At 41.4% G+C, this 139,605-nt stretch overlaps 1 protein-coding gene across 3 annotated transcripts; it reads left to right on the top strand.

Moving 5' to 3' along the window:
• Window positions 1-24,611: 24,611 nt before the first annotated feature.
• LOC127574461 (sorting nexin-31-like) lies at window positions 24,612-117,448 on the top strand. 3 transcript variants are annotated; one of them, XM_052023479.1, is made up of 14 exons: window positions 24,612-24,895; window positions 24,998-25,072; window positions 37,495-37,612; window positions 39,939-40,003; window positions 44,964-45,074; window positions 52,515-52,605; window positions 56,251-56,338; window positions 85,472-85,541; window positions 88,092-88,184; window positions 90,729-90,932; window positions 96,862-96,960; window positions 99,822-99,896; window positions 112,455-112,515; window positions 116,740-117,448. In XM_052023479.1, the coding sequence occupies exons 1-13, from the start codon at window positions 24,836-24,838 to the stop codon at window positions 112,482-112,484; spliced, it is 1,179 nt and encodes a 392-aa protein (XP_051879439.1). In that variant the 5' UTR covers window positions 24,612-24,835; the 3' UTR covers window positions 112,485-112,515; window positions 116,740-117,448. The 3 variants fall into 3 exon arrangements, with proteins under 3 accessions (XP_051879439.1, XP_051879440.1, XP_051879441.1); XM_052023481.1 differs by having other exon boundaries at window positions 24,800-24,895; window positions 24,998-25,041; XM_052023480.1 differs by lacking the exon at window positions 24,998-25,072 and having other exon boundaries at window positions 24,656-24,937.
• Window positions 117,449-139,605: the final 22,157 nt, after the last annotated feature.

Below are 139,605 nucleotides of genomic sequence, written 5' to 3' on the forward strand. Positions count from 1 at the left end.
TTCAAGAAGCCATTTACCTGTACTCTAGGCTCCAGAAAATAAAAGATTGGCTCAGCATTAGAGGCTGCTGTTGAGTATCTCAAGGTAGAAGAGTGGGGTAGGAATAATGCACATGGACTTATTTCATTGTGCTTATTTGAGAATATCAGTGGAACAGTAATGCAGCTGTAGTGATGCACAAAATGGAAATGGGCCCCTTTGCCAACTGGATCCACACTGCCCAATCATCAATGTACCCTAATCCTATGTGATCTCCATTTAAAAAAAATATTACTTGCCCCACTTCATTTCCCCTAATTCTATCATTCATTACACATGGCAATATTTAACCTTCCAATGGAATGTGGGAGGAAACCCACAGTCATAAGGAGAACATGCAAACTCCATATAGACAGCATCAGAGTTCAGGATTGGACATGCATCTCTGGTGCTGTGAGGCATCAGTTCTACTAGCTGTACCACTACTGTCTGAGAGCAATATCCATATTTCTTCACTGGAAGAGTATATTTAAGCTTGCTGATTGTACATTCTGCCTTCAAATAAGCAGTTTATATTGAAAATTTATACTCGTGACTAGAGCTTTGTTTCTCATAGCCACCTGCTTTCAGGAATGTTATGGCTCATCTAACCTTAGTCAATTCCTACTGGGTTGGTCCATGTGCTCTGCATGCACTCCATGTTTCACTCCCCATTTCTGATTTGGCATTTTATTCTGACCAAACACCTCTTTTATGCTGATGCATCTAAGTTGCTTGATATAAATTTCTGGATAGTCTTCTCAAAAGGTATCATTCTGTTAACTCATTCCATTTTATTTGACCAAAATGCAAAGCTTGTCATGTAAACCTTTTGGTGCATCTTTATATCCATCACTCAGCAAATGTGCCTCTTTCATAGCAGGAGTAAGTCACTTTGATCCTTTGAACCTTCTCTGCCATTATTATCATAGTTGATCATCTGAATTCAATACCCTGCTCCTGCTTTCTCTCTATATCCCTTTAGCCCCAAGATTTAGTCACTTGTACATCGAAACACACAGTGAAATGCATCTTTTGCGTAGAGTGTTCTGGGGGCAGCTTTCAAGTGTTGCCACGCTTCTGGTGCCAACATAGCATGCCCACAACTTCTTAACCCATATGTCTTTGGAATGTGGGAGGAAACCCATGCAGACATGGGAAGAACGTACAAACTCCTTACAGACAGTGGCCGGAATTGAACTCAGTTTGTTGGTGCTGTAATAGCGTTATGCTAACTACTACACTACTGTGCATGCCCAATATCCAACTCCTTGAATGTATTTAATGATTTGGCTTCAGCTACTTCCTGTAGTATAGAGCTTAGAGGTTCACCATTCAGAAATTTCTCCTCCATCTTGATCTTTAATGGCTCACCCCTTTTCCTTAGACTGTGCCCCCTGATTCTGAACTCCTGCCATTGGGAACAACCAATCTTCATCTGGACTATACAATTAGGATTTTGTAAGGTTCAATGAGATCCCCGTTTTATCGAACTGAAGTGAGCCATGGGCCTCCTGTGCAAGGATATACTTATTCTAATTGCTTCCTGCTAGTGCAGGTCCATCACTTCATGTCCTTTGTATGGCTTCTGCTTGCTGATTTAAATCTCACATTGCTGGTATATGACCTTTCGGAGGTCTGTCACATCCTTCATTATTTTGAACCTTATACTACTGGTGTCTGACCCCTTACATCTCCACTGCTATTTCAGGATAGGTAGAATGAGAGATGGCAGAAATTGTGCTGTATAGTAAATATTGATATTGAAATAGTGTATATTGATAGTAAAATGCCAATTACTTTCAATTATTTGGCTGTGTTTAAAGTATTCCAAATTTTGAATAGGTTAAGTAGGCTAACATTCAGAATAATTATTTCCTTTAAGCTTGCAGTCTTGTGCCTCCAGGCGCCAGCAATCCCTCCAGAATCTTCCCCAAAATGGTCGTCCTTCATGTAAAGGTGGACTGGAGAGCCACCTAATTTAAATTTTCATTTTCTCTAGATGTAGGAGGTGTTTCCAGATGCTGACAGCCCTCCAATAACTTAATAAACTGGTTCCATGAATTTTGTTTGTAGTTGCTTACTTAAAACAGAGCAGGACTGAGACACCATGTACAGTGAGATTAGATTGATTTTTTTGCACTAGAGACTATAATACAAAGGATTTTATACTATAAAAGCCAGTTTTAAAAATCTGGAAATGCATTTTAAATGTTGTTATAGGGTATCAAAGTTATGAACATTTTTATTGTACAAATTTAAATACCACACTTTTTAAAGCCAGTGACTTCCTGTTATTCTGGTCTCTGACCACAGAATATTTGTAGGACAACAGAGATCTTATAGATTTTTCACTATCGAGGAAATGGAGGGATCTGGGGTTAGTGCAAAAGAGTGGACGTGATCTTTCTAAATGGTGAAGCATGCACAATGGGCTGAATGACGAACTCCCTTTTTCTCGTGGTCCCAAATTGACTACAGATATCAGTAGCTGAACACTGTGGGCAGTTCAAACATAGCTGCAAGTTACCATCACACAGTAATATTCCTGTGCTTACAGGAATGTTCCAATTTGCAGTAATGCTGTGGTGTGCTAAATTTAGTTCTATTCTCACACTACATCCACGCCCATTTGTGAACTTTCTAAAGGGTCAATGAGTAATCAGGATTAGAAATGCTGACATGCATCCAAGCAGTAACAGTTAAGCGTAGCCATCAAACTGACAAAGGGAAAAAAGTGGTCCACAGGCATTGATACGAAATGAATTGGCTTCATGAATTTTAGTTGCAGGTGCTGATTTAAAACAGAGAACAGGATAGAGGCACCATATATATTGAGAATAGATTGATTTTTTTTGCACTAGAGATTGTATTCGTAATTTGCATTTTATTGGTCTGCACTCTGCTCAGAAGTACAATTAGTAGAATCATAGAGTACGGAAACAGGTCCTTCAACCCATGGAGTCAGTGCAGGCCTCAAGTGCCCATTTACACTAATCTTACTTTATTCTGCCCGTATAACCATCAACTGCTTCCAGAAAATGAACTGGGCCCAAGTCACGGATCTCCCACCTGACCTCCCACACACTTACCTGATCACCAACCCAACACTAGGCCCTTGTTTGGCCTATGTCAGCCAATTTTCCCCACCCCAATATCTTAGTACTAGTTATGGGCAGCAGATTTCCTTTCATAAGGATGTGCATACTTCTTTAGTGGGGCCTAAGTCTCAGACCTACAACTGAAACAGTGATTGGTGCACTCTGGGTGTATCATAATTTCTAGGCAGTACTATACATGAATCATAAATGAAGCTTGTATGAACTAACCTAGACCCACTGGGGACTTCGATCTTAATCTGCCTTGACTGAAATTGCAGTCTTCCTGTGTATTGTCTGGGGAAATTCCATTAATGGCCTAGCTTTGGAGTTCAAGCTGACAGATTAACCACTGAATATTACTTCGTGGTATCCTGTTGGTGAGATAAGGTTTCAAAGATTGCAAGATCGCTTTACAAAATGTAATTGGTATTCACTAACTGGAATGTCACTCATTTAGAGGGTGCGAGACTGGGATTGGAATGAATTTTCTGTAAATATCTAAACACTTGCTATGTGTGACTGAGTTATTCAGTCTTGAACATTGCCAAATCAGTCCTCAGTTGTGGTCTGTTAACCACAAAGCATTACAAGTTAAAAGACAAAAAGCAACCAGTATCCTCACTTTTATTCATTACCCAGTGGTAGCAACTGGAAAATAGTTTGTTGCACATTCGGAGTGACACCCAATGTGGGTGAATACCCAGCTAAGATTTTTTATGCCAATTTTTAAATGCCTTCATGGACTAGTTAGAGTGGCCAAAGACGTCAAAAGAGTAGAGGGACAGAATTACAAGAATTTGTTCCAATAGTTGACTTGAGTTGCTAGGTATATAGCACAATAAATGAGTCCATGCGCATAACACATATGTTTAATGGAATTAAACGTTTCCATTCAGACGTTGTTGGCGTATTTTTATGTTTAGAGATGTAAAAGGGAATGGACAGGGTAGGAGAGAATTGCCTGATGTCTGTTTGCAGAATATAGCATTTTGAAAGAAGAACTAGAGTAAATTAGGAAACAACAACATTCCTTGCATGTCTTAAACCTCATGGTTGGGTAGGTTTCGGGTCAGGCTTTAATTTTATATCCCAGCAGACCTCTGAATCAATGGTCAAAGGCGAGGATGTTAAGTATAGGAACAAAAGATTGGTCAAGAGGAGGTGCATGTGGTTGTAGAAGTAGAACAGGAAAAGAAGCTGCATTTGTATTCCACTCTCAGCCTCAACATTCCAAAATGCTCTTCAGCAAATGAAGTATGACTTGAGGTGCAATCACTGTTACAATGCAGGAAACATTGCAACAATATTTGGACATAGAACATTACAGCACAGTACAGGCCCTTCAGCCCACAATGTTGTGCCGACATTTTATCCTGTTCTAAGATCTATCTAACCCTTCCCTCCCACATAGCCCTCCATTTTTCTATCATTCGTGTGCCTATCTAAGTCTCTTAAATGGCCCTAATGTATCTGCCTCCACCACTTCCACCAGCAGTGCGTTCCACAGCAATCAATAAGAAACATTATTCCACAGCATTAAGGAACACACACCAGTCTTGATTGAAGGGTCAGCAGCAGGAAGGGTGAGCAGCTTCAAGTTCCTGGCGTCAACATCTCAGAGGATCTATCCTGGGCCTAACATATTAATGCAATCACAAAGAAGCCACACCAACGGCTCTACTTCATTAGGAGTTTGAGGAGATTTGGTGTGTCACCAAAGACTCTTGCAAATTTCTACAGATGTATGAAGAGCATTCTGACTGGTTGCATCACCACCTGCTATGGAGGCTCCAATGCTCAGGATCGAAAGAGGCTGCAGAGGATTGTAGACTCAGCCAGCTCCATCACAGGCATCACCCTCCCTGCCATCGAGGGCATCTTTAAGAGGCAGTGCCTCAGGAAGGCGGCATCCATCATTAAGGACCCTCACCACCCGTGACGTGCCTTCTTCACATTACTATCAACAGGGAGGAGGTACAGGAGCCTGAAGACCCACACTCAACGTTTCAGGAACAGCTTCTTCCCTTCTGCCATCAGATTTCTAAATAGTCCATGAACCCATGAACACTACCTCGTTATTCCTCTTTTGCACTATTTATTTATTTTTGTAACTTATAGTAATTTTTATGTCTTTATGTCTTGCGCCGTACTGCTGCCAGAAAACAACAAATTTCATGACATGTGTCAGTGATAATAAACCTGATTCTGATTCTATACTTTTATTGTTTGTGTGTGTATCTGAATGACTGAGGGTGGAGTGATTATAGGATATAAGCAGATCTAGCCAGCTCAGTGAATCAATGGGTCTAAAGTAGACATTGGTGGTCAGTCTATCTTAGCAAATGGAGATAAAATTGTGGATTGGAGGACTGAGATGAACCATCTGATTGTAAAGGAGAGGTGGAAGTCAGAGTTAAAAACAGAATATGGTGGAAGCTGTGGAAAGGAAAATAGATTTAATGCTTTAGGTTAAAGACCTTTTGTTGATCTGAAATGTTTTCTCTGTGTCTCTTTCCACAGATGCTGCCTGCCCTGCTGAGAGTTTCCAGCATTTTCAGTTTTTATTTCATATTTCCAGAATCTGTACATTTTTTGTTGTTCATTTACTGGAAGTCAGAGAGGTGTTTGCAATTCAAGTATATTTGGTGCCCTCTAGTGGCTTGTTCAATCTGTAGAGCTGGAAAACAAATTTAGCTAAGCCAAATGTTGCATTAGCACATCTGATGGATTCTGCAATGACTTAGACAGTCTTATTTAAGATTTTAATTTTTCTGGTATTTCAAGTTGCTGAAGGTGACAGGTGATAATGATGCCACAAGGGAAGCAAAGCACCCAGAACCCAAGTTAACAAGGGAATCAACTGCTTAGTTTGCTGTTGATAGATGGCAATGAAAATGCCAATTAGACTGGCTGAATTCAACATGAAATCAGGTGCAGAAAGAGAAAGACAGAGAGAAAGGGTGAATTATGATGGAGAGCATTACAAAAGAAAACTGAATTTTTTATATTTTACATTTTAAAATTCTCCAACAACAATTAAATCTTGAAAAAAAAGGACACCACGTCTGTAATATCTATTTTCAGTGCCAGAGCTGTCTGACAGTAATTGAAACTGATCATTTCTTTGAACAAATACCTAGACTAGATAAAACAAGACATAACTCATTTTTTTGTAAGCACAGCCAGAGTCTTAGTCCCTCAAGGTGGCGGTGGTACAGATGATACCTCATCCATCTCCTTGTGGAAGGTGTGTTTGCCAAAAGGTATGGAAAGAGATGCAGTGGTCTTTGTCAACATTCATCCTGAGCAACTGCATAACACAGGACTGTGCTTGTTGGGCTGTTCCCAGGTACATGTACTGAGACAAATGTCGACTGCTGCTGGAAGAGCATAAATTCAGTGAAACACATGTTTTGGTCTTCCTGAATCTTGGTGATCTTCCAGTGCAAAGTGTTGCCTGCAACTAAATGCTGCCAATTGGCATGTACCACGGTGCAGGATTACATGCTGAGAGATGCACTGAGTTTGCTGCAGTCACTTCCATGGATCTGTGGAGTAAGGTCAAAGCATGTGGTCTTCCTGCCACTGGACATGAAAGAGCTGGGCCCATATAATCATTTCTCAGAAGTTTCACTGGTGGAAAATCTGGGGATGAAACATTTGTGACATGTTGACATATTGTAATGATACGCTTGGTAAGTAAATAAAGACAGTGCCTTGATCAAATTGCATTACTGTATATTCAATGAGAAAATGGGTGCAGAAAGAAAAAGTCAGAGAAAATTTGAATTCAGAATGAAGGAAAAAAAGACAACTTCTCTTGGTGAGTTCATTCATCTTCCTCTTAAGCATTCCCTTGAGGATGACTTGCTTGCACTCCAGTCCTGTGGGCTTGGAGGTGGCTGATGAAGCTAGTGTGGGATCTGCAGACACTTCCACAGGTGGGTTGCTTGGAGGGGCATGAACTCCCTCCACACAGTCCCTATGTCCTCCTATCCTAGCTTCTCTGATGCTTCTTATCCAGCTGGAGGTTCCAGAGCTGGGGTTTCCCATGGATCGGTGAGGACATTACATTTTTTTCGAGAAGACTTTGAGAACATCCCTGTAATATCTCTTGCCATGTCAGAGCTTGTTTTGGGAGTCTGCTGTAAGGCATGCAGTGATGTGGCCTGCCCACCAAAGTTGGATGAATAAGATCAGAGCCATAATGCTGTAGATGTTGGCTGTAGTGCTGTAGCATTGTAATGCTGTAGATGTCGCCGTAATGCTGTAGATCTTGTAAATGAGCATGCCATCATTTTTTTGCCTAATCTCCCAATGGATATGGAAGATTTTGCCGAGGCAATATCTACAGTGCATATCTACTTCTCTGGTGCTTTGAAGTGCCTACAGTGGGTTACCCCATGTCTGTGAAGAATATAAGAGATAGGGATCGATGCTGCTGGGTAGACCATGCACGTGGCAGTGAGTTTAGAGTCTTTAGACTCTTTTCCTAAATTGGCCAGAGCCTGTGCTGGTGGACTGGAAGTGGTGGGTGTATTTTGTCATTGCTGTCTGCATTCACTGAGAGGTGGCAGTGATCCGTGTTGTCCAGGGTTTTGCTATGGATCTTAATTGTTGGGGGTGATAGGGGCAGATTTCAGAATACCTTTGTCTTTCGGATGTTTAGTGTAAGGCCCATCCTTTTGTAAACTTCATTGAAGGAGCCAATGACCATTTGGAGCTCAGCTTGCAAATGTAAACAAGTGCAAGCATTGTCCTCATACTCTAAATCAATGACTGAGGTTGGGTAACCTTGGTTCTATCAGGAGTTTCCCGTTCATCCTGTAAATCACTCCAGTGAGAAGCGAGATGCAATACTGCAGCAAGGAAAATTGAGAAGAGGCCTGTTGCAATGACACAGCCTCGTTGGATCATTGGGATTGGGTCTGGGATTATATTAGTTTCAAGCTACAAATAAAGCAATTCCACATTATTCAGTGCATTCAGTAGTGAGGCAAGCAGTTAATAGTGAACCAGAGCAACTTTGACAGCCACATTTGGATATTTGAGGTTAATTATGTATGTGTTTGCTGCCTGTAGCTGGGAGTATGAATTGTACACAAACAATGATGTACACCATCAAGCCCAATGTTATTCCGACAGGACAAAATATCTGGTCATGCACTGACGTTGCAAAGAACATGGAAAAGTTTGGCAGCAAAATGGGCACCACCTCAAAGAAAATCATTGTGTGCCACTGACCTAATTTTGTCCCCAATATTGCATAAATTATATATTTCAATAAAATGTTATCATGTGCACTTCTAATGAAAATGTTTTATTTCTTAAAGTAAATCATCAAGAGGAAACGTTAAAAGGAATTCAATTTCTCTGTTGGGAGATGGGTACAGTATATGCAGCTCCTCTCCCTTCTCTCATTAGTTGATGGAGAATATTACACCACATTCCATCATCTTCTGTTTCTCCCTCATCGTTATTGATGGACATTTGGAGATGTATTGTAATTCACCACACAGCTGGGAATAAGGTGATGGAATCAGAGTGTTTGCATATAGGATATCTCCGAGGATGGACAGAAGACCATTTATTTGATTTCCAATGAATATAAGATAAAAAATTCGGCCTTTTATGCCTACTTCACCATTCAATATCATGGCTGACCTTTTACTACCCTGCACATACCCCATATCTCTTGATTCTTTTAATATCTAATAATCTATCAATTTATCTGGAATACATTCATAGCCTCCACAGTACTCTTGGCCAGTGAATTCCAAATATTCACTGCCCTTTTTGTGGAAAAAATCTTCTTATCTTTGAGGGATCAACTACTTAATATTTTGTTCTCAACACCCCAGCTAGGGGCAATACCACCTCCACATCTACCTCATCAAACCCAATAGAGTTTTGAATGTGTCAATGAAATTACCTCTCATTCTTCCAGACTCTAGAGTGCATATACCTAGACTGCTTAATCTTCCTCATATGACAAACCTGCCATCCCAGGAATCAATCTGGTGTACCTTCACTGGACTCACTCAATTGCAAGTACATCCTTTCTTGGGTAGGGAAATCAGATCAATATTCCTAATGCAGTCTCACTAAGGTTTTATATAACTGGAGCAAGATGTCTGTGCTATTTAAATCCTCTTGCAATGAAGAGCAACATACTGTTTGTGGAACCTGAGTGTTAACCTTCTGTGATTCTTGTGCAGGAACTTCCAGGAGAACTCAAAGCCCCTTCAATCTCTATTTAAAAAAAAATACTCTGCCATTATGTTTGCTGCTGACCTCACACTTTTCCACATTATATTCCATCTGCCATATCCCTGTCCATTCACCTAGTCTATCTATATCCCCTGAAACATCTCTGCTTCCTGCTCACAACCCACCCTGCCACCCAGCTTTGCCCCTGCATTTGTTCGACTGATTCTGATCAGAAAGCTTATTAAAATTTCATAGGAACTGTTTTTATACATCTTTTTGGGGTGCCAACGTAGTACTGCTTCACACCTCCAGCGATCCAGATTCAATCCTGATCTCTGGTGGTGTGTGAGTGAGGTTTGTATGTGTTCCCTGTGACCACGTGGGTTTCCTTTGGGATCTCTGGTCTCCTCCCACATCACAAAGATGTGCGGGCTGGTGGGTTAATTGGTCAGTGTACAGTACCCTGATATGCACTGTAGTGTAGTAGAATCGTGGGGGAGTTGATGGGAATGGGGGGAGATTAAAAGGTATTAGTGTAGGATTAGTATACTGTAAATAGGTAGTTGAAAGTCAGTGCAGACACAGTGGATAAAGGTTCTGTTTCTGTACTGCATAAAAAATTCCCTTTAATAAGGATTCCAGTGTATTGTCCTTCATCAATCGTGGAATTGGATTTAGGAGCCGAGAGGTAATGTTGCCGCTATATAGGACCCTGGTCAGATCCCACTTGGAGTACTGCGCTCATTTCTGGTCACCTCACTACAGGAAGGATATGGAAGCCATAGAAAGGGTGCAGAGGAGATTTACAAGGCTGTTGCTTGGATTGGGGAGCATGCCTTATGAAAACAGGTTGAGTGAACTTGGCCTGTTCTCCTTGGAGCGACGGAGGATGAGAGGTGACTGATAGAGGTGTATAAGATGATGAGAGGCATTGATCATGTGGATAGTCAGAGGCTTTTTCCCAGGGCTGAAATGGTTGCCACAAGAGGACACAGGTTTAAGGTGCTGGGGAGTAGGTACAGAGGAGATGTCAGGGGTAAGTTTTTCACTCAGAGAGTGGTGAGTGTGTGGCAACGGCTGCTGGCAACGGTGGTGGAGGCGGATACAATAGGGTCTTTTAAGAGACTTTTGGATAGGTACATGGAGTTTAGCAAAATAGAGGGCTATGAGTAAGCCTAATAATTTCTAAGGTAGGGACATGTTCGGCACAACTTTGTGGGCCGAAGGGCCTGTATTGTGCTGTAGGTTTTCTATGTTTCTATTACGGTTTTGTGTTATTTTGAGAGCTTCATTCGTGTGATATTACAAGATCAACTATAAATGACAAGGCTTCCAAAGGCTGGAAGAGGTTGTGAACTGATTAGGTTGGTTAGGTGTGCTGCTCCAAGCACAGCCCTGTTAGTGCATCACTGTTTTACATTGAACATAGAACAGTACACCACAGGACAGGCCCTTCAGCCGACGATACTGTGCCAAACTAATTAAACTAATGACTCCTAATTAATACAATCCCACTTACATTGACCATATCCCTCCCTTCTCTGCATATTCATGTGCCTATCTACGTCTCTTAAATGCTCCTGTGCTATCTGCCTCTACCACCACCCCTGGCAGCACCACTCTCTGTGTAAAAAAAACTTGCCCTGCACATCTCCTTTGTATTTTCCCCCTCACCTTAAATACATGCCCTCTAGTATTAGACATTTGAATCCTGGGGGAAAAGTACTGACTGTCTACTCTACCTATGCCTCGTATAATTTTATAAACTTCTATCAAGTTTCCCCTCAGCCTCCACCGCTCTAGAGAAAACAGCCCCAGCTTGTCCAACCTCTCCTCATAGCACATGTCCTCCAAATCAGGCAGCATCCTGGTAAACGTCCCCTCCACCTTCTCCAAAGCCACCACATCCTGTAATGAGGCGACCAGAATTGAGTGCACTGTGACCACTGTTTTGACAGAGAATTGGAAGGATACATAAGTGAAAATATGCAGTACAGGCCAATAGAGTGTACAGTAAGAAACTGGCCATCACAATCAGTACAAATTGTTTATCAGGCAATACCAGTGATATGACTGTACTAGTAAGAAATTTATTTCTCTAACTCCATCTACAAGTTTGCAGATGAGACCACCGTTGTAGGCCGTATCTCAAACAATGATGAGTTGGGGTACAGGAAGGAGATAGAGAGCTTAGTGGCACAGTGTCATGACAACAACCTTTCCCTCAATGTCAACAAAACAAAAGAGCTGGTCATTGACTTCAGGAAAGGAGGCGGTGTACATGCACCTGTCTACATCAATGGTGCTGAGGTCGAGAGGGTTGAGAGCTTCAAGTTCCTGGGAGTGAACATCACCAATAGCCTGTCCTGGTCAAATCACGTAGATGCCATGGCCAAGAAAGCTCACCAGCGCCTCTATTTCCTCAGGAGGCTAAAGAAATTTGTTATGTCCCCTTTGACACTCACCAACTTTTATTGATGCACTACAGAAAGCATCCTATCTGGATGCATCATGGCTTGGTATGGCAACTGCTCTGCCCAGGACCGCAAAAAACTGCAGAGAGTTGTGGACACAGCCCAGCACATCACGGAAACCAGCCTCCCCTCCTTGGACTCTGTCTTTACCTCTTGCTGCCTTGGCGAAGCAGCCAGCATAATCAAAGACCCCACCCACCCGGGACATTCTCTCTTCTCTTCTCTTCCATCAGGTAGAAAATACAGGAATCTGAGGGCATGTACCACCAGGCTTAAGGACAGCTTCTATCCCACTGTGATAAGACTATTGAACGGTTCCCTTATACAATGAGATGGACTCTGACCTCACAATCTACCTTGTTGTGGCCTTGCACCTTATTGCACTGCACTTTCTCTGTAGCTGTGACACTTTACTCTGTACTATTATTGTTTTTACCTGTACTACCTCAATACACTCTGTACTAACTCAATGTAACTGCACTGTGTAATGAATTGACCTGTACGATCCATATGCAAGACAAGTTTTTCACTGTACCTCGGTACAAGTGACAATATTAAACCAATACTAATACTCACTCCTGATAGGGTGTGGCCCTCAGCTGTCCTATTCACTCCAGTGGATTTTGAGTTTCATTTATAACCAACAGGTGGTGAGGTACCAAACAGAAGCCACACACTTACCCACAAATAAGGAACAAAAGGTCAGAAGGGTTAGACATCCTATGTGCATCATGTCTGTCTCGAAAGACACGTCAAGAGTGAGTTTGGATATTTGAAAATCTTTACATCAGTCAAACCAGGCAAACCCTTTGTAGATAATCTGTACCTGCACTTGCAAAGGATTTTAATGAACTGATCCTTTACAGCCTTAGTTTTCTTTGTAATCCAACCCTGGACTGGACTTCTGCAGCTGTTTCAGAACCTTTTTTGCAATAAAGCTCAAAGTTATTTTCTCATCAAACCACGATATGTTTACCTCGACGTGTAGCAATGCGCGTTTAATAGTCAGATCTACTTGGTCTGATTTAACGGGGATACTCAACAGCCTGTCAGTAAAGTGCTCAGCAACAGGGCCAAGATATTTCTCAGATGGTAGGTATTACTGGTTGAAACAATAAAGTACAGTTTTGTACTTTTAAAATGTGATCAGAATAATATTAATCCTCAGGTTGACGCACTAAATACAGCCTAAGGAACAAATGCCAAGTTGTTCCCAAGATTGTATCAGTCTGTCATCGAGTGCCTTTTGTACTTGTTTCGAACTGGATGTTCTGGTGACAGTAGAGTGATTTCAATGCACGGTTCTTTCTCCCCCCACCCACCCCCACTCTCTCTCTCTCTCTCTCTTGCTCACGTGTCTAGTGACTCACAGGAGCTAGGAAATGGAGAGAAACCCGTGTTATTCAACGGTGAATGACACTTTGAACCAGAGTCCCAGGTTGACGTACCGCACTGATTCAGCAGTTGTATTGCCCGTTGCAACAAGAGAAAAGGCTTGCACTGATCGGAGGTCTACAGCCCAGTTCCCAGCAGCTGGCTAGAGGCGGAGTCATTTCCTTCTGGGAGTAGCACCCCGTGCGTCAATAGTTTTAATAATTAAAATGCTTTAGGAGACATGGGTAATTTTGTCGCATTACTCAGCGGAAAACGCTTGGGCAACGTTGACGTCTATCTAGTAAGGCGAAAGCGAGACTTAGAACTCACAAGTGGAGAAAACAGAAACAAGATCTTTACAAAAATCTTTTCACATTGACCTCTTAAAGACACACGTATCGCATTACAATACACAGCATGCACGAGTACAGAATATTTAAGAGTTTTTAGATCCACAAGCATTAAGTACAACAGTGAGTGGTATGACGGAAACAGGATGGGAAATGGGAGGGTCGAAATTTATAAGTGTTAACAGGATTATTCAAGTCAAATTTCCGACAGCAGATTGTATCAATCAACATAAGTATATATTGCAAGGTCAAATGTTCTTCCCTGTGTAATTAGTCCCTCCATGTTTGCTAACCTGCACTGTCTCTTATTTTAGGTTCTGATTTACAACCATCTCCCTGTCAAGGACTCTGTCTACAGTCCTGCAACCCTCCAAGATCTTTAAACTTTTCCATTCTTGGTTTGGGACAACCCCAGATTTAATCTCTCTCTAGTGATTTTACTTTCATCGTCAATTCCTAAATCTATTATTTTGTCAATTCTTTCTATTCTATAAGAAGCTTCCATACCAACCAGTTTGACCAAGCTTTGATCCTGAGCTCTAATATCTCCTGACGTGCCTTGGTATATTTGACAGCACTTTTGTGAAGTTTTGCTGTGATGGAAGTAATTAGTAATTGGTTTATTATTGTCAGCTGTATTAAGATACAGTGAAAACCTTTTGGTTGCATGCCATCCAGGCAGATCAAGCCATGCATAAGTAAATTGAGGTAGTAACAGAAAACAGAATGCATAATATAGTGAAGCAGCTACAGCAAAAGTGCAGTGTAGGTAAACAAATAAAGTGCAAGGGCCACAACGAGGTAGATTGGGAGATCAAGAATTCATTGTTAGCATATGAAAGGGCAGTTCAAGAGTCTGATAACAGCTGGATAGAGCTGTCCTTGACTCTGGTGGAATGTGCTTTCAAACTTCTGTATCTTCTGCCCAACAGGAGAGGGGAGCAGAGAGAATGGCTGGGGTGGGAGGCGTACTTGATTATGCTGGCTACTTTCCTGAGGCAGCGGGAAGTGTAGACAGCGTCAATGCAGAGGAGGCTGAGTTTTTGTTGTACCTTGGTTCCCTTCCATATCTGTAGAACTTTGAAAAACTCAGGCAAAAGCCATCTTCCCTCATAAAGGTTGAAAAGGAACATAGGAACAGAAACTGACCACTCAGCCACTCCAACATATTCTGCCTTTATATTAGATAATGGCGGATCAGTATTTGAAACCTATGTATTTATATGGGTTCACAGTCTAGCACACATCTATCAAGTGCTGGAGGTCTGAAATAAAAACAAAAAATGTTAGAAACACGAGCAGTTCAGGCAGCACCTGCAGAAAGAGAAACGGAACTAACACTTCAGTTCTGAAACCCTTTGACAGAATTGGGAAAGTGAAAAAACAACTTAGTTTTCAGTAGCAGAGGTGAGAGAAGGATGGGTAGAATGAGAGGAGTATCTCTGAGAGGGTGAGACCAAATGAGTTAATGTGACAGAAGCACATTAAGTTTGTTGTCTGTGTTATGTGTTACTAATAGCAGGGTTGTGGGACATGCACACTACACTAATGAAAAGAGAAATCACAGATGGATGACTAGCAGAAATACCCATTTCTGATACAGACAGAAAAAAAGAGCGAGTTGCCTAAAGTTGGAGAATTCTATATTGAGTCTGTCGTTCGCAGTTTTCAATTGGCCTTATCTGTACCATTTTGGGGCAAATATTCTAGATTTTCACACTCCTTTGTGTACAGAAGGGATTCCTGATTACCTCTCAACTTTCATAATCTTACAGTTCCTTGTTCTGAATTACACCACCAGGGAAAATAGTTTCTGCCTATAAACTCTTTTAGTTATTTTAAAAACCTCCATTAATTCACACTCCTAGGGTTATGGACAAGAAAGAGGCCATTCAGCACACTGAGCCTGTGCAAGCCCTTTCAAGAACAATTCAGCTAGTCCTTTCCCTGCACTTTTCTCATATCTATACATTAATTTTAATCCTTTAAGTAGCTTTCAATTTTTTAAATCAATTTTCAAAAGCAGCATATTAAGCGGTGCTTTACAAATTTTTACTGCAATAATCTTTTTCCTCATTTTGCCCTGGTCCATCATCTTAAATTGTGTGTTCAAGCAATAAAGTTGTCATCGTTTCTCTTTATTTTCCTCCTTAGGATTTTAAATAGATAAACAGATTTAAATAGATTTCTATCAGATCTCCTCTCAACTTTCCCAGTAGCATGACAAATATTCCCAGATTGTCCAGTCAATCAATGTAATTTTTGATCACTGATCCCTGAAACCAATTTAGTAAATCTCTTCTAAATCTTTTTTAAAATCTTCACTTGTGGTGCCCAAAATTGGCTTCAATACTTCAGCTCCACATTTAGCACAACCTCATGACTTTTGTCTTTCATGCTTCTTTGCAGTCCTGATGCAGGATCTTGACTTGAAACGTCGAACATCCCTTTGCCTCCACAATTACTAGAGATATCTTAGATATCTTTATTAGTCACATGTACATCAAAACACACAGTGAAATGCATCTTTTGTGTAGAGTGTTCTGGGGGCAGCCCCCAAGTGTTGCCATGCTTCCGGCGCCAACATAGCATGGCCACAACTTCCTAACCTGTACGTCTTTGGAATGTGGGAAGAAACCAGAGCACCCAGAGGAAACCCACTCAGGCACGGGGAGAACATACAAACTCCTTACAGACAGTGGCCGGAATTGAACCAGGGTCGCTGGCGCTGTAAAGCGTTATGCTAACCGCTACACTACCGTGCCTATACTGTACACTACTGCTTGATCAGCTGAGTTCCCCAGCAGTTTGGTTTGTTCTCCAGATTCCGGCATCTGCATCTCTTGTCTCCTAAGATTCCTTATTTTACATTAACTACTTTGTAAACTTGTCTGCCACCGACAAAAATTTAGGCACGGGCACATCCATGTCTCCTTTCTTAACCCAATTTAAAATTATACAGTAAATGGAAATCAAATAAACTGCAGATGCTGGAAATTGGAAACAAAAAAACAGAAAATACTGGAAAAAGTCAGCAAGTCAGCAGCATCTGTGGAAAGAGAAATAGTCTTTTGTATCATTTCTTTGAGAAATTAAAATGATACCATTTGACTTTTACTGTGTTTTCTCGTTCTTCCTAGTTAAACATAATACCTTACACTTTTATGAAGGTTTATTTTCCATGCACCCACCCATTCACCACCTTGTTTTTCTCCTCTTGAAGTCTGCTATTATCTTCCTCAGTGGTTACACACTTGGATGTTTTGTGCCATTTGCAAACTTCAAGATTCTGCCCTAAACCCCCAAGTTCATTATTAATGTAAATCAAAAATAGCAGAGATTTGAGTTCTGAATCTCCAGCCCGAGAGACAGCCATTTTCTACTTCCTATTTTCTACTTTTCTACTTTCTACTATCTACTTTCTCAGCAATTGACCAGTACTGTATTCATATTGCCACTGCTCCTTTTTGAATTTTCCAGTTTCTTGTAACCCACATGCACCCTTCTCTCTCTCTCTCTCTCTCTCTCTCTCCCCCCTCTCCCTCTCCCTCTCTCTCTCTCTCTCTCTCCCCCCCCCCCCCCCCTTCTGATCTACTCAGGTCCTCTCACACATCCCCTTCTTTCCAAACCACCCCTAGCCCCCCAGTTACCCAGTTTCTTTCCCCTCCCCAACCTGGTCCCATCTGCCTATCACTCACACACTCAACCCACTGGGTCCCCTATCCCGTCTTCCTACTGTTCGCATTTGCCCATCATCTCCCTAATCTGGTATCATTCATCACTTTCCTTTCTGATCAGATTCCATAATCTGCAGCCCTCTGTTGTCACCTCCCAGCCTCTGTCGCTATCTCCACCCTTCCCTCCCCCACCTGGCTCCATCTGCCCATCAACCTCTCCTCACCTGGATCCACCCATCACTTGCCAGTTCCTGCCTCACCCCTTCCTCTTACCTTTGTATACTGGCTATCTCTCCTTTACACTGATGATGCTTCTAGTAATGTATGGTGGTGGACAATTAAACAGCTAACAGGAGGGGTTGGCTCCAAGAAAATATCCATCCTTAAAGATTATGGCGTACTGAAAATAAGACTATGCAACAATATTTAGCCAGAAGTGGATGATCCACCTCCACTTCATCCTGAGAAACCAATCTTCTGCTAATTTGATTCACTTCATGTGATATAAAGAAATGGCTGAATGCACTGGATACAGGGAAAGGTTTGGGACAACATCCCAGCTATAGAACTGAAGACCTGCACTCCAGAACTAGCCACGCCGCTAGCCAAGTTGTCCCTGTAGAGTTACAACAATGGCATCACAATGACAATTATGGAAAATTTTCCAGGTGAGTCCTCCAGGACAAATCCAGTCCAGCTAATAAAATTCCCACTCGACTACTCTCAATCAATAGGACAGGGTTGAAAGCTGTCAAAGACTGTGCTTATCAATAATTCACTCACCAAAGCTCAGTTGGATTTAGTCAAGATCATTTGGATCTACTACAGTCCTGGTCCAAAAGTGGACCATAGCTCTGCATTCCTGACTACCCTCAACATTAAGGCAGCATTTGACTGAGCATGGCATCAAGGGAACCTGATAAAATTGAAGTCAATAGGCATCAAGTGGAAAGCAGTCCAATGGATGGATTCCTACCTTGCACAAGGGAAGATGGTTATGACTGTTGGTTGGACATCAATCATCCTAGCTCCAGGACATTGATACAGGAGTTCTACAGGGTAGTATCCTGGGTCCAAACATCTTTGGCTGATTCATCGATGGCCTTCTTTTCATTATAAAGTCAAAACTGGGGATATTGTCTGATTATTGCATAATTTACATTTCATTTGTAGTGCCTCAGAAAATGAAGTCTGTACGCCTGTCTGTATGTAGCAAGACCTAGACAATATGTAGGCATGGACTAATAAGTGACAAGTAACATTTGCACTGCACGTACCAGGCAATGACCATTCCCAACAAGAGGGAATTCAACCCTTAACATTTAGTGGCTTTACCATTGCCAAATTCCCCACCATTCAGGTTCCATGACTAGAAACTCAGCTGGACCAGCCACATAAACTCTGTGGCTACAAGAGTGTGTCCTGGGTCAAGTGAGTTACCACCTGACAACTGAAAGGCTCTCCTCCATCTGCAGGTCACAATTCAGGGATGTAATGAAATTCACTTGATTTGCCTCCACTTTTTCCAACACCTTCCAAGACAATAAAAAGAGAATATGCTGGAAAAACTCAACAGGGCAGCCTATGTCTGTGGAAAGAGAAACAACTAATACTAATACTTCAGGACTGGGATGCTTCATCAGAACTAAGGAAGAGAGAAACAAGTTAGCCTAGGTGGCAGAGAAGGTGGGGGAGGGCGATAGGTGGACAAAAGGAACTTTGACAAAGAAGCTTAATTGTGTCTGATGCAGGGTTTCAAACTGAAATGTCGACAATTCCTTTCCCCCCACAGATGCTGCTCGGCCCGCTGAGTTCCCCCATCAGATTAATTTTTGCTTCAGATTCCAGCATCTGCAGTCTCTTGTGTCTCCATCTTAATTCCAGGCTGTGCGGAAGTAGATGATCTTTGGGTAAAGTCACATTCATAAAACGCAAAAACCACAGCCCAAGAAAATTCAGCTTCTAGGCTTGCGCTAAGATTCGAAAACCAAACCAGGATTTCACCCAATTGGAGAAATTTCCTTTGTTCCACCCATTACACTCCCCCCCACTTCTCTGCTACCTAGATCTTTTCCCACTTTCTCAGTTCTGATGAAATGTCCCAGGCCTGAAACATTATCTGTTTCTTTTTCCAGAGATGCTGTCTGACCTGCTGAGTTTTCTTTCCAACATTTTCCGTTTTTATTTCAGAGTTCCTGTTTTTTTTATTATCATCTGGCATAAAGCGATTTGCTTGATTGGCAAGCTATCCTACACCCTAAACATTCACTCCCCCCACCACTAACACCACCTGACATACTTTGTATTGAATGCACTTATTTGCCCAGACTACTCTGAGAGCACCTCCAGAATCCATGACTTTTATCACCAAGTAGGACAAGGGTAAGAGATGCACAGAAACACCACCTACTTGGTCCCCTCTAAGTTACACAGTACCCTGACTTGAAACTGTATCGCTGTTTCAATGTCATTGTTATGTCTAACTTCTTCCCCAATAGCACTATGGGAGTACCTTCATTAGAAGTCGAAGTCAAAAGTCAAAGTCGAGTTTATTGTCATATGCACAAGTACACGTATGCACAGGTGCAATGTAAAACTTGCTTGCAGCGGCATCACAGGCACATAGCATCAGAAGAAAAAACAAATTAAACATAAATCATACACATTTTTACAAGAAAGAACACAATTAGAACAAAACAAAATGTCCATTGTAGTGCAAAGTGATCAAAGTGGTCATAGTGTTGCTATACTGAGGTAGTGATTAGGGTTAAGGACTGTGGCAGTTCATGAAAGTGGCTCACCATGTTTTTTCACAAGAGGAAATATGGATGGGCAATAAATGCTGGCCTTGTCCAGATCCCCTGAATGAATTTTAAAAAGACACAAAAACGAGCCTTTTCTTAGCCTGACATCTTTTCTTTGACCCTCATTACTGGTTCCTGTTCCTGGTTTGAATCCAACTCCTGCTTTGATCACCAATTCTTCAATGAATGCCTACTCTCATATTAGCTATTTGTCAGAACGGATTCAAACAATACATTCCTTTACAGACAGATGTAGGAAGCAAGCTTGGATGCATTCTACAAAATATTCCTCACTTTGATTAACTTTATTCCAGTTTCTTCAGGAAAGGTGAGAATCTCCCACTATTTCCAAACTGTTCTTACATATACCTCTTAATGATGTCTAATTTTCTGCTTCTATCCCATCTCCACATCAGGACATGTGTCCTGTTTCCCTTCTTATTTTTTAGCCCAAAGGTTGCAGGACATTCTGGTTACAGTACAGTACAGCTCACAGTATCAGTACAGCTCACTCTGTTAATCTGGCACGTTCAGGACTTTGATAATGTTTGCCTGGCAGTTGTTCCAGACTATTTGGATGTTATTAATATTCCAATATGCTCTTAATTCACTTATTTTAGATGTTGTGGAGTAAAATAATAACTTATTCAGTGAACCAGTAAATTTTAAGGGAGCATGGGAAACAGAAGCAGGTGAGTTTCAAGGAATCAGAATCAGGTTTATTATCACTGATTTATATGTCATGAAATTTATTGTTTTGTGGCAGCAGTACAGTGCAAATATGTAACATTACTATAAATTACAAGATAAATAAATAGTGCAAAAAAAAGGAATAATGAAGTAGTGTTCATGGACTGTTCAGAAATCTGATGGCAGAAGGGAAGAAGCTGTTCCTAAATCGTTGAGTGTGGGTCTTCAGGCTCCTGTACCTCCTCCCCAATGATAGCAACAAGAAGAGGGCATGTCCCAGATGGTGAGGGTCCTTAATGATGGATGCTGCCTTCTTGAGGCACCGCCTCTTGAAGATGTTCTTGACGGTGGGGAGGGCTGTGTTCGTGATGGAGCTGGCTGAGTCTACAACCCTCTGCAGCCTCTTGCGATCCTGTGCATTGGAGCCTCTAAACCAGGCTGTGGTGTAACCAGTCAGAATGCTCTCCGCCATACATCTGTAGAAACTAGTGCTGTGAACAGAACCAGATTAGTATAAGAGAATGCGGAAACTGGGGTGCAGAGAATGAAAAGAGAACCACTGCCCCAGTGAATGGAAGGGGCTGCAGGAAATGGGTCCCCAGTCAATGGAAGGGAGTATGGAAACTGGGGTCCTGGTCAGATGCCGAACCATCGTGACTTCCGAATAGTTGGATAGCGGATTATTGGAGTTTTACGGTATAGAAGAATTCTTTACGACCAGTGAATCAAAAATAGACTTGCTGTTCCATAGCAACTTTCATAGGCTCGAGCGTCACCAAAAGCACTTTACAGACAATCAAGTACTTTTGAAATGTAGTCACTGTTATAATGTAGGAAACACAGATAGCAAGTTCCCACCAATAGCAATGTCATAAATGACCAAATGATTTGTTTGTTCTCATGATATGGGATAATTACCTGGCTCTTAGAATGTAAGAAACAGAACCAGGCCAGTGGGGCCTGTTCTGCCATTCAGTAAGATCATGGCTGATCCAATCTTCTCCTCAGCGCTACTTTCCTGTGTGCTCCCCATACCCATTGTAGTTTAAATATCTGTCAATTCCCACCTGGAGTAGAAAATTCAAAAGAAGTCATGATGGTGTGAGAAGAAATTCCTCCTCATCTCCATTTGAAATGGATGACCACTTATTCTGAGACCATGTGCCTTAGCTCTAGATATGCAGATTAGTGAAGTATCTGCCCTGTCAATCAGTCACAGGATGTTATTTGTTTCAGTAAGATTAACCCTCGTTCCTCTGTACTCCAAAGAGCACAGGCCCAACCTGCTCAGCCTCTCTTCATACACCAATCCCTCAAGCCAAGAATCAATCCAGTGAACTTTGCTGCACTACCTCCAGTGCAAGTACATCCTTCTTTAAACATAGAGACCAAGACTTTACGCAGCACTCCAGACGTGGTGACACCATCAGTGCCGTATAAACTTGCATGAAAATTTCCCTACTTTTATACTCCATACCCCTTGCAATAAAGGCCAACATTCCACTAGCCATATGAACTACTTGCTGTGCTGCATGACAACCCTTGTGTTTCATTCATTAGGGCCCCAGATTTCTTTGTAACATAACATTTTGTAGTCTCACTCTATGTAAATTATTTGATTTTTAATTCTTCCTTCAAAATTGGATAATTTTACATTTTCCCGGATTATATGCCATCTGCTAATTTCTTGCCCACTCATTTAACTTATCTGTATCTTCTTCAAAATAGTGTCATGAGATCTTCGACCCTCCTGGGAGAGCAGAAGGTACATCCACTTACTGTTTCATCTGAAAGGCAGTTCTCCCTTATCGGCCTCCTTGTTCTCCTTCTTTGGCGGTTCCTAAGAATCGAGGATGATTTACTTCCACTCCAGTTGTATGGGCTCTGAGATGACTGATGAGGCCAATGTAGGGCACTTAGACCACCGTGGATGGAGCAGGAAGGTTGTTCCACACTTTGAGCTGCCAGGAGCCATGGATTCCCAGGAGTCAGTGAGGTTGTTGCATATTTTAAATGAAGTCTGAGCCCATCCTCAAATAATTTCCTCTGTCCACCCAGTAACCTTTCCCTGTGATAGAGCTCGGAAAAGAGTGTGTGTCTTGGGTGTTGGGTAGCAGAGACAATTGAGTGTAAATTGGGCCTCAGAACTGGGGAAGTTTCCTTAGGAGAGAACATAATATTTGTTAACTTATACTGCTAGTAGATTTGGAGGATTTTGTGGAGATGGTGTTGGTGATATCTCTCCAGTGTTCTGAAGTGTCTGCTGTGACTAGTCCAAGTCTCAGAAGCAGATAGGAATGCAGGAATCACTACTGCCTGGTGGGCCTGGAGTTCACTTGCAGGTTTGGGGTCCTGATCTTCAAACATCCTTTTCCTCAGACAGCAAACACTGTGCTGGTGCACTGAAGGCAATGGTGAATTTTATCATCTTTATTAGCCATCATTGAGAGATGGGGAGTGGTCCATGCCTTCCAAGGTCCTGTCATGGAACTTTATTGTCAGAGTATGGTGCTATATGGGTGGGGCAGGTTGATGCCCTAGTTGTGCTCATTTTCAAGAAAGGAGACAAATCTGACTGTGGCATCTCCAGAGGAATCTCCCTGCTGTCTGTCACAGGGAATGTTGGCACCAGGATCCTCCCTAATGGCCTCTTCCCAATGACTGAAGAGCTACTCCTCAACAGTAGTGTGGATTTTGCCCATCCAAAGGCAAAGTGGATGTGATCTTCACCACATGATAACTTCAAGAGAAATGCAGGCAGCAGCACAAGGCTCTATGCACCCCCTTTTCCGACCTGTCTAAAGCTTTTGACTTGTCAAGTGGGGTGGGTGGGGGGTGCAGGAGGAGGGAGTGGGGAAACATGAAGCATCCTGCTCAAACATGACTACCACAGTGTCAGCCTTGATGTTTGTGCTCAAGTCTCTGAAGTTGACTTGGACCCAAGGCAGTTATACCAACAGATTTCTTTCCTTAGGTGTTCTGAAAATATTGCAACAAGAAATATTATGTTCCTAGTTCTGTACACACTCAAGTTCTGTCATAGCTCCCATATTGTATACCCCCATCTTTTCAACCACCCAACTTGGTGTTTCGAATGCTCTGACTCAGATTTCTTGAAGGGTAGGCATCATTTGAACTTCATTTTTGCTAGCATAACCTGCACATTGTCCAGCACGATCCATTGGATACCAAACAGACAGGAATGGGATAACTTCCCTTTTCTACTTTCTCCCCTAGGATAACAATGCCTTTGGCATCACTTGGTAAAAAAGCACTTAGGATGTCGGGATGCCAGCTAGCCTGCAGTATAATCTTACCATGAAGAAACACAAAGCACCAGAGAAGAGTGCTGAGCATTCATTATAGCTTCACATATCACATTGAGTATTGTCATATGCACAAGTAGGGTGAGGTACAGGTACAATGAAAAACCTGCTTGCAGCAATATCACAGGCACATAGATTCAGACAACACACAGAACATGAATTATACATAAATTAAACAAGACAGTGAAGAAAAAAGACTGTGCAAAACAAGACATCAGTGCAAAAACACGATTAGAAACAAACCCATGGCAATGCAAGAGGATGTCCATAGTGTTCCATTGCTGAGGTAGGGTTAGTGTTGTGCAGAGAACCTGATGGTTGTAGGAAAGTAGCTGTTCCAGAACCTGGTAGTGTGGGACTTCAGGCTTCTGTACCTCCTGCCTGACGGTAGCAGCGATATACTTTCTTGCTTCTAACAATTTCGAAGACTGGGGAATACCCCTGCAGCGCTCCAGGATTGAGGAGGCAATCTGTTGGATATCCCATATCCAGCTATGTGGGGAAGTCTAGTCTCGCCCCACCTAGTGCTTCAGTCTGCCTTGCCCTGGGGAACAGTGACAAGAGTTAGACCTCAGGGCAAGGGTTGTGAGAGGGACGGAAGTTTCTGCCGTGTGTTGCAAAGGAACAATCCTCCACAAGAGTGGGAGAGGAGACTGCCGCATGGCATCTGAAGAAGCCGTGGTATTTGCACCGGTGAATTACACCGTCCCAGAAATCTCCACTTCTGACACCGCCCCTTGGAGTCTTGCTGCAGCCAGGGGACAAGTGTGCGTTGCCTTCACTGAATAGCTGGAGCTCATCTCTGGGAGAGATGCAGTTCACTATCGGGGACACAGAGGAAGGCTGCGACTTTCTGGGAGCACGCTATGTGGTAAAGGGCGCTTTCTTTCCACTGCTAAGAACACCACACGCGGTACTTATTTCTTCAGTTACTTTACTAAAAGTTCTTACTTTTTCCCCTGATGTGTTCTAGGTGTACGGTGTTCACCTGGAGGGATTTCTTTTCTGCAAAATGAGGTACAGCCAACTGCACAGATGGAACGAAAAGGTAGACAGGGGAGTGTTGGAGAGATTGGGGCGTGGAGGGACAGGGGGTCAGAGTATATTGTGCATGCCTCGAGACTAAAGCAGACTGGAGGTGCGGGCTAGGTGTTGCTGCATTCTGGAGAGATGGTACTGATCGCAGTTTAATTTTGTTCTTAAAAGGAAACTAATGTTTCTAACTGATTTTTTTTGTTTAACGACTGTTAACCTAAGTACTGCTGCCCTGAAAGGCTAATTTTGGCTGTTTGGTAGCTTTAAATCTTAAGGAAAATCTGTGTAACCGAGATTAGTGCAGAAATTGTGATAGCTTTGATATTATTTTCTTGCCTATTCATTCCTTGTGGCATTTATCAAAAAGCAGAACAGCAGAAGTTTTTAATGGAACGGTTGTCCACCTGAACTGTTACCTGTTTCTCCACAAATGCTGCTTGACCTGCTGAGTACTTCCAGCACTTTCAGTTTTTATCTATTTATCTTCATTGTTATGAAACTGGAAAATGCAAGTTTGATCTTGACTTGCCTGTGGGATCTAAACTTGCATGTAGGAGGAGTTGCTTTGCTGCAATTATTTGTCTACATTGGACCATAGTTCCAATTAACAATTATGCTTCTGTTTGTAGAGACTTTTTTCCAGTATAGTTTTGTTCTATCAGTGGCACTAAATATTAGTATACTTAAGGAATCTAAGTTTATTCTGTTTTTGCAGAGTTCTCCATTAGAAATTAATATGCTTGATGATCAGCAGGGAATTGGTGGGCTGAAGGGCCTGTTTCCACGCTGTCTGACTCTGTTCTATGACACTCTGTTCTATGTTCAATCTGAGCTATGTTTGACCAAAGGAACTGAGTGAAGGGATGGAAATCCAATCTACAACCCATATGGCCTTATGACATCCAAGTACAAGAGTAGATGTGGGAGAAAGACTGATAGAGTTAGCTACCCAACCTGAGTCTGATGGGACCCAATTATGTGTTGGGTTCAAGTCAGTTATCAAATAAATTATAAGTCCTCGGGTCTGGATTGGGTTCAGATTGGCTGTTGTTGGGATCGAATGGGATTTAATTTAATAGAAAAGCAGATCCCTGGGATGCAATCCCACACTGTTAGGTTAAATGTTGGTCTTGGCTCGGTTGTTCACACTTATGCTGAATTGGAGAGCTATGGATTCAGTCCTCCTGTGGAAACGTCATCCTGCTGCGAGTGCAGTATTTGGATGTGCTGCATTGCTGGAGGTGCTGCCCCCCTAAAAAGGATGTACAAAGGACTGCTGGAGGAACTGCAGGGGACTTCGCTGCTAATATTTATAGCCCACTAAGGTGGATCATCTGCTTATTACATTACTCTTTGTGGGTCTTGGCATTATGCAAAATGGCTGCCTGTTTCCTCTATTACAGCAGTGATTAGTCTTCAAATATTAGTATTTAGAATCATAGAATGATATAGCAAAGATGCAAATTATTTGGCCTATTGTGCCTGTATCTATTCATTTAAAGACCTGTCCAATAGTCTTGTTCTGCTCCCCTTTTCCCAAAGTTCTGCAGTTTTTCAGCATTTGTCCAAATCCTTTTTAAAAGTTCTGCTTCTACAATACTTTTAGCCTCTGCATTCAAGATGAAAACTTGTTGCATTTTTAAAAAAAATGTTATCCTCATCTGGACTTGTTTGCTTTGTACCTAAAATTATGCCCTCTGGTTACTGACCACTGGAAGCCACTTTGCCTTACTTGTACTCAAAATAATTATTGACAACCCTCTTAAACCTCTCCTGAACCTTCTCTGCTATAGTTGTTGGTGAAGTGCTTTGGGTTGTTGGACATTATAAATGCAAGTTACTTTTGGAATGGTAAGAAAAGAATTAATTACTATGAGAAACAAAAATTTATCAATATACAGCTATAAAATAAAGTTTTACAGATAAAATGCACTTTTTAACAGCAAATACTGATTTAGAAGCAATTTAATAAGGCATCTATTCCTGGAATTAAACTTAATACCAACATTCCTTCATTTGAAGTGACAAAAACAGTCTCTAAATTACAAATAGATTTTTCTTAATTGTAGTAGGAATATTAATTTAATTAAACTGGCTCATTTTCTGAGTTATGGATCAAAGTTAGTGAAAATACTGTGACGCATCACTGCATCCTTTATTATTTCAAGTTGTGTTGAAGGAACCAGCCATGAAATAAATATTTCTCTATACATGAATGAATGATGACGAATAGTATTGCCAAATTAGTTGTTAGACACCCATGCATATTACACTCACTAATGGTGTTTACCTCAACCAAGTTTCAGTCAGTGATTGCTCACTCTGTATTTGATGTGCTGTAATTTTAAGGACCTTTCTCGATGTTCACAGAATTTTCTAAGTTTGTAGGGCCAATATTGGTTCTACGTAGTGGGACTGTACACACTTATATTTGTCAAGGTGGTTTCAAAAAAGTGGGTTATTTGACTATAGAATTAAGGATTTGGTTATAGTAAAAAAATATTGTGTAAACATTCCAATGATACTACTTTTAGTAAGTAATCTTATTGCCCAGCAGTAGAAGTCTCCAATCAGAATCAGGTTTATTATCACTGACATATGAAGTGAAATTTGTTATTTTGCAGCAGCAGTACAGTGCAAGGACATAAAAATCTATAAATTACAAAATGAAATAGTGCAAAGAAAAGGAATAATGAGGTAGTGTTCATGGATTGTTCAGAAATCAGTGCAAAGGAATTCTAAGTACCCCCATTAACTGGAACTGATGATTTATTTCATTAGTTGCCCTTTAATTTTTACCTTATTCATACCATGCAATAATTTTAAAGCATTTCCAGTCTTCATTTTTGAATTTGAACGTACCCATTTTACTAATCAAATTTATGTGCACCCATCAGCGTGGCAATAGAATGCTTGCATTGTAACAGTAAACAAACACCAGTACTGTGGAATGTTGTGGGCCGGATTGTTGCAGTTATTTACCAAGTGGTTATCCCTTTGTTTGCAGAGTTAATCCACTTGTCTGAGGGACAGAATTGTCCCATTGCAGTGACCAGGGCTGTAGATTCTGCTGTTCCCGATGCAGTGTCCGACTGCGTGTTTTTCAATGCCTTTTATTCTTCAAGAGAAAGAGTTGGGGAAAAATGCAATTTAATTAAAAGTATTTATTGAAAGTAATATTCTATATGTTTCTAAAGTGGATAAACCAAAGCTAAAGTTGAATCCTGCAAAGTTGAATGGGTGAAATCTTGCTTTTAAATTCTACCAAGGTCTAAACCCTCCCTATCTTTGTGACTTTCTCTAGCCCTCTAATCTTCAATTCGAGTCTCTTACAGACCTCTGATATTATTTGCGGCACCATTGGCAACTGTGCCTTAGATGTCAAGACTCTTAAACTCTGGAATTCTCTCCTTAAACTTTTCCAAGTCCCCTTTTTGAGGCACTGCCTCCATAACTGAGGATTTGATTGATTGACATAATGGCTCCTGTGTGCCTCATTCTAATGCTTTGCTTAATAGAAAAAGCACCTCAGGACTTTTTACTGCAGGAAAGATGCTATGTAAATGCAAGTTTCTGTTGCAGTAAAACAGGAATTTGTGATTAGATGATCGTTCCATGACTTATGTGTAGATGAGTGATGATTGCTTTGCTGTGGGTAACATTCAGTTTCTTTTGTGAGCAATTTGCAGTTTCATTGTCCCTCCTGTAATTCCCATGCCACACCTGTTTGGCAATGCATTATTCGAATGAAAAGAGTCACACTACACGATAATGCAAATTTTAACATATCAGTTTTGCTGATGCAACTGAAGGAGATAACAGCTGGAAATGCTCTGGAGGTCAGGCAGCATCCAACTCCTGTTCCAGCTTCTGTTTTTATTTCAGATGTGCAGTTTTTTGATTTTCTGAAGAAGGTGACAGATGTGGCAAAGCAGATATTGGCATGAGTGCTGATGGACAACATTTTACTGAAATGCTTATTTTTGAACAATAATTTATTCAATAGGACATAAGGGAACATTGCAGACCACTGTTTGCGGATGACACTAAGATTGGAGGTGTAGTGGACAGCGAGGAAGGCTTTCAAAGCTTGCGGAGGGATCTGGACCAAATAGAAAAATGGTCCAGAAAATGGCAGATGGAATTTAATGCGGACAAGTGTGAGGTATTGCATTTTGGAAGGACAAATCAAGGGAGGACATACACAGTAAATGGTAGGGCACTGAGGAGTGCGGAGGAACAAAGGGATCTGGGAGTTCAGATACATAATTCCCTGAAAGTAGAGTCACAGGTAGACAGAGTTGTAAAGAAGGCTTTTGGCATCCTGGCATTTATAAATCAAAGTATTGAGTATTGGAGTTGGAATGTTTTGGTGAGGTTGTATAAGTCATTGGTGAGACCAAATTTAGAATATTGTGTGCAGTTCTGGTCGCCGAACTACAGGAAGGATGTCAGTAAGATTGAAAGAGTGCAGAGGAGATTTACAAGAATGTTGCCGGGTCTTCAGAAGTTGAGTGACAGGGAAAGATTGAGCATGTTAGGACTTTATTCCTTGGAGCGGAGAAGAATGAGGGGAGATATGATAGAGGTTTACAAAATGATGAGGGTCATAGACAGAGTTAATGCAAGTAGGCTCTTTCCACCTAGATTAGGAGAGATAAGTACGAGGGGACATGGCTTTAGGGTGAAAGGGGAAAGGTTTAGGGGGGACATTAGAGGGAACTTCTTCACTCAAAGAGTGGTGGGAGTGTGGAATGGGCTGCCGTCTGATGTGGTAAATGCGGGCTCACTCTTAACTTTTAAGAGTAAATTGGATAGATACATGGACGAGAGAGGTCTGGAGGGGTATAGGCTGGGGGCAGGTAAATGGGACTAGCAGAATAATGTTTTGGCACAGACTAGAAGGGCCAAATGGCCTGTTTTCTGTGCTGTAGTTTTCTATAGTTTCTATGGTTTCTATGTTGTGTTTTCGTCTGACCTTAGAAATTAGCAGTAACATAGAGTTAAATCCAATTTATTTCTACCTGCTTCAGGCAAATCTGATTTTTATTTTTCAGTTGTCTGATGACTGCAGTTAGCTGGTATGTTGGTGTTATTTACCTTGATCCTTTTTTGGTGTAAAAATGCCAATGTCTGATGCACATTCCAGGGCACTCAGATTTCAGTGCTGATTACCATTATATTTTATTTCAGCATAATAAATCTCTTCTTGACGGGCAGTTTTCTGTTATTTAAAAAGCCCTGTGGTGAAGCAGATGAAACTCTGAAGGTTGTAGCATTGGCATACCAAATGTAAATATTCCCAATTCAAATGGAAGTTGGAATAATGAACACATGATAACTTTATTTCAAAGATAGGTTTATGATCTTTTTTATGTTAGAGTTTTTGGACAGATATATGAGCGTAATTACCTGGAAGCATAAATCTGAATTCTTACAAATGCGGCTGTGTTTCATTTCTTAAAATTGCTCCCTCTGCTCTTCCATAAGAGTGACGGGTGATGCTGAAGCATGGCTCATTGGTTAGTCTTGCATCTTGCCAATGAACTACATTTTGTTTGGTGTGGGCTTGTATTTGTGACTTGGATAGCAACCTACAGGTTAATGACCAAGGATGGCTTCACTGCCTGATTCCATCCATGTAGTGTATGGTCGTTAGTCCATTGTAACATTTGTAATGGAAGGTCATTGGTCTGGTGAAAACAACCGCTCTGATGGTAGTCTTTGTAGCTTTTAAACCAAAAGTTATGGTATAGTTATGAGGACATGCAAATAATATTTCTTGGTTCCTAGACAAGGAATGATCTATCCATCATTCTCTTCCGGCTGCACTTTCCTGCAGAAATCAATGCTTATTGATCGGGAAGGGTGACCCAGGTCTTCACTCTTTCGACAGGCTCATGGTCTAGTTGAAGCTTGATTGCCCTGGCCTTTGTAATTTGTCAGATGCTGGATTACATTTCCATTGGGCTTGTAGGGTGATACAGCACAAAAACAGGCCCACTGCATCCCTGCAACCATCAAGCGTCCAACTTTACACTAATCCTACCCTAACCTGTTTTAGTAATCTGTAGGAGGATGGTAGAATCTTGGGGGGGATGGGGGTAATTGATGTGAATGTGGGGAGAATAAAACATGGGATTAATGTAGGGTGAGTGGGTACAGACTTGGTGGGCCGAAGGGCCTGTTTCTATGCTGTATCTCTCTATAACATTGAGAAACTGATTAGGCAATCTATATATAGTATTGATTGAGAAATAAGTATTGTCCAAAACAGCAGGGAAGATTTCTTTCTCTCTCTTTCCCCCCTTCCCCCAACCCACTTAAAATAATGCCATAGAATTTATTATGTCTATCTGTGATTCAGTTAATATCTAACCTGAAGTGTAGCTCTTTTGACAGTACTGGGAGTGTCAGTCTAGATTCTGTGCTCAAGGCTTTGGAATGGGACTTGAAACCACAGTGTTCTGATTCAGGTGAGTCAATGGAACTGAACAGTGGCTGCGATAGTTAAGAGTTGTGCCTTCCAGTTGTAACTAGAATTTCTTGTTGATAAAAACAGGTTCTGTTCTGCCAGTCTAGACTGGACTTACCTGTACAGGTTGTTGCTGTTGGAGTCATTGCCCTGTAAGAGAAGAGGTGTAGTTATGCTTATCCTTGCTCATTGAGTCTTGTCCAGTTGGTCAGTTAAAGCCCAATATTTAGCTAACTCTGATACAGCATCTTCAACTGGAACCGTTGACTCTTCCATAAATACTGCCTGACCTGCTGAGTATTTCCAGCAACTTCTGTGTGTTTTTAAATTTTGTATTGGATATTAGGCCAGTGTTTTCCAGAGTGCTTCCAAAATATTTACTTGCAGCACAGAATTGGGGTACTTGTCTCAACTGGTCCATGCTGATGCTAATATTCCACTCAAGCCGTCTCCCATATCCCTATATCAAACTCCATTAATGTAGTGGGGCAGATTTTCTGCCCATGTACCAGTGCTTCTGTCAGAATTATTCATGTTTCATTGGGTGGGTCCTGAAACCTAGTATTGGTGTTGACTTAGGCTGGCCATGGTGTCTTCTGCAATGCTGTCTGTGCTGCTGGTTGCTCTTGCATTACACTGGTGGAGTCCAATGGAGCAGAGCAGGCTTCTCGGGCCTGGAAACTGCCTGTTGGCCTTGTTAGACCTGAGACAAGTGCAGTGGTCCTGTTGAAGTGAATGGGCAGGAATGACAGCCAGGTGAACAATAAATGGAACTTTTTATTTGGTTTCATTGTTAGCTTAAATGTATTTGTTTTTAACATTTTCTTTCTTAATATCATTTTCTCATAGTGCCTTGGTGTTTCTAAATATGTAGTGTCAAAAGCATTCAAACATTGAATATCATTGAAAGCTGTGGCAGATGGTGAGCCAACAGATAGGCGTTCACTAACTGCCAGTGCAGCCAACCGCTTATGTAGGGGAGGCTCTCCTCTGTACTGTGTTATGTGGGACCATTGTCATGTGTTGGAAGCCATCTTCCAATGGAAGACTGCATCCACAACCTCACAGGAAGAAGCAGCTGGTCCAAGGGTAAGTGACTGGTGATCTCAGGTAGACGGACAATCTCTTCGGGATTAGTGAGCCCCGGAAATGCATTGCCAGCTTGTGTGGTGTGCACTGACTCTCTACACACCTTCAGAAGGCCACTGTTCCCATAGCATGTGTACAGATTGTTTTAATTTCTCACAAAAACTAAGTGCTGGCAGCTCTCAGTAGGCCAGGTAGCATCTGTGGAAGGGGAAACGGTCATTAATTCAGGTTGAAGAAATCAGAACACCAAATATCTACATAGACTGTCTGATCTGGAATAGTTTTTCATTGCTTGATTGGATTGATGAGCAGGTCTTCCACATTTGTTTTCCTTTTGCTGAGCTGTGCTTTTCTTCCAAGCTTCTCCTCCTACCGACCTCCCTCTTGGGAGGATTAGAGGAGAGGGAGGGATTGCAATGGTTATCTAAGTGTGATGCTCCAGGTGTCATCTGTGAGTGGCTGGTTTGATGGATCAGCTGGTGTTTTCCTGTTTGTAAGAGGACCCTGCTTGGCATTTGCAAGTCAGGGAGCTCAAACCTTTATTTCAATCTAAGAGTCATACAGCACGAAACAGGCCTTTCAGCTCGACAAGTTTGCACTGACCACCAACCACCCACTTCCCACTTACACCCAGCCTGCATTTACAGTATCCCGTTTTTTAAATTCTCCCCACATTCTCATCAGCTCCCCCCCCACCCCCCAGATTTTACCACTTGCATACACACGTGGGACAACTTAGAGTGGCCAATTAACCTACTTAACCTACCAACCCACACGTCTTTGGGACATGGGATAAAATTGGAGTATCTGAAGGAAGCCCACCTGGTCCTCCGGATACTCCAATTCTGGGAGAACAAGTGAACTCCACACAGGTAGCACCTGTGATTGGTATTGAACCTGGGTGTCTGGTGCTGTGAGGTGGTGGCTCTGCTTGCTGTTCCACTGTGCTGCCCTTCCCAATGACCACCTGGGATGCTGGACTCCCATCTTAACAGCACCTGTTCATGATTGTTATAAATGGCGGAAGGACAGGGTTGCTGTATGAGAGGTATCAGGGTGAGCATGGTCCTGTAATAATGTAAACTCCATTATTAAACCAAGTACATTTACTGTATCTTTGTAGCTGATGCAACTGAGTTGTTGCATTTGCTCAGAAGCAGGATATACATTATTCTGAAGTAAAAACACAAAATGCTGGAAATCCTCAGCAGGTTAGGCAGCATCAGAGGAGAGAGGAATAGAGTTAATGCTTCACATTGGTGAGGGAAAAAATTAGAAATGAGAGACTATTTAAGTTGCAGAGATGCAGGCAGGGCTGGAGTGAACAGAGGGGAAAGTCAGTGATAGGGTCGAGAGAGGGAACGACACAAGTGGCGGTAGTGCCAGCAAAATGGGGGTGGTAAAAGTGTGTCAGGAAGAGGGGTGAATGGGAGGAGGCATAAATGAAATGTGAAGAACCAGAAGAGGGAAAAAATTAAATGCTGGATATGCAAGCTGTAAGACTGGAATGGCTGATGTCTGAAATGGAGTCCTGAAGGCTGTAATGTGTCTTGAGTGATGGTGAGGTGCTGTGAGATTTTTGTGTTGGATGTTGTTGGAACAATGTAAGAGGCCAAAGACACACAAATCAGAGTGGGAGTTGGTTGGTGAATTAATGAGATAGGCAACTGGAAGCTCAGGATCGACCTTGCAGTCTGAAGTCACAGAGTCATATGGCACAGAAATAGGCTCCGCAGCCCACGGGTCTTCTGTAAAGAGGTCACCTGATCTGCGTTTGGCTTGTCTAATGGGGAAGAGGTCACATCATGAGCACTGAATGCAGTACTGTAAACTGGAAGAATTACAAGCTAATTACTGCTTCACCTAGAAGGAGTGTTTGGATCCACAGATGGTCGGAGGGGAGGTAAACAGGTAAGCGTGTAATCGCCTGGGAAGGTGCCATCAGAAGGGGAGTGGGTATATATATGGAAATGGGATAGTGACCAAAGCATCACAGAGGGAACAGCCCCTTTGGAATGCTGAAAAGGAAGGGGAAGGTGTATCTGATAATGATACATCAGAAGTATCAGAAATTACACTTTGTTGAATTAGTTGATGAAAATGGAAACAGAGGCACTGGGAGATGTCATCACTGGGAGTTAGAGAAACTGGGAGGACAGAGGAAATAGGATGGGAGGCGCTGTGGTCAAGATAGCTGTGGGAGTTTGTGGATTTGTAGTGGATACTGACCACTAACCTATTCCTTTAAACTGTGAAAGAGAGTTCAAGAAAGGGAAGGGAAATTAGAGAAAGACCAGGTGAAAGTGGGAGCAGAGGCGATAAAATTTTTGAGTTCTTTGTGATGGCAGGACGCAGCACTGATACAGTCATCAATGCACTGGAAAAAGGTGAGCAAGAGGGCCTGAGAAGGCAAGGAATTTCCATGTACAGGTCCTCCCTGGGTTACAAAAGCCTGACTTATGGAGAGCCTGTACATACAAGTGAGAGTTTGGGAGACTGGTAGGATGGATTTACCAGCTGCTGTGGGACTGTAGGCATCTTTTGCCTTGTGGGAACTTGGTTCGTGACAAAATCATTGCATCTTGTAGAGAAATTTGACTGAGTTAAACGCCCTCATTTAACTACATGCTGGCCTTGGTTGGCCTATGTTTTTATTTATATATTGCTGGGCAGCCGCATTTCCAACTTGAGAACTGTTTGGGTAATGAACAGTTCTCAGGAATGGAACCCTGTTGTAACCTGTGGATGACCTGTATCCCACAAGAGATGTGATAGCTTGGACCCATAGTAACCCTCTAAACTACACTTGATCTGGAGGGAGTGAGTGAGTGGAGTTAAAGGGAAAACGGTGGTGATGGAGGGGGTAATTGCTTGGACCTCTGTTCAGGGAAGAAGTGGAGAGCTCTCAGGTCATCCTGGTTTGGGAGGGAGGTATGGACATTATTCTCTGCCAAATTTTCAAGGCCTCATATACTTTAAATTTATAATAGCTGTGACTTTAAAAAAAAAATTCCTTATAGAAACAGATGGGGTGTAATTTTTGGAAATCAAACCATTGCATGTAGTGCGACTTTTAACATTAACTGATGGATGAGTGTGTTGACAGCTGTCCATGCCAAAATATATACCTACATTTGTGCAGTATTCTGGGATGGTGAAAGATGTTACGTGGAGGGTGAATGAATTTCACCTCCTTGCAATTCTCCTTTTGAAAAGTGAACAAATGTGAACCCTTACAGGATTAGAGTGACCCTGTAGTCTAAGAGATATTTTACACTCATGCTTGGGTGAACTATTGCTTCCACGCACTCTGCATTAACGTGAGCCAGGTTTTGCCAGCCTGTAGTCTTTGGATTCCTATTTAGACAGGATCCTGCTATGGGTGGGGGGGGGGTTGGGGGGGTGGTGGGGGTGGGGGGGGTGGGTGGGTGGTGGGGGTGGTGGTGGGTGGGGGGGATCGGGGGGGTCACAGTTACAGGAGATACTGGACCATTAAAGTTATTTTGTACAACTATAACTTGGAGTGAGGAAGTGGAACAGATGTGATGGGGGCAGGAAGAGTACTTTAGTCAGTCAGGTATTTTGGGATTTTCATTGATTTGCTTGAGAGGGAATTTCTGGGTATATTTATTAGTTTGAGGCAAAAGAAAGATTGCTTGCTTCCATCTTGTTGGAGTTTCCATTCATTGTATATCATTGGGAACCGAGCAATTACATTTTCATTTTGGCTCTGATACTTGCAATAGTGCAGGATGAGGAGAAAAGGGGAGGAAATCTTTGCTCTTATTTGGTAGAGGTGAAGAGGGAACTAAAGTAAGTTTTTAGTTTTTGAGGGAAAAAAAGTCTAGAACAGGAGCTTGGTACAGAGAGATAGGGACAGCTCAATTTTGCCAGTCAGAGGAACATTGTCAAGTTTAGGTTTTCTTGACATCCTGAGCTGGGAGAGTTTTTTTGATGTGAATTTGGGCCCTCCATCTATTTAATGGCAAAAAGCAGTCCAGAGGTACTTGGATAAAAGGTTCAAAGTATGTTGCTGAAATCTTTCAAGTACTAACAAGATGGTAATTGAAAACTTATCCATTGTGATCTCCCACAAAAGGTGAATCATTAACTAGTTTCAAATGCCTTCAGTATGTGTTCCCTCATGGGATGTTGGGAGGAGCTTTATATATGTGGAATGAAAATACTCAAAAGGTTGGGTAATGTTTGTAGAGAGAGAAAAACAGAGCTAATGTTTTGGGTCAATGACCTTCGAACTATTTAGCTAGATATGAGAAGAGCTGATCAGGTTCAGCAACTATATGGTTAAACAATCTGGATCCTTAATGGGGTACATTTTTCCTGTAGCATGTTACTGGTGATTTATACAACTTGGTTGATTTTGCTTCTCTGAAATGCCTTGGGCTTTTTCCTACAATGTTAAAAGTAACTTTAATGCAAGTTGCTGTTGTTGATGTCTGCACCCACCTAGATACGATGTTGAAGGTTTTCTGGAAATGAACATACACAGTACTGCAGCACTGATGAGAATTGCACTATTCAAATTGACGTTTGTCAGATAAGATGTTAAACTGAAGCTGCACCTACCTTATAGGGTGGATGTAAAAGATCACATGGCACTATTTTGAAAAGCAGAGTTTCTCCCTTCAGTATCTTAGATAATATTTATCTCTCAGCCATTTATATACAGTATATTATACATAAAAGGTGATCAGCTGTGCATCAACTTGACTGCCTTATTTCCTACACTGAACTTTAAATGATGTTCTGAGGTTTTGAAAGATGCTCCATTATTTATGTCTCTTTTTAACAGTACTTGAAAACACGTGTATCTTGTTAAGTGCTATAACATATAATGTTTTTTATTTTAGCTGAGAAGATATTTTGGAAGCAATCGTGTTCCGGATTTTCCGCCTAAGAATTATCTTGCACAAACTGAGTCCATGGCTGAAGAAAGAAGACTTCTATTACAGGAGTATCTTCAGAAAGGTAGGCCCATTATGTTGAATGCAGGGAGAGACCATTAAACTTGGTCAACTGGAGTGACTCAAACAATAGAACAGATAGTTGAGAGGAGAAATGTTGGCCAATGTAACTCCTTCAAAGCCAGACACAGGATTGGCAAATTGGGTGAACAGGAGAAATTTCTTTTCTTCTCCCATCAAACTCCCATCCCCTGCCTCTCCCATCCTGAATGCGCAGGTGTAGATGTGCACACACACTCTTCTTTTACTCATTTACTACGCTATATATGAAAATAATCACCTGTAAAATGAGAGCTACTGGAATTCACACAACCATATCCCAGAAACTTAAGAAAATTATTTTTGATCATACTTTTTTGAAAGCAAAAACTAATATGTTTTCTTTAAGAAAGTTAATAGACATGAAACCAGTCCATAAATTGAGCTGGGCTTTATACTACTGTTGTGGATATCATCCAGTTGGCAACAGGACTCGAGGATGGTAACTTTCCCGGGGACCCTTCAGTTCTGCTGGTTGTGGGAATTTCTGCTGTTCCTGAAACATCAATACTGTGGAGCCAATGTGACTTTGCCTATTGCATGTTTTGCCGTTTGACTCCTTTAATGTCCGTGCTAACCAAGCTTTCAGCACCAAAACAGTTCCCATATGCAGGTCTGCATCTGCTGTGAACTGGAACTCGTGTAGTTTGTTCCATGGAGTAACTGGCTAAGAATGTCACAGAATTAAATAGTACATATTGTTTTCACTTACACATTGCAGAGATGAACTATGCCACCATAATTACTACTTCTCTCCTATGTGTGAAAGCAATACAGTGACTGACCATGTACTCTTAAAGTTATGCAGAGCAAAAGCCACAGACAAACCAGTCTGGTAATTAGCTTTCACCAGTGCATTTCTGAGGTGAAGCATTTTCAGAAATCTTCAGTTTTCCAAGCTTTGTCATAGAGTCAAACAGAACAGAAACAATCCCTTCAGTTCACCAAGTCCATGCTGACCATCAAGCACCCATTCACACCAATCCTACTCTATAACTCCCATATTATTCTTCCCATATTCCTCTCAACTTGTCCCAGACTCTTCCATCCAACCACACACTTGGGGCAATCCACAGTGGCAAATCAGCCCACCGACCCACATGTCCCCGGGATGTGGGAGGAAACCTGAACACCCAGGGTGGATTTCCCTCTCCACTGTGGTACAATACAAAACAATTTGAAGGAGAAGTGAGAGCTTGCTATATCCTTTGCAGCCTGAAGATCTTTGGATGCACAACTGCCAGTGATGTAAGTCATTGGGACAGGATATTTGAAATTCCAGTGAATGAACCATAAATTCCAGTGCCTGTGTTACCTAAAAATTATCAGTGTTGATAAAATGTGCACATCTAGCTTTGCAAGACTATTCGAGCTTGTTAGCTGGATTATTAGGATCATGACTAAAGGTATAAGCTTGAATTCTCTGATGTTTGCTGAACTGGAGTTGACAAATATAAGCCTTGACTTTCAGCTTCATCTACCCATTATTAAAATGACTGCCAAATAATGAATCACATGTATGGAGGCTATATCTGTCACTCGAATGTTAAAGCACCATGATCAACTGTGTTTGTAGAGGGCATTAGAGTGAGCAGATATCTTCACTGACAATACCTGTGTGCAAAAGGCATGGGCCTTCAAATTGATTTGTTCAATGAAGTTAATGAAGACACGTGAGAAATGGCAGGATGGAAGAACCCATTAATCATAGTTACAGCAGCATGAAATTCTGCTGAACAAAGCTTGTGCTGCTCCATAAACATGAGCAACCTCTCTCTACTGGTGCTTTATATACACACAATCATAATGTAGCTTATGAGATCTATCTAATTGCACAATACTAGACAACTTTAAGTGGGCCATAGAAGTAGATATTGAATTTGAAGTGTCCATGCTTCCCTCTGATTTTTTGTTTTGATATCATTCATCTGGTTGAGGGAGATTTTCCCAGAGCACAATTTGCAGTGTCCAACCCGAAGATATTAATGTAGAAATAAAAACAAAAAATGTTGGATCTATTCAATGGACCAGGCAGTATCTATGGAGAGTGGAACAGAGGCAAGCATTCAAGACAATGATCTACCATCGGAATATTTATGTGGATGTTTTCTTCAAGAAGCTGAATAGACCTTATTTTCCAAAGCAATGTAGTTCTTCAATTTTCAATGAACTTTTCATTGCAACCTATTTCTCTGTTATCAGATATGTAAAGCTGGTGAGTAATTTATATTTTTGGTTTTATAATTGTGATTATAAACAAATGCTGAACATCCATATTCCTGCTTTTACAGTTGGAGAGGATCCTGTTATATCTGCCAGTGAAATATTCACCACTTTATTAAAGAAAGCGCAGCAGGTATGGAAAAATTTCAGATTTCCTATTCTTAAATTTAGCATTTTGTCCAATGCAAGGTTACAGTAAATGTATACACTGTGTTTCACTCAATGTATGTGTACCGAAAAGATTCTCTCCCAAATTCATAGGATTGAACAAGGCAATCAAAGAAAATCAAGAAAATGTAAATGCTGTAAAATGTAAATGTAAACAGAAAATACTGGGAACTCTCAGCAGGTCAGGCAGCATCTGTGGGAAGAGAAACAGTCAACTGACCTGCTCCGAGTTTACAGTACTTTTTATTGTAAGAGGCTGTGCCTTGAATTTACATGGATGGTGGTTATGCTCTGGGCTATTGATCAGCCCAGCTCATTTGGACAAAGGAATTCAAATACCACCAAGGTAGTTGTTGGATTTAATTTAAGTTTATTAAATGATCCAGACTAATTAATACCAGAATGAAATTACTGCTTCGTCTTTAAAATTCCATCTAGTTAACCAACAAGTCCTTTATGGAATGAAAGCTGCGGTTATTCCCTGTCAGGACCTGTGACTTCACAGTAGTAGCAATGTGTTTGTCTTAACTAGACTCTGAAATAGCCCAGCAAATCACTTAGTTGTCAGAAACAACTACAAAAATTGGAACTAACCACACAGCGTTGACCTAGACATCTGACAAAGCCACATCCAATAAGGCTGACCCACAATGTCCACTTCCAAACTCTGGGGATGTGCCTGAATTTGACTGTCAGACTGGTCAAACAACAATTTGGTGTCGTCGTACATGAAGAATGATACCTTTCAGCAATGGTCCTGTATTCCTTCATCACAATTCCTGAGTACGTCATGTTCCAGAAGCTGAGCAGTCACCAGAAGTGATGACACACCGGGGAGGAAATGGCTACTGGAGTCCTTCACAGTGGTGACAGTCCCCAGAAAACTTCATCATTTCTTACAAAATGCCTTTTTTAAAATCAAACTTTGTTTTCTTTCTATAAGAACACTTTAACTCTGCTTTCTCTGCTTTTTAACTCTGCTGTACATTCAAAGTGTCTTATTATTAAAGTAAGTCTGCACTTACTTATCCTTATTTTTTATTCAAAAATAAAGGATTATACTTGCTAACTTGTCAATTGAGACCATTCCAGAGTTGAGGGAATTTTGGAAGATTGTTAACTAATGCATCCAGTATCTACACGGCCACATCTATTATAATGTAACTTACAAGGCTATATAACTTGTCAAATAGATAATGCTTCATGTATTCTCAGTGTGATGAATCATTAACTGAAATGACTGGATAATGTATTATGTTCTGTTTGGCATATCAGTGAATAGAATAATGTTCTTTCACATGACACTATGTATTTTAGTTAGAACACAGAACAGTACTGAACAGGAACAGGCCCTTCAGCCCACGATGTCTGTGTCGACCATGATGCTAAATGAAATGAAACTAATCCCAGCTGCCCCCACATGATCCATATCCCTTCATGGTCATCTGCCTATCTAAGTGCCTCTTAAACGCTACTATCATGTCTGCTTCCACCACCACCTCTGGCAGTGCATTCCGGGCACCCACCACTCTCTGTATCAAAAAAAATCTTGTCCCGCACATCTCCCTTAAACTCCCCCCTCACCTTAAAGCTATACCTGCTAGTATTTGACATTTCTACCCCAGGAAAATGACTCTGACTATCTGCCCTATCTATGCCTCTCATTATTTTATAAACTTCTATCAGGTGTTCCCTCAGTCTCCAACACCCCAGAGTTATTCAATGATTGATTTATTTATATGGGGCAAATGAATGAAAACTTAAATGATTATGACATATTAAATCATAATTAAAGATTCAGTCTGTGAATTGTGTTTGTGCAGTAAGGTTTACAACATTTGTACTTGCTGAGCTGATTAATGGCTAACTTTAGCTCATCCTGAGACACAGTCTTCAGAGGCTGTGGGGTAGTTTTGGTTTATACCATAAAAATCACTGCATAAACCACATTGGATATAAGCCATTTCCCATTACTGAGAACTTCATTTTTAAGAAAACACCTTTCTTGGGTTTAACGTACATTTAGCTTTATCTCCCCTCCCCCAATAAGTTTAATGCCAGCAACAAAAGGTAAATCAGTTGAAGTTTTGAAACAGTATTTCTTCCATTAATGGAGACACGAAAGATTCTGCAGATGCTGGGATCTGGAGCAATACACACAAAATGTTGGAGGAACTCAGCAGGTCAGGCAGCATCTATGGAGGGAAATAAACAGTCAATGTTTCAGGTTGAGGCCCTTCATCAGGACTGGAAAGGAAGTGGGCAGAAGCCAGAATAAAAAGGTAGGGGGAGGAGCACAGGCTGGGAGGTGATGGGTGAGTCCAGGTGAGAGGGGAAGGTAGGTGGGTGGGGGAGGGGGGAATGAAAGCTAGGAGGTGATATGTGGAAGAGGCAAAGGGCTGAAGAAGGAATCTGATGGGAGAGGACAGTAGACCATGGAATAAAGGGAAGGAGGTGGGGGACCAGAGGGAGGTGATGGGCAGGTTGTGAGGGTGGGGGAGGGGAAAGGGAAGGGGTGAGGAGGCCACAGGAATGAGGAAAAACAAAGGGGGGGGGGAAGGAGGGAGAAACAGAGGGGAGGGGTTACCAGAAGCTAGAGAAATCGATTTTGATGCTGTCAGATTGGAGACTACCAAGACGGAATCTGAGGTGTTGGAATGTATGGGAATATGGAGGAGCAACATCTCATATTGAGGTGATTAGTGTGGAAATTGGGAAGAAGTCATTTTCTGTTATGGAGGAGTTAAGAACAAAGTGGTCATAACATTAAAGTTGGAGTCTGGTTGTGTGTAGTGATGTCAAGATGTACTGTGTCACTCGAAGGGTAGTATGAACCTGGAACATTTACTCCCTCCGTGCCCCACCCCCACCCATCCTCCCCAACACCCTCACAAGGTGAAAGTTTTGGAACTGAGATTTATAGACTTTTACTAGGTAAGCATTGATCCATGGCCGATAACTAGGGTTGGACTAGTTGTGATTGATTCAGCAGTGGAAACAGGCTTGAACATGCATGCCAGCTCCTGTTGCTATGAAAATAAAAGACAATTATAATGAGATTGCATTGTCTTTTTGCAGAGGGTGGAATTCTCTACCAGAAAGTTGTGGAGGTTGAATCATCAGAAGTATTTAAGGTGGGGTTAGATACATTTTTGAAAGATTTGTGAATTGAGGGTTATGGGGAACTGGAACAGAAGAGGAGTTGAGGCCTAGGGGTAGATCTGCCATGATTATATTGAATAGTAGGGCAGGCTTGAGGGACCAGATGGCCAAAGGCTGCTCCTATCTTCCTGTGTTCTTGTGAGATGGAATAGCAAGAAATATTGCTATTAAGACAATTTAAGAAGAATTTGGAGGGATCATTGGAATTAATACAAATATAATGGTAATGTGTTTTATTAAAGATGATTGAAGTATGCATTACTGATTCTTGCCCTTCAGTCTTAACCAGGACTGGATTTTTGGGTGGAGAAGGAGGTTGGCTGCTTCCCTTGCGTGTAAGGAGCTTGAACTCCACAATATGTATCTCTTTTTCTCTGGAGACTCCCTGTTAGAGTTGGGATGGGAAATGATCTGGAGGAAGCTGAAAATCAGGAGGGGAAACTGCTGCTGGAGTAGCGATAGAGTGGTGGGAGTTGAGTTTGGTGGGAAGGGGGTTCTAATCTAGGACCATCAAGTCATGGTGATGGGGTCGCATGAGGGCGTGGGACTGGATCTTGAGGATGGTTGGTGATACTGCAGGGGAGGAGGGAGTCAGTTCTGCCTCCCCTAGTTCACAGAGAAAAACACTTGCCTCTTCCACAAAGTGGTCCTTGCCCCCACCTTTCAGCAATTGGTCCCAAGGCCCGGAAAATGTGCCATCCAAGGATTTTCTGAGATGCGTTGGTTCATAATTTTTAATTAAGCGGATTGGCCTTCACCTTTCCGGTCGCCATCTTTGTCAAAACCAGAAACAAGGGGGTTGGGTTTGAGTTTCAGGTCTTCTTAATCCCACTTTCCCCAATCACCCTACCGCCACTAATCTGAACCCACTGTTTGTGAAGGCCAGAGTTCCTGCATGTGCTGAAATTAATTAGGTTAATCCATAATTGAAGATTCCGTTAAGGTTGGTTGGAATTCAGTTTGTTTGGTCGAGGGTGGGTTATCTGGGAAATGACACTGCTTGACATCTGGTTTGAACTAGTTAATGGGGTGGTGCAGTGATGCAGCTGGTAAAGCTGCTTCCTCAGAGCTCCAGCGACCTAGGTTCAATCCTAACCTCGGATGCTGTCTGTGAGGAGTTTGCATGTTCCTCCTGTTACCACATGGGATTCCTCCAGCTGCTTCGGTTTCCTCCCACATGCCAAAGATGTGTGGGTTGGTAGGTTAAATGGCCACTGTAAATTGCTCCTAGTGTGTAGATGAGTGGTAGAATCTGGCGGGAAAATGATGGGAATGTGGAGAAAACAAAATAGGATTATAGTAGGATTAGTGTAAACAGAATTGTACAAACAGGTTGATGGTTGGCACAGACCCGGTGGGTCAAAGTTATTTTTTTAATCATTTGGTTCAATTTCACTTGCTTTTAAATGTGTCTGGGTTTCAGAGACATCTAAATAATATTCAAGTCCCTGACAGCTTTGACATAAGGCCAAACTCCACCCCAGCTTTGTCTCCTGTCAAAGTCTGTCATTAGTTTTCTGCGGGTGGGGCTTCTGCATTTTGCTGCCTGAGAGAGAGTCGTTGATGAGACCTTGCCACCTAATTTGAGAATGTTGAAGGTCATTGAGATCAGTGGGTCAGGTCCAGCAAGATCCAGTCCAATGTTTAAGTGCAATCCTGGCTGTTATATTGTTGAAATGTAATCACTTGGAAGAAATATGAAAGCCTTCCTCTGTACATTCAATACCAGAACACCACTGAAGTTTTTGTAATTTTCATTGCAGGAAACATTTAAAATTCATCCTCGAGCTATCCTCTTGGAGATTCTACTTGCAGATGGAACAAAGCTTCTAATTAACACCCATACATGTGACTCTGCAGAGAGGATGCTAGCGGTAAATTTTCTTCTTTGTATATATGTGGGTGGAGAAATGAATATTGCATAGCTCAATAGGATCGGAAAATGACTAAAATAACCTCCATACTTTCTCAGCAGTAAGCGAACCCACGAGCTCCCTCGCCTGTACTGACAGTGTTGCAGTAAGATAAAACTCATTAAACAGAGACCTTTGGCTGCTCCCTCCTCTGGATTTAAAAAAAAGTCTCATGACAACATTTTGAAGAGGAGTAAAGTTCTCTCTGGTGTCCTGGCCAATATTTATTGCTAAATCAACATTACTAACTGGGATTATCTGGCTATTACTGAACTGTCATTTGTGGGGCCTTGCTGGATGGAGGTTGATTGCTGTGTTTCCACTATTACAATAGCGACTATACTTTCAAACTGCTTAACTAACTGTAGAGCACTGTGGAATATCCCAAAGTTATAAAAGGTGCTATTTAAACACAAGTCTTTTTACTTTGTATGGTTTGTTATCATACCATATGGTACATGTCCTCTAGCAACTCAGTGGGTGATCTCATTGTATTTGTTCTTCTGTAATACATGAAATAATGATCCAGCTATGCAATTGGAGAGCTGTCAACATAAAAACAGATACCAATGCCAAGTCAAGTTTTCTACTAATCAAATTCAGTTATTGGGAGGCTTTGACTATCTGCTGGATTAGACTTGTGTACATGATTTGCATGTTAAGCAGATGGTGACTTGTTTTTAAATGGAAAAGGAACTTTTATGCTGGGAACCATCAATGTGTTCTTCAGACTAAGCAGTTGTGTTGGTATGAAGTTTTGTCATGAGTCCTACGGAACTTCCACTTATTCATGGAGCAATACAGCACGGATACAGGCCCTTCGGCTCAATGAGTCCATGCTGACCACGGTGCCCACCTCCTAGTCCCAACTTCCTGAGTCCGGCCCATATGTCTCCAGGCCTCTCCCCTTCATATACCTATCCAAGTGCTTCTTAAACAATACTGTTGTGTCTGTTCAACCACTTCCTCTGGCAGCTCGTTCCATATGCTCACCACCATCAGCATGAAAATCTTGTCCCCCAGGTTCGTTTTAAATCTTTCCACTCTCATCCTAAACCTATGCCCCCTATAAGGTCATTCTATAAGGTCATCCCTCATTCTCCTACGTTCCAAGGAATAAAGACCTAGCCTGGCCAACCTCTCCCTATAACTCAGGCCCTCTAGTCCTGGCAATGCCCTCGTAAATCTTTTCTGCGCTCTTTCCAGTTTAACCACATCTTTCAATTAACAGGGTGACCAAAACTGTACACAGTGCTCCAAGTGCGGCCTCACCAATGATTTGTACAACTGCAAAATAATGTCCCAGCTCCTATACTCAGTGCCCTGACTGATGAAGGCCAGCGTGCTAAACCCCTTTTACACCACCCTGTCTACCTGTGACACTGCTTTCAATGAACCATGCACCTGTACTCTGTTCCATTACACTCCCTAGTGCCCTACCATTCATAGTACAAATCTTACACTGGTTTGACTTTCCAAAATGCTTTGATTTGTTGCCGCTTGGTCTAAAATGCAATGATTGTTGACGAGACACTTTAGAAGGGACAAGCCTAAAACTGTTTGGTGATTCATTGAGGAAAGATTTTGCAGTGTTTATCTGTGCCAATGTTGCAAAATTCTCCCAGTTCATTGGCAAGATAGGCAAACCAATGTCAGTGACCTCTTCCATGCTAACCGTCCCTCATTGTGGTTCTGATCACACTCTGTCAGCTCTGGTGAGTGGCTCGCGTTGTCCATGTGTCTAGCACCAGACTCCCAAAACAAACGTTCTGCTCTATGCTCCATCACGGCACACAATTTCTAGGTGGTCATAGAAAAAGTTTCCAGGATAGTCTTAAGGTCTCCTTGAAAAGATTTAACATCCTCATTGACTAGTGGGAATCCCTGACTTGTAACACCCAAGCTGGAGAAGGAGTATCTGGGAAGACGCTCTACACCTTGAGTTGCTATGACGAGATCACAAGGAGGCTGCTCACAGACAGTGGAAGGTGCAAACAACATCCCAAGGTACAACCCACTCTATCAGCTCCCTCTGTGGAAGAGCTTGCAGTTCCCATATTGCCCTTATCAGCAGCTTCAGAATCCACAACAACTGGAGTGGAAGCAAATCATCTTTGATTGCATTGGAAATTGCCTAAACTGAAGCCATCTTTTTGACTGAGCTCTCGAATTAGTCCCACCTCTTGCTCTTTCACCATAACACTGCAAATATTTGCCTACAAATATTCATCCAGGTCCACAACTGTTGAATCTGCCCTTTCAGATGGATTCCAGAGCACAGCACATTGCTGTGTATGTATACTAAAAAACTGTTTCCCAACATTGCCACTGGTTCTTTTTCCAACCACTTGATTCTGTATCCTGTGGTTACTGACCCCTCTACTACCACTGGAGATGGTTTCTTCTTATTTACCCTTCAAGAGGTCCAGGGTGATGAGATTGTCCAGGCTTTTGTTTTTGTAGGTAAGGTGATAGATTGAAAAACACCAACAACATAAATACAATTTATGGATCTGTGTTAAATTTTCCACAGTTCTGTTTTTAATTAAACCAATAGATTTGATTAAGCAGGTTTGTCCAGAACCTGATCTGCAGTGTTTATATTACTCAACTGTTCTTTTAAATAGCTGTTCCTGTTTGATCTGAGACACTGATTAATAGGGCCTACCAATATTTGTTTAGTCAGGAGTCATTTTTACCACAGTTTATCTCCACTTTTAAACAAAAATGATAGTTGGATATTTAGATGATTGAGCTGAATTATTGGTGTGTACTCCTTTGAATCAAAAGCGCAGTCAGTATCAACTTTGTTACAAAACATACCCCTAATATATTGAGTTAAGATCTTAAAAAGCCAGCTACTGTTTCACTAACCTTTGAAGAACAAAATGTGGAGCACAGCCCTATCTGATGGCAGGGTTCTGACGAGAAGTTGTTGGCCTGAAAAGTTAACTTTGTTTCTCTCTCCATAGATGCTGCCTGACTCGCTGGGTATCACAGTTGCAGAGCTAGTAGAGCTGCTGCCTCACAGCTACAGCAACCCGGGTTTGATCCTAACCTCCGGTGCTGTCTGTGTAGACTTTGCACATTCTCCCTGTGAGCCCTGTGTGCAGAAGGACTTGACAGGTTAGGAGAATGGGCAAAGAAGTGGCAGATGGAATACAGCGTTTGGAAGTGTACGGTCATGCACTTTGGTAGAAGGAATAAAGGCGTAGACTATTTTCTAAATGGGAAGTGAATTCAGAAATTGGAGGTGCAAAGGGACTTGGGAGTCCTACTGCAGGATTCCCTAAAGGTTAACTTGCAGGTTGAGTCAGTAGTAAGGAAGGCAAATGCAATGTTAGCATTCGTTTAGAGAGGACTAGGATATAAAAGCAAGGATGTAATGCTGAGGCATTGTTCAAACCACATTTGGAGCATTATAAACAGTTTTGGGCCCCATATCTAAGGAAGGATGTGCTGGCATTGGAGAGGGTCCAGAGGAGGTTTACAAGAATGATCCTGGGAATGAAAGGGTTAATATACGAGGAGCATTTGATGGCTCTAGGCCTGTACTTGCTGCAGTTTAGAAGGATGAGGGGGGATCTTATTGAAACCTACCGAATATTGAAAGGCCTGGATAGAGTGGATGTCGAGAGGATGTTTACAGTAGTGGGAGAGTCTAGGACCAGAGGGCACAGCCTCAGAATAGAAGGACATCCCTTTTAGAACAGAGATGAGGAGGAATTTCTTTAGTAAGAGGGTGGTGAATTTGTGGAATTGATTGCTACAGACAGCTGTGGAGGCCAAGTTGTATTTAAAGTGGAGGTTGATAGGTTCGTGGTTAGTAAGGGCGGCAAAGGTTTCAGGGAAAAAGCAGGAGAATGGGGTTGAGAGGGAAAAATAACTCAGCCATGCTTGAAAGGCAGAGCAGACTCGATAGGCCAAATGGCCTAATTCTGCTCCTATGTCTATGGTCTTGTATGGATTCAGAGGTTAATTGGCCACTGTAAATTGCCCCTGTTGTAGGTAGGTGATAGAGATAATAGGAACATGGGGAGAATGGATTACAAGATAAATTAGTGGGGGAAATGGAAATGTTCTGTGAACCAGTATCTTCCATTCAGTGTTGAATCGTGCAGTACAATGCGCATCAGCCACATGTAGTGCTCACAGCAATCCTTGAGCAGTGCTCATTTGAAGCCTGCCCAGTCAAATGGACCACAGTGTGGGCCATGCACAGGGAATTGGGTCTGATGACAGGCAGAAGCAGAGCACCTGCTCCATGTAAGTCGGTCTCTATTTGTTTGCATATTTGACTTGATGGGCTGATTGCCCTCCTTCCATGTCATTTGGAAATGTATGCAGAGTTCGGCTTATCATTTACTGTCTGACAGAATGCTGTGCCAAACCAACTTGGTGCTGGGTTCAGTGCTTAGTTCGTGCTGAGTTCATGGTAGCAAAAGGCGGCTTCGTTTGACCCTTGGCCTCTCCTGGCTGGGCAGGGTCAACGAGTCGTGTGGCACACTGGGAAGCAAAGCTCCACGACCATCACATTTGTGCGTCATTGGGAATTTTACCAAGCCTGTTGGGTGGGGGTGATGGGAGAGAAGAGGGAAGGGAAGGTAATGTTATTTCTGAAAGGCAGTGAATATTAAGCAGAATGAGTGGTCCATCTATGATGTGTTACTTCTGTAGCATTTAATGTGTTATGAAAAGTGATTGCTTTATAATTTTTTTTAGAGTTTTTGGACTGGTCGCGATTTCTGTAGTTTGGTGGAAAAGCCCAATGCCTGATTTTTTTTGTTTGCAGCTTTGTGTTAATGAGGCAATTGGCCAAAATTCTTAATCAATGAGTGAGACCTTTATTCCCCCCCAACAACACTGTGCCATTTGGGCTGGGGAAAGAATGATAGTCTGTGTTCTAATTTTTGATTGGTTAGGTGCCGCCTTTTCATTAGATTGTTAACAGGGCCACATAGCAAGTGTCATAAAGGAGCCTAATCCTGTCCTTAATTGAAATCTGTACACACGCTTCCAATAGAGGTCACCGTCTAGCTATTTGGAACAGGGGCCGTGACCTAATCTCTGACCAGATGACCTGAATGAATCAGCAGCTCCTTGGATAAACTCACTGAACCACTTAGAGTATTTCAGTTCTGTTTATAACCCAGTGTTTGTCAGGTGTTGGGGTTAAATTACATGGTCTTAACTTTGATGGCTGTGCCTCCATTTGCTATTTATGACCAGAGTCCAATCTTTGCTGATGTCTAATTTAGTTTGAGGACAGTTTTGCACTGGAGGACTACTGCTCTATAGTCACAATTCATATACTATACACTTTATCCATGCTTTCCACCATCAGTATGATGTGGTTCATAACAAGACTTAGCCCTCCGTTAAATGTCCATTGTGTGGGACAGGGTTTTTATGTATTAAAAGAGCAATGTTCATTGCAATTCTCATTGCAAGATATCTTTATTGGTCACATGTACATCAAAACACACAGTGAAATACATCTTTTGTGTAGAGTGTTCTGGGGGCAGCCCTCAAGTGTTGCCATGCTTCCGGTGCCAACATAGCATGCCCACAACTTCCTAACCTGTACGTCTTTGGAATGTGGGAGGAAGCCGGAGCACCCGGAGGAAACATACACAGACACGGGGAGAACGTACAAACTCCTTACAGACAGTGGCCGGAATTGAACCCAGACTGCTGGCGCTATAATAGCATAACGCTAACCACTACACCACCGTGCCTGCAGTATCATTGTCTGTTGGATATTCCATACAATGCTGAATCGTGCAGTCCTGTGCGCATCATCCACATGCAGCCACATGTAGTGGTGGCAGCAATCGTTGAGTAGTACTCATTTGATGCCTGCTCTGTTAAACAGGCCACAGTGTGGGCCATGCACAGGGAATTGGGTCTGATGCCAGTGCTGCTGTTCTATTTAAATGAGTCCTTATTTGATAGCATATTTATTGAGGACCGACTTGGAGGAGAGCTCATTCTACTCTGCAGGGTTGCACCTTGGAGCTGCCAGAATATTAGATCCCTTCAAACTTAGTGAGGTGAAGGCAGCTATATTTTTGCTAACACGTAGCAGTTGACCAGTGTAACCAGCAGTAGGAGAGGGCTTGAAGTGAAGGCTGAATTGAGAGAGGAGGCTAGAGGAGAGAAGTGAAGAAGGGTCTGTCTGCCAACGGTTTTCTGGGAGCAATGCTCATATCGCAACCTGTTCGCAGAGTAAGAGATACAGAGGCTAAGGCTTTGGAAAGAGATGGTTGCTGATGTTTGCCACCTCCTGCAAGCAGAGCTTGACACATGGAGACATACAGACCTGTGTCTAGACTGCTCTGCCTATGGAGATCATGGTGGTCCTGAACTTCTTAGCCTTAGGATCATTTCAGGCTACAGCATTTGATACATGCCATATCTCGCTGCATACTTGACATGATGATGACAGCTCTCTACTCAAGGAGAGAGGAATTCCTTGTCTTCTCCTTCAATGAGGACCTGCAGACAGTGTGGGCTCATGGATTGGTCTGAATAGAAGGATTCCAAATGTATATGGACCGAGAGTCTGCAATAAAAGCAGAACACTGGAAATACTCGGCAAGTCAGCCAGCATCTATGGAGGCAGAAACAGGGTTAACCTAGTCTTACTACTTATTAAGCAGAACACTGGGATTGACAATGATTTACTTCCATTTCTAGTCTTGAGGTGACCAATGAAGCCAATGTAAGATCTGCAGATTTTTTTTAACCACAGGTAGAACAGGAGGAGTTTGGTGGTTTCAATGGTAGGGTAGTTTGGGAGGCGTTGAGCTTCCTTCACTGTTTATGCCGCTCCTCTGTGTGCCCCTGATGCCTGGACCCAAGGTTCTCAGTGCCTTTTCAAACACCCCTTCTCCACTTTGAGCAGTCGTGAGCCAAGGATTCCCAAGTGTCAGTGGGGATGTTTGCCTGGTAATCTGCTGGAGGATGCTCCCAACGCCCTTCTAACATTGGAAAGTCATGGGAAGGGACAGAAAAGGGAGAAATAATAAGCAAAGGCCTACTGACTCTCTTTGGTGCTGGTTTGAACATCTTGCTTCATATCCAAGCTTTTACTGTTTATATGTTAGAATCACACAAGATTTACTACACATCTAACCCATTGTGTTCATGCAGGTAAGTGTTACCTATCCTAACTTACTGCAGAACATTACTGAAATCAACTCTTACAAACAATCTAGCCATTGTTTCTCACTGATGGGATTGCTCCCAATGGACTGAATGGCCTCCACCTGTGTCCTAATAACTTAGTAAGTTTCCCTTGCAAAAACTAATTGAGAGTCTAAATTTTATTAATTCCTCAAATGGCTTTTTTTTTTGCACCATATGTTCTTCAGTAACGAGGTGTTTTGCTTTTTAAAGATTGCAGCCCAGGAAATTGAACTGTCGAGGCAATTTTTGGAATACTTCGCCTTGTATCTCATTTGTGAACATCCTAATGGAGGATACTCTGGTGAGTTCCAAATTAATTTCACTCCATAGGGTCCAAGATTTCCTATTCACCCCCTCCTCCCCTCACCCGCTCCCTCACTGAAGTCTGGCTGTTAATTGCAATAGACTATTCAATGCAGTCAATGTTTCCTAGCTTTCGTATGCTATTTGAGTACTTGCAGTTAATGCAATGTATTTTCAAGTGTATTTTTACTTCACTTAATTTGAGCTTTCAGAGGCAGAAATTGAGATGACAATATTTGGATTCTTCAGTTTTCAACAGTACATCTGCAGCTATTAATTTAATTTCACCACATTTGTGCTGTTTGTGAAACTTGGGAATAAGTTGCAATTCATGTATGCTAAGTTTTATCATATTGATTTAAGAACTGATATTTGAGCATCTGTATCATTATGATGGAGAGAGTCTAGCATGTGATTACTTAACCAATTCTAATGCAGAACTTTCAAAACCGCTCTCCTTGAGCTCCTTCCTGCACATATGCTGACACGTACTTATTGCAAATACATTTGCCAGAATCCCTTTCTTTCTCCCCTGTTTTCCATCCTCTGTAAACCCCACTTCATTTTTGGTGCTTGCCTTGTCTCAATGCAAAGTTTTGCACTTCTGAGAATGAAGCAAGTTCTAGACCCAGAGACTTGAGCGCACAATTCAGGATGATGGTTAAATGGGAGATGAGGGAATGCTGCCAGCCAAGGTATTAAACCTAAGCTTGTCTGCCATCTCTGGTGTATGTAAGCAATCCTGTCATTCACTCTGGGAGATCATGGTAAAGGTGCTGCCTCAGCTCCAGAAACCCAGGTTCAATCATGTCCTCCAGTGGTGTTTGTGTTGTTTGCACATTCTCCCTGTGACTGCATGGGTTTAGTCCAGGTGCTCTAGTTTCCTCCCACATCCAAAATTGTGCAGCATGGTAGGTTAATTGGACACTAATTCCCCTGTAGTGTGTTGGTGAGTGGTAGGATCTGGGATGAATTGATGGGAATGTAGAAAGAATAAAACGTATTAGGTTACAATTGGTGTAAAAACAGAGGCTTGGTAGTCAGAGCAGACTAGGTGGACCAAAAGGTCCGTTTCCATGAGGCATCTCTGTACGACTCTATCTAATCAGCTCTTTAGTGTCTTGGCCAAGATTTATCCAACCAACATTCCACTTTTTCTCTGTCAGACGTTTTACACAATCCTGAAAGAGATGATGAACACCACTACATAAATGAACGTTCCCTCTTTCAAAAGACAATGGCCTAGAAATTCTGTTGCGTCATCAGTTTTCTTTCAGCCCCACACATATGAAAGTCTCTTTCATTCTCCCTGAAATGAAATATGATTTTCCAGAAATTTAACCAGGCACTTCCAGTTGCAAATCTCTTGTATTTATTGGTGCACTTTCCATGTTAGATGCACTTACAAATAGAGGGTGCAGTACTATGAGTAACTGCGTTTGGACTGTTACTGGAGAAATTAGTGCATGTTGTACCAAGGAGTGTTACTCCAGGTGAGGAACCCACTCATACCCTCTTCTCCCTTGGGAAGCTCCTCACACCTATCTCTTTTCCCCCCACCTCCTCCCCCCCCCAAAACCTCTCCAACTGGTCCAGGTTTTGACCCCTGCTCCTGTCTCCACCCCCAGTCCCAAAAACCCAATTTCTGAATCAAGGCCCCAATACCTCCCATCCTCTTAAAAGGTACCAATTTCCCAGACATTCAAAATCATTGCTATTATCAAATATTAAAAACTTATGAGCAATTAGAAAAATTCAAATTCAAAACAATGTAAATGGAATAATACTTACCATTGTTCTTCACAGCCATTCCTCTCTACTGAAATAAATAGTTTTAATGTTCCTGTGCCTAAGTTTAGCTAGTCAGATCCAGGGAATAGGCTTCCCCTATGTAGGTGCTGACTAGACTTCATTGGGTACCCAATATTGGAGTTCAGTTGGCAAAACCCCAGCAAAAAGTGTCAGGCAAGCTTTGGATATTCTGAACTTAGTGGGTCCAATTTAGACAGCAGTTTTGTCATGTTATCGTTCAATGCCCTGCATTCTCAGCAATGATATCACATTCAGTGGAGTTCAGAAGAACAAGAGTTGTTTCATTTGAAGGATACAAGATTCAGAGAGGGCTTGGCAGCGCAGATGCTGAGACTTCTTCCTCCAGTTAGTGTCTAGAAAGATGGAGCATTGTTTCAGGATAAGCAATCAGACACCTATGACTAAAATGAGAAATTTTCTTACTCAGAAGGCTTTAAATCATCAGATTTCTCTACCACATGATGTCATGGAAGCTACTTCATTTACTGTATATATTCAATACTGAGATCAATAGATTTTTGAATGCTAATGGAATCGAGGGATTAAGTGAAAAAGTGAGCTTGAGGTAATGGATTAGCCGTGACCCTATTGAATGGTTGAGCAGGCTCAAGGGGTAGTGCAGCCTACTCCTGTTCTTGCACTTCCAAATATTCCTCAATCCTACATCAACTCTTGTACTGTAGTCACAATTAAACATAAATGATACAGGTCATGCAAAAAAGAGCAAGCCATTAAGTCCTATATCCATCGTTAGCACAAAGTCAGGTTAATAATGGATATTGGCCTTTTGCAATTTTAGCCTGTAAACCCAATTTGTGTTTGAAATGACTGTAACGTTACACATTTAGATGATTGCAGGTCCTGTCAGCACTGTACACTATTGCTTTGAATTGGATGAGTAACAGTAATTCCCCATCTGTAACCAGAGAATGTTGTTAAACAGACTTAACCTTGCCAGTCTGTGACTAGAAAATATGAGTAACTCAGTCATGAAAACAAAAAGAAACAGTTATGATGAAAAGTCTTTGATCTGAAATGTTAACTCTGTTTCTCTTTCCCCAGAAGCTGCCTGACCTGTTAAGTGTTTTGCAACTATTTTATTTTTGTTTTTATTTCAGATTTCCAGCATCTGTAGTTTTTAAAAAAATCTTCAATAAGTAACCCAGTGCTGAGTTCAAATTTCAAACTGAAATACTAGTACTGACTGTCCCAAATGTATGTCTGTACATAAGGTCATTACAAATCTTCAGTGATAATTTGGAAAACATCATTAAAATCAATCTCTTCCCCAGTGTTTAAGCCATTTAAAATCTTGGAATTGGGAGAGAGATCCACCGAGATGCTCTGCTGAGGTCGGATGTGGTTAGCGGGATGGATGTGGATTTGTAATCAGCAAGGTGCAATGAAGTTTATCCATTGAACCAAGTTAGCTTTTATTGATGTAATAGATTGGGATTTTCCCTCCTCTGAGGCAAATTAACATTTATTGTTCATCAAAATACTGAGTGAGACCTCCTGAGGGGAAGATAATAACCTCTTGAAATCATGCGTGGAAGTTATGTCTGTAAATCAGAACAAAGGAAGAGCAGAGAACATTTGTAATGGGAGAAAGAACAGTTAACTTGAGCTGTGGAGCATCTGTTTTCTTGGGTGGTATGTGGCCTCCCAACTTTTCTATTGAGCCTATTTGTATTGTTTAAGAGTTATCTATGTGGTCCACCTCTCCACTATAGATTTCCATTAATACAGTTTAGATGTATTAACATAATATATTGAAAGAGACATCTTCATGACTGTTTTTGTTGTCTGTAATTTCATCATCTTGGACCAGTGCTGAAAAAGCTGAATGCCTTTGAGTTGCCATTTGTGAGTTTATGGAGCCTGCAGAACGAAAACAGCAGAATAATGATCAGGAAAAGGTAAGTAAAATATATCTTTCTTGGCAGCAATTCCTGAAAAGGGTTGTTTGCAATATTTTCTGTTCCTATGCTTCCCAGCCACATTGTTTATCTTCAGTGTATATTCAGTAAAATGCCTGCTTTTCTGAAGTTGTTGGTATTCTGAAGTTTTCTGCTATTTCCTGTTAGTTTGTTCATCCCTCCTATTATTAGGTACTTGGAGACATCAGTCCAGATGAAGACGACGTAAACGTCGACCGTCCATTTCCCTCCATATATTCTGCCTGACCCACTGAGTTCCAGCAGCCTTTTGCTTTTTATTAAATGCTTGTTGATTATGCCAACTTGGAGGAGCATGAGCATCATTAGGATGCAATTTTTGTTTTCAAAAACTGTTACAACACTTAATTGGATTTATTAAAAACTCTTTTAAAATTCAAATCAATACTTCTAGAATCTGGAATTTCCTGTGGTTAATTCTGTCACCCCTAGATGGCAATGTATGTCATTGGTGGAACCATTTTAGAATATAATAAATGTAAAAGCTTCTATCAATTTTCTCTGGGCATGGAGGACATTCATAAATTGTATGAGGTTGAGTGATGGATACAAATTATTAAAGATAAACATAACTACTACTTCTAAGTTTACTATAATGAAGTGTGGTCAGTGTTGGGAATTGGCTTAGCTAGTGGGTGCACAGCAAGATCCCACAACACAACTGTGATTATGGACTAGCTAATAGTTGAGAATTAAATATTAGTCTAGACAGGGATATTGAGAGAGCCCTGAGCTCTACACTGTGATGATGCCATGGGACTTGAGAGAGGACAGACAGGACTGTGGTTTCCTGTCTTGCCTGAAGGGTAGTGTGTCCATGATGCTGTATTCCCTCAGTACTTTTCCAGAGCCTCAGCTGCATTTCTCTTGTGTGGGACTTGAGGTGAGATGGCTGAAAGAGATGTGTGCTCTTTGGCTGGTGTTGTGGGGCTGTAATCTAGAACAAGCCCTGCTCCATTCTTTCTTAAAAGCACCCATTTTTCACTGGTGTTTTTTAAAAACTCCTTCCTTCTTCCCCCTCCCCCCTCCCCCCCCCACACACCCCCCCCTCTGCCTGCCACTTCCACTTCTTCCACACATCCCATTCCCCACCGTCCCTCCTACTATTTTCCACTCTTTTCCCCACAGAAATAGTTTCTTGTGCTTTTTGACCGATGAAGAGGCACAGATCAAGAACGAATCCTAGGAGTCCCTCAGTGTCAATGTGGGATTGGGAGAGAGGTCCATCAAGATGCTCTGCTGAGGCTGAATGGGCATATGGTTACAGGGAGTGGATGTAGATTTGTAATTAGCAGACTGCATTGAAATTTATCCGTTGAACCAAGTTAAGCTATTTATTGATATAATAGATTGGGATTTCCTTCTCTGAGGCAAATTAACATTTATCGTTTATCGAAATTGTGAGTGAGAGCTCATGAGGAGAAGATAACTTCCCATGATTGATTTTAATAGGTATTATGTCTGTAAATCAGAACAAAGGAGAACAGAGAACATTTGCAATGGGAGAAAGAACAGCTAACTTGGGCTGTTGAGCATACTGAGGTGGTATGTGGCCTCTCCAGTGTCCAATATAACAGGCAGGAAGTATAGACGCCCACTCCAAGATAGAATTGTGCATCCTACTATATAAGCAAAGGCCTGAAAATCAATGTACAATACCCATGCTGAAAAACTACATTAAATTGCAGATGAAACTAAGGGACAGTGCATATTGAAGTGCCCCTTCAGTTGTATTTACTTAGCACCAGTTGCTGCCTCCAAGAAAGGCAGACACAGATGCAGGCTAGCAAGAGGATGCAGGCTGCAACTGTATAGTAAGTGTTTAAAGTGTACTTAAATGCGAAGCTGGGAGGAGCAGGCGTGTTGAAAGAATACAGCTGCTGCCTCGCTCACTGTAGTCACAGCACAGGGATTTTCAAAGGCTTTGTTATTTTATTACAGATTGTTGAGGGGTAAGATGTCAAACAGGTGCAGGGCTGGTGGATAGCAGCATTGCTTTCTGCTCCATAAATAACTGTGTCTTGGGAAACGCGGGTGATGGTTGATGGGAACCGCAAGCGACAGGGTACACAATACATCCTCTCTTACCTCCAGCTGCTCCACCAGATGGGTTATGTGCTTCCTTGAATCCTACTTGCAATACTCCCTTCTCTTCCTCATTCAGAAGCAAAGGGATCACTTTATAAACAAAACCATTTGGCTCGTGTTGAATCAAGTTCTGATCCCACTTTGTGGAAGAATGACTTCTTGATGTCATTTTCAGGAATTGAATTGGTGCTGTTTTCTCCTACGCTCTCAGGCATCCTTCTGGCATTTCTGTAAATTGGCACTAGTTCGTTTGTATCTCAGTGACCAGCCCTGCACAAGAGAATTCAATGTTTTCCAAGCAGCTGACTGTTTGCATCTTCCTCTGATGCAAGGGGCTGGGCTTTACTTGTGAAAAACCATCAAGTGGCCCAGGACATGGTTCCTTAGCTACTTAACTTTACTCCCTGTACACTCACGACTGCATGGCCAGATTCTGCTCTACTTCCATCTATAAGTTTGCAGATGATGTACCGTAGTAGGCCATATCTCAAATAATGATGAGTTGGAGTACAAGAAGAAGATAGAGAGCCTAGTGACATGGTGTCATAACAACAACCTTTCCCTCAATGTCAACAAAAGAGCTGGTCATTGACTTCAGGAAGGGGGGTGGTGTGCATGATCCTGTTTACATCAACTGAGGTCAAGAGGGTTGAGAGCTTCAAGTTCCGAGGAGTGAACATTACCTATTGCCTGTCCTGGTCCAACCACGTTGATGCCATGGCCAAGAGAGCTCATCAGTGCCTCTACTTCCTCAGGAGGCCAAAGAAATTTGGCAAGTCCCTTTTCACCATCACCAATTTTTATTGATGTACCATAGAAAGCATCCCACAGTGTCTGGATGCATCACAGCTCGGTATGGCAACTGCTCTGCCCCTGACCACAAGAAACTGCAGAGAATTGTGGACACAGCTCAGCACATCACGGAAACCAGCCTCCCCTCCATGGACTCTGTCTATACCTCTCACTGCCTTGGTAAAGCAACCAGCATAATCAAAGATCCCACCCAACCCGGAGGTTCTCGCTTCTCCCTCCTCCCTCCTCCCTCCTCCCTCCTCCCATCGGGCAGAAGATACAGGAGCCTGAGGGCACATACCACCAGGCTCGAGGACAACTTCTATCCCGCTGGTATAAGACTATTGAAAGGTTCCCTAGTACGTTAAGATGGACTCTTAATCTCAATCTACCTTGTTATGACCTTGCACCTTATTGACTACCTGCTCTCCACTTTCTCTGTAACTGTAACACTTTATTCTGCACTCTGTTATTGCCTTACCCTATACTACCTCAATGCACTGTTGTAAGGAATTGATCTGTATGAACAGTATGCAAGACAAGCTTTTGACAATACCTCGATACATGTGACAATAATAAACGAATTCACCAATCTATCAACACCATGATAGAAAGGAGATGCCTAGGGATCTTTCCAAAAGGGAAAACCCTATTAGTTGGGAAATGTAAGGAAAGCTGTGGCATATTTTATCACTAGTGTAAAATTTTATCGTGCATGAGAAGCGGAAGAGGTCCTTCATGTTCAGTGAACACAAAGGCATCGCTTCTGCTTGTTCTGGTATCGAAGGGAGGTTTAGAGTGTTAAACTGGGAGATGGGTGGAAATTGGGATTTCATGGGGTTGGAACATCAGGGAGCGGGTGTGACCAGCTGCTGGGGTGGACTGAGGTTGGGTTCATGATGGGGCATGGGTATTGCCTGAGAGAGATCTGCAGGAAAGAGTAAATTTTAACTTAAAGGATATCCACCTGTAGCTGGTTCTAAAGGCCAGACCCCATGGATGTTGCCAAAGCAGGCCACCTATTCCCATGCAGATGTGCCTCTTAATGAAAGATGCATTCATTCCATAGTCTAGGGACTTGCGATTATATTTCCCAGTAGTATGTTCCATGATGTATACATCGTTGTACATGTTCAGGCACCTCTGTGAGTTCACGTGTTGTGCACACAGAGGACCAGAAGTAAAATTGTGAACTGTATTCAAAGCACAATCCATTTTCCAATAAAATTCTACTTCATAATACACACAGACTTGCCCTCTGGGATCATGACTTGGGAGTCTTCAGTTTAAGTTTGTTAGGAATTGAGTCCTCTTATAAGATTCCATGTGTTCTCAAAGTTATTTACTGGCTTCCCCTCCTCCACCCAATAATAGCTTCCCTATGTCAGTAATACTGTCAGCCTGAAGGAAAAGTATCTCAGTTATTGCTTGAGCAAACAAGATGACAGAAACAGTATAGGAAAATCCTTCTGGAGGCCCCAGCCTCCCCAGTGGCATTCAACACCTTTTTCACTGCCCTAACTTGTTACTTAAATTTAAAGTCAAGCTAGCAAATTTCCATTAAAGGCTCATCTTGTTCTCTAGTATCTTTTAGGGAAGGGACTCTGCCATCCTTACCCAGTCATTATTATGTGCGGCTCCGGATAAAGCAATATGGGTGATGCTTAATTGCCCTTTGAAATAATATAGTAATCTAGTGAATTCAGGACAGTTAGAAATAGACGATGCTGGCCTTTCCAACAGTATCCATATTCCTGAATGAATAAATTGGGGAGGAAAAGTATTTGCTGACCATGTCGTATAGTGGTTCAGCTTTTCAGTCTTGTATTAATTCCCTGCTGGTCAGCAAATTACTGCCTTTATGAAGACCCTACTGTGAGTCTTACAGAAATTTGGCTGTTCCTCAGCCTGTTGCTATTGGTCAAAAGTTGCAGCAGTGGATAAAGTGAACCAATGAGCAGGAAACAGAATTAATTATGTGGCTAGTGGAGAAGAAGTGGAACCAGATACTTCCCTGATTTGGGGCTGCAAGGAACTGAGGTTACCAAGGCAACTGACCACTCTGGTATGTCTGGCCTCACTCTAAAGAGAGGCCTGAATGGTCTCAGTCCTACAACTTTAGCATGATTTGCAGAAAGGCTCAGAACATCTGAGGGGGAATGAGGCCTCCACAATGAGCAGCCTCCCATCTCCTTTGGATTCGGAAAAGCCTCCATGATAGGCCAATCCAGCAGTTTACTTTGTGGGCACTTTCAGGTGCACAGGTCTATTGCATGGATGCTGAAAGATCATGGTGGAAGTTTGCATCACTTGCCTGAGCTGCAGTGGCAGCTCTACAGTATTGAATACTTCATATAATTGGAGTGGCAGGACCAGTTCAGTCTAATGTATGTGATTCCCAGACCTACCATGTAGGTTACACTTAACTGCCTAGCAAGCCATTGAGTTCAGGGGGCAACTAAGGATGGACAATAAATGTTGGCCTTGCCAACAACATTGACACAATGAATAAATGCTTTAAGATATGGACTGCCTAGATCAAAAGGTTGTCCTGCTTTTCAGTCTTGTGTTAATTAGGAAGTGCTTTAGCTTGGCAGATCAGGTGAGGGCAAGTTTCATTGCAAGTGATGTCATTAGCAGAGCGACAGGTTAGCATGTGCATTGGGTGGCTTGGGAAATGCTTGGAGGATTACATCAAAGGTTTTGCTGGTGACTGGAAGTGTGAACACCGTCATTGTCACTCTGTCAATAAAACAGTCAGGGAGAGAACTGTGGACAAACGCACAGGTCATGGTGGTTCCATTGTCTTCAGCTTTATTGTCTGGAATTATAGGTGGTTTGAGGGTGTATCACCTTTTGCATTGCAAATAGTGCAAGAAAGCAATGCATTCTGTGAGATTTATATACCCACTTTTTGCAGGCAGTGAGGGAGAGGGTGATGGGCGGGTGGGGGCAAGGTAAATTCCACTGGTAAATAGGGTTGTTAGTTTAGTCAGCAATATACAATTGTCAATTTTTAAACATGTTAAGTGTAGCGGTTAGCATAACGCTATTACAGCGCAGCAACCCAGGTTCAATTTCGGCCGCTATCTGTAAGGAGTTTGTACGTTCCACCCCGTGTCTGCGTGGGTCTCCTCCAGGTGCTCCTGTTCCTCCCACATTCCAAAGGACGTACAGGTTAGAAGTTGTGGGTGTGCTATGTTGGTGCCGGAAGAGTGGTGACACTTGTGGGCTGCCCCCAGGACATTTTATGTAAAAGATGAATTTCACTGTGTTTCGATATACATGTGACTGATGAAGATATTTTATAATGCATTAATCACGTAATTCACTAAAAGAAACCATTGCTTTATAAAATTAAAATTTAAAAATAAATGCTCTGTCACTTCGACGTCTGATGGAGCAGATGTGGACGACACTCTGACCCACCATGGAAAGGGGCAAGGCTTCTGCAGGAGACAGGATGGTGAGGAGGTGCAGGAGTATAGGCTACACCATGATGAGTGCTTGTTCCTGCAGGTCCAACCTGCTGGACAGATGATAAGGACTTCAGGTAACATACACTGTGCTGCTGATCCTCTCGTCCCTCTCGACTTTGACTCTTCTACCACGGGATCCGCTGGGTAGTAGGAACATTTGGGGGGGGGGGGGGAGGGAGGGAAGAGGAGCGGGAAGTGACAAAGGCTATTTCTCTCCTGTGCACGGTCTGCTGTAGACATCTGGACTCTGCCCCTATGAAAGCTGGGGATTAACTTGATTCATTGTCCATTCTCCAGCCACTGGCTCAGGGCATCACTAGGTTTGGGGCAATTGTGCTGACTCCAGGACTATTAGAAACAATTTTCACTCTTGCTCTGTACTTCTGCCCAGTCCCGATTCTGTTTGGTTCCTGTCCTTCCCGAACCTAATTCGGTCTAGCTTGGTCACCAGGAGTGGGAGCAGGTTCAGAGCAAAGGTGGTCAAAGCTGGCCCCAGCCCCATGTCCCCAGTTCCTCATTTCAATCCCCTTACCTTATTTAAAAAAAAGAACTATTCTTCGTGCTAAACTTAGCAGTAAGTGTAGCAAAGTGAATGGAGGTGGGGCAAAGTAAGTTGGGGATGCAGAAGAAGCAAAATTTGGAGGGTTGTGGAGGTTGCAGGAAAGTGAGGGGCAAAGTTGTGGACAGACTTTAACATGATTTTAAAGTGCATCATCAGGAAAAGCATCTTTTACTGGGCCATTCACAAAATTATAGATATTCTAATATAATTTAGCTGCGCAATTTAAAACAATGATTAATTTGTAATTAAACTTTAGCTGACAGCCTTATTTATAATGAAAGTGCATATTTATGACTTCTCTTTTAGTAGACTTCCCCCAAATTCTTGTAATGGTTACAAATAAAAAGCATAAATCATAAAATATAATGCAGAGAAGGTGGCCATTGTGCATGCAGTAGCTTCTGAAAGAGATAACTGCTCAGTCCCTTTATACTGTCCTTCCCCCACTGCCTTAAAATGTTTTTGATTCAATATTTTTTTCCATTTCCTCTCTTTAAAATGGTATTGTGGATTATGTTTCCCCAACTTTCATCCTGTTTAAATTCATTTGCCAAAACATTTGATGACCTGACAAGTTTATTGAGGGAACAGTTTAGTTCAAAACCTTGTGCTAGCGCTGAACATTTTAAATTTCTCCAGATAAGACACGACAAGGGCCTCAACCAGTTTTGGCTGTTAAGACAATGGTTGTTGGTGATTTTTTTTTTGTAAAGAATTGTAGTCGCTTGCACTGTAGTGCAGGAAAGCTTACAGAAACAGATGAAGACTCACACCAAATCAAAGAAAGATGAGAAAGGAAGAGTGCCTAAATGTCTGATTAAAGGAGAATAGAGAGACTGAAAGGTGTGGGTAGGGAATATCAGAGAGCTGGGATCAGTTGCTGAAGGCATGACAACCAGTGTTGAGGAAGGAAGCGGAGTGTATAAGAGGCTGGAAAAGGAGAAGTGTATACTTTTTAGGGGTTGAGGTGATAGGGAAAGGTAGTTGGCAGTGAAAGCAGTTGAACATTGCTTTAAAGGTAGGCTTTGGGGAACTGGAAGATAATGCAGATCAGTAAGGATAGGGGTGATGGGTAAACTGGATTGGATGCGAATTTCGATGTATGCAGTGGAATTCTGGATGAGATGAGGTGGAAGGTTGGGCAGAACATTGGAATGGTTGTGTCTGAAGATGAGCAAGGCACGGCTTTGGCAACAAGTGATCTAAGGCAGGTTTGGAGATGGACAATGTTACAGAGGTGGAAGTAGCCAATGTTTGTGATGGAGAGGACACATAGCTTAGAGAGGAATGGGGGAGGAGGCTGGATTCTCTGTCTGCACCGGATATGCCCAAGGTTAATTCAACAGAATTCAGAAGAAAATCTCCCAGAACTCGTTCTACTGTTTTTAAATTTAAAAAAATAGTATTTGACCTTTGCCTTTAGTATGGAGGCTGTGGCTAAACAAATAACAGGCCACACTGCATGAGAACATAATTGTGACTGGAAGTATTGCATTGTGAAGGTGGGGGGGGGGGGTGGTGGGGGGAAGGCTGATAACGTGATAAGATTAGATGCATGGAATCTGTCCAGCGTTAAGGCCAAATTTACAGGAAAAATCATTGAGCAATGAAGGACAAACGGAGGAGTAAACTAATCGGTGATATTTAAAAGTGAATATGAAACAAAGACCTAGGGTTCAGAGTTCATGTATGTAGGACAAGTCGACATAGCAACGGGCTCTGTGGATTTATTGTAGTGTATAAAAGCTAGCAAATTATGACAATTCTTGGGTTAGTCTCAGCTGAAGTATATTGTCCTGGAAGTAAGGGCCTTGATGGGGGGCGGCGGTGGGGGGGAAGTGGGGGGAGCAGAGAAGATTGGTCAGAATGCTACCAAGGATGAGGAAACTTGTGTACGTGGAGAAGGCAGAAAAGCCAGCCTTGTTCTCCTTAGAGCAGACAGGGCTTTGGGGAACTTTAACAGAAGTGGTCATATATCTTAATGGGATCTTGACAGTGTGTCTGGGAAGAGTGTTTCATCTTGCAAGTTTATGATCTGGCTTGTGCTGCCTGCTGGTGTGATGAAAATAAATTCAGTGATAGTTTTCAAAAAGGGAATTGAATGTGTTTGAAAAAGAGAAGCTTTTCAGGGCTCTGGGGAGACAGTCAGGGAATGAGACAGTTCTTTCAAAGAGCTTGGTCAGACATAATGAGCTGAATGGCTTTCTTCAGTGCAGGATTGTTTACAAATATGAGTGAATTCATAATTGGATTTGAATGGGATAAAAGCATATCAAAATCAAAACTTTAAATGGGGTTAACTTTGAAAGAATAAGGGAGGAATAGTTGGGCCTGATGCACAGTTTTGCCCAGTTTCTGACACTTAATAGTCATTTGGAGACTCTTCCATCACAGATGTCCATCCAAAGTCTCTTCATTTCCTTCTCAGATCTGGGTTTCTGAGTAGGTTTTAGAACCTTCTGGCTGGGAGCTGCACAGAACTTGAACTCTTACTGTGAATTAGTTTTAGGAACAACAGAAATACTGCAGTTGCATCTTGTCAGTCTGCAGTCTAAAATATCTGTATACTGCCAGCGGAAATTTAAGTAATGCTGCTTCCTGTCTCTGGCATTCCTTGTATAAATCTGTAAATGGAGTTGTAAGAGTCCACTTTCTGAGGCAAAGTTAATGTAATATGTTTAAAGTATTGGAAGGATGTTGCCTGTTGGTGATACTTTTTGTCCCAAATCCCACTTTTGCAATTTAACAAAGTTGGGGTCTGAGCTGGTGCCCAGGTAAGTGGAAATGGGATGGGAATGGAAGGAGTGGGGAGGAAGAAAAACATTGGATTCTATTGTGATATATTTACCTTCTTTAGGACATTGTGTTAGATTAGATCAGTTTATTGTCATATACACCAGGATGCAATGAAATTCCTTGTTTGCATGAAGCTCACAGTGTAACCAGTACACATGGTAATAATAAATACAAATACAACAATAAATGCAATGACAAGCACAAAACAGCAGAATGGTGCACCAGAGAGTGGGACATTTTGCATGTAGCTGCGCTTACAAACATTGTGGAGGAGTGGGTGGGTGGGGTGGAAGAAATATGATCATCACTGCTTAAGTAGGCCACCTCCGTGGTCCTCAATGCTTGCTGCAGCCAGGTTAATAATTTAACGAACTATATTTTGTCATAAACGCTTGCAAACAGAAAATTTGGCAATGGGCCAGTCAGTCATCAAATATAAGCAAAATGAAGTACTTAATGACCTTGGGAACCTCCTTGTAGATTTCCTAGGGGTGAAGGGAGCTCAACTTGAAAACCTGTGCTTTGATAAGAGGTTATGCTTTCAATGTTAATCACTTTAAAGCCCATGTTAATCACATGGGCAGAAACCTTTTGATATTTTTCTCTCAAAGAATTACAAAGGAATTCACCCAGGATATCTGCAGTCATTTTCTAGCAGGACACATGGAGAAATGACAGATAGCAGAGTGCAGCCACTTATGCGGTTCCCTGGGCACTTCCACTGATCTCCCACTGCAAAACCTCAGCAGAAATTCCAATAGACTGTTTCCAGTGATCAGCAGTATCATTTGTGAATCATCAAACTTGATATACTTGGGTCCAAGTTGTTCTTCTGCCAGTCACATTTTGGAGAAGAACATGGAACTGTGGGTAATCTGCAGAGAATAGGACACTAAATTGATTTCTCTTTTTAATAAGAATGTATGGGAGTGTCCAGGTCATCTTAACTGCACTTCAGTGAATCATGTGATAATGTAGCATTTGAATGCTTGTGTTTTATATTTGTTTTTTTTTGTTTAGAGAATGGGGCCTTAAAGTTGGGACAAGATTGTTTTAGTACTTCTGCTTTGTTGGAAGTTAAAATCTAATTCATATAATCAAGATCTGTAAACAGTGACTCATTCATGATAAAAGCAAATTGCAACAGAATCCTGGGTTGAAGTTCTAAATGTGATACCTAGAGCTCTGTGACATTCCCTGTGAAGAAGTAGAACATGAACATCACTAACATGGTCTCTTTTCCTATCAGATCTCTTTCTGAGTAAACTTTTGAACAACATGTGTTTTGTTTCTGGTCTCGCCATCTTCCTGTCTTAAATTAAAAATTGGAGAGGTTGTGCCTGTCTGCACTAATATGACTCATAGTAAGTAACTCCAGAATAGCAAGATATTTACTGAAGATTGCAGGGAAGTTTCTTTGTTTTTACTGTTCAAAAGTTCAGTTCAGTTCAGGGTGGAGTGGGGTGGGGGGGGGGAAGGGGGGAAAGAAGAAATCTTATCATGGTGGTGTAATTATTTTCAACCTTAATTTAAAGTATTTGTAACAGAATTTTTTTAAGCCGAATGCACAGGCAAACTCCATGTGTCGACACATTTGCTTGTGAATTGCTTTCAAAACAATGAATGTTCTATCTGGGCTTGGTATTTCATTGCTGGCATTAGTTCCAAAGCAGTCTGAGTCTCAAGCAATCAGCTTCATAAGTTGTGGGGGAGGGAAGTCAAAGAGAAGAGAGTTGTGTGACCATAAATACCTTATTTTCCAGGAATTTCTTACATTGTTGCTCTCTTTGCATTCTTCCAATGGAAAATCAATGCTGATTGAATTTAGTAAATTCCTCATTCCAAGCTGGCTTTGTATCGCTCTTGAAACATTTATGGTTTTTACTTCAGAAAGGATTGCTGTATCAACTTCCATGCACCTTTTTGGATATAACCGTATTGCTTGGCTTTTTACCATGCAGTTTCCTTACTGTCTGTACATTGTGTTTCATAACAGATGCTTGGCAATAATGCATGTTATCTGTTTCTATTCACTTCATTTTGGGTTTGGTTGTAAGCCAGTGTTCATTTATTTAATGCCTGGAATTTTATCCTTTTCAAGTTAGTTCCAAATCCCCCCTTTTAGTGGACATCTTATATCAACAAAAGCTGTCAAGCCTATTCTTCATGAGTAGGTCTTGTGGTTGTGGATTGAGGATGTTTAAGTCAATTTTTATATCAATTATTAAAATATATTTAATTTACCTTTAAAACTCCAGACAGCTCTTGTTTCTCTGCTAAGTCTGCCTGAGACTTGTATGCTTTCTAGATTGGTTTTCGCAGCAACAGCAGATGCTTATTCTGTTTTGGGGAAGAATATTTGAATAGATTTTTAAGTGTTCTCATGGCCCAGTAAAAGCACACTCATCACTACTTCAAAAGGCAGTGGGTTCAGCCTACACTTCAGGGATATCCAGGCTGCATTGTTTGAAGTGCTGTCTTCATTCAAGATGTTACATTTACCCAAAAGGGAACAAAAACTGCAGATGTTGGAAATCTGAAACAGAAAATGCTAGAAAAACTACAAGTCAGGCAGCATCTGTGGAAAGAGGAATAGTTAATGTTTCGAGTTTGTGACCTTTCATCAGACTGGGAAAGCAAGTTCTGATAAAGGATTGCAGGTCTGGAACATTGACTGTTTCTTCTTCCACAGATACTGCCTGACTTGCTGAGTTTTTCCAGCATTTTCCCTTCATGTTATTTGGGGGACACAGTTAATTGGTTGACATACAATTGCAGTTTTTGGGATTGTGACAGGTTCTATCTGAATGCAAATCTTTATTCATTTTCTGAACTTGGGTGTCTTTGGCAAGGCCAGCACTTACTGCATATCCACAGTTACCTTTGAGGAGGTGACGATGAGACGACTTGAGCCACTGCAGTTCTTTTGGTGCTGATGCTCTCATTGTCCTATTTGGGAGGGAGCTCCAGGATTTAGGTCCAGCAATGAAGAAGTACTGGTGATAGCTATCCAAGTCAGGCTGGCTGCAACTTGGACGGGAACCTGCTGTTGGTGGCTGCCCTTGACCTTGGTGGTGGAGGTCTCCATCTTATTCTTTATTTCACTCCGTTTTGCCTTCTTTTCCTTTCATCTATCAGTCTCTTGATTCTTTTTCACACTCAGTTTGGGTCTTCCTCATTCCCAGATGCTCTCACCTTCTCTTCCTCTGGTGATGTCTGGTGAGTCACTTATGCTTTGCTCTCATCCATGCTGTAGCCCTTTTACTCTTTTGCATACTTTCTTATTTTGCAAATATTTTTAGACTTTTTTGTTCCTCATGTTGTCTTTCACCCTCCTCTATGTGAAATCTCATTCAGCCTGCTTTCTTTCTCTCTTTACATTGGGAGTGAAGTGGATCATTGATAGGGACCAGAGATTGGGTGGTCTGCTATTGCAGCTGCAGTAATAGATGGTATCAGTTAAACTTCTCCATTTAAGGAATGGTGTGGGAACTTAAAGAAAATATTGAACACTCAAGTTTGTTATGACAAAGGACTTAGCAAGTTTGATGTAAGCAAAATATCAGAGAGCATGCAAACTAAAACATTTCAAATCCAGCTATTTTTGTTTGTAAATGCAGTCCTTGATGTTGCCTTGCATTCAGTTTTGCCAAACTATAATACTTGCTCATCCTCAACTTGAAGCTTTTAACTGATCATATATTTTGTACGATAGAAGACCATCACTAGATGGACAATGCTTTCTTCTTCTTTTGTATCTTCAATGGTAGCACTAGATTTTCTCGACCCAAGTCTTTACAGATTATAAGAAAAGAGAGATCACATTTGATTCCCACCTCAAATCGTGCATGTGCTTTTGGAAAGGAAATTGACTTTTCCAAAGTCAGAATAGTAGCCTCAAATGTCATCTCATTTTACTATCCCATTTTTCACCTAATATAGCTAACTTTGTGGGGTAAAAACTGTCTTCAGTGGAACCAAATATTGTGACGGGGAAATACAACTGATGACTGGTACACAACTGTTACCAGGGCTGAATTTCTACCTCTGTATGTTAAAAAAATTGTCACTATGGCTCATTGGCAAGGCCTCTTTTCCATGAAATCTAATTTGTCAATTATTTTACCAGAATGTACTTTTAAATTGGCACATAATCATCTTTTTCACCTGTTAGTTTCAGTTGCTGATGCAGTACGTGTAAAGAAATGAGCAATTTAGAATCCTTGTCCATACTCCCAATTCAAAATCTTCCCTGGGTGAGAAAGAAAGAAAGATTTGGATTTACATAGTGATTTTCACATTTTCTCAGAATGGCCCAGGCACTTCACTGACGATGAATAGGGGTAGAAATTCAGCCCTGGTAACTGTTGTATATTCCCTTTGGTAATGTTATCTAATCCAAACATGACATTTCAGTCATAGACCATAGACCATCTTTATACAGTCTACTGAAAGAGTTGAGAACTTTGATTCTTAAAGCTCCTTTACTTGTAAATATTAACTAAGACCAGGGAGCTGGACACATGCCTACCATTATGGCTAGAGAATGACATTAAAGATCTTGAATTAAGTACAGGAACATTAGAAATAGATGCAGGAGCCTGCTCCTCCATTCAATAAGATTATAGCTGATTGATTACCTCATTGCCAGTTTCTTGCACTGATGTCATCTTTTTTGATTCCCTTAATATCCCGATATCTATCAATCTCCTCTTAAATATATTCAGCGATTGAGACTCCACAATTTTTGGTGGGGAATTCCAAATATTCACTGCCCTCTGTGTGAAGAAGTTTCTCCATGTCTCAGTTCTGAATGACCTTTTGCTATAATTTTTAGAATGTGACCTTTGGTTCTATACACCCCAGTTAGGAGAAACGTCATCCCTGCTGATACCCTGTCAAGCCCTATATGAATTTTGTACAGTATGTCTCAGTGAGATCACCTCCTGTTCTTCTAAAGAGAGCATGCACCCAGTCTGTTTAATCTCCTCAATGGTCAAACTTACTATTGTAGGAATCAATTTGTTGAACATGTGTTACACTGCCACAATTGTAAGTTTATCCTTCCTTTGGTAGGGAGACCAGATGCCCACAAGAATCTAGTTGTGTTTTCACCATGACTCCATATAATTGCAGTAAAATGTCATTATTCTTGTACTCAAATCATCTTGCTATGAAGACCAACATTGTGTTTGCTTGCTGTACCTGCACATTAACTTTCAATGATTCATGTCCAAGGACACCCAGATCCGTGTGGACAATCTCTTACAGGTTAAACATAACACTTAGCTTTTCTATTCTCTTATACCACTGTGAAAGAACTCTCACTTTTCCATCTCCACAGTCACCTTGTTCAATACCTTGGGATGTGGGTCATTGGATCCTGGAAATTTATTGGCTTTTAGTGCTATTAATTTCTCCAATATTAGTTTTGTTTAGTTAATGCTAATTTCTTTGGCTTTCTTATTCAGTCAAGACCTGTTGTTTTTTTCACTATAGCCAGGAGGTTTTCTGTGTCTTCTGTCATAAAGACCGATATAAAATATTTTTTGCCATTTTCCTACATCCCAATATAATTTCTCCTCTTCCTCTTCCTCCTCCTCCTCCTCCTCTTCTTCCTCTTCCTCTTCCTCTTCCTCTTCCTCTTCTTCCTCCTCCTCCTCCTCCTCCTCCTCCTCCTCCTCTTCCTCTTCCTCTTCCTCTTCCTCCTCTTCCTCCTCTTCCTCCTCTTCCTCCTCCTCCTCTTCCTCTTCCTCTTCCTCTTCCTCTTCCTCTTCCTCTTCCTCTTCCTCTTCCTCTTCCTCTTCCTCTTCCTCTTCCTCTTCCTCTTCCTCCTCCTCCTCCTCCTCTTCTTCTTCCTCTTCCTCCTCTTCTTCTTCCTCTTCCTCCTCTTCTTCTTCCTCTTCCTCCTCTTCTTCTTCCTCTTCCTCCTCTTCTTCTTCCTCTTCTTCTCTACTTTCCCATATTAATTTCCCTCCTTTGCTGAAGTTCCCAATCCTCATGCTTACTGTTCTTTCTAGCATTATAAATATTTTCCTTTTAACTAATATTATCTTTTAACTTCTCTTAACCATGGCTGGGCCACTTTATCTTTTTGGTTTTTGTGCTGTCAAGGGATATATATTTTATTATAAACCAGTAATAATTCTTTAATATTTGCCATTACTGAGTTACTATCATAGGTTTTAATCTAGTTTTCCAATCTACCATAGTGAACCCATGCCTTATGCTTTGGTAGTTTTATTAACCAGCAATAAGAACCAGATCATTTTTAGTATTCACATAAAATTCTATCATATTAGAATCACTGTTCCATAAAGGCCCCTAATTCCCAGATTGTTAATTAACTCCTCTCATTGCACTATACTAGATCTATATTAGTCTGTTCCCTTGTTGGTTCCTCAAAGTGCTGATCATACACTTGATAAATTCATCTTCCATGCTATTAGTGCTAATTTAGTTTGCCAGTCTTTGAAGTCCCCTATGATTATTGTATTACCCTCGAAGCACATGCCTCTAATTTCCTGATTTTACTAAACCCTGCATTAGTGCTGTATTTGGAGGTTTATATACAACTCCCACCTCTGTTTTCTGCTCCACCCAAATACTACTTGATTTTCTGAGCTAAGACCCTTTCCCTCTTCTGTCTTTATCCCAGCTTTTTATTTTAATCATCAGAGCTCCTCCTTTTTCACTTTGCCCATCTCTTAAAAGAAAAATTAAACATCCTGGAATAATTAGTTCCCAACCTTGCAGCCAAGCCTCAATAATGGTCATTAGATCCTATCCAATAGTTTCTATTGCTGCCATTACTTTACCTAACATATTACGAATGCTGTAGGCATTCAGAACGGCATTCAGTTTTGATTTTTTTTTACAACTTTTTACCCTTGCTTGACTCCGTGGAATCAGAGGAGGAAATAGCTAAGAGAAGGGATTTTAAAAATGTTTTAAAGATAATTATATTCTGTTATTCAGATGTGAAGGATGTGTGAGTGACAGCAATGTGCCTTTGTGTGTAGTTTGTACATCCTGACAGGTCACTCAGAGAACAATGAATCACATTCAGAGGTGAGACTACCTCATGCTGACACGTTGGCAGAATAGTGTCATTGAGGCATAAAATGCAGAGTCAAATGTGCTTTTTTTTCTTTGCTTCTTTAAAATTGCTGGGCAAAGCAGAGAGGTGCTGAGCCCGAATTGTTCCAGGTTCAGTCTGCACTCTCTGCTGAGATGGCTGGTTGCAGTTTAAAAGACAGCATTATTAAACCAGATTGGTTAAAGCCTAGACCAGCAATGTATTGAGTTAGTGCCCCAGTGTGCTGAGTTAACAAATCTTAGCTGAGCCAGTGGTGTTATTGAACCTGACTGTATCTATCATGTAGCAACCTCAAAACAACTGTCACAAGATCACAAGACAAGGGAACAGAAGTAGGCCATTCAGCCCATCGAGTCTGCTCCAAAGGAAAATAAAGGGAAAAAGAAAAAAGAAATGGGGGGAAAAAGTCTGCTCCATGAGCTAAAGGAAAAAAAACACTATTCCTTTCTAGCCCCAATTTCCGGCCTTATCCCCATATCCCTTGATTAGATCCCTAATTAGATACCTATCTATCTCCTCCTTAAATGCCTCCAATGATTGGGCCTCCACTGCTGTACGTGGCAAAGAATTCCATAAATTCACTACCCTCTGGCTAAAGAAATTTCTCCTCATCTCTGTTTTAAACCTGTACCCTCTAATTCTAAGATTGTGCCCTCTGGTCTTGGACTCACCCACCAAGGGAACAGCTTGGCCACATCTACTCTGTCCAGTCCTTTCAACATTCTAAATGTTTCTATGAGGTCCCCTCTCATTCTTCTGTACTCCAGTGAGTACAGTCTAAGAGCTGACAAACGCTTATCATATGTAAGCCCTTTCATTCCGGGAATCATCCTCGTAAATCTCCTCTGAACCCTCTCCAACATCAACACATCCTTCCTAAGATATGGGGCCCAAAATTGCACACACTATTCCAAATGAGGCCTCACTAGTGCCCCATAGAGCCTCATCAACACCTCCCTACTTTTATACACTATACCTCTCGAAATGAATGCCAACATAGCATTCGCTTTCCTTACTGCCGATCCGACCTGGTGGTTAACCTTTAAGGTATCCTGCACGAGTACCCCGAAGTCCCTTTGTACTTCTGTACTTTGAATTTTCTCCCCTTCTAGATAATAATCTGCCCGTTTATTTCTGTTTCCAAAGTGTACAACTGCACATTTCTCAACATTGAATCTCATCTGCCATTTCCTTGCCCATTCTCCTAAACTATCTAGGTCTCTCTGCAACCTTCCAGTCTCCTCAATACCCCCTACTCCTTCACCTATCTTGGTGTCGTCTGCAAACTTAGCCACAAAACCATTCACTCCATCATCCAAATCGTTAATGTACAAGGTGAAAAGAAGCGGCCCCAACACTGACCCCTGTGGAACACCACTAGTAACTGGTAGCCAACCAGAACAGGATCCTTTTATTCCCACCCTTTGCTTCCTGCCAACCAGCCAATGCTCCACCCATTCTATTATCCTACCTGTAATTCCATGAGCTCTCACCTTATTAATCAGCCTCTTGTGTGGCACCTTGTCGAAGGCCTTTTGAAAGTCTAAATACACAACATCTACAACCTCTCCCTTATCCATCCTACCTGAGATTTCCTCAAAAAAACTCCAATAGGTTGGTCAGGCAGGATCTTCCCTTCACAAAACCATGCTGGCTTGGACCTATCTTGCCTTGCACCTCTAGGTATTCCATAACCTCATCCTTGAGGATCGATTCTAATAACTTTCCCACCACCGATGTCAGACTATTAGGTCTGTAATTTCCTTTATGCTGCCTTCCACCTTTCTTATACAGCGGAACTACATTTGCGACCCTCCAGTCCTCCGGAACCATGCCGGAATCTATCGATTCCTGGAAAATTATCACCAGTATTTCCGCAATCTCTAAAGCCACCTCCTTCAGAACCCGGGGATGCACCTCATCCGGTCCAGGAGGCTTATCTGTCTTTTAGTCCATTTAGCTTCCCTAGCACCTTCTCTCAAGTAATCTTAACTGAACTCAGTTCCATCCCTTGAGACCCCTGACTATCCGGTATATTGCTGATGTCCTCCACAGTGAAGACCAATGCAAAATACTCATTTAATTCCTCTGCCATCTCTTTATCATCCATTATAATCTCTCCCACGCTGTTATCGATTGGTCCTATATCAACCCGTGTCTCTCTTTTACTCTTTATATATTTAAAAAAAACTCTTAGTATCCTTTTGAATGTTATCTGCCAACTTCCTTTCATAATTCATCTCTTCTTTCCTAATGACCTTCTTAGTTTCTTTCTGCAGGTTTTTAAGCTTCCCATTCTTCTGTTTTCCCAATAATTCTTGCTTCCTTGTATGCCCTCCCTTTTCCACTTATTTTAGCCTTAACCTCTCTTGTTATCCACATCTGTGCCTTTTTTCCATTCAAAACCTTTTTTCTTGGAATATATCTATCCTGCATTTTCCTTATTTCTTGTAGAAATTCTATCCATTTCTGCTCTGCCGTCCCTCCAGTTAGCTTACTCTTCCAATCAACTTGGGCCAGCTCCTCTCTCATGCCACTGTGATTTCCTTTGTTCCACTGAAATATCGATACACCAGTTATCAGCTTCTCCTTCTCAAATTTGAAACTGAACTCAATCATATTGTGATCACTAGTTCCTAATGGTTCCTTTGCCTTTAGTTCCCTAATCACCTCCGGTTCTTTACACAGCACCCAATCCAAAACAGCCGATCCCCTGACGGGCTCATCAACAAGTTGCTCCAAAAAGCCGTCCTGTAGACATTCCACAAACTCACTCTCCTGAGATCTACTGCCTTGCTGGATTTCCCAATCCACCTTCATGTTAAAATCCCCCATAATTATCTTAGTGTTGTCACTCTGACACGCTTTTTCTATTTCTAACTGCAACTCATCGTCCACATCCTGACTGCTATTAGGGGGCCTATATATAACTGCTATTATTGTCCTTTTACCCTTGCTAATTCTTAGCTCCACCTATAAGGATTCCACTTCTTCTGACCCAATGTCCTTCCTTTCTATTGACTTTATATCATTACTAACCATCAGGGCCACACCACCCCCTCTGCTTACCTGCCTATCCTTCCTATACACTGTGTACCCCTGGACATTCAGTTCCCAGTCATATCCATCATAAGGCTATGTCATTGGTGCTGTGTGCTGCATGGATTTTTGCAAATTGTATTGAAGTCTAATTTGTCAATTATTCTACCAGGCTGCACTTTCAAACTGGCACATTTTTCTCACCATCAGTTTCAGTAGCAGATACAGGCACTTTGAGAAGCTGCCGATATGGTCTCTTCCTTCTCCATGCTACCAAATCTCTGTCTCCACTGGATGAAAAGAAAATACAAACGTTTAAAAAACAACTTTCAAATACCTTTCAGAATGTTGCAAAGCACTTTACAGACAATGAATTGTCTTTGAAATGTCAATGTTATAATGTAGGAAATGCAGTCAATTTGTGCACGGCAAGTCTCACCAAGAACAGTGTGACAATGGCTAAATAAATTGTTTTTGGAAATGTTGAGCCGGGGTTAAATATTGGTCAGGACCCCTTAGATAACTCCCTTTTCAAAATAGTGCCAGTCTGTCCTTCATTGAGCTATAGATGTGGCCTTGTGTGAAAGAAGGCACCCCAACAGTGCAGCATTCCCTCGTTAATGCACTGGAGTGACAGCCCTAGATTTTTGCTCTTGCATCTCTGGTGTGGCAATTGAACTAAGAGCCTTCTGACTCGAGAAGCCAGCTGACACTGAATTGAAGTTCTTCACCACAAATATGAAAGGATGTCTGCAATTAGTTATCTGAACACTAATTATACCTCTGAACTTCTGGTAAGCGATCGTCTTTGTCAGCTGCACATTTACTCACCAGCAAGGCTGAAATGATGCGGGGAAACCTAAACTTGCAAAAAAAAAATAATTTGGGGGATTTTCAGAGATGCAAAATAAAACTATTCTGTTATTAATAAAGAAAGAAATCTGGCATTAATATTAAGCCAGCTAATAGCGAGATCTTTATTTCTTTTCATCCTTCCGTCTCTTTCCTGGCAAGTTTCTGAAACCAAACCACATTGTTTGCAACCTTGTCATGTTTGACCCCAATATGAGTTTTTGGCTACAGGTTGCCCTCAACAAAACCACCTATTTCCACCTTTGTGATTTCACCAAACTTCATTCTTGCCTTGGCTCATCAGTTGCTGAAATCCTGATCAATTCACCCCACCCAGTTCAAGGACAACTACTTCCCTTCAACCATTTGGTTCTTGAACCAACCAGCACAACCCTAATCACTACAGTTTAGCAACACTATGACCACTTTGATCATGTTGCACTAAAATTGACTTTCTTTTTTCATTCTAATTATGTTCTCTCTTGTAAAAATTGTGTTTATGTTTTATTGATGTTTTTCTTGTCAATGCTGCTTATATGATGCTATGTGCCTGTGATGCTACTGCTGCAAGTTTTTCATTGCACCTGTGCATACATGTACAGTACTTGTGCATATGACAGTAAACTTGACTTTGACAACGTCTTTGAGACTTGACTTGAAAAGCAGGCCTGACTAACACCAAGTCCATTTCAATTAATCTTTTGCTTCCAAACCTTCACAGATGCCTAATTAAGTAAGGCCTTGCTTTTAAACAAAACCAGAAATTGTTGGGAACACTCCACAGGTTAGAAAAGAGAAATAGAGGTAATATTTCAAGCCAAAGACATTTTCTGTTCTTGTTTCAGATTTCCAGAATCTGCAGTTTCTTTGATTTTCAGTTTGGTTTTTAAACCCCTTCTCCCCTCCCACCCCCCCACCTTTCAGGATCTGGGCAATGCAGGCAAGGCCGGTTTTATTGCTCTTGAGAAGATAATGGTGAGCCACAGCAATCCTTCCGGTGAAGACACTCCCACAGTGCTGTCGGACCTGGAGTTCCAGGAATGAGACTCAGCAATGATAGAGGAACAGCGATGTATTTTCATGGCAGGATGTGATGGTTTCCGCATGCATCTGCTGCCCTGGTCCTCCTCCTGAATAGTGTTCCTGGGTTTGGGAGGTACCATTGGCAGTGTAAGTGATTAACTGCATTGTGTAGAGGTTATGCACTGCAGTCAGAGTGCTATTGGTGGAGAGAATGAATGTTAGGTGGGGTGCCAGTTAAATGCCTGCTCTGTCTTTGATTTTATTGAGCTTCTTGTTGGAGCTGTTCTCACCAGCTAAGTGGAAAGTATTCCATTACACTCCTAATTTCTGCCTTGTAGATGGTGGAATGACTTTGGTATATCAGGAGGCAAATCATTCGCCACATGATACTCAGCCTCTAATGTGCATTTGTAGCCACAGTACTTACGTGACTGTTCATCTGAGTTCCTGGTCAGTGGTGATCCCAGGATATAGATTGTGAGGGACTCAGTGGTGGTAATACCATTAAATATCAAGGGTAGATGTTTAGACTTTCTTGTTGGAAATGATCATTGCCTGGAATTTATGTGGTGCAAATCCAACTTGCCATTTATCAGCCCACGTCTGAATGCTGTCTTGGTCTTGCTGCATGCAGGCACGATCTGCTTCATTGGCTGAAGAGTTTCAAACAGAACTGAACACTGTGCAATCATTAGCAACCATGCCCACTGCTGACCTTACAATAGAGGGAAGGTCATTGATGAACTGCTAGTTTGGTCTAGGACACTGCCTTGAGGACACTGGGGTTGGGATGATGGATATCCAACAGTCCAACCGTTGTGTGAGATATTACTCGAACCATTGAAGCATTTCTTCTTGAGGCACATTGACTTCAGTTTTATCAGGCTCCTTGATGTCAGGGGCAGTCACTTCAGGGTATATGTGAATGCTTCAGTTTTTAGCACTCGCATGTTGGGCCTTACCATTATTGAGATGGGGAGGTATTGGAGTCCATTCCATCCACTCCAAATCAGTAGTGTTGATGATGAGCAGCATAGTCGTGGGCCACAGGATGATACTAATCAGTTGGTAAGATGGGAAGAGCAATGGCAGACGGAATATAATCTTGATATGATTAGTTCTCCCGAAGTGCAAGGTGATGCACTTCGGGAGAACTAATAAAAGTAGGACAAAAACAATGAATGGGCAGGCAGAAGGGAAAGAAGGAGCTTGGTGTACAAGTGTAAGGATCCCTGAAGGTGGCAGCACAGGTAGATAAGGTGGTGAAGGAGGCAGTTGGAGTTCTTGCCTTCATTAGTCAAGGCACAACATATAAGAGCAGGGATGTTATGGTGCACCTTTATAAAACAATGGCCGGCCACAGACAGAGTCCTGTATACAGTTCTGGTTGCCATTCCAGAGAAAGGACATGAATGTACTACGGTAGGTGTAGAGGAGATTCACCAAGATGTTGCCTGGGATGGAGAGCTTCCATCAAGAAGAGAGACTGGATAGGCTGGGTTTGCTTCCTTTGGAGCAGAGGAGGCTGAAGGGAAAGAGGTATACAAAATTACAAGGGACAAAGATAGTTTTTAAAAAAAAAAACCTCCCCTGTAGCAGAAAGATCTAAAACTAGAGGGCGTTTGTTTAGGGTAAGGAGTAAAAGGTTTAGAGTGGATCTGAGGAAGAACTTTTGTGAGGTTGCTGCATGAAGGCTATGGACCAAGTGCTGGTAAATGGGTGTAGTTTCAGTAAATATTTGATGTGAGTGCTTGATGGTCAGCATGGACATGGTGGGTTGAAGGGCCTGTTTCTATGCTGTATGACTCTGCCTCTGTGACAGTGACTCCATGTTAGCTGTGTAATTGTGGGGGGGGGGGGGGGGGGGGGGGGGGCGGGATGTTGGTTTTGCTGTTCAGCACACAGGTGATCCTTTGTTGCAGCAGCTTCACTTTGGCATCTTATTTTTATGTACGTCTAATTCTGCTCTCAGCATGCCTTTCTGCGTTCCTCATTGAACCAAGGTTGATACCCTGGATTGATAGTAATGATGGAGTGAAGGTCAGGCTGGGCTGCAAGGTCACAGATAGTGTAGGTGTCTATTTCTGCTGCGGGTGATGGTCTGCAGTGCCTCATGGATGCTCAGTTTGAGCTGCTGAATTGGTTCTGAATCACTGTCGTTTAACATGCTGGTAGTTCCACTCAACACAATAAAGACTCTCCTCTGTGTGAAGGAGGGACTTCGGCTCAACAAGGATAGCATCGTGGTCGATCCTATTGATGCTATCTGCATTACATAGATTGGTGAGAACAAGGCTAAGTAGATTTATTCTTAATGTTGCTTCACTACCTGCCACAGACCCAGTCTGGCAGTTGCGTGCTTCCTAGTCACTCTTGCTGATGGTCATCCTGGTTAATTCTGTGTGTCAATTGGTTTCACTTAAGTATCCTATATCACACTTGACGTTTTACAATCTACGTGCTTTATTAAGAATCAGAAGATTTCTTCAATCTGGTTGAGAAAGACTGTCCATCTAGATTTCCTGCATTGGATAGCAGAGTATGTTGACTCTCTCTTTATCATAAGTTTAATGAGAAAGCCCATAAGATATCCACAAGACATTTAAACATGATGAGCCGTCATACTTTGTAAAATCTAAACAATTATCTCTTGAACCTATCACAACATTATTCCTTGATTAAGCTTGATTTCTTGCTTAGAAACATTTTGTACATCAGGGACTGAATTTCAGTGTGACATTTTAAATGTACCCACTCAGTTATTGGTGAACATGTAGGAAAGGCAACCGAATTGTGACTGAGCATTATTTCAAACCCACTGCTTACAGAAAGATTTCAATTCCTGTTGTTATTGGAACTGAGTTGGATCTTGGTGATAATTGCAACAAAGACATTTTACCTTCCAACTCACGTTTTGTGATTATGAGAGTTTCAAGAAATGTGTTTAAATCATAAATTGATATAAATGCAGTAGTTAATGCAATCCTGCAATAATAATTGTACAACTCTGTTTTCCATTTCATTATCTCTTTACCAAAAAGTTTAATAAATGCAAAGAATGAAAAAAAAACACTTCAGTACAATCTATTTTGAAATTTAATGAGGGCTTGTGTGAAAATTAAGTTGAATTAACACAGTACAGCATTGAATAAATTACCATAACTCATTAAGGCATGACTTGACTTGAAACATATGACTTAAAAATGAAATCTAACAATATTTTCTTATCAATTGGTTATTCCATTTTGATGCTCAGTAATTCAGTAACAGCACAAAATGGAACTAAAAGCATAAACTAAAAAGGAGAAGCAATGCCCATTGGTTATTAAGGAAGTAAAATGAAGAAGTGAAAAAGAGGATTTAGAAATATTGATCTGAATTTCTGTAGCAGAACAACATTTTTTACAATTTTAAGAATGGATTCAGTGTTACTGTCGTGCTGTGTTACAGGAATAATTCCAAAGTTCCATTTCCCTTTCACAATAGCTTTTTTTTAAAAAAAAGCAGAACCAAGTAAGCTTTAATTCAGGTACACTATTGTACAGAGCCGATTTGTTTGTCCTGGTTTGCATAAAAACCTGGTCAGAATGAAGTTATTTACATAAATTTTTGAACTGAGTATTTGAATTAACTTGGAGTGTTGGTTGTCCATTTTCTTTGCGGGCCAAAGAAATATTGGTGAGGTTATACCTTGTTTCCACCTCTGAGTGAGGTTCTTAGCGTGGACCACCAAACTCCACATTATCCACAGAACCATGAGAGTTGCACATTTAAAAGCAGTTTGAAAGTATTAAAGAAAGCCTGGTTTTATCGGCATTCCCAGCAAATAACTAGATCTTTAATATAGTTCAAATAAAAACAGAAATGCTGGAAATACTCAGCAGATCAGGCTGCATATGTGGGGAAGAGGAACAGAGCAAGTGTTTCAGGTCAAAGACCCTTTTTCAAAACTGGAGGAGAGAAATGAAGCTTGTTAAGCTGCAGGGATGATGGGGTAGGGAGATGTGTCCTGATAGGGTAAAACCAGTGTGACCATGGGGATAGGTAGTAAACAAGTTTATTTGGTCAGTGAGGGAATGGGAATGAGAATATAGACAAGGGAACACGAGTGATAAACAAAATTCTGGAAGAATTCAGCAGTTCAGGCAGCATCTCTGGAGGGAAAAAGACAGTTAAACGTATCGGGTCATGACCTTTCATGTGGGGTATATATACAGGGGAACATAGGACTTGCAAAATACAGAGCGGAGAGACGTGATCAGGCTGGGTGTGTCCTTCACAAGGGAAAGAAAACAAACAAGATGAGCCAATGTAACAGATGGATGACTGATATAGAGAAATCACGTGACTTGAAGTTGTAGAATTCAATATTGAGTCCAGAAGGGTGCAATGTGCCCTTTGAGCTTTTTCTGTGTTACAGCCTCTGTCATCCAAATTGTCTTTGGGCAATGTTCCAAAGTTAGCTGCTATGCTGGAAGGAAAGACCCCATCAGATCCAAGTGCTCACTTCAGAACCTTTACTCCAGAGATTATTTTGCAGAAACAATGCGAAAGTGGCAAGGGTTACTGATTCTGGTTAGTTATTTCTGAAGGGTTGATCGCGTTACATTCTGACAATGTGCAATTTTGATCAAGCAACCCTTTCAAATGTTATTGTGTTTAAGCTATAAAGGCTGACCCCTGAGATGAGTGTATCTTGATTTTGTGACAACAGCAATTATGCGTCCGTTCAAATTTAAATCACAAACCTTGGGTGCTATGGTCAGAGGAAGGATTCCCTCTTCCAGTTAGATTAGGAACTCTGCCCTTCTCCATAATGCTTGGCTTCTCTTTGCTGTTAGTGCCAAATGATAAGGTGTTAAGTTTACAGAAATGTCAGCTCCAGAAGTCCCTCTGGGGCTGGCTTGAGGCAACCATTTTGTTTGTGTCTATAAGAAGATGTAGTGATGATGATTAAGTTTTATTCAAGGTTTTGGTCTGATTCACTTCAATTGATCTTGTCAGGGATAGTGGCCTAGTGTGGGAAAATGGGACCAGCATAGACAGGCATCATGTTTGGCATGGACGAGGTGGGCCAAACTGACCATTTCTGCTCTGTATGATTCTATAATGGATTAATAAAATGTCAAATAGAATTGGTTGTGTCTTGATGCTTAATGAGAATTTATATATGTATGGCTGGGACTGCCTACTATGAAATATAGTATTGAAGTCCCTCTGTTGTTAGTTTCCCTACATGTCCTCATTAACTGGAATATTTTGGATTCATTTTCCTATCTTTACTTTTTATCTGTAGCAATGTGTGTGGATTTTCTAATTTTGCTTGCTTCACAAGGTAACAATGCAATTGATTGAATCTGAACAAATGATGGATAGATAAATGGAGGAAGGTGTATTCAACAAATGAAGGAATTCAATTTCACTATATTTTACACTCCCAAGTTACTGCTGCCTAGTAGTAAATACAGGCAAATAATATTTTCTTGCTGTTTTTCCTCATAATTTCATCTCTTGCGTTTTTACAAATTGGATCCAAAGTTGGCTGAGTGATAGGAGGCAGAGGGTAGTAATGGATGGGTGTTTTTGCTGGACTGGAAATCCGTAAAAAATGGTGTACATTGGGGATCAGTGCTAGAACCTTTTGACATGTATGTATAATAAATATATAAATTATACGTGTGTGTGTGTGTGTGTATGTATAGAGAGATCGAGCAAAGAAGGTTATTAAAGATCACAATGGGACATAGATCAGTTGTAAACTTGGGTGGAGGAGTGCAGATGGAACTTAATCCAGACGAGTGTGAAGTAATGCAGTTTGGGAGGTCAAATTCTAGTAGGATATATAGAGTAAATGGCAGAGACCTTAGGAGTGTTGATGTACAGAGAGGCCTTGAGGTATAAGTCCATAGCTCCCTAAAAGAGGTGATACAGGTGTTATAGGGTAGTGAAAAAGGCATTGATATCCTTGCCTTAGTAGAATGAGGCGTCAAGTATAAGAGTTGGGACATCATATTGCAGTTGTACACAACATTGGTTACATAGCACTTGTGTACAGTTCTGGTTGTCACACTACAAAAAAAAATGTGGTAGCAATAGAGAGAGTGCAGAAGAGATTCAGCAGGATATTGCCTGGAGTGGAGGGCTCTCATTATTGGAGAGGTTGGGTTTATTTTCACTGGGACATAGGAGGCTGAGAGGTGACCTTGCAGAGGTTTATAAAATTATGAGAGGTATAGATGGTCAGAATCTTTTCCCACAGTAGGGGAGTCTAGAAATAGAATCACAGGCTTAAGATGAGTGGGAAGAAATTTAAAGCAGACCTGTGGGATAGTTTTTCCATACAGAGAGTGGTGAATATCTGGAATGAGCTGCCAGAGGAGGTAGTGGAAGCACATAAAATTGCAATGTTTAAAAGACATTTGGTCAGGTACTTGGATAGGAAGGGTGTAGGGGATATGGGCAAATGGGATTAGTGCAGATAGGCATCACAGTTGGTATGGACAAGGTGTCTCAAAAGGATCCATTTCTACGCTGTACATTTCTACGATTCTATAATTCACTTTGCTAGTTCAATCAATCTGCAATCTATAAGATTATTGCCTTGCCAAAGATATGAAGGGATATGGATCCAAGGCAGGTGATGGTCAGCTGTGATCTCACTGAATGACAGAACAGGTTCCTGGGTAAATGACCTACTCTGTTCCATTGACCGTCCTCAAAAGATTCCATGCTTATCCTTAGGTGTAATGTGTAACCCAATGGCTCTTTGGGAGAATGAAAATAATTTTGGGTGTCTCCGTAAACATGAAGGTATAGTTTTTAAATCTTTCCTTCACAATGACATTTCTCTTCGGCACAGAAACACGATTATAAAAAGACTACTAAAGGTTACTAAGAAAGTATGAAAAACTATTTAGACAATATAGTCCAAGTACAAAGTGGACTGAGGAAATGTGAGTGAGGAGCCCTGCAGTTCATCTTCAATGTGTGGTTGTTAATCTAACAATTAAATAAAATAAGTTCTCGAAGTGCTGTGAATGTTTTAAAGTAAAGTAGAGCTCAAAAGAATCAAAGTAGAAAATAAAATCATGTGATGAAATTCTGCAGACAGGAAATGTAGAGACAAGCAGGACTTGTATTTAAGGTGTACGGTTTCTTCATAAGATGCTGCCAAATTATGTACTTTTATGCTAGATTGCAATATCATATTTAGGAGTAAAATTTTCCAACTGAAGCTCTGGAATTTTGGATTCAATGGATTCAGTTCAGTGCATGAGCCAAGTTTATTTTGTGTTTTGAAGTTTTGCCTTGCAGTTGAACTGGTCCTTCTGGCTAAATTACTGAGATGTATTTCCTCTTTGCAGTTACTTGGATCCCTTGAAGGATAGAATACTAATGGGAAGTATTGCTGGAGTCCTCCTATTGTACAGCCAGGTAAGGGAAATGAAATTCTGTAGACATCAGCAGCAATGTCATAAATACTCGGGCTGCAAATGGAACTGGTTGTGTAAAGGCCAATGGAACATAATAAGGATATGAGAAATACTGGAACAAAAGGGCAGTTCACTCATCAAGTCTGCTTCCTGCATGAATCTGGCACAATATGTAGCCTCATGGAGCTTGAGTCTTTAATATTCTGTAATGGATGCCTAGTTCTAATAACACTGTGTAAAGATAAAGCAAATTTTTTTTCTGCCTCTAAATGTCAAGTCATACAATTTTGACATTTGGAAGCAGAAAAAAAATAGACTTATCTTTACAATGGGTAGAATTTGAATAATGTTGCAATGTTGAGATTTCCATTTTTTCTCAAGAGAATGGCAAACTTCAGAGAGATTTTCTGCATTTTGCGAAGTAGACAAGAATACAAAGCAAGAAAATGCATTGCATTTTATGGATAAAGTGTCTGATTGTACACAACATTACATTCGTATGAATTTCACTCCTGCTAAACAAATTAGATTGAAATTGCCAGATGAGTCTCATTCTGTGTGCATGTGTATAGGTAGCCATTCTTTTAGGATCTTTCATCAGCATATATTTTTGGTCAGCCTATAAATTCCATTGTCCACATTCTCTAAACTTTGCTTCAGTACATTGACATTCTAAAATTAGAGCTTCTCCTGCAGCAGCACCCCCACTGGCAGAAAGATGTATTGACATTGGCTCTTTGTGATTGTGGACCTGGGACTTTGTAATGGAAAATGATGATGGAAACTGCACGATGATGAAAGAGTTCATATGGTCTTTTTCCAGCAAGGAGCTATCAAGCAGAATGCAAGTTTCCACTTGGTTGTGCTGTTTTTATGTGTGTAATTCACTTGGAAAAGGTCAACCCTGCAAAAGATTGTGGAATTTTAAGCAAGTTCTTTGTAATTTAAATTTATTTGCTGTTTTGTACTGGCCTTATAAAAAAAACATTGAGTGCAGAAATCAGCTTTTCTCTGCAATTTTCTTTTGAATGTTATTAAAGTAATTTTTTTCTTTAACAATGGGGCATGTATAGATATGAATCACCCCTGAGACATAATTTCTTCACAGGGATGCACAGGTTATGGCAAATCCATATAGTTTTTGCTGTTGAAGTGGTTTAACATCATCAGAGAGTCCCTGCTGACTATTGAGCGCCACTTTACACAAATCTTGCCCTAATCCCATCTTGTTTTCTTGCCCCCCCCCCCGCCCCATTCCCATTAACACTTTTTCTCCACACCCCAGCCCCCCACTCCAATTCTACCATTCACCAACACACTCAGGGCAATTTACAATGGCCAATTGACCTACTAACCTTTGGATGTGGGAAGAAACTGGAACACCCAGAGGAAACCTACACTGTCACCAGGAGAACTTGCGAAGTCCATATAAACTTCATTGTAGGTCAGAATTGAGCCCAGGCTGCTGGAGTGGGAGGCAGTAGCTCTACTAACTGTGCCATTGTGCTGCTTTCTGGTCATCCTAATCTTTTAGAAAACCGAAGATGAACTTGGACCAAACATCACATTCCCAATATAATAACATTGTATTCCCAGTAGAGTGCTAGACTGGAATGTCTGATGGCTGAGTGAAATAGTTACCTTCATCTTTTGGGCTCCTTGGAGTGCCACAATGATCGTCTCCATCATGCCTGCCCCGGTGACCACTCAGCTGTCAGGTCCCAGTATCCTGTTCTGCAACCTCTGATCCCAAGATCTTTTTCCTCCCATAACCCCATTGAAACTCTGTCTACAATTCCAATCCCCCTTCGAGACTGTTCTCCCCACCTGCCCTCCGTCATTTTTTTACTGGATTGAAATTCTTTCCCCACCTTTGAATTGCATGCTTGTGATTCAATAGAGGGTTGTTCAAAATCATCAAGGATCTGGTCAGTGCATAAAGAGAAACCCTTTCCTTTGGAGAAAGGGTATAATTATATTTGCAGAAGGGTTGAGAACTTGAGGATGTATGTTAAAGGGATAAACAAAGTAAAGAAAAACTTCCTCATGCAGTCATCATCCAAATGTATGACGGAAGCAAACTTTAATCATAGTTTTCAATAGCGAACTGGATAAATTGGTACCTGAGTGGGAAAGAGTTGGGGATGCAACTGACTGGATTGAAAATTTAAAAAATTAGCAGGTGCTGGAAATCCAAAATAAAAACAGAAAATGCTGGAAACACTCAGCAGACAAGGCAGTGTCTACAGAAAGAAAATCAGTTCATGTTTCAACTCGGAACCCCTTCATTAGAACTGGGAAAGAGAAAAAACAAGTTAGTTTTGAGTAGCACAGAAGGATGGGTAGGACAAAGACCACATGAGTTGATGTAGCTTTTAGAATCAGATTATGCTTCTTCGTTTGAGTAATGTGTTACTATGAGAGTTGATTGTACAAAATATTTACAGCAAGTCATCTCTGGAATGACTACATAAAAGCAAACAGCAGGATTTTATTGTTTCCTCCCCACTCTTTTTTTTAACCATTCCCTTTCCTTCACCTCCAATTTCAGGCCAAATATGAGCTGGAGAGAGGTTGGGTTAGACCTACTCCGGACCAATACCGAAAACTGAAAGCTTTCCAGGAGGCTGATAAGAAAAGAGAGGTACAATTTGTCACATGCTATGGTCAGAATTTGCTGGAGAAAAAAAAATTGGCTGTTAAAGATGTAAGTTATTATTAATGTGTATGTTGGCCAGAAACCTGTGGTGAGGACGAGAGAGCCTGGGCATTCTCAATCTTCAGTTTTTACAGTTTCTTTACTTTTCCTTTCTTTATCTTATGGTTCTTTCTTTCTCCTTATTTTCCTTTATAAATTGACACCAGGTTTAATGACCTTAATTCATTCTCCTCTGTTGTTCTTCTGTTTATGTCACTAAAGTCTAATCTATTTATTGATTAAGGAGGCACTGTTTGTTCTAAAGCTCACCAAAGCTCCACACTCCCTGTTTCTTGCACTGCTCCATTATCAGCTTGCACTTTCAGAAACATGAGGGCAGAAGATATTGGCACTGAAGGGTAAAGGAAGAGCTCTACATATTTGGGTGTGTTACTGGATGTAACATCTCACATCATTTTCTTGCTATCAAAAATCAGATTGGATGCATTGCGTTGTGCGAAGATTATACTGCTACTAATGATCAGGAGGCCAACTTATTAGATAGAAAGAGCTTGCCTTATTGTTAGGGATTTGAAGAAAAGTGCCACTTGTATCTACAGGTTTGAGTAAACATAAGTTCTATACTTCATCAGGGTAAGAATATTGGCAAAAGTATTAAAGGAAGTTAAGTTAATGACTTTTCAACCACTTCGTCTGTAATTTCTGGAGCCCTGCTAAAATCTAATGAATTAGGGTTCAGTACCCCTTAACTTTAAGTGTTGATTTATTCAAATGTGCCACCCACAATTCTTGCACAAAGTAAACAATCTTTCTTTTACAAAGGAATATTTAAAATATTTTAAACTAAGAACCCAAATTCAAAATGACTTTTTTAATATTAAAGTAAAACTAATAGGGCATTTTATTTCATTTGCAGAAACATTTGATTTCTCAGTAACATATTTCTTGGTGCTCTCTCAATCTATAAAATTCTTATCCTCAATTTTAAGTTCCTTAATAGCTTTGGACCTCACTACACCTCTTACCTTCTCTACTCATACAAACCACCTTAAGTGTTCCTGATTTTCATTGTTCCACCATTGGTGGCTATGCCTTCAACCACTAAAACCCTAAGCTGTGGAAAAGCCTTCTGAAATCTCACTGGCTCATTGGAGGTTCTCCTTCTAGTCAGGCTGCATTGATAGTAATCATGTCTTTGACTGTGGATTCAATTCCCACCCCAGAAATCTAAGCACAAAAATCTGTCCTGAGACTTCAGTGCATTGCCGAGAGAGTGCTGCACAGCTGGACATGCTGTCACTCAGATGAGACATTCAAGCAAGGTGGATACTTAGGCTCCCATTGCACTGTTCTGAAGAGGAAGAGGGCAATCTCCTTCAATTTATAGTCAATACAATTCTTATGGTCTGGAAAACAGATGGTCTGATCATTCTCACAGTGCAGTTTGTGGGAATTTGCTCTGTGAACACTGGATGTTTGGAATGAATGATCTGAAACCTTGAAAGGTGCTCCATAGATGTCTTTCTCTAAGATGTTCCTTAACCTCACCTCAGAGTCATAGAGAGAGAGAGAGAGAGAGCACTGTGTCCATGCTGACCATCAACCACCCAGGCATGGTGGTGTAGTGGTTAGCATAATGCTATTACAGCGCCAGCAACCCGGGTTCAATTCCAGCCGCTGTCTGTAAGGAGTTTGTACGTTCTCCCCGTGTCTGCATGGGTTTCCTCCGGGTGCTCCAGTTTCCTCCCACATTCCAAAGATGTATGAGTTAGGAAGTTGTAGGCATGCTATGTTGGTGCTGGAAGCGTGGCGACAGTTGTGGGCTGCCCCCAGAACACTCTACGCAAAAAGATGCATTTCACTGTGTGTTTCAATGTACATGTGACTGATAAAGATATCTTATCTTGCCCTAAAACTACAATAACCTCTTCTTTAAATTCTCCCCACATTCTCATCAGCTCCCCCAGATTCTACCACAATACACTCAGGACAATACTAACCTGGGACATAGGAGGTAACTGGAGCACACAGAGGAAACCCACATGGTGACAGGGAGAACATGCAAACTCCACACAGACAGCACCCTCTTTGATTAGACTTCTGCCCTACTATCACTTTATGTGGCTCGGTGATAAAATTTGCTTGATAATATTGCCAAGAAGCACTTCGGGATCCATGCTATGTTAATATTGTTATTTTACTATCCTGATGCAAAGAACAATCTCTATTAGTCTATTCCAGTGACTTATCACCATTTGTTTGTGGTTTTGCACTAAACAAGGTTTTCGTGCAAAGCCACATACTGGATTATATTACATGTAATCTAAATATCCTCAAGAAATTTTAAGTTAAAAGAATGAAACCTCAACATATTTAATTGAATCAACTTCGATCTTGCACAACAGTAGTGTTTCGGTCCTGGATTAATGACCATTATTTGGCAACAGGAGCAACTGGACTGGTGAGAACCCTAGAGAGAATTACATTTTTAATCACTTTCTCATTTATTTTTAAATTTTTCTTCCTCAGTTACTTGAACTTATGGAGGAAGTGAAGTTCTATGGGTACCTACAGTTTGAGGATTGCACCTGTGATTATCCAGAACCTAACTGTCCCGTTACTGTTCGTGTGGGCAATTATGAAATTAACTGCTGTATTCAGTTACCAAATAACCACATCAAAGAGACCAGTTTCAAGGTTAACAGAATAAGATGTTGGCGGATCAGTGTACAGGTGAGTCATATTTCTTAAAATCTTGACCCAATATGATCTAGTATTCCTGCATGCTTTCTAAATGGCAATTCCTGATGATGTAAAATTTGTTTAAAATATATTTATGAAAAGATTGTTATATTTCTGAAACAAATCCTGTGTACCATCTGTAAAACTTTTGAGAAAATATTTTTTCAATCTTTTATTTACCATTTTGAAAACAGCTGCATCCTGTGAGGAACTGAGGCTTTTTTTTGGCTTTTCTAGAAAATGTTAAAATAAACACCAAGTTACCAAGGCTTTTACCAGCAGGCAAGGCTGGGATTTATTTAAATCTATTGTCAACAAATTATAAGAGCATGTGTATTTGAGGTTTATTTGACTTGAATTTCACAGGGAATTAGTTGTTTTATTAAAGTCTTTTAAAAAAATAATCTACCTACTTACCTCTCTGAGGCTTGAATAAGAATTTAGATAATAAATATTTAATGACTGCATAAAAACAAAAATTTGAGCAGGGAGAGGGGAATTAACTTCTTGAGTATGTATGCACTGATTCCACAGAATGAGAAGGAACTTTGTGACATGGTTTGGTACTTTAAAGTGAGACAGTTCACAGGGATATAGGGTGTTAACCTCCTAAATGGATTTGACAAGAGGTGTTCCTTAGGACTAAATATTCATTAGGCAAGGCGACTGAATCAGTTTTTTTTTCCATTTCATTTGACATACTGGAATTCATGATCATTTTGTACACACGGTTACAAATAGACTGAAATTCCTGGGTGAGAGGGGATAAAGGCTGATTTCAGTCTGGATCCTCGTGGCCTGCTATATTCCTCACTTTACCACCAATGTCAAACCAGGCCAGCCCTGGTTCAGGGCAGAAGAGCATGCAGGATCTGAAAGTGAGGTACTAACCCGATGGAGCCAGGACAAAGGTGTGCAAGTAGGCTCAACAACAAAAGTAGCATACAGTGGACAGAACCCAGCACTCCCAAGACCAACAGATCTGATCAAGACGGCCACATTCAACCATGATTGGTGTTGGTCAAATAAGCATCTGGTGTAAAGAGGAGGCTCCACAAACTTTCTCATCCCAAGCCTGCATGTGCATGCCAACATGATGAAAGGTGTTGGCACATGTGGCCAGTTACATGAGAATGTTGAGACAAGAACCTGCAGATGCTGTAATCTGGAGGAAAAGAAACAAACTGCTGGATTGACTCAGCGGGTTGAGCAGTATCTGTGGGGGAAAAGGGATAGTCAGTGGTTTGGGTTGAGATCCTGCATCAAGACTGAGTGAGTAGAGGTGAGAGGGAGGAGTGAGGCGAGGGTTGGCAGGCTATAGGTGGAACCAGGTGGGGCAGGGAGAGGGAGAAAGTAGATGCAGAGGCTGGAAGCTGGTAAGCAGAGACATGAGAGGTTGCAGATCCTGGAATCTGGTAAATAAGGAATGTGATAAGTGGAACTAGATAAGGGAGGGTTGATGGGCAGATGGAAGCAATTGGGGGAGGGGAGAAACTGGGTGGACCAGAAGGAGAGAAAGGAGCACAGGGAGTGCGGGTTAACTGAAATTGGAAAATTCAATATTCATAGAAGAACAACACATCATATTCCATCTGGATAGTCTACAACACAATAGTATGAACACCTGACTCCATCTGCCTATCACCCTCACACTATATCTACTGGGTGTCCTATCCCCTCCCCCCACCAGTCCCATTTGCCCATCACCTCTCCTTTATCTGGTTCCACTTATTAGGTTCCTTATTTATTAGATTCCAGCATCTGCAGCCTCTTGTGTCTCCACTTATCACCTTCCAGCCTCTCCCCACTTGGCTCCATCAGCCCATTTTATTCCCTCTCTCCTTATCTATCTCCACCTATCACTCACCAGCTGTTGTCTCTATCTCCACCCCTCCCACACCTGGGTCCATCTTTCCATCATTTCCCCCTCCTCACCTGGTTTCACCTATCACCTGCCTTACCCCTCCCTCTCACCCCTTTATATTGGCTGTCTCCCCTCTACACTCTCAGTCCTGATGCAGGTCTCGACCCGGAACTTCAACTGTCCCTCCTACCTCCACACGTCAGACCTGCTGAGTTCCCCCAGCAGTTTGTTCCTTGCTACTTGTGAATGCTAATATCCTTGTAGCAGAGCCTGGTCTCCAGTCATCTTGGATCCTCTTGCTACTGAGCAAGATCTTGCTACTGAGCAAGACCTTGCTCTGTCAAATCTGTGTGATGGCTTGTGTGCAATGGTTAATTTGTGTAAAAAGAAGTCACACACTAGTAACTTCTGCTGCTCAGTATGAAGTTGGGGATCTGGAATGGCAGTATCCTCATGGACAGCCCTAGCAACAACAACACCCAGTGTTGCTTCACTATCATGGCTTGGGAACACAGGTGTCTTGACATTGGCATCGCTGCCCTGGGTGAAACCTGATGGGCAGGAGATGGCCACCACAAAGAACAAGATGGTAGGTAAGATAAGATAAGATTTCTTTATTAGTCACATGTATTTCACTGTGTGTTTTGATGTACATCTTTTGTGTAGAGTTTTCTGGGGGCAGCCTGCAAGTTTTGCCACGCTTCCAGCACCAACATAGCATGCCCACAACTTCCTAACCTGTACGTCTTTGGAATGTGGGAGGAGACCGGAGCACCCGGAGGAAACCCACACAGACACAGGGAGAACGTACAAACTTCTTACAGATAGTGGCCGGATTTGAACCCAGGTCGCTGACACTGTAATAGCGTTACGCTAACCGCTACACTACTGTGCCTGCCTGTAGAAGGTACCCTGCAGAAGCTATACCTTCTGGAAGGGTAAACCGGAAGAGGAACACGTGAACTTTGGGGTAGGGTTCTGGGATGAACCACTGTCCCCTATGGTTTAACTGAACAGCTTATGACCCTCCAGCTCACTCTAACCTAGAAGCGTGTTGTCTGATCATCTGTCCTTGTATTGCAACCCTGGAAACTAGGTATATGACCAAAGAAGACTACTACTCTGACCTAGCCTGGGAGCCACACTGATCCTCCTGCATAGCTTCAGTGCTAAGGTCAGGAAAAAAAAAATTAGTTCTTCAGCATGGTGTGACTAGAGTGGGAAATTCTAACTATAGTGGAATCTTCCTTGCAAAATGCTTGTAACATGGTCTTGTCATAATCAATACCCTGGTTCACCAGAACTATGGATGCAAGACCTCCTGAGCCAGGCAGTTGGATTATATCACTGCTCCAGTGAGAGACCACGAGGATGTCTACATCACGTGTACCATGACTGTTTGACTGATTATTGCCTAATCCACTCTGTTATCTGCATCAACCTGGCCTCAACACAAGTGACAACAGAAAAGCCACAGTAAAATTAGCATTGAGAATAAGCCAACCAGCATCATTGTCCTCTTGCAGGCCAGTATGCTCAGCATTAAGGCCCTACATAGAACAGTGCAGTACAGGAACAGGCCCTAGAGAAACAAAGGAATTAGAGGAACAGGCCCTTTGGCCCTCAATGTCTGTGCCGAACACAATACCAAATTAAACTAAATCTCTTCTGTCTGTACATGATCCACATCCTCCACATTTTCTGCATATTCATGTGTCTATCTTAAAGCCTCTTAAACACTATTGTATCTGCTTCCACCACTACCCGTGGTAGTCAACTTCAGGCACCCACCACTCTCTGTGTAAAAATAAAACCTGCCCGCACATCTACTTTAAACTTTCCCCCTCTCTCCTTAAATATATGTCCTCTGATATTTGATATTTCTACCCTGGGAAAAAGATTCTGACTGTCTACCTGATCTGTACCCCTCATAATTTTATAAACCTCTATCAGGTTTCCCCTCAGCCTCTGATGCTCCAGAGAAAACAACCCAAGTTTGTCCAACCTCTAGTTGTGCTCTGTGGCTATGATGATCAAGCTACATGATCCAAATGCCTGGCACCGGACTCCTGAAAAAGATGCTATTCCAAGCTCTGTTATGGTAAGAGGTTCCCAAGTGGACCGATGAGAAGATTCAAGGATTTCACAAATCCTTCTTGGAGAAGTGGATTGTTTGGATGGTGGTGCACTCCTCTTGCATTCCTTTTGAGAGGACTAGAGTATAAAAGCAAGGAAGTACTGCCGAGGCTTTGTGAGGCGTTGGTCAAACTGCATTTGGAATATGGTGAGCAATTTTGGGCCTGTGTCTAAGGAAAGATGTGTTGGACCTGGAGAGTATCCAGAGCAGTTTCATAAGAATGATCCCGGGACTGAAAGGCTTAATGTTTGAGGAGCATTTGATGTCTCTGGGCCTGTACTTGATGGAGTTCAGAAGGGGGGGTGGGGGGATCTCATTGAAACCTACTGGATACTAGAAGGCCTGGATCAAGTGGACATGGAGAGGATGTTTCCATTAGTAGGAGAGTCTAGGGCACAGCCTCAGAATAAAGGGAACTGAGATGAGGTGGAATTTCTTCAGGCAGGAGGTGGTGAATCTGGAATTCATTGCCACAGAGGGCAGTGGAGGCCAAGTCATTGAGTCTATTTAAGGCAGGGATTGATAAGTTCTTGATTGATAAGGGGGTTAAGGGTTACGGGGAGAAGACGGAAGAATGGGGTTGGATAAAAACATCATAGTTGAATGACAGAGCAGACTTGATGGGCTGAATGGCCTAATTCTGCTCTTGTATCATATGGTCTTATGGTCTAAATGTAATATCCCCCCCACACTGACACGTGGAAATCCTGGTGTATGATCACTCGAAATAGAGATACATGCAGAAAACCTGAGTCCAAGAACGAGGAGCTCACAGAAGCCCAGCATGAGTGGCGGGGGAGTGCATCTCCTCCCAAACTATCCACCCACTTGCCCTGCCAGGCCCCTCCTGTCCCACCTGTGGCAGAGTCTGCAAGTCCCACCTTGGCCTCATTAGTCACCTCGGAAGAAAATCAATTGCAACCCCAGGAGACCTCTAAAGATGGAGGTTCCATCTGCTGTGCCCTAACAGGTCACATCTCCAGTGATCGTGTCCTACTTCCAGGTTAACATTTGCCACCCATAAAGTGGTCTCCTCTACCTCAGGACTCAGCACAGAATTCTGTGACAGCTTTACTGAAACTATCTTTGCAACTCATTCCTGATTTTCCAGTAGCTTGTTGTTTTAAATCTCTACTGTTTCCTAGACTATTTCAATGAAGCTCAACTGTTTCCATGGTAATTTTAAATAGCAGAACTTTTGGGGGTGGGTGGGAAAGGAAATGAGGGGGTGAGGGAAAAGAGATCTTTACTTTCAGGAATGAAAACTGGAGTTGCTGGAAATATTCGGTGGGTCAGGCAGCATCTACTGAGTGGTGGCCAGTTAACCTGTTGCGTTGATGACTTTTTATCAGCACTAGAAGCGTTGGAGATGGGCACAAGGTTGAAGCAAATGAGGGAGGGAGGCAAGAAAAGGGAAGGTCTATAATGGGGTAAGAAGGCAGAAGAACTTAAATAAATGGGATGATCATTTCAGAGTTCATTTTGAATCTTCAGAAGAGTAGGTGTTATATTCAAGGTTTTACATTCAGTGTAATCACCTCTTTCAGATCCCCTTCCTGATGGTTCTGCCATGTTCTCAAACCCTTGCTTTTATCTCTTCCGTTATATTACTTTAGCATTTCTTTTGCACAACCTCAGTTTGCACTACTATGCACCATTTTGTTGTTTTTGCAATCATCGCTGTATTTATTGTTGTATTTATTGTTTTATACTGTGAGCTTCACACAAGCAAGGAATTTCATTGCACCCTTGTGTATGGAACAATAAACTAATTTGAATTGGAAAATATGTTTAAATACAGGATTTAATGGAATCTAGTCATTGCAGCAAAGTGTAGCTCGGGTGGCTTTTAAAAGAGTTTTATTTGGTCTAATTTTAACCCTAAGCAAATCATTTCTCACTTGGGTTTTCCTTTGCAGATACCACTACAAGAAGAAATGAAACCAAAACCGGAGCTAAGTTTTGAATATCAAGATAGCCAAGATTCATGGCAATGGGTTACAATTTGCATGCACCAGGTTAGTGTAGCCTTAGCACTTGTTGTGATTGGGAATCCAGACTAACAGAATAATACCATTAACCTTCTAAAGGGTGTTTGTTCCCAGCTGCTTAAGTCATTAAGTATAGATCGGAACCTGTTAGAACAATTTGTGTGGAAGTTTTTTTGAAGCTTGTGGGTAGAGGAAATGAAACTCTTTCGTCCTACTGTTGAGCAGTTAATAAGAGCACCCTCTGTTCTAGATTTTTTCCGTTTAATGCAATATCTTTTAAAGTAATGATCATCAGCATAATTACTGCTGGGAAAGTAGGAACCTTGATTTCTGAGGAACTTTGATAAGTTGGCTTGCAAGGTGCAGAATGGTATTTCTCTGGGTTAATTAAATCAATATTAGTATTAGCCACAAATATGTTAAAAATGACACCAAGTGTTTTGGCAGCAGTCAATGGGAGGTTCAGTTGGCTGAGGAAAAATGACACGAGGGAATCCATTGAGCCCAACTGGCTTATTCCAACTTTTTGGTTCTTCCTTTTAGCAGCTAGCTCATCAGGTTTAATGGGGTCATTTAGGGGGGAGGGGAAGGGACAAGGAAAAACCATCAAGAAGGAAGCCATTTCCCGTATAGATCATAATCTGCTACCATTGAATATTGATGAAGGAACAGCCACTAAATAGTCATCTCAATGAACTATAATTTACAGAAAGATTTTTCTTAAAACTCTTAAGTGGTGAAAATTGAGAAATTTAGTAATTTTTCAATGACGTACTGGGTGATGTTCATTTTATCAACCACTGAGTGCTGTTTTAATAATTTAAGAAGCAAGCCACTTGCTCCGTGACCACCTGTAGTTCCTTTGTTGGTTCCTTTTAAAATTAAGTTGATGAGGAAACTGTATTTTCTCTATAAATGCTTTAATGTTTCTTTAATCTCCAGTTGTAGTGAATTTGCAATCCTTGGACATGCCCCATCAGTTAGATTATCTTTCGCATCCTAGTTTGAGCATGTAGAAGTATCTGAAAGAGAAACAAAGGACTGCAGATGCTGGAATCTAGATGAAAAACACGATGATGCTGGAGGAACTCAGCAGGCCAGGCAGCATCCGTGGAGAAAAGCAGGCGGTCAACGTTTCAGGTCAGGACCCTTCTTCAGGACTGGAGATAGGAAAACATCCAAATACATAGGAGGGAAAAGCAGAGCAGTGATAGGTAGACAAAAGAGGGGAGGTGGGGTGGGCACAAGGTGGCGATAGGTAGATGCAGGTAAGAGATGGTGATTGGCAGGTGCGGGGGAGGAGGGGAGAGCAGATCCACTGGGGGATGGGTCAAAGTATGGAGAGAGAGGAAAAAGAAGGGTAGAAAAAAAGACACTAGGAAAGGGAAGAAGGGGGGTGGGGGGGGGGGGGGTTACCTAAAGTGGGAGAATTCAATGTTCACTTGCTTTCAATGAATTCAGTGCTGCCTGGCCTACTGAGTTCCTCCAGCATCATCGTGTTTTTCATCTAGATTCCAGCATCTGCAGTCCTTGTTCTTTCTGATTGGTAGGTTAATTGGCGGCTGTAAATTGCCCTTGGGCGCAGCCTCAGAGTAAAGGGACATCCTTTAAAACTGAGATGAGGACAAATTACTTCAGCCAGAGGGTGGTGAATCTGTGGAAGCCAGGTCATTGGGTGTATTTAAGACAGAGATTGATAGGTTCTCAATAGTTATAGGGATAAGGGTTACAGGGAGAAGGTGGGAGAATGGGGTTGAAAAAAATTCAGTCATGATTGAATGGTGGAGCAGATTCAATGGACCAAATGCCCCAATTCTGCTCCTGTATCTTATGGTCTTAGTATGTAGGTGCGTGTTAGAATCTGGGGAGTTGATGAGAGTGCGGGGAGAATAATAAAAAAAAAAAGGGATTCATAAGGATTAGTGTAAATAAGTGGTTGATAGTTGGAACTGAAGAGTGTTCTGGTGCTGTGTATCTCAATGACTCTGATTTGTTTCTCCATTCCCTGCATTGATATTGGGCAGGGCAACCTTCTCATTGGTGATCTGGGAGCCACCCATTGAAAGAGCACAAAAAGCAGTGAGGAAAACTGCTTTCCCACTACCCCTGGGTGGGGGCAGTTTATTTTTTTAGTTGCTGTCACAAGTGGCTGAAGTAAATTAGCCTGTAAAATTTTAAAACACCTTTGAATACCCCCACTGGATAGAGGCAAGGCAAGTGAAAATCAATTGGGCTGTTTTTGCTTGCCTTTGTGTTGCAGCAACCAAGTGGACAAGTCATTGATGAAAGTATCACCGACCAGCAGTGTATGTACTGAAGTGAAAGTAGGGCTTGAAATGTTGCTTTAGCCTGGGAAATTTCTTTAAATCTTTGTTAGTGTTTGGTAACATAGTTCTTTATAAGAAAGTTACTGCTTCAGCTCCTAGTCTCTAGAAAGCTTAACTAAATCGAACTTGTGAATTTTAATGGTTTGGTCTCTACCATAATTATTTCTTCCACAAAATCTTCATTTCCTTTCCTTTTCTCTAGGAAGTTTTTTTTTCTTGTCCTATTTCCACCCACGCTTTTATTCTTTTGGCCTTTTTTGTTTAACCACCTTTTGGGCACAGATGACCACATCCCATAAAGGGATAGTATTGGTTAGCAGTCTATATGATCATTTTGAAAGCCAAGTGAATCATTCTTAAAGCAAAATTCTGCAGAGTTGACATTCATTGCTGAAATGGAGTCAATTGCTGAAAAACCTTGATTGTCATGTAAGCCCTTGGGTTGTTTTTTCAATTGTTTTCCATCAAATCAAAACATTTAAACCCTCAGTATGAGCCATCAAGATGTTTTTGAAGTGTGTGTTTTATTTCATGCTTTGCTAATTGTTAAATCTTTTGCAGGCCTTTCTTCTGGGACGATGCATAAAGGAAATCTCAATACATAAGCCAAAGTTAGCTGGGAACCATGCAGAAATGGTAAGTGTTGAAATAACTAGCTGAGTTTAGCTGAGGAAATAATGGCATATTAACAGGCCTTTCTGGTAGCCTTTATGTTCCTGCTTATCACCCCTTTTAGCTGTCTCCACCTTCACCCTCCCCTCCCTCCCATCTGCCTTTTATTTCGTCTGCCTCTACCTATCATCCATCTGCTTCTGTGCTCTAACTCCACCCCTCCCCCTTCCCTACCTAGTTCCTCCTGCCCATCATCCTTCACCCCTCCTCAGCCATCCAATCACCTACTGACCCCTGTCTCACCACTACCCCTCTCCTCTTTATACCAGCTATCTTCCCTCTCCAACCCGGTCCTGATGCAGGGTTTCGACATGAAATATCAATAATTCCTTTCTCCTCCACAACTACTGCTCGACCAGCTGAGTTCCTCCAATAGATTGTTTGTGGGCACGTTAATGGTGCCCACGGTTTTAATTTAACTTGCTGTGAATTCGGGAGAAATCTAGAGTGGCTTCAGGAGATTGGGATGCACAACAAGTTGCAGATCGTTAGTACTTGCAAGTCGATACATGCTGCTCTGCTCTTTGTTTCCACACAGTCAGCTGTTCTGAGAATTTGCTGGGTTGCACATAACTGCACGTTCCATTCACCACAAAATTTCCTGGTACTCAATGTTGGAAATAGTTTATTGAAAAGATAATTAACTGCCAGTTAACCTCTGGGTCAGAATGGAACTGATCCAGAGTATTCAATCATGTTCCTGCATGCAGTAAATTGTGAATGATTCTTTAAAATAATATCTCAAATTCTAATTTTTTAATTATTTATTTTCAATATCTTCCTTTCTCTGTTCCACCTGTCCCCGCACCACTGCTCTTTTCTTCCTCTCTCTCCCAGTAGCCATATGTTTCTTTCTTTCAGTAGCTAATTTCACTTTTACTCCTCTATTGTTTCTGGTTACTTGGTATTTGTTCCTGTTTCTTTCTCAACTGTTTTAAAGGGATAGGCACTTTGTCCCAGCAACCCAGTTGCCCTGTTGTCCCTATCGTGCTGTTGTCAGCTTGCTCATCCAGCAAGTCATAAGGGAGAAATTTTTTTTATATGCTAAAGAGTCATTGTCGGCAACTGTGGCTCAGTTGATTGCATTCTCTCCCCCGAGTCCCACTCCAGAGAGTTGAGCACAAAATTCTAGACTGACTCCAGAGCACAGTAAGGCAGTGCTGCTGCACTGTCAGTGGTGAGACTAGATTAACTGTTATGCCAAGATCCCTTCCAGTGATAAGAAAGATCCCATTGCAGCGCTTCGGAGAAAAACAGGTGAGCTATCCCCGGTGTCAGTTATTCCTCATCAATATCACCAAAGTATATTAGCTGGCCATGATCACATTCACAAGTTATGAAGTGATGATCACATTGCTGAATTATATTGTCATTATCACATTGCTGTGTGACAGAGCTTGCTGTGCACTATTTGGTTGCTGTGTGTTTTCACATTGCAATAATAACTCCTTTGAGAAAAGCTTTCCTGATCACTTGTGGTTCAGTCTGCAGGAGTGACGCTGAGCTGTCAGTTGCCTGCTGCTTTAACTCATCCAACTCCCAGTTCTGTCTTTTTCCTCCTACATTGTTACAACAAGGCCCAACACCAGCTTGAGGAACATCAGCTCGTCTACCACCAGGGCACATTGGAGCCTGCAGGATTCAATACTGAATTCTTCAACTTTGGATAACTCGCTCTTTCTGTTTGTATGAGAACTGGCCATGTTTTCCTGCCATCATTTAGACTCAGTTTTTACTTTTTATGTTTTTTTTTGTGTATGGTCTGGCGTTTTTGGACATGTTCCAGAGCCTTACTATTGGCAACACATTCTGCAGACAGAGAAGCTTAATCTGATTTTCAACTGCCTCTTAACAGAAACATTAGGATATCTGCTCTCACCAACAGAAAGATTCACTTTGTCCCATTAGTTCTCCTCCTCTATCTTCTCTGCTGCCTAAACTAACTAATTTCTCTTTTTCAGTTCTGAGGAAGGCTCCCAGACTTGAAACATTAATTGTTTTTATTTCCACAGATGTGAATTTCTGACCTGCTGAATGTTTCCAGCATTTTCTGTTTGTATTTCAGATTTCCAGCATCTTCAGTTTTATTGATTCTCCTGTATAAATACAAACTTGTTGACATAAGGGTCTGCAGATGCTGTAATCTGGAGCAAAAAAAAAACAAACTGCTGGAGGGACTCAACGGGTCAACAGCGTCTAGAGGGAAAGGGATTGATGTTTCAAGTCAAGACCCTGCATCAGGCCTGAGAGTGGAGGAAAAGGTAGCCAGTATAAAAAGGAGAAGGGGAGGGGTGAGGTAAGGGCCGCTAGCCGATAGATGGACTAAGGAGGGGTGAGGAATGATGGGCCATCAGAGCCATTTAAAAGGGACCTCGGTTCCCTTTTAAATCTTTCCCCTTTCACCTTAAATCTATGTTCTTTAGTTTTAGACTCCCCTACCTTGGGGAAGAAATGCAACCATCCACTTTAACTATGCGCCTCATGATTTTATATACCTCTACAAGGTCAATCCCTCAGCCTCCTGCACTCCAGGGGGAAAATGTCCCAGTATACCCAGTTTGCCCTTGTAACTCAAACCCTCCAGTCCCAGCAATATCCATGTGAATCTTTTGTGCATCCCTTCCAACTTAATGACCATAAGACATAGGAGCAGAATTAGGCCAATCAGCCTATCAAGTCTGGTCCACGATTCAATCATGGCTGATTTTTTTTTCAACCCCTATCAATCTCTGCCTTAAATACACCCAATGACTTGGCCTCCACAGCCCTGTGGCAACGAATTCTACAGATTCACCACCCTCTGGCTGAAGAAATTCCTCCTCATCTCAGTTTTAAAAGGACACCCCTTTATTCTGAGGCTGTGCCCTCGGATCCCAGACTCTCCTACCAATGGAAACATCCTCTCCATGTACCCTCTATCCAGGCCTTTCAGTAATCCAGTAGGTTTTGATGAGACCCCTCTCTCATCCTCTGAACCCCATTGAGTACAGGCCCAAGGACATCAAACGCTCCTCATTTGTTAAGTCTTTCATTCCTGGGATCATTCCTGCGAACCTCCTCTGGACCCTCTCCAGGGTCACGCACATCTTTCCTTAGATATGGGGCCCAAAATTGCTCACAATGTTCCAAATGCAGTCTGACCAACATCTTATAAAGTTTCAGCAGTACTCCTTGCTTTTATATCTCGTCCTCTCAAAATGAAAGCTAACGTTGCATTTGCCTTCTTTACTACTGACTCAATGACGTTCTTCTTATAGCTGGTCACCAGAAACTGTGCACAATACTCCAAGTGTGGTCTTACCAACGACTTGTACAGGTGCAACATGATGTCCCAACTCCTGTACTCAATGTCCTGACTGGTTAAGGCAAGAGTGTCGAATGTCACCTCCATCAATTAAAACCTAATCTTGTACCTTTCATGATATTACACCCTTAATGAGGCATACAACTCATTGAGCCTAAGCAAGTGTTTCACTCATACTCTTCATGTCCTGGAATATTCCTTTTCCAATCAATGATCTAATTCCCATTTGAAAGAGTTCATAGACATTGCTTCATCAATGATTTGTGGCAGAGAATTTTGTATTTTTATTCTCCCACTCTAGAAGACAAATCTAATACCCCCCCCTTGATTATCCTTTATGGCTTCTCTGACTTGTATGCTGTTATTTCTGTTTCCTAAAACAATCTATTGCTCGTCTCCTTATCATATTCCTGATGACAATATTCATTCACCATTGTGCTCTCTGCACTGACTTCTCTACCTATTCAGAGATGTTGCATTTTATATCGTAGTGAACTGACATTTCACCTCTTGCATTGCTTTCAATATCTTTAAACGGATGTTATCTGTCTCGGATTAAGTGCATTCATTCTATGTTTTGAATTTACTGGGAGCTTTTTCTTCATGAAAACATTTTAATATTTAAAATATTTTCAGTATTTAAGAGATGCTGAATATGTACATAAGTTAATTATAGTATGTTATAGAACATAACAGGTACAGTCTATTCAGCTCCTTGACTATGCTTCACCATTCAGTACGATCACGGTACATTCAATGGCTCGTGTACATTTTGTTGCTGGATTTCTACACCCAAAATTTTTTACTCTTGGCCCTGAAACACGCTCAATGACTGAACATCCACTGGAGTGAAGAATTACAATCCTCAGCATAAAGAATTTTTTAACTTCAGCCATGCTTCTTATCCAGAGTCTGTCTCCTATTTCTAGATTATGCAGTTGAGAAACGGGCTCTCGGTATCCACCTTATCATTCCTGTCAGATTCTCGTCCACCAAAGAATGGAAACGAAACTTGCTTGTGTCATGTTTATGCCACAAATCCTGGTTGTTAGTAATTCATGAAGCTCCATTAGAAACTGTAAAACATTTAAGAGGATTGAAGGTTTGGTTACTGGTGCACTCACATTTCACACAGTTACTGATTGCAACAACAACTTCAAGCTTTTTGTATCTTTCCACTAAGATAAAAGTACTAATTCAGCTATTTCCTCAGTGCCATGATCAACTTACTATCAGTTCTGCTTTAATGTGAGTTGCAATTGGTGTGAAACAAAGCCTTGCTGAGGTTAATAAATTTTGTTTTAATCATTTAAAATTGAAATTTAATATTGTCTGGGCTAACACATCAGGTGATGTAGATGATGTGCTAACTAGAATGGCCATAACTAGTTCAGTGACTCTTTTTTAAAAAATTAATTTATTATTTTACCTGTTCCCACCTAACATCCATGGATAGTAGTACAATTTGTTGGTGGGCAAATGGAAGCATAAATTTATCCATCGGAGATCAGAGATAGGATCTATGATCATTTAGAGAATCATGGACTGATTAGGGACAGCCAGCATGGATTTGTGAAGGGGGAGATCTTGCCTCACTAGCCTGATAGGGTTCTTTGAGGAGGTGACCAGGAAGATTGATGAGGGTAGTGCAGTGGATGTGGTCTACACGGATTTTAGTAAGGCATTTGACAAGGTTCCGCATGGTAGGCTTCTTCAGAAGGTCAGAGGCCAAGGGATCCAGGGAGGCTTGGCCGTGTGGATTCAGAATTGGCTTGCCTGTAGAAAGCAGAGGGTTGTGGTGGAGGGAGTGCATTCAGATTGGAGGGCTGTGACTAGACGTGTCCCACAAGGATTGGTTCTGGGACCTCTACTTTTTGTGATATTTATTAATGACTTAGATGAGGGGGGGTGGAAGGGTGGGGTTAGCAAGTTTGCAGCAGCTGGATGAACCTTCGGTTTGTTAGGGAGAGCGCGAGCAGGAGATGACAGGAGTTATAAAGAATATGTAGACAGCACCTCAGTGGCGGTCCCCTCAAAACCGATATCTCATTTTAGATTTGGTTGGGAGAGGATGACTTCATAGAGGAAGACCTCAGCAGCCAGGCCTTGGCACCGTGTCTGGTACTGTGGTCTCAGCAGAGGAAGCGAAATGCAGTGGTTATTGGGGATTCGATAGTAAGGGGTACGGATAGCAGATTCCTGCGATACTGACAATGAGTCTCGGATGGTGTGTTGCCTCCCTGGTGCCAGGGTACGGGATATCACGGACCGTGTCGAGAATATTCTGAGAGGGGAGGGTGAGCAGCCAGAAGTCTTGGTACATGTAGGTACCAATGATGTAGGTAGAAAAAGAGAAGAGGTCCTGAAGGAGGAATACAAGGCATTAGGGAGAAGGTTGAGAAGTAGGACCTCAAGGGTAGTAATCTCAGGACTACTACCCATGCCACGTGTCAATGACAGGAAGAATAGAAAGCTCTGGCAGTTGAATTGCGTGGCTGAGTGACTGGTGTAAGGGGCAGGGCTTCAGATTCTTGGATACCTGGGACCTTTTTTGGGGGAGGCAAAGACCTATTTGCTAAGGATGGGTTGCACCTAAACTCCAAAGGGTCCAATATCCCTGGCGGGAATGTTTAATTTAGTTGTAGGGGAGGGTTTAAACTGATCTGGCAGGGGGATGGTAACCAGGATGCTAGGTTACAGATGCTAAGGTGAGGGAGGAAGTGTATAGAAACGAATCCATTGAGGATGGCAAGAAGGACAGGCAGGTGATAAGTCAGGATAATTACTGAATAATAGAAGTACAACAAATCAGGATGTTAGGATACAGAATGTTAGGATCGGGGATGAGGATGTCAGGATACCGAATGTTAGGATAGGGGATGAGGTCTACAGGAACATGTCTAAGATAGTAGGTAGCGAAGATAGTAAGAAGGATGGACAGGTAGAAAGTCAGGATAATCTGCTGAACAATAGAAGTACAATAAAATCAATAGCAGATACCAGTCTAAACGTACTATATTTAAATGCACGTAGCATCAGGAATAAAGTAGATGACCTAGTGGCACAACTACAGGTTAATAAATATGACATCGTTGCAATCACTGAGTCGTGGCTTCATGATGGATGTGATTGGGAACTGAATGTCAAGGGGTACACAGTGTATAGGAAGGACAGGCGGGTAGGCAGAGGGGGAGGTGTGGCCATGATGGTTGGTAATGATATAAAATCAATAGAAAGGAAGGACATTGGGCCAGAAGAAGTGGAATCCTTATGGGTGGAGCTAAGAAATAGCAAGGGTAAAGGGACAATAGTAGCAGTGATATATAGGCCCCCAACAGCAGTCAGGAAGTGGACCATAAGTTGCAGATTGAGATAGAAAAAGCGTGCCAGAGTGACAATGTGAAGATAATTATGGGCGATTTGTCTAAGGGATGTTTTTCTGGAGCAACTTATTGAGGAGCCCACCAGGGATCGGCTGTTTTGGATGGGGTGCTGTGTAGTGAACCCGAGGTGATCAGGGAACTAAAGGTAAAGGAACCACTGGGAACAAATGATCACAATATGATTGAGTTTAGTTTCAAAGTTTGAGAAGGAGAAGCTGATAACTGGTGTATCGATATTTCAGTGGAATAAGGGAAATTACAAAGGTATGAGAGAAGAGTTGGCCCAAATTGATTGGAGGAGTAAGTTAGCTGGAGGGACGGCGGAGGAGAAATGGAAGAAATTTCTACAGGAAATAAGGAAAATGCAGGATATATATATTCCAAGAAAAAAGAAGGTTTTGAATGGAAAAAAGGCACAGATGTGGATAACGAGGAGGTGAAGGATAAAATAAAAGCAAAAGGGGCGGCGTACAAAGTAGCAAAAATTAGTGGGAAAACAGAAGGTTGGAAAGTTTTTAAAAATCTGCAGAGAGAAACTAAGAAGGTCATTAGGAAAGCAAAGATGAGTTATGAAAGGAAGCTGGCGGACAACTTTCGGAAGGATCCTAAGAGCTTTTTAAATACATAAGGAATAAAAGAGAGACACGGGTTGACATAGACCAATTGATAACAGTGCAGGAGGTATTATAATGGACGATAGTGAGATGCAAGGGAATTGAAATGAATATTTTGCATCGGTCTTCACCATGGAGGACATAAGCAATGTGCCGGTTAGTCAGGAGTCCTCACAAATTGGAACTGAGTTCAGATTGAGATTACTAGGGAGAAGGTGCTAGGAAAACTAAAGGGGCTTAAGACTGATAAGTCTCCCGGACTGGATGAGGTGCATCCCCGGGTTCTGAAGGAGGTGGCTGTAGAGATAGCGGAGGCATTGGCAATTATTTTCCAGGAATCGATAGATTCTGGCATCGTTCCGAAGGACTGGAGGGTAGCGAATGTAGTTCCGTTGTATAAGAAAGGGGGTGGGAGGCAGCACAAAGGAAATTACAGACCTATTAGTCTGACGTCAGTGGTGGGAAAATTATTGTGAATCTATCCTCAAGGAGGAGGTTAACCGAATACCTAGAGCGGCAAGGCAAGATTGCGACCTAGTTCACATGGTTTTTGTGAAGGGGAGGTCCTGTCGACCAACCTATTGGAGTTTTTTGAAGAAATCACGGTAGGGGTGGATAAGGGAGAGGCAGTAGACGTTGTGTATTTAGACTTTCAAAAGGCCTTCGATAAGATGCCTCACAAGAGACTGATTAATAAGATGAGAGGTCATGGAATTATGGGTAGGATAACAGAATGGGTGGAGCATTGGCTGGTTGACAGGAAGCAAAGGGTGGGAATAAAAGGATCTCGTTCTGGTTGGTTACCGGTTACTAGTGGTGTGCCGCAGGGTCGGTGTTGGGGCCGCTCCTTTTTACCTTGTACATCAATGATTTTGGATGATGGAATAAATGGTTGTGTGGCTAAGTTTGCGGATGACACCAAGATAAGTGGAGGAGTAGGGAGCATAGAGGAAATAGAAGGATGCAGAGGGACCTAGACAGTTTAGGAGAATGGGCAAGGAAATGGCAGATGAGATTCAATGTTGAGAAATGTGCAGTTGTACACTTTGGAAGCAGAAATAAGCGGGTAGATTATTATCTAGAAGGAGAGAAGATTGAAAGTACGGTAGTACAAAGGGACTTGGGGGTACTTGTAAAAGATACCTTAAAAGTTAATCACCAGGTTGGATCGGTGGTTAAGAAAGCGAATGCTATGTTGGGCATTCATCTCGAGAGGTATAGTGTATAAAAGTAAGGAAGTGTTGATGAGGCTCTACGGGGCACTAGTGAGGCCTCATTTGGATACTGTGCGCAGTTTGTGGGCCCACATCTTAGGAAGGATGTGCTGACATTGAGAGGGTTCAGAGGAGATTTACGAGAATGATTCCGGGAATGAAAGGGCTTGCGTATGATGAGCGTTGTCGGCTCTTGGACTGTACTCACTGGAGTACAGAAGGATGAGAGGGGACCTCGTAGCGACATTTAAAATGTTGACAAGAAAGGATAGAGTAGATGTGGCTAGGCTGTTTCCCTTGGTGGGCGAGTCCAGGACCAGAGGGCACAATCTTAGAATTAGAGGGTACAGTTTCAAGACAGAGATGAGGAGAAATTTCTTTACCCAGAGGGTGGTGAAATTGTGGAACTCCTTGCCACGCACAGCAGTGGAGGACAGATCAGTGGGGGTGTTCAAGGAGGAGATAGATAGATATCTAAATAGTCAGGGTATCAAGGGATATGGGGATAAGGCTGGAAAATGGGATTAGAATAGTTTTGTTTTTTTTCCCAACCCCATTTCTTTTTTCCCTTTTCCTTGGAGCAGACTCGATGGGCCGAATGGCCTGCTTCTGCTCCCTTGTCTTGTGATCTTGTGATGGCACAAAGATCGGTGGTGTTGTGGATAGTGTGGAGGGCTGTTGAAGCTTACAGAGGGATATTGATAGGATGCAGAGCTGGGCTGACAGTGGGCAGATTGAGTTCAATCCGGAGAAGTGTGAGGTGGTACACTTTGAAAGGACAAACTCCAAGGCGGAATACAAGGTAAATGGCAGGATTCTGGGCAGTGTAGAGGAGCAGAGGAATCTGGGGGTTCATTTCCACAGATCACATGAAAGTTGCCACACAGGTGGATAGGGTAGTTAAGAAGAGCTTATGGGATGTTAGCTTTCATAAATTGCTGGATCGAGTTCAAGAGCCGCAAAGTAATGATGCTGCTTTACAAAACTCTGTTAGACCACACTTAGAGTACTGTGTCCAGTTTCTTGTCGCCTCATTATAGGAAGGATGGTGGAGGCGTTGGAAAGGGTGCAGAGGAGATTTACCAGGATGCTGCCTGGATTAGAGAGTATGGATTATGAGGAGAGACTAAAGGAGCTAGGGCTTTACTCATTGGAGAGAAGGAGGATGAGGGGAGGACATGATAGATGTATACAAATATTAAGAGGAATAGATAGAGTGGACAGCCAGCGCCTCTTCCCAGGGCACCAATGCTCAATACAAGAGGACGTGGCTTTAAGGTAATGGGTGGGAAGTTCAAGGGAGATATCAGAGGGAGGTTTTTCACCCAGAGAGTGGTTGGTGCCTGGAATGCGCTGCCTGGGGTGGTGGTGGAAGGCTGATACGTTGTCAAGTTCAAGAGATTGTTAGATAAGCATATGGAGGAAGTTAAAATAGAGGGATATGTGGGAGGAAGGCGTTAGATAGTCTTAGGCCGTGGTTTAAAGGTCGGCACAACATGGTGGGCCGAAGGGCCTGTATTGTGCTGTATTGTTCTATGGTTCTATGGTTTGCTTTTCTCACACTTCCCAACTATTATTCCCTACTATTAATTAGCCCCTTCTCCATGTTTTGAAGGTCGGCACAACGTGATGGGCTGAAGGGCCTGTATTGTGCTGTATTGTTCTATGTTTGTATGTTTATCCCAATGTTGGACGCATTTAAGTGGCAGCTCCCTTATCTTCAAAGGCAACTATTGTTCTCAGCTGACCTAAGATATCAATTAGGAGATGCTTGCTTTGGGTGATGTGACCTTGCTTTGCCAATCGCCATTTGGTTTGTCCAGCGGATCTTTCCAACTCTTTTACCTCGTTAAATATCAAAGAACTGCAGATGCTTGAAGTCTGAAATAACAACAGAAAATGCTGGAAACACTTGATAGTTTAGGCAACATCTGTGGAAAGAAAAAAAGGATTTAATGTTCAGGACAAAGCCATTTCCATTGGAGCCAGAGTTCTAAACCAAATGGGATTAATTGGTTGGTACGAGCAGAGAGCTGACTGTTGGCTGAAGGGCCTCTCCTGTGGTTTATTACCCACTATTCGACATAGAAATATGCAGCACAAAAAATGGACCACTTAGGCCGCGGGTCCATACTGGTGTTTATGCTGCATGTGAGCTTCCTCCTAGCTCTCTTGATCTAAGATTGTTATTGTAAGTGTAACCTTATAAATCTGTTTATTGACCCCTTAGTGTTTTTCTCTCAGTATCTGATTACTACTTAATACAGTACTCCATAGAAACATGTTCTGAAATTAAGGTAGATGAAACACTGTAATGGAGTACTAATAATAGATGCAGGAAAAAACAATTAGTTTTGGATTATAAATATAGCAATAGCCGGAGCACATTCAAACCTGGCCATTGCTTCCAAAGCTGGTAAGCTGGCATGTGTTTTATAAACAACCTGGATGAGGAAGTGGAGGGTTGGGTTAGTAAGTTTGCAGATGACACCAAACGTTGGATGTGTTGTGGATAGTACAGAGGGCTGTCAGAGGTTACAGCGGGACATGATAGAATGCAAAGTTGGGCTGAGAAGTGGCAGATGCAGTTCAACCCAGATAAGTGTGAAGTGGTTCATTTTGGTAGGTCATATATGATTGGCAGAATATAGTATTAATGGTAGGACTCTTGGCAGTGTGGAGGATCAGAGGCTGCGCAGGTTGACTCTGTGGTTAAGAAGGCCATATGGTGTATTGTCCTTCATCATCGTGGAATTGAATTTAGGAGCTGGGAGGTATTGTTGCAGCTATATAGGACCCTGGTCAGACCCCACTTGGAGTACTGTGCTCATTTCTGGTCGCCTCATTACAGGAAGGATGTGGAAGCCATAGAAAGGGTGCAGAGGAGATTTACAAGGATGCTACCTGGAATGCGGAGCATGCTTTATGAAAGCAGGTTGAGGGAACTTGGCCTTTCTCCTTGGAGTGAGGGATGCTTGGATGAGGGGCGACCTGATAGAGGTATATAAGATGATGAGAGGCATTGATCGGGTGGATAGTCAGAGGCTTTTCCCCAGGTCTGAAATGGTGGCCACAAGAGGACATAGGTTTAAGGTGCTGGGGAGTAGGTATAGAGGAGGTGTCAGGGGAGCGTTTACTCAGAGAATGGTGAGTGGTGTGAATGGGCTGCCGGCAACAGTGGTAGAGGTGGATACGATAGGGTCTTTTAATAGACTGTTGAATAGGTACATGGAGATGAGAAAAATAGAGGGCTATGGTAAGCATAGTATTTCTAGGGTAGGGACATGTTCGGCACAGCTTTATGGGCCGAAGGGCCTGAATTGTGCTGTAGGTTTTTCTATGTTTCTATTGTCTTCCAATCTGACCATTGTCTTTTTTCCCCAACAGCTGATGCCTAACTTGAGTGTTTCTAGCATTTTCTGCCCTTACCTCATTGTTGTTTCTGTATACAAGTCTATCATTGAACTTTTTGGCCAATGATCTTCTCTGCTTTCAGTCCTGTTAATAATTAGGCAGCACAATCAAAATAAGGACATGGATTTTCATTTAACTCCAGTGAATGTAATGCTGAAGGCTGACTTGCTGCACTCTCTTTATAAAGTATTGAGATTCTAAAAACAGGGATCATGATACTAGGAATGTCTCCTCCTCTGTCATGCGTAAGTATTGAATAGACCCAAGAGAATTACAGCACAGGCTGTGTTTGCAACTGGCTCGGTACTACCTGATGGATTTTCATTTAAAATGATTTGTAATTGATATCTTTAACCCTGCGCTGAAACTCCTAATGTAGTGCACTGCTCCAATACTCTTTATCCAAGCCTTTTAGTTATAGATTACTCATGGTTGATGTACTTGCCCTCCATAACATTTACTGTATTAAATGCCGCATAATATATTTAATAAACCTGTCATAAGCAGTTCCAGGATAAAAAGTTGTATCAAATCTCTATAATAACTTGTATCTTGTCAGAACATAAATTAATTTATGAACTTGCATTCTACAGCAGTTGGAGAGTGTGGCACCCAGATTTTAAACCAAAACCCTGGAATACTCAGTCTAACCTGGTAAGGACTGTTCATAGTCAAAATTTCAGGAGGAGGAAAAGAAATTGTGATTTTTGTCAATTCCGTGTTCTCCAAATCAGAGCTCTTCTCTCACATTGTCTCAGGAATGAAAGTTGATGTATGCCTACCTCTGAGTTTTTGCTAGCAATGCCTTCAAGGGAAATGTTTGGGAAGGGAGCTGAGTTGAATGATGCGTATGTTGTCTTATTTAAGTTTGGATGTATTCAGTTAATAGGAATTGTTCCCACCTTGAAAGATTTTTGGTTGTACACCATTGTTCTTGAACCCTTATATAATTGTAGCATTTATGTCATATTGCCCCTCTTCAAACTTGCTACCAAAATGCATCAATCCACTTTCTGTGCATTTAAAATTCATCTTCCTTGCATCTGCCCATTTCACCATCCATGTTCTTCTAAAATCTGTTACCATTGTCCTCATTTTTGACTTGTGTGTCATCTGCAAACATCGAAATTATTTGCTTCTGAACATATCCAAGTCATGAATTTGTATCAAAAATAGAAATGGTCCTAATAGCCAAGGAACACCACTGCATACATTGCTCCAAATCTAAAAGAACCATTCATTAGTCCCTGCCCCTTAGCCTCTTCATATCTAAGAAATGACTGACTCTACATCCCATGGGCTTTAACTTACTAACAAGCCTATTATTTAAAATGCCTTTCAAAACTGTAAATGCACCACAACAATCCTTTCCACTATTTTGTCAATGATACTTGACTGATGATTATTAGTCAGACACTATTTACCTTTAACAAATTTTTGATATTTTTCATTTATTAGGCAGTGAGTTTTCTAAATGCAGTTAATTTTGTCCCAGATTATTGTCTCCAAATATGTGACTCATCAGCTTTGAATTCCCATTCATTTTTTTTTAAACAGGGATGTAACATTTGCTACCTTCCGCCGCTTGCTTACCACCCCCCATGTCTACAGAGAATTGTGGCCAGATCCTCCATATTTTCCACCCTTCCTTCCCTTGGTAACTTAAAATACAATCTATCCAGATGAGGTGTTAAGTCTGCCAAGCTCCTCTTTTTAATCCTGGAACTACTACGTCACTCTTTTCTGTAACATTGGCAGATTCTTATCTTCAGTGGAGATAGATGCAAAATAACCTCTTATTTCTCTGCCTTGTCCTCTGCCTTTGTGATGTAAATTGAATCAATTCTCATCAAGAAAGAGTTATATTTTTCAAAGTTTTCATTTTTCTATTTGATTTTGAAAGCCAAGCCAGTTTGCAAGTGTCATCCGGCTGCTGGCTTAACCAAGATATATTTGCTTTCCAGTTTAAAGTTAAGTGCAATAAGAATGTGTTCCAGCAAATGGATCAGTGTATGTAGCCACTTCCCATTTCCATTTACTGCTGTATTCTTAATTCAACAACACTGTGACTTTAGATTTGTGCCTTTAAGATATTGAACAGACTTGGCATTCATGGCCATGTATGAAATGATAGTCCACTAGTGGCCTTACACAGAGTACACGCTTTCATTTAACTTCTGGCCTAAGAGGATAATCACCAACATCAGTTCAATTCCACTGAATCTGCTTTGTCTGTTCTCTTTTCTTCAACATACGGTCATCATACTTTACGTTTTTGGGGCAGACTTTCTACTGCCCTGAGATTGCTGACTGTCTGTTTTTGAACCAGGCCATTTGTTGCTAAATGCCGTCTTCTTCAGTTCCCGACACATTAGGGTTTATCCATGCAGTGCAGTGCCACAATAAGCCTTTCCCGGCAAAACTGTCTGTCTGTGCCGACAGAGCAGCTTTGACAGACAGTGTGGTCCAAACCCCAGCTTCATTGGTTGCCAAAGCTGTCACAGACACTCAAAATCACATGTGAACTATAATTTTTTAAAAAAATTAAAAAAATATTACAAGACTCAAAAAAACCAAATTTAAGTAAACTTAATTAAATCAAATTTTACAAAAAAGCTCTAATTCCATTGCACCCAACAACTGATCTCACCCATTCCTTTCAGTGGGGTCCGCTGTACTCTAGTCAAGAGTAACCTAGCACTACTTGATGAGCATATTTTCCAGCAGGAAAAATGGGACATCAGTGGAAGTTGGCAGTGCCCATTGGACTCCACAAAGTCCAATGTATCCCCAGCATATCCCAGGGCAGGCGCTTGAAGGTTTATGATCGGGAATTGTTCAGTTACATCTTATCTGTTGGGGGTGTCCTGATGCAAAAATCTAGCCCAATGTTTTGTTTGGGCTAAGATTTTTGACTGTATTCAAAGAAAAGGTCTAATTCTCTGAATAGGTTTGTTTGGTGCCAAGTTGAGAATGAATGGAGTATCTCATTTGCCATGAATTATACTCCCCTGTTTACTAAAGGGCAACCTATATATTTTTGTATAACCACAGGTGAGGTACCAGAAGACTGTTATTCCAATTTAATTAATACTAATTAGTCACCATTTTGTTTATTAATATGAAACATTGTGATTTCAAGTGTGATTCAATACAATCTATTTTGTAACATTTTGTTTTTCCTTTGTTTCATGTACTTTGTATTTTTTTATCTGGAATTAATACAAATATTGAATAAGAAAGAAAGAAGACTGGAGGATAGCTAATGTTGTGCCTTTATTTAACAAGGGCTTCCAAGGTCAAGCCAAGGAACTATAGGCTGGTGAGCCTTGCATCAATGGTGGGACAGTTGCTGGAACCAAATCTGAGGGACAGGATTTATTTGCATTGGGAAGGGCAAGGACTGATTAGGGATGGTCAGCATGGCTTTGTTTATGGGAGATCATGTATCATAAATTTGATTTGAGTTTTGTTTTAGAGAGTGACCAAGAGGATTGACAGGGCAGGGCAGTAACCTTGTCCACATGAACTTGAGCTATGCTTTTTGACAAGGTCTCACATGGTAGGCAAGGGCCAGAAGGTTAGAATACATAGGATCCAGGGTGAGCTAGCAAATTGCATACAAAATTAGCTTGGTGGTATGAGGCAGAAATTGGTAGTGGAGAGTTGTTTCTCAGACTGAAGGCCTGTAACCAATGGTGTGCCGCAGGGATCGGTGCTGGGTCCTTTATTTTTCACCATATATTATAATGATTTGGAGGAGAATGTAGGTGGCATGATTAGTAAGTTTGTAGATGACACAAAAATTAGTGGTATAGTGGATAGTGAAGAAGGTTGTATAAAGCTACAACAAGATCTAGAATAACTGGGAAAGTGGGCAAGGGAATGGTGGATGGAATTTAACTCTGACAAGTGTGAAGTGATGCATTTTGGAAAGTTAAACCAGACCAGGACATACACAGTGAATGACAAGGCCCTGCAGAGTGTTATTGAACAGTGAGACCTTGGGGTACAAGTACATAGTTCACTGAAAGCGGCAACACAGATAGACAGAGAAGTGAAGAAGGCATGTGGTATGCTTGCCTTTATTGGCAGAGCCATTGAGAATAAGAGTTGGGATGTCATGTTACAATTGAAGAAATCATTCGTTACTTGGTGTATTGTGTGCCACAGATAGGAAGGATGTGATTAAACTAGAGAGGGTGCAGGAAAGATTTACAGGAACTTGGCTAGGACTTGAAGGCTTGAGTTATTAGGAGAGACTGGATAGGCTAGACTGTTTTCCCTGGAGCAAAGCAGGTTGAGTGGTGACCTTTATAAAATTAGGAGGGGGTAGATGGTCAGCCTTTTTCTCAGGGTAAGGGAGTTTAAGGTAAGAGGGGAAACATTTAAAGGGGATCTGAGGGGCAAGTTTTTCACGCAAAGGGTGGTGGGTATATGGAACAAGCTGCCAGAGGAAGTGTAGAGGTGGGTACAATTACAGCATTTAAAAGACATTTGGACAGGTGCATGGGTAGGAAAGCATTAGAAGGATACTGGCCAAATACAGGCAAAATGGATATCATGTAGCTAGGAATCTTGGTCAACAAGGAAAAGTTGGGCCAAAGGGCCTATTTCCATGCTATATATCTCTTTGAATCTATGAATGAGAATTAATTAACAAGTTTCCAGACCAGAGTTCATCAAATAGAAGGTGTACAAGCTTTGAATAAAAGGTATCCCATTATCAAATTATAACTTTCATAATTTTATGATGTGTTGAAGAGTTTTCCACTTCATAAAAATTCATAATGCTGTTTTTAGTGGAATGCATGTTTTATGTATGAAAATAAATGTTTTGTGACAATTTGAATGCAAATAACTCTGTTACTATTCCAGAGCAAACATTCTGGAGCAGTGCAGCAAAATCAGTGTAAGCGAGTGACAAGAAAAGGTGAAGCAAGCGTATTTGAATACATTGCTGATGACCAGTTGTGACCATAGTCAACAACATTAACCATAAACATGGTTTTTTTTGGTGCAGTAGACTATCTGACTGACTGTACTTTAGGTCATCGACTTCAAATGTCGCAGGGGTAGTAAATTGCACATTGCCTACTCTCCATACTATTGTGGTGATGTTTGGGAGCTTTTATTCCTCCCAAGGAATTTGTTACCTGGACAAAAAATTGGATTAGGTAAACCAAGAGGGACTACTGCGGATTTTTCTGCAAAATGAGTGCAACACAAATGGCTGAAGAATAAATGTTACTTGACCTTTGCAGGGGCAAGAATTCTTTTCTACTTTTTACGTATGGATGACCCTATTGTAGCACAGGATTGTCATAGTAAATGTAGAGTTTCATTATCTGAACCTTAGTCAGAGTCTGACTGTCTTCAAGTGTTTACTTTAAACTCTGTACAAAGTGGGAAAAAAGTTGATATTTAGTTTATTGCCCTAACTTGTATTTTAACTTTTTCCATTTGGTTCAGTGTTTTGGACAATAGAATGTAATATGTATCCTCAAGCCCAACTTCACGTACGCTGTGCACGGTACATCTAGGGAAGAGTTGGGTACAAGAAAGGAATAAATCTACTTTCACAATCTTGGTGCGACTGAATTCCCTTTGTTGGGGTGGGTCCTTGTATGTCATAAATTAAGTACAAATGGTGGCGGTATAAATGGTAAATCATCAGTGTTTCTGCACTTTAAAAGCTGGTTGTACTTGTGGATTTGTTGGATGCATCTACATGAGATTACACTTTGCTGTTTCAATAAACAAGTTATCACCTTGGTATTACTGAGATGTATTATAAAACCAATATAGACGAGAGTGAGAACATACATGAAAGTTCTAACATTTTCAGTGATGTTTGCCTAAAGTGATTGTGACGATCAATATTAGATATTAAAGGAATTAGCAAAACATTTTAAAATGTATCGGACTGCATATGAATTCCATGGAAGAAAATCATGGTTAAAGTGGAATATTTAGTCACACACTATGCAGTCATGGACAGTTTGTTAAACAATCATGATTCATAACATGAGCCACTGGACTGTTTGAACTTTGAAGCTCTCACATTGCTCTCTTTGGCAATTTTTTATCTTTTGAATTGAAAAATTATGTAATGGAGCAATGAACAGTGTTGCATATTGAACCATAATAAACAGTCTTGTCACCAAAAGAAACTTTGAATTTTTGCTTTTACTTTGTGTTACATCCTTGGGAATTGTAAGCTGATTTTCTCCTCTTTTCTCATTCTCCATCTTCTCATTCTGAAATTAACATATTTTAAATTGTCCCAAGTCTCCTTTAAACATTCACTCTATTGTTTCATAGAAATGATTCCAAACAGTTTGCTTTATTTTGTCAGCTTTCTCCTCTCTGGACATACCATTCTCATAATTCAGCTAAAATGCAAATGTACCCTGAGCCTTGGGATTCATGGGAGAGTGGGGTGTTGGAGGGTGGTGCCTTATTGTCCCCGCTCCATTTGTTTTCTCAGTTTCCACATTCTGGGTATGATTAGGCCCTTAGGAGAGGTCTGCATTCCACAGTGGTCAATCTTGGCTATCTGAGAATGGATCTTATTTCCTGCTAATCTGTTCTCTCTCAAATACCCTTCCAATTCTCCTTCCACCCACCTACACTAGGGGTAATTTACGGAAGCCAATTAACCTCCCAATCTCTATGTCTTTGGGACGTGGGAAGAAACCGGAGCATTTGGAGGAAAGCCACATGATTGCAAGGACAATGTGCAAACTCCACACGGACAGCACTCAAGATCAGGTTTGAACCCAGGTCATTGGAACTATCAAGTAGCAGTGCTAACTGCTTGTGCAGTGTGCTCTCTGAATTTGACGAAGCAGTAGAGAAGGTTGAAGACTAAATGGACTTCCAAACTCTTGATAAAATGACACGCAACGGATGTAATCATGTGGAACTAAAGGACTGGTGCTATCTGATGAAATTACCTAAAGGAGAGGAGGCATTGTAAACTTTACCGTAGAGAGAAAAACATTGTGTTGATTGGATGTTTTCCTCCCTACGGTAAAATTTATAGCAGGGTGTTTCAAGGATCAGGTTTAAGATTAGATCTGGCCTTTGGGACTGAGAATACATTTCTGAAGTTTATAGATGGTACAAACTTGGCAATGTAGCAAGGAAGATAATAGCAGACATCAGGAGAACATAGTCTGGTTGGACACAAGCCAGGGTGCAGTTTAATGCAACCAAGGAATTCAGTTAGGTACTTTAGGAGGCACAAAATGGAGAGGCAGCAAATTCTAAATGGTAATTAAGGAAGGGCAGATGGACCTAGAACAGCACGGGAACAGGTCCTTCAGCCCACTATGTCTGTGCTGACCATGATGCCAATTTAAACTAATCCCATCTGCCTGCACATGGTCTATATCCCTCCATTCCCTGCCTGTTCATGTGCTTGTCTAAATGCCTCTTAAATGTTGCTGTAATATCTGCTTCCACCAGCTCCCCTGGCAGCATGTTACAGGCACCAACCATTCTCTGTGTGTAAAACAAAAAACTTCCTTGCAAATCGCCTTTAAACTTTCCCACTCTCATCTTAAACCTGTGCCCTCTGGTATCTGACATTTCCACCCTGCAGAAAAAGACTGACCATCTACGCTTGTCATAATTTTATATGCTTCTATCAGGTCGCCACCTCAGCCTCCCACAGAGAAAACATTCCAAGTTTGTCTGACCTCTCCTTGTAGCTAGTACTCTCTAATCCAGACAGCATCTTGGTCAACCTCTCCAATGCTTCCACATCTTTCCCGTATTGTAGCAACCAGAACTGCAGACAATCTACGCCTGGAGGTGTATATGCACAAACCTTTATAGGCAGCAGGGCAAGCGACCAGGCAGTTAGGAACCATACATTGTATTGCAACCTATTGGCCTCAGCTGGATTTTACGTCAATTTCTGGGAACCACACATTGTGAAGAATGTCATGGGCTAGGAAGGGGTGCAGAGGAAGTTTACTAGAGATGAACAACTTCAGTTAAGTAGAAAGGCAGGAGAAGGTGGGATTGTTTTTAGTTAAAATGTTAAAGGAAAATCTAATAGTGAGATTTTAACAGAGCTAATAAGGAGGAAGTGTTTCTCCTCAAAAGTTGGTTATAATCCAGAAGCCATAGATTTAATAATTTGCAGAAGGACCACAGGAGAAATAAGGATATATTTTTTCCATCGAGTTTTGATATCTGAAACATCTTGAAGGCTGATGGCATTAGATACTTAAAAAAAATTCAAAAAGAGTTGAATGCATTGAAGAGAAAAATTTTTCAGGGTTATAGGGAAAAAGCTAGCATGTGAAATTAAATCAGATTATCTTCAAAAGAGCCACCTGTGGGCTGTTTCAGCCATGGGTCAGTTAGTAAGCTTGTCTTTGAGTCAGAGGTTGTGGTTTCAAGATATCCAAGTACAAAAATCTTGGCTAAAATTCCAAAGTAACACACAAGGAGTGCTTCACTGTTGGAGGTGGGCCAGAAATAGCTCTACACAATTTTTTTTGTGTTAAAATGGTGTAGTGGGTCACTCTAATGCTGTTTGTGATAGTCAGGTAAAGAGTGGGAAATTGAATTGTGAGGTTCACAGAATAATATTGCTGAGTTTCTCCATGTTTTGCCACATTAAAACTGACATTCCGACATTCCCTTTTGATGTGCTGCAAGTTTTAGCAGTTGCTTGTGCATAGCTCAGCAGAGGTAAGCCAGGTCTTACAGTGACATACCACAAACCAACCAACATTCTTCCAGCTACAAGTAAAGTTGCTACTGATTACTGCAATGGTGCAGGACAGTGCTCCCAGGGATTAGGGGGATGTAGCTAGTGAAGAGCAGTGCCTATATGAAATGTGTTCTTTGTACAAGGGGGCCACAAAGAAGTTAGAGTTTGGTACTCCTGGCAAGAGGTTGCCAGAGTGGCCTCTGTAAAGATATGACTACAGTTTATGAATCCCTGCAATTTGGGGAATGCAAGCAAGTGCCCTTTCCCATTCTGCTTGCTCTTCTGGGCTGTAGAAAAGGGGATGGCGTCTCCTCTCCCTGAGAACAATGAGCTGCAAAACATGAGATCTGGCAGAGATTGGTAGCAGCTGCTTTCTGGAATGATCTGAAGGCTACAAAGATGAAAGTGACAGCAACCCTGACTTCCACAAGCAAAGCAGTCATTACATTTGAGGTTGTATTTAAGGTCACAGATCTTAGTGAGGACAAATAATGCAGTTTGAGTACTAGCCCATCATGGCATGGTTTTTGGGGAAACAAGGTTAATAAAGTCATAGAAAGATACAGCATGGAAACAAGCCCTTTGGCCTACCAACTTCATGCCTGATCCTTAATTAATTCCATTCTTTTGTAGTCTTCCCACATTCCCATCAACCCTCCTTAGATTCTGCCACTCACTGACACAATAGGAGCAATTTACAGCAGCCAATTACCCTACCAACCCTGCATGTCTTTTTGATGGGGGAGGAACCTAGAGTAACTTGAGGAAACCAGTATTGTTTGGAGAACGTGCAAGTTCCATGTAGACAGCACCCGAGGACAGGATTGAACATGGGTTTCTGGAGCTGTGCTGGTTGTTCTGCGAGTAAATAAAATACTTCAGATAAGTGAGGTTGAAAATCTCACTGCAGGTGTATTTTGCACATTGTACTTCTGTTGACATCATTAGGAGGAGTTTCATGTCTGTAAAAAAGGGAAACCATCAAGCCCTGTTTATAATTACATCACTTTCCTATTAAACTTAACCCGGATGGATTTCTGGCTTTACTTTGTTTCCTTTTATTAACTTAAGGAATCAACATTATCTTCTTTCAATGGAATTTCATTAATTCCAATGATGAAATGTTATGGTTTTGATATCTCTTCTTGATCTTTTTCTGGAGGGAGGTCATATAAACACAATTCCTATCCAAAACCACATAAAAATTATTATATTTTCTTGCTCCTGTGAGCCTCGTATCAAGATTTGCATATCTCTATTCCATTCAAATTTGATGGGTTTCATCAAGCTTCATTTGGGGACAACAGTGTCAACAGTATCTCTCATGCATTGTGAGAATTTTTACATAATCATCTTTTGAGTTTGACTGCCATGTATTCAAAGGCCTAGACATTTTGAAAAAGAAGCAAGAAGCCCAGAGAGACTTCAAACAATGTAACTGTATAACTATGTTTAATATTTTGGTTGTGAGTTAATACAATTTTTCTTGATAGCCTTGCATGGATTAGACATCTTGTGCTACTTCTACAACCAAGTTCCCTTGGGTTTGGGAATGACTTGTTTCCACTACAGTTCTTTGTGTACTGATGTAACTAATGTCCCCCGGGTAGTATTCACAGACTTCTTTTGTTTTTGACCTCTCTGTGCTCCCAGTGGAAGTATGCTGTGCTCTCCCAGATGTTTCTCTGCCACTTTGAGTGATTCCCATGAGTCAGGGTTCCCCATGAGTCAGTGAGGAATTTTCAAAGAGACTTTGGGGATGTCTTCAAAATATTTTCTCTGTCCTTCTGGAAATTGTGAGTCATGATGAAGTAAACTGTCTGTTTTCAAGGTCTGGTGTCAGAAAAGTGGACAATATGACCTGCCAATCTGAGTCATTCTGGGGATGTTGGCATGGATAAGTAGCCTAGTAAAGACAACAGATTTGCAATCTACAGCACCGGTGCAAAAGTTTTTTTGCAGGAAGAGGCAGATTTACAATTTACACTTAGGAGGGTCACTTGTGTAAATGTGCAAGTCCTGAATTTTCTGAGAGGCTCCAAGTTCCTGCCATTCAGACAACATACTGTGAATGCCCATTTACAGCTAGCTTGGATTGTTCAAAAGGTCTGTGTGAGGGTATCAGCTGCTGGTACAATGGGCAACTGACACTTCTGCATGGCTGATGCTTTAGGAGCTAATGGGTACATTCCTTCCCTGTGTTTAACAGGTTTAGTTAAACTATGAATAAAAATCTCTTCCCTAAGTTATTATTTAGGGCTGCACAGTGACAATGCTGCCTCACAACAGTGTGGAGTTTGCATGTTCTCCCTGTGACCACATGGATCTGCCATGGGTGCTTCACTTTCCTCCAACGTCACAAATATGTGCAGGTTGGTAGGTTAATTGGTTACTGTAAATTCTCCCTGGTGTAGGTGAGTGGAAGAATCTCAGGTGAGTTGATAGGAATGTGGGGAGAATAAAATAGACTTAAGTGTAAATAGGTGTTTGATGACTGGCATGGATTCGGTGGGCTGAGGGTCCTGTTTCCATGCTGTATGACTCTAGTTCCAACTGACAGAGTCCCCTCCTGAAGACTGGAGATACAGATAAAATTAATTCATTCAAAAAGGAAAATGTAACCTTTCTCTAGTTGTCAACCCACTAAGATTCAGATATCTTCTCAGTTCTCATTGTCAGCCGGCTCCACCCAGTATTATGACATTTCAATCTGATTCAGATTTACTGTAATACAGTTTCATAATAATTGTACTGGAAAGTATGAATCTATGGTGTATAATGTAGCCTGTAAGGACCAATTTACAATTGCAGATAGGCATGAATAGGGGTGGCACTTAAGATGGAATTATCTCACCAGCCAGATCCAGTGCAGGGTTCATACGTAGCATACTACAGATCTAGAGGGTATGTGTTCAAGTCCCACCTTGGCAAGTTGAGAATCTGACTTTAGTCAGGCAGGTAAGTAAGATGAAAACTGACAGTCATTGAAAGAAACAAATTGGTTCACTACAGCCTCTCAAGGAAGGGAACATGTCATTCCCATCGGAATGAATCGACATGTGACCTTCCTTTCCCAAAATCATACTACCTGGTTAAATCTTGATACCCTCAGGACAAGTAAGGTTGGGCAATAACTGTGGCTTTACCTCCAATGCCCTGAGAAGAATTATAATGCTGGATAAAAGGAGGGGAAACACTTTCCTGTAGGAAGTGTTTCCTTATTATTGTTGTAGCCCCTTAAAACATGCAAAGTGTGTGTGTGTGTGTGTGTGTGTGTGTGCTGATGTCACATGTTAATGATCAAATTCAGGATGCTCTGTTCCTGAAAAGGTAATGCTAATAATTTGAACCTTGTGTAATATATTTATTGGCTTCATGTGTGTTAATCCAAGTCCTACCCACTAGATAGAAAATGTTGTGTATTTAAACAAAGTGAGACGATCAGATTCTGTGATATTTGTTTTACACCAAACAAGCCAAAAACAAAACAGAAGACAGGGAGTGGTTATATTAACAGGCTGCTGTGGTTTTCAGCACTACTGCAGAAAAATGCTTGTGGTTCATTTTTGCTCTGGCATCCTGGGTGTCTGTGCCACTCATGCATACTTTGAAAGAAAACATGATAAGACTGTCAGACTGAATAAAGGTAAAAGCAAGCTACATTTTACTGCTACATTTTTTGTTATTCAGCTGAAAGTAGGTCGTTATAGCTGAAATGGCATGTTTAAGACAATTGACTTGTAAATTAAATAATTTATGATAAGAAATTGCGCAATTATTTGTTTCCATGGCAGCCATAGCAAAGCAGGTTAAGTAACACCACAATGCACAAGAAATCTGATGTATGGTCTCCAAATAGAAATTAGAGGCTTCAGAGGATTAACTGAGAGGCTGAACTCAATGCATAAACATGGACAATTACAGTTCACCCTTGTTTTTTCTATAAATGATAATGCCATTCACACATGTATCTGGCACTACATATGACATCTCCTTGATGTAAAAGTAACATTTATTCAAGCAAGTTAGTTATTTTATATCATATACCATTGCTTTCTGTGAAACAACAGGGGTGAAATTTAGTATGTAAAGATCCCAGTTTGAGATTCATTTTGAGGACTCTGTACTTTAGATATTAAAAACAAACGTGCACAGATATCCTTTTATTGGATTTGCTCAGGAACCTTGACTGCCTTAGATGCCATGCAGTTTCATAACATGCATGGTCCTAATGTTGCCCCTGTTAGTCACTTGTCACACAACAGATGGGCAGTGAATGCAGCTGAACTATTAATCTTTTAGTGAGAGCATGACTGCTGCCAGCACGTAGAATAGTAATGAGTCAAATAAATGCTGCCTGGGTACCTAAGCAACACAAGGTTAGAAATTGTCTTGTCCTATCGCTTCACAGAGCAGGTCCAAATCCAGAGCAAACTAATTGGATGAATACCTTATTAATAAATGTAACAGCCCACTGTGAAATTAACCAAATTTAAATAGGGAAAAAAAAACACACTGGCTGTAAATTCTCACTTGCAGGCAACAAAGTGGGTGTTATGAGAAGTGGAAAATGTCTCACAGGTATAGGGGAGGTCTTCTTCTAAAGATGGGACTAAGGCAGAACAGAGTGAGCTTTAGCTTGCTATTAACCATATACCATATCTGGCATTTCTTGACACTAAGTTGATCTCGAGGCAATGATAAATGTTAAAAATGGACACATTTACTCCAGGTCAAGGCTAAGAGTAATCAACCAGGGTCCAAGATTCCATCTCCCAGTCATTCTCCAGTAATCCATGGCACTGAGTGAGGACAGAATCAGCTTGGTATTGGTATTGATGCTGCCTGGGTACCTAAGCAGCACAAGGTTAGAAATTGTCTTGTCCTATCACTTCACAGAGCAGGTCCAAATCCAGAGCAGACTAATTGGATGAACACCTTATTAATAAATGTAACAGCCCACTGTGAAATTTTATTATTGTCACTTGTACTGAGATACAGTGGAAAACTTGTCTTGCATACCGTTCATACAGATCAATTCATTACACAGTGCATTGAGGTAGTACAGGGCAAAAATAATAACAGAATACAGAGTAACATGTCACAGCTACAGGGAAGTGCATTGCAGGTAGACAATAAGGTGCAAGGTCAAACAAGGTAGATTGTGAGGTCAAGAGTCCATCTCATCGTATAAGGGAACCGTTCAATAGTCTTATCACCGTGAGATAGAAGCTGTCCTTGAACCTGGTGGTATGTGCCCTCGGGCTCCTGTACCTTCTGCCTGATGAGGAGAGAAGAGAGAATGACCCGGGTGGGTGGGGTCTTTGATTATGCTGGCTGCTTCACCAAGGCAATGAGAAGTATAGGCTGAGTCTATGGAGGGGAAGCTTGGAGTGTTATTTGCCTCAGGATTGACCTACTGACACCCACTGGTCCAGATCATACAGAAAACCTGGCTACTTGACAGGAGGTGTCACTTGCAAAATCTGCCCTTTTTCTCATGAAGACAGCATCTTCATGAGAAGGGGAATGAAAACCTTCAAAAATTAAAAGTAAAGTGTGCACAAATGCATGATTAATTTCCATGAGATGGATTACAAAGGCCATGTTGTGTCTGCTCCCTCCTTTCTCCAATGTGAGCAGTGGGGCAGTCAGGAACCAAGTTACAATAAACTACTATATTTATCAGCACATAAAGCCTTAAAAGATAAGAATGAGGTCGAAGGAATGCATCAAGTAGTTCAATATTATGGAGCCTTGTTTATTGTAATATAAAATCAAATCATAGCAACCTACAGTCCACTGGCATCAGTTTCATCTTATTTATGCTATGAAGACCCTTCATCATCACAGACGTCCCTATTAGACCTCCCCATAAACTTCCCTACACTAACGAAAACATTAAGAAAAAGAATGCAGACCGTCGCCATTTTATGAATGCCCAACATATGGACACCTCTACATATGAACCATCTCCCATAATATTACTGAATTCAAAAGTCTGACGTACGTACAAATGTTTGTTCTTACAAATGGCAGAAATAGTTTCCTCTCTCTCTCTCTCTCTCTCCATTTTTGCTAATTGTTCATTCTTATCAGTCTTATGTTCTTTTGATGCCATCCATTACAATACTGTGAAGGTATGGTTACTATATTGAGTGATAAATGTGATATCATCCACCTTGGTAGAAAAAAAGAGAAGTGGAGTATTCTTTAGATGATGAAAGACTGAAATGTGGTGATATTCAAAGGGACCTTGGTGTCCTTGTAGAAGAATCACTGAAAGTTAACTTATAGTACAACATGCAGTTGGGAAGACAATTGGCATTTATTGCAAGTAGATTTGAGTACGAGAGTAAAAACATCACACTGCAATTATATAAGGCCCTGATGATTCTGCATCTGGAAATTTGTGTACTGGTCTAGTTTCCCTACCTAGTGAAGGAAAAATAAACAGAGGCAGTGAGATTTCACCAGATTGACTCCTGGGATAGGGTGTATGTGCTATGAGGAAAGATTAACTCTCTTGAGTTTAAAAGAATGCATGGTGAACTCTTTGAAACATACAACATTCTTGCAGAGCTTGAGAAGGATGATATTTCTTCTGGCTGGGGTGTCTGGAACCAGGGATCACAGTCACAAAATAAGGGATTGGTCATTCAGGTCTGAGATAAGAAGAAATTTCATCGGGAGAGAAGTAAATCTTTGAAATTCACCCTTCTACAAGAAGGCAGTGAAGGCTCCATCACTGAATATGTTCAAGACGGAGAGTGAAAGATTTTAAGGCATCAAGGGATAAGGGGTTAATGCGAGGAAATGGCATTGATATAAAGAAATCAGGCTTGATCTTATGGAATGGTGGAGTGGGCTCAAGGGGCTAATCCTGCATCTATTTCTTATGTTCTTCAGCTTCATCTGTCTTACCAAGGAACTGAAGTCCCTCATGCCAGCTATCATTTTGCTAAATCCGCTCTGCACTCTCTTCAAGATTTTGACATCCTTACTAATCTGTGGTGCACAGTGTCGAATACTCCAGCTAAGGCCTAGTCAATGATTTTCGAGACCTGGCATGACTTATTTTCTTTTGTACTCTGCACATCTTTTCATAAAACCAAGGACACCATATAATTTTTTAAGTAGCTGCTTCAACTTGCCTTGTTATCACAAAAATTGTGTTTGTGAACTACTGGGTCTCTTTGTGCTGCCACCTCCCTTAAAAATGCAACATTTAATTTATATTGACTACCCTTTTCCTTCCTTCCAAAATACAGCAGCAACATTCACTGAATTAAATTTCATCTGCTTTTACAAAAATCAAGAAAATCAGAAAACTGCAGAGGTGGGAAATCTGAAACAGAAAATCCTGGAAACACTCAACAGGTCAGGCAGCATCTGTGGAAGGAGAAACAATTAGTGTTTTGGGTCTGGGCTCTTTGTTAGAACTGGAAAAGAGAGAAATACAAACTAGTGGCTCGTCCATGACCCTCTCATTCCAGAACCTGGAACGAAGTGAATAAAATAGACTTGATTCTGACTTAGCATTACAGGTAATAGCAAGTAACTAGCCTTTTTTACATTATCCTTGACAATGGAAGCAAGTATCTGGAGAAGTGTGAAATGGTTACATCACATTAGTTCTTTGAAGACGTTCTTCAGCTGACATCAGGAGACTTGACTGGGCAGCTTGAGGACTGACTGCAGGCAGCTCAAACACCTTCCAAAGTCCACACAGATGGTGTTTTTTTAAGATTAAGATAAGGTTTAAGATATCAGTGACATGCACATTGAAACACACAGTGAAATGCATCTTTTGCGTAGAGTGTTCTGGGGGCAGCCCACAAGTGTCACCATGCTTCCGGCACCAAAATAGCATGCCCACAACTTCCTAACCCATACGTCTTTGGAATGTGGGAGGAAACTGGAGCACCCAGAGGAAACCCATGCATTCATGGGGAGAATGTACAAACTCCTTACAGACAGTGGCGGGAATTGAACCTGGGTCGCTGGAGCTGTAATAGCGTTACACTAACCGCTACACTTTTGGCTTCTGAGATGCTGATTGAGTGGGTGTCTCAGTGGTGATGTTTCTGGTAATACTCCATTACTAAAGGCATTATTATGGCCATGGCTGACCACTCAGGGTGGGTCAGATTTCTTGAGGCCATGTTTCCAAAAAGTACACACATCTCCTTTATTTTGAGGGAGTCTGCGTGTCACATGTTTTCATTGGCTGGCACCTGCTTGGAAGGATGTACACAGGGAGAAAAGGGCTATCCACTACCTTCCTGGATTCTCACCCCACAGGTACATTGAGAGCCTTTGAAGTGCTGGGACAGAACTGAAAAATATCATTGGTCTCCTCAAGGTTAGATTTTGTTCCCTGCATCAGTCCATGGCACACTGCAGCGCATGTCAAGTAGATGCAGTGGCTTCCTCCTGCATAGTACGTGCTGAACAATCAAGCAAACTCATGAGCGATGGAACGTGCAGCAAGTAGTAAACCCAGGCCAGTCCATCACAGGCTCATCACATCCTTCCATCCAATCTATCACAGTACATTGCTTCAGGAAGGCTAGCAGTATGCCTGCCTCCCTGGCCATTCCCTTCTACTTTCTGGGAGAAGGTCTGGGAGCTTGAAAGCCTGGGCATCAGAACTTAAGATCTGCTTCTTCCCCACTGCTATCGGACTTCTCAACCAATCACCTCTGTCGCACCCTCTTTCCCAGTGGTGCTGCCACTTCTTGTACCCTTAATGCTACCTCTCTTGGTTATTCTATTATTTGTCACTTTAGGATTTCTTTTTACACTGCTTCAGTTTGCACTATAAAACCATTGTGCTGTTTTGCACTTGTCATTGTATTTATTGTTGCATTTGCATTTATTATTACCATGTGTACTGTTTGCTCTGTGAGCTTCATGCGAACAAGGAATTTCATTGCACCCTGGTGTATATGACAATAAACCAATCTGAATCTGAATCCGTGGGGATTCTTATTCCTACAAGAAACTGCAGCAACCACTCTCTTCTTATGGATGGCATGATCCATAAATATAGGATCGCCCTATTGGCTTGTATCTCAACAACCATTTCTTTCACGTCCCTTTGAGTGAGTGTGGGAGTTCTCCTCTCTCCTACCTCCCCCATGGTGGCCACAGGGTGCATTGCTGTTGTATGGCTGCCATGGAGAGCATCCCTTTAAAGGCAGACACCTCTCTCTAAATGCTGTGCAACGGATTGCTGGGAATTGTGTGAATTAGGTTGAGGTCCCATTGGGAATCACACAGGTTATGTTTCAGCGCTTGTTTCCGGGTGTTAACCAGAACGCTGTCACAAACCAGATCTTGACTAACGTTGGGTATTAACACTAAATGCAGTCAAAAATGATGCCATCCAATTTCTTGGCAAATGAGTTTGCAACAGAATACACATAGGTTAAGTAAATGGAAAAAATTGCCAGATGGAGTACAATGTGGGGAATTGTGAGATTTGGTAGGAAGAATAGAAAAGCAGAGCATTGTTTAAAATGACAGAGAGTACAGGATGCTACTGTACAGATTGATTTGTGCATCCTCATGAGTGAGACACAGTAAGTTATCACACAGGTACAATGAGTAATTAGGAAGGCAAATAGAATATTGCCCTTTATTGCAAGGGGAATTGAGCACAAAAGCAGGAATGACTTGCCACAACCGTATGGGAAGTAGTGAGACCCATACCAAGGAAACTGTGCATACTTCTGAACTTAAGGAGGGATTTACCTGCCTTGGAGGCAGTTCAAAGAAGGTTCACTAGATTAATTTCTCAGATCAGATGGTTGTCTTATGAGGAAAGGTTGAAGAGATTTTGCCTAAATTCACTGGAGTTTAGAAGAATGATAACTGACCTTGTTTTGTGGGGGACTGACAGAGCTGGTGGTAAGAGAATGTTGGTGTTCATAGGGAATTTATAACCAAGTGGCATCGTTAGTGGCTGCCCATTTAAGGTTGAGATGGAGAGGAACTTCTACATTCAGAAAGCTGTGAATCCTTGGAATCCTTTATCCCTGAGAGATACATCCCTGAGTCATTGAATATATTGAAATATATACAGATTTTTGGATTATGAGGAAGTCAAAGGTTGTGGGGATTGGGCAGGAAAGGCTGAGATCAGATGAGCCAACAAATATTGAATGATGCAGCAGTTCCAAAGGGATATACTGTATGTCTTTCTTCTGCTCTTGTTTCTTGTTCTTTTTTTTGTTATGATGCATGGTAGAAGTATTACTTTACTGGCACAAATATTTACCTCACATTTTACAAATGTTTGTTTAGGATGTAAGTAACTTTGTTCTTCATTCTGCAGAAGTTATTGTTCCCAGTTAGATACTTTGTAAAATGCATCACCTCTCACGATTTACAGTATGTGTTTACTTTATGGTTCCTCCTCCACCCCGAAACCCTCTTCCCATTTCACAACTGTTTTCACATCATGTTTTTGTTCCATTTACTTCCTACAACAGATTTATGGGTCTTGATAAACTAAACAGGTTCTTCCTCATGATCAAGTCTCCCTTGGCCAGTAATTGGTTAACTGTTCCACCATGGTTGGATGCTGGCAATTTGAAATAAAAACTGGAAAATGCTGGAAATAATATGGGGAGCAGAAAGAGAAACAGAGTTAATGTTAACTCTGTCTCTTTCCACAGATGCTAAGTGATCTGCTGAGTGCTTCCAGTTTTTCCTGTAACTATTCATTGTTGGAGAAGCCCGGGGGCTACCAGGTAAACTTTGGATTTAGTTCAACTTGAGAACACTTCAAAATTAAGAACAAACTCTCCAACATTTTGTAATATTTTCTTTGTTTAATAATGTAATTGTTCAGGTTTAATAATGTAAAAGTAGGAATAAGTTCTTTAGTGAAAGATGCGATTGTATCTATGAATATTACACATTTATGGCACAGAAAGAGGCCATTCATCCCACTGTGTCAATGTTAGCCAAAAAGAGCTCTCCAGCCCAATCCCAATCCCTGAACTCTTGGTATCATAGGATATCCAATTCTCATCCAAATACCATTTAGAGGGTTTCTGTCTTTTAGACAAGGAGCTTCCAGCACCTCTAGGTAAAATATATTTTTTCCAGGGTGAAAATAAGCGTTACAGATTGATGAAGTCCTAGGTTCAATCCCTTACCTATTCTGCTAAATGGCCCCAGCCAGGTCAGCAGACTCTCTAACATCAGCCTAGCTGCTTCTAGACAAGAGAGGGGAAGAAAATAACAGTCATGGTCTCAGCACTTAGTCCCTTTCTAATGATTCCGATTGGTTGGCCCTTGTGTCAGTTAGACTTCGTGTGAGGACAGAATTAGGCTCAACTGTGATTCCTTCACAGGCGAATTCTCATCATCCAGAGTTCCACCCATGAAGAGTAGCAAGTTGGGTGAAGTACTGAAAGACAGCCTATATTCCTAAATCATATCCAAGCATGTTCTGGCATTGTGAGGAGCAGGGGATGGGTAACAAAAAAGACCTCAATTATCCAACCTCTGGATATTGCATGCCTTAAATTTCTGTCATATAATAAAACGCTGCATTCCTCTGGTAAAATTATCAATAAATACACACAGTAACATTTTCATTCTGGAATTTAACATCAATAAATCATCCTCTTGTTATAACATAATTATAAAACAATAGCACAAAGTTTTGATATGAAGTATGATACTGTTTGTGACTTCCAAACCATGGGGATACTGTTTCTAGAATACTACATGCTACATTTATATATCTTGTAATAGAATATGCTCAAAACTCAAAGCAAGGCTGGTTCATAAATTTGGAATGCACTTTGAATTACAAATTTAGTGATATTTATACAAATTAATCATATGGTTTCATTTTGCTCAGGCCAGACAAAGGCCGATTGAGTTAGATTTGATTAAACTGAATATTGCGCAATGGAGATGAAACTCATTGTAACCAATGAGTACTGCCTCTTTCCATTTCAACAAGAGGGTATTCAAAAAGAATTCTCCTTAAAGTTACACAACAGAGCAGACAACAGTGGGGCGGTATTGGCATGGACTTTCAAGTGACCAGCACCATTGCACAATGCTGAAAGTACAAAGGGGTGTTATAATCCTCTTTTGTATTTCACCAGTTGCACATAACTCATGCACTGCACCATAAAATGATCTGCATTTAAAATCTTAATTGTTTATGTTTTGATGTTAAAACTGAAAACACTTCAGAAGGTGCTCTAAGGATACCATGGAGAGATTATCCTCACATATTAGCGGGACTTGTGTATTTGACGTGCACAGTATGTCTACCTGACCCTGTGCTCCATTGCTTCTGTGCACTGTCTACATCAGTTGGCAGATGTTCAGGTATGCTGAAAGTAGAGTGCTTTCCAGTGAGTCAGCAGTTCTTAAAGGGCTGCCACCTCTAATTAAATATGACTAGTATTTTATGGGTCTCATGTCTTGCTGTTACTACTTAATAAAGGTAAGAAGCCATTCTATTCCTCTTGAAGATGCAATTTTACTTGCAGATGGTATTGCAAATGGAAGAAGACCATTCTGGCATCAAGCTTTGGCTACAAAATGTCAATGTGCAGATTTGTGGCATTTGACACAACCTCCTATATCTATGGCTCATGATATAAATTTAGAACAAAAGTTGTAGATTGTGATGGCATGGCAATTAAGTCACCAGACTATAATTATAACATGAAGTTTTGGAAATTTAAATTTAAGTGAGTAAAATTGGAAAGTTTTTGAGAAGAAACCATGCAATGGTTATTGTTAACAGGAAACTATGAGATAGTTGACTATGAGGATAGCCAATGTTGTTCCTTTGTTTAAGAAGGGCAATAGAAACAAACCAGGAAATTATAGGCCGATGAGCCTTGCAAGAGTAGTTGGGAAATTATTGGAGAAGATTCTCACATCTGGAAAAGCAAAGTTATGAGGATAGTTAGCAAGGCTTTGTGCGAGGGAGGTCATGTCTTACAAACCTGAGTTTTTTGAGGAGATGATGAAGATAGCTGATGAGAGTAGGGCAGTGGATGCAGTATATATCCTTCAATAAAGTCTGTCGTTGTAGGCTAATCCAGAAGACTAAATTACATGGGATCTATGGAGACTTGGTAGATTGGATTCAAAATTGTCTCATCCATAGAAAACACAGAGTGGAGGGGTGTTATTCTGACTGTATGTCTGTGACCGGTGGTGTTGTGCAAGGATCAGTGCTGGGACCTCTGTTGTTTGTGATATATGTAAATGACTTGGATGAAAATGTAGGTGGGCTGATTAGTAAGTTTGCAGATGACACAAAAACTTGTGGAGTTGTGGATCGTGAGGAAGGTTGTCAAAGGATTCAGTGGGACGTAGGCTAGTTGGAAACATGGGCAGAGAGATGGCAGATGGGGTTTAATCTGGACAATTGTGAAGTGTTGCACTTTTGAGGGTCAAATTTAAGAAGAAAGTATACAGTAAATGGCAGGACCCTAAGGAGCATTGATGTACAGAGGGATCTAGGAGTGCAAGTCCATAGCTCCATGAAAGTGGCAACACAAGTAGAAAGGTTGATAAAGAAGGCAATGGCATACCTGCCTTCATCGGTTGGGCTGTTAACTATAAAAGTAAGGAAGTCATGTTGCAACTGTATAACATTTTGGTCAGGCCATATGGAGTATTGTGTGCAGTTCTGATCATCACATTACAGGAAGGATGTGGAGGCACTGGAGAATGTGCAGAAGAGGTTCGCCAGGATGTTTCCTGGATTGGTGAATATTGGCTTTAAGGAGAGGTTGGACAAATTTGGATTGTTTTCTGTGGAGTGTCGGAGGATGAGGGGCAACTTAATAGAAGTATATAAAATTATGAGAGGCAGAGTTAGGGTGGATAGTCAGAATCTTTTTCCCAGGGTGGAAATGTCAAATACTAGAAGGCATAGCTTTAAAGTGGGAGGTGGAAAGTTTAAAGGAGATGTGTGAGGCAAATTTTTGTTTGCACAGAGAGTGGTAGTTGGCCGGAATGCACTGCCAGGGGAGGTGGTGGAAGCAGATGCAATAACAATGTTTAAAAGGCGTTCAGACAGACACGTGAACAGGCTGGGAATGGAGGGATATAGACCATGTGCAGGCGGATGGATTTAGTTTAAATTGTCATCATGGTCAGGACAGACATGGTGGGCCGAAGGGCCTGTTCCTGTGCTGTACTGTTCTATATTATAAAAGTTTGCTTCCTTGGTCTAGTTTATTTGCATCTCTTAAATGCCAGCAAGCCATTCAGTTCAAGGTGCAGTTAGGATGAGTAATTTATAACTATAAGCAGCAATTTCCATGTTCCATAAATGAGTAAAAAGTCACTGTATTATCTTTTTCCATAGCTTCTTATGATGACTGGCAGAAAAATATCACTTTCATTTCAATGCTGCTGCTCTGAAACATTATGCAAAGTACTGAGACAACTTTTCAACCGGTTGGAACACTTCATGCCTGTGTTGTTGGAGCACTATTGTCATACACTTTGTTACTGAGTTACTGATACATGAATTTATTTCAAATGTTACATTTACATTTTGCAAACTGGGGCTATCAAGTACACAGCCACAGAAACTACACAGCACGCTCATGGATTCACTCAACGTGGCATGTTAGCATATTGGCTGGGTACTTGGGCACCATTTCTGATCTGTTATTGTTTCGATATATGTATGTTTACAGTCTGCATATGGGAGAAGATTGCACATAACAAGCAAAACAAAACATAGACTGGAGTGGGAATTCATATCTATTGGCTTTTGATGCTGTATGAAGTGAAAGCTCTCTAAATTCTGTGTCATAATCCATGAAGAAAGATGGGGTGGTATAAGAGAGGTCAGTTCCTTACTCAAGGTCATGTATAGTATATTACTTCAGTTAATCTTCTTTGTCTGTCTAGCCTTTCATTCACTAACACTTCATATACTATATCACAACAGCAAATCACATGCTACCTTGTCATGGAAGATTACTTTCAGCCACATTAGCCAATCTTCTTCTGACCTTTAACTTGTACAACAAGAAGCTGACAGGTACCAGGCTTTCTTTGTCCTTAGCACCTTGCATCGATCACTCATAGGTGTATCCATTCTTTTAACTTCAGAAGATGACATTAGTGATGGAGATGACAGTTGGTCATGAATCAAGAGTGTAATTGTGGGTGGGGGGGGGGGGGAATTGAAAACCTGATGACCAAGGGCCAGATTGGAAAGGCGTGGATCTTATCTACATAAGAAGCCTGATATCAGGGCATCAATGCTTCACACAGTATTTTGAAAGTATTCAAAGAAGGTATAAGAAAAAAGTGAGGAGATGTGCACCAAGTGCATTTGTGTTGCAATGTCTGACAACCTTAATGAACTACAGAAGTAAAAGAGAGAGTGAGAATGTCAGAACTTTCAATGACAAAACTCCATGACATTCTTTAGCCTGTGCTGGTTATTCTAATGAATACTCCATTTGGGTTAAAAATGGCTTTGGTCATTACTCATTAGTCTCTTTTGTCTTGTGAATAGTTTGAATTAGGCATGACATTATACTTCAGTTATCTTGTGACTGCCCTGCATTTGGTACACTATTCCTAGATGAGGACTGGGCATTTGGACAAAGTGCTTGGTATGGTAGACTTTCACATATAAGGACAGGGATAGAATATGTTGAGCACATATAAACCTCTCACAGCGCTCTATGGTAGCAATCTCACCGCTGAGCAATGAAGGTCATGGGTCAAGGCTCACAATGGACTTTGAACGCAAAATCTTGGCTGGTGCTTTAATAAGGTATTAACGAAGTAGCATTTTATCTGAAGTGCAGTTTTAGATAAGATGTTGAACTATGGATTTACCTAATTACTCAGAAAAAGGCAGAAACTAGATTGGAGGTATTGGAACAAAGATTTATGAGAGGGATGGAATTAGATCTAGGAGTTCAAATTTATGTCTATTTGTTGGGGGAAAGGGTGGCAGAGGTGAATAAGGGCCAGATCAGGAAGAATGACATGGAAACAAACAAGGATTTGCAGGGGATGAGGACATCAAACATCGAGCTGAGGTGTGGTTAAGCGCATTAGCAGCTGGTAATTGGATAACCACAGATTAGATAGCAGGAGTCAGAGTGCGCAATCATAAATGACCCAGAGGAGAGTTTTCCTTGGCAGATGATACAGAAGGAAGTAGGGCTGAAAGAGGGTAAGGCTGGGATAGGAATTTAGAGATACAAGTTTTTATGGATTTGGAATTTGTGAGAGCGCAAGAAAGCAGGGCATGTTTAAGAGAGAAGACAAAAACTGGGAATGAGATTGGAATAAGCCGCAATAAGGAGTCATTTAGTATAGAATAAAGGAGTAGATAGGAGGGACAATATCTCTGTGAGAACATGGAATGCCACTGGTTGAGGGCTGGGGTTAGGGCAATGACAGTAAACAGCAAGAAATTTGAAGGAGCTATAAATGAAGTAGAACATCGTAAGATACTCAACAGAGAATCTACCAGTAGAGCGGGGATAAGGTAAAAATGTGATATAATAAGGGCTTTGTCAATATTGTTGAGGAGTGGCAAGATATCTTCAATACTTGTTCTAGGGCAGAGTGTAATGGTGGAACAGTATGTTGATCCACTTTATGGACAGAAAATTATGAGAGTACATTTGTGATTTCACAACATGTGTTCTTGTTGGGTAAGTTTTCATGCTGGAGCTGCACATTCCCAAGGTCTAAAGCTCTACGATATATACATCACCAGGCCTGGAAGTCATTTGTGGCTCATCTTCTTCCACACATCACCCCACAGCAGACTGATGGTTCATGTACATTTGGGTTTTTCTAATTCTCGAACTACGAGGAGCAATATAATTGCAGTATTTATTCAGCAAGAAAAGAAACAAATTGAACTAAAATAGTTCAATAGAATGACTGTTATTTTTTCTCTCTCTCTGGGGAAGTGTCTGGCCTCGGCTTGGCAGCTGCCCAATGAGACATAACTGTGGACAAAAACAGAAATGCACAGCAGTTCTGATGGCATCTGTGGGATAACAAATAAAGTTAAATATTTTGTGTTTATTTTAGAACATGATTGGAATCTTATGGGTAGTCTGGGACTTACATTCCTGAGAGCTGTCATCAAGTAGATGCTCTGGAGATTACAAAGAACAGCCTTTGTGAAGAGTATAACTGTACAAATTAGCAAGTTAAAAAGTGTACTGTTATACCAAGCAATTAATGTTAAATCAATGGCTAAAGTAAAACCTTTCATGTCTTCCAGCTAATTTTCTGAAATGTGTTACAATGATATAACAGCCAATGTAAGATCCAGGATCAGAGGTTTACCTTTTAACATTGTAGAACTTGATGATAGACTAAAATTCTTTTTAATCACTGCTGCTTTAATTTCTGAATGACATTTGTCTCTAGGCTAAAAGGATCAAGTATTGATGCACTGTTTTTTCATAGTTTTTCCCAGTATCATGACTCCTGCAAACTTAGACCAGGATCTACCACCAGGATACAAGCTAGAAACCACGGATTGGTTCAAAAGTACAGTTTCACTTTCACCTGTTACCGTTACTCCAGCCAAGCAACTTATTCTTTTGTGAGTGCAGGAAGCAGCTACATCAACAAGAGCAACTCCAGTGAAAAGCCCATCACTGTCATACACAAGGCAACTCACCCAAATTATATTTATTGGCAACAGAGAAAGTGGTATAGATCAGAAAAGCAAAACAATTGAAATAAAAATATCAAAAGGATGAATTGGAGGGAGAAGGCAGTGAGATTGATTAACTCCACTATGCCACCATTCAAAGACAACATAACATTTTGGAATATCCCCTGGATTCAATCAACTTCCACTGCAACAATCAGTACCATGTTTATGCATTTACCTATGTCCCATAGTAAAACTTAAGATGCTGCACTGGCAAAGTAAGGTAGTTACCAGTCCTCATCCAACCATTAACCAACAGCCAGTCTGCCATTAACCTTCAGCTTCTAGTGGCTGATTGATAATGATAGGAGAGGACTGAGTATGGTTGCTTATCCCAGTCAAGAAACTAATAGATTGATGCAATAGACCTATACTGGAGGCTGTATAGAGTCATAGAGTCATACAGTACAGAAACAGGCCCTTCTGCCCAACTGATCCATGCCGACCAAGATTCCCATCTAAGCTAGTCCCCTTTCCCCGGATTTGGCCCATTTCCTATCCATGTACCTGTCCAAGTACCTTTTAAATGTTGTTAATTTACCTGCCTCAACCACTTCCTCTGGCAGCTCATTCCATATACTGACCACCCTCTGGATGAAAAAGTTGCCCTTCAGGTTTCTATTAAATCTCTCCCCTCTCACCTTAAACCTATGCCCTCTTCTTCTTAATTCCTCAACCCTGGGAATATGACAGTGCGCATTGACCCTATCAATACCCCTCATGATTTTATACACCTCTATAAGATCACCCCTCATTCTCCTATGCTTCAATTAAAACAGTCCCAACCTGCTCAACCTCTCTCCATAACCCAGTCCCTTGAGTCCCAGCAACATCCTTGTAAATCTCCTCTGCAGTCTTTCCAGTTTAATGACATCTTTCCTATAATAGGGTGACCAAAACTGAACACAATAAACAGAAAGAAAGCAGAAAGAAAAGACAATGATGAAAGAAGGTAAAGAATTCTTGTTTCTGAGATCCATGTACATCCACTTCCTATTTATGACATTAACACAAATCAATTGGAACATATTTCCATGCAACTATGACTCACAATTTTTGCAGCAGTTTGTCAGGCTACTCCTTGCCCAAGGCATTCTGCTTACTTGATGACACATCACGATCATATGCTGACAAAGACACCTATGTTAGACTATTGTTAATTGACTACAGCTCCACCTTCAATACTATAGTTCCAAGCAAACTTATCTCCAAACTTCTAGACCTGGGACTCAACACCTTCCTTTGCAACTGGATTTTGACTTCCTGACCAACAGAACGCAATCAA

The sequence above is a fragment of the Pristis pectinata genome, chromosome 9 (assembly GCF_009764475.1).
Source record: "Pristis pectinata isolate sPriPec2 chromosome 9, sPriPec2.1.pri, whole genome shotgun sequence".
NCBI lineage: Eukaryota > Metazoa > Chordata > Chondrichthyes > Rhinopristiformes > Pristidae > Pristis > Pristis pectinata.

Bases quoted from the DNA above. Each gene is read 5' to 3' on its own strand.
- LOC127574461 (XM_052023479.1), top strand. From the start codon at position 24,836: ATGCAGTTCACTATCGGGGACACAGAGGAAGGCTGCGACTTTCTGGGA. The intron at 40,004-44,963 runs GTATGGAAAAAT...TTTTCATTGCAG, and splicing joins TATTAAAGAAAGCGCAGCAG to GAAACATTTAAAATTCATCC. The intron at 52,606-56,250 runs GTGAGTTCCAAA...ATCTTGGACCAG, and splicing joins TCCTAATGGAGGATACTCTG to TGCTGAAAAAGCTGAATGCC.